This window comes from Dendrobates tinctorius, unplaced genomic scaffold (assembly GCF_039654945.1).
Source record: "Dendrobates tinctorius isolate UK_male_01 unplaced genomic scaffold, ASM3965494v1 ptg000020l, whole genome shotgun sequence".
NCBI lineage: Eukaryota > Metazoa > Chordata > Amphibia > Anura > Dendrobatidae > Dendrobates > Dendrobates tinctorius.
In genome coordinates this window covers 39,154,471-39,298,649 of record NW_027361688.1, presented here as the reverse complement: position 1 = coordinate 39,298,649, position 144,179 = coordinate 39,154,471, and the positions used below count along the sequence as shown (strand labels likewise).

General features: G+C 46.4%; 1 protein-coding gene across 1 annotated transcript; it reads left to right on the top strand.

Moving 5' to 3' along the window:
* Positions 1 to 73,216: 73,216 nt before the first annotated feature.
* CANX (calnexin) lies at positions 73,217 to 143,772 on the top strand. The gene is made up of 15 exons (XM_073568017.1): positions 73,217 to 73,374; positions 88,866 to 89,096; positions 89,470 to 89,543; positions 89,621 to 89,679; positions 90,969 to 91,110; positions 102,725 to 102,806; positions 103,162 to 103,354; positions 104,612 to 104,801; positions 106,149 to 106,262; positions 106,343 to 106,499; positions 106,672 to 106,887; positions 136,553 to 136,672; positions 136,859 to 137,000; positions 140,569 to 140,663; positions 142,800 to 143,772. Exons 2-15 carry the CDS (start codon positions 88,869 to 88,871, stop codon positions 142,851 to 142,853), a joined length of 1,866 nt encoding a protein of 621 aa, XP_073424118.1. The 5' UTR covers positions 73,217 to 73,374; positions 88,866 to 88,868; the 3' UTR covers positions 142,854 to 143,772.
* The last annotated feature ends 407 nt before the right edge of the window (positions 143,773 to 144,179 follow it).

The following is a 144,179-nucleotide window of genomic DNA, read 5'->3' as shown; positions in this document are numbered from 1 at the left end:
ACGCCTAACACTATAGGACCAATTCATTAATACTAGCATTGTTGACGCCAGTCTTAATGATGGGGCATAGTGAAGTCAGAGGTGCCTGATAAGAAGAGCAGGACACTTCCTTAATCAAGGACAACTTACAAGTGGTGTGCACCTTGCCAGAAATCATATTACAGTGAGGGAGAGGAGCCACATTTCTGGTGTAAGGTATGCCACATCTGGTAATGAATTAGACAATCTCATCCTAATCCATCACTGCCTATGTTAGTTTGGACTGGTGTAAAAACACCCACAATTGCAAAACTTTTGTGCATTTTCATGTTTCGCAAAAATTTTATGATTTTACAAAGTGTGAGGCTCATCTTGTGAAGTGGACCCACTAAATCCCAGGTCCGGAAGAGTACACAGATCACAGTTATTGGTGCAGCTGGCAGGATGGCACATGAAAAGCGTGGACATGGAATGCTCAGCAATTTTGGGAACAGGAAGATGGATGAAGTGGAAGTCAGCAGGGAATGAAGCAAGTTAAAGCAAGTATGTTTCCTAACGGGCTTTAAATTGAATCATTGAGATGACATCATTGAGCCTTGCCGGGCAAACTGCAAAACCCGATGAGGAGCACAGCAGAGAGGATCGGGCCGAGGTGAAGGAAGAAGAGCCCAGGATACCTGGGACAGGTGTATAACACAAGGTATTTTACGCTAGTAAACACTTTGTTGTATTTTCCCATATATTCTCATACGGTATGACTGCATTTGCCAATTTTTTTTCATTGAATAAGAGATGGATGTTAATCTCCCATCCACCTCAGTGCAATTGCTTTAAGTGCAAGGAATAAAGTTTCCCATAAGAAGATGCGGGTATGGTGGGACCATACAGATTCATCTAAATGGCCCATCAAGCAAATCACTGGTGTATGTTCGATATAAGCCTGAGAGACATCCTTTATGATTAACAAACAGTTCTCCCTAAAATGATTGGATCCAAAGGCATCCCCAAGCCATGTGTCAAAAGTTAGCATCAGGTAACAAACAAAATTTGTCATGAGACAGTCATAGTAACATAGTTATTAAGGTTGAAGGGAGACTTTAAGTCTATCTAGTTCAACCCATATCCTGTCCTAACCTGCCCTAACATGTTGATCCAGAGGAAGGCAAAAAAAAAACCATGTGGCAAACAGCATGCTTCACATTGGGGAAAAAAATTCCTTCCCGACTCCACATACGGCAATCAGACTAGCTCCCTGGATCAACGCAATATTAAGGAAACTAGTGTATATACCCTCTAATATTATACTTTTTAAGAAAGGCATCCAGTCCCTTCTTAAATTTTAGTAGGGAATCACTCATTACAACATCATATGGCAGAGAGTTCCAAAGTCTCACAGCTCTTACAGTAAAGAATCCGCATCTGTGAGTATGCTTAAACCTTCTTTCCTCCAGACGTAGAGTATGCCCACCTCCCTGTAGTCTTTTTGGGAATATATACAGTGCTCAGCATAAATGAGTACAGTCCCATTGAAAGATAAGATTTTAATCAATATCTCACTGAGCACAAGAACAATTTCCAGAATTTTTATAAGACCGAGTTTCATAGAACATTTTTTAAGGAAAAGGTTAAGCCAGCTCACCTGTCGTGGCGTGTTGTCAGCACGGACTGCAAGAGGACCACTTGGGAACAATGGAAAAAGGAAAAAAGTCCAGCTGATGCAAAAGGTTGTTTAATGAAAATTCAGACTAAGATCAGCATTCCGCAGACAATGAGCGGTAACGCAGAAACGCGTTTCGAACACTAAGTGTGTTCTTTGTCAGAGCTCTGATCTTAGTCAGAATTTTCATTAAACAACCTTTTGCATCAGCTGGACTTTTTTCCTTTGAACATTTTGTAACCCATAACATGAAAGGAAGGTTAATACTATAATTTTCATTAAAAAATCTTTAGTTTTACTCAAATTTGTTGATGCAAAAATTAATACATCCCACATCAAAAACTATTACATCTAGTATTTTGTATGACCTACATGATTTTTAAATGACAGCACCAACTATTCATGGAATGAAGCAGTTGGTGAAACATTGTGACATCTAGCGTTTTTCATTTTTCAAGAACGACCTCTTTTATGGCCTGGATGCTGAATGGAGAGTGATGTCCATCTTGTCTCCTCAGAATTCTACATAGGTGTTGAATTGGTCTCAGATTAGGAGACATACTTAGCCACTGAATTACTTTTACCCTGTTTTTCTTCAGAATTACAACTGTGGCCTTAGATGTGTGTTTTGGATCATTGTCATGTTGGAAAAGTGCCCGCTTACCAAGGGCACAGAGTGATGACAGCATCTTCTCTTTCAATGTAGAGCAGTACATCTGTGAATTCATGTTACCATCAATGAAATGTAGCTCCCTGACACCAGCAGCACTCATGCAGCCCCACATAAGGACAGATCCACCACTGTTATGATGAGTCACCGAAGGAGGAAAAAAACAAAATACCAGCTAAGTCCAGAAAAACCAGAGAGGTTGGCAGCTATCGGATTGCAGACCCCTGAACCTATCCACAACAACTAGCAGTAGCCGTGGGGGGTTCCTACGGTGCCCTAGACCCCTCGATCACAGCCGGAGAGCTACATAGCCTAAAGACAGAAAGGGGAAAAACTAAACTGCCCCAGAGCAGACCCCAAAGCAATAGGCAGCCCCCAACACATAATGACGGTGAAGCAAGATGAAAACACTAACACAGATAGAAAGATAGGTTGAGCAAATGATGGGGCCCAAGCTAACTACATAGGAGAGGATAGATAGCTGCTGTCTGCCATCCACAAAAACCCTATCAAAATGAGCCAACCGACTGATAGGAAAAACATGCCCTGAAGTCGCTAGGCTTCAAAAGACTATATCAGTACTCAGGTATATTCTGAACACAGAGCAAAAGATCAACAGATCAGAGACAAAAATGGAATTCAGCTCACCCCCGGCCGGGGATGGCAGAACTCCCAAAAAACAAGGCAAAACAAAAACAAAACTGAAGAGTACAAAGCAGAGCAGAAAAACTTAGCTTTGAGATGCAGGAATCAGACTGGTCTCCAAGAATCCAGCAGGAAAATCACCAGCCAGGAAGAAGGGCGTCGGCAGCCTTATATCCAGTCCTCAATTCCAGCCACCCAGTTATCATCTAGCTGCCCAGGTGTTTAGTAATCAGTCTCACTACCTTCCTTCACCAGAGGAGGGAGTTCATCAGACCTCAATGGTGAAGGGAAAAATTAACTCACAACAGTACCTCCCCCTTGAGGAGGGGTCACCGAACCCTCATCCATGCCACCAGGGCAATCCAGGTGAGCCCGATGAAAGGCATGCACCAATCTTTCGGTATGAATATCAGAGGCAGAGACCCAGGAATTATCCTCCTGACCATAACCCTTCCACTTAACCAAATACTGGAGTCTCCGTCTAGCCAGATGGGAATCCAGTATCTTCTCTACCTCATTCCATGTTACCTTCAACCAAAATAGGGTCAGGAGGTGCCACCACAGGAACTACTGGTTCAACAAACCTCTTCAACAAGGACTTATGAAACACATTATGAATTTTAAATGTGACAGGAAAAGCCAACCGAAAAGAGACCGGATTAATAATCTCCAAAATCTTGTAAAGTCCAATAAATCTAGGCTTAAACTTAGGAGAAGCCACCTTCATAGCGATATTTTTTGATGACAACCAAAACCATATCACACACCTTAAACTGGGGACCAACGGTCCTACGCCGGTTGGAAAACCGCTGGGCCTTTTCCTGGGAGAGACATCTTATTCACTACTTGGTCCCAGATCTGGTGCATTCTCTCCACCACAGTGTCAACACCTGGGCAGGCAGAAGGCTCCACCTGCCCTGAAGAAAATCGAGGGTGAAAACCAAAGTTACAAAAAAAAGGTGACATCAAAGTGGCAGAACTAGCTCTATTATTTAAAGCAAATTCGGCCAAGGGCAAAAATGAAACCCAATCATCATGATCGGCAGAAATAAAACATCTCAAATACGACTCCAAAGTCTGGTCCGTTCTCTCCGTCTGCCCATTCGTCTGAGGGTGAAACGCAGAGGAGAAGGACAACTGAATTCCCAGCTTGGAACAGAAAGTCCTCCAAAATCTAGACACAAACTGAACGCCTCTGTCAGATACAATGTTCTCAGGAATCCCGTGCAAGCGAACCACCTGTTGCAAAAACAAGGGCACCAACTCAGAGGAAGATGGCAACTTAGGGAGTGGTACAAGATGGACCATCTTAGAGAATCTATCACAAATCACCCAAATAACAGTCATTCTCTGAGAGACAGGCATATCAGAGATAAAATCCATTGAGATATGGGTCCATGGCCTCCTGGGCACCGGCAAAGGCATCAGCAAGCCACTAGAGCGAGAACAAGGTTTAGACCGGGAGCAAGTCCGACAGGACTGCACAAAATTCCTGACATCATGAGACAAGGCGGGCCACCAAAAAGACAGACTCACCAGATCTCTAGTACCAAAAATACCTGGCTGACCAGCCAATGCAGAGCAATGAACTTCAGACATCACTCTCTTCCTCCACTGGTCAGGAACATACAACTTTCCACTGGGACAACGCTCAGGTTTGTCCTCCTGAAACTCTTCCAGAGCACGTCTCAAATCGGGCGAGATGGCAGAAAGAACTACCCCCTCGCCTAAGATGGTAACAGGCTTAGTCACAACAGGAGAATCAGCAAGGAAACTCCTAGAGAGGGCGTCTGCCTTGACATTCTTAGTGCCTGGAACAAAAGAGACCACAAAATCTAAACGTGTGAAAAACAAGGCCCACCTAGCCTGTCTAGGATTCAAGCGCTTGGCCGACTCCAGGTGAATCAAATTCTTGTGGTCTGTAAGGACCACGACTTGGTGTTTGGCTCCCTCCAACCAATGTCTCCACTCCTCAAATGCCCATTTCATGGCCAACAGTTCCCGATTCCCCACATCATAGTTATGTTCGGATGGGGAGAACTTTCGGGAAAAGAAAGCACAAGGATTCATTTTAGATGTCACAGGATCTTTTTGGGACAACACCGCTCCTGCACCAATCTCAGAAGCATCCACCTCCACCTGAAACGGGAGTGACACATCAGGTTGCTGCAAAACCGGAGCAGAAGTGAATCTTCGCTTCATCTCCTGAAAGGAAGAAACAGCCTCCGGAGACCAATTCAGCACATCAGCCCCCTTCCTAGTCAAATCCGTCAATGGCTTGGCAATACCAGAAAAATTAGCTATAAATTTCCGATAAAAATTAGCAAAACCCAAAAACTTCTGGAGGGCCTTCAAAGAAGTGGGCTGAACCCAATCATAAATGGCCTGTACCTTGGCCGGGTCCATTTCAATAGTTGACGGAGACAAAATAAATCCCAAAAATGAAATCCTCTGTACCCCAAAAAGGCATTTTGATCCCTTGACATACAGGGAATTCTCCCTCAAAATCCGGAATAGAGTCCGAACATGTTCCACATGAGAGTCCCAATTCTTGGAGAAGATCAAAATATCATCCAGATAGATAATCAAAAATTTATCCACAAAGTCTCGAAATATATCATTCATGAAGCACTGGAAGACAGAAGGGGCATTAGTGAGCCCAAAAGGCATCACCAGGTACTCAAAATGTCCCTCCGGAGTATTAAACGCCGTCTTCCATTCATCCCCATGCTTAATGCGAATAAGATTATACGCCCCCCTGAGGTCAAGCTTGGTAAACCAGCAAGCACCTTTAACTCTGGAGAATAGATCAGAAATCAGGGGTAACGGATACTGATATTTAACAGTAATTTTGTTGAGGGCACGATAGTCAATACAAGGCCTTAATGAACCATCCTTTTTAGCCACGAAAAAAACCCCAGCACCTAAGGGTGAAGAGGATGGTCTAATATGACCCTTCTCCAATGCCTCCTTAATATAGGATCGCATAGCCTTGTGCTCGGGTACAGATAAATTGAAAAGCCGACCCTTGGGGAATTTACACCCCGGGTTCAGCTCAATTGCACAGTCATAACTCCTATGAGGAGGCAAAGACGCAGACTCATTCTCACTAAATACATCATAAAAGTCAGCCAAATAGTCAGGAACATCATGCGACTGGGGAGAGGTGGAGAAAACAGGAGCGTCACTAAGGGCACACCGACAACCCCAACTCACCACAGACACAGATTTCCAATCCAGAACTGGATTATGGATTTGCAACCAGGGAAACCCAAGAACAATGGTATCATGCAAATTATGCAACACCAAAAATCTGCAATTTTCTTGATGGTCTGGGGCGACCCGCATTACCACCTGGGTCCAAAACTGAGGTTTATTCTTCGCCAAAGGAGTAGCATCAATACCCCTCAAAGGGATAGGCGTCCGCAGAGGTGTCATAGGAAATCCACAATGTTTAGCAAAATCCAAGTCCATCAGGTTCAGAGCTGCTCCTGAATCCACAAAAGCCTTGGTGGAAAATGTGGACAGGGAGCAGATCAGAATAATTGCCAGAAGAAACTTAGGTTGAACACCACCCACAGAAAACGTGTGTGCACAACGTTTCACTCGTTTAGGGCAGACAGAAATAATATGCGAGGCATCTCCACAAAAAAAAAACACAGCTTATTACGCCTTCTGAACTCCTGATGTTGCACCCTAGACAAAACTCTATCACATTGCATAGGTTCAGACATTTGTTCAACAGGTGGCAACATCTCTCGTGTAGTTTTGCGTTCACGTAAACGCCGATCCACCTGAATGGCTAATGACATAGAATCGTCAAGACCAGAGGGAACAGGAAATCCCAACATAGTATCTTTTACAGTTTCTGACAAACCCTTCCGAAAGTGGGCTGCCAAGGCACCATCATTCCAGGTAGTAGGGACCGCCCACTTTAGGAATTTTTGACAGTACAACTCTGCCGAATCCCGACCCTGGCTTAATGCCAACAGGGTCTTTTCAGCCTGATCAATAGCATTAGGTTCATCATACAACAACCCCAAGGCTTGAAAGAATGCGTTCACATTATTCAGAATAGGATCATCAGGTTTCAAAGAAAACGCCCAATCCTGGGGATCGTCGCGCAGCAAAGAGATGACAATTTTAACCTGCTGCGCGGAGTTCCCCGACGAGTTAGGCTTCAAGACAAAAAATAATTTACAATTATTCTTGAAATTCAAGAATTTAGACCGATCCCCAAAAAACACATCAGGAGTGGGAATCTTTGGTTCAGCAGCATGTGAATGAGCAAGATAAGCGGAAATTCCCCGCACTTCAGCAGCGAGCTGCTCCACACGATCAGACAATTGCTTCATCTCCATTGAGAGAAAAATTCCCCCTACGGCCTCAGAGATATAGAGGAAAAAATATGCACACAAAAAAAAAAAAAATTCTGACACTTTTTTTTTTCCTTATTTTTTTTTTTTTCCCTTTTTTTTTTTTACAATTCTCTCCTGCTATTGAGTACCCTAGGATCTGCGGTATGGCTGGTGATTCTGTTATGATTAGTCACCGAAGGAGGAAAAAAACAAAATACCAGCTAAGTCCAGAAAAACCAGAGAGGTTGGCAGCTATCGGATTGCAGACCCCTGAACCTATCCACAACAACTAGCAGTAGCTGTGGGGGGTTCCTACGGTGCCCTAGACCCCTCGATCACAGCCGGAGAGCTACATAGCCTAAAGACAGAAAGGGGAAAAACTAAACTGCCCCAGAGCAGACCCCAAAGCAATAGGCAGCCCCCAACATATAATGACGGTGAAGCAAGATGAAAACACTAACACAGATAGAAAGATAGGTTGAGCAAATGATGGGGCCCAAGCTAACTACATAGGAGAGGATAGGAAAGCTGCTGTCTGCCATCCGCAAAAACCCTATCAAAATGAGCCAACCGACTGATAGGAAAAACAGGCCCTGAAGTCGCTAGGCTTCAAAAGACTATATCAGTACTCAGGTATATTCTGAACACAGAGCAAAAGATCAACAGATCAGCGACAAAAATGGAATTCAGCTCACCCCCGGCCGGGGATGGCAGAACTCCCAAAAAACAAGGCAAAACAAAAACAAAACTGAAGAGTACAAAGCAGAGCAGAAAAACAGCTTTGAGACGCAGGAATCAGACTGGTCTCCAAGAATCCAGCAGGAAAATCACCAGCCAGGAAGAAGGGCGTCGGCAGCCTTATATCCAGTCCTCAATTCCAGCCACCCAGTTATCATCTAGCTGCCCAGGTGTTTAGTAATCAGTCTCACTACCTTCCTTCACCAGAGGAGGGAGTTCATCAGACCTCAATGGTGAAGGGAAAAATGAACTCACAACACACCACCTTGTTTTACTGTTGGCACCATGCATTTTTCTAAATGCATGTTTAATTTGTTATGGGTAAAAAAATGTTCTATGAAACTCAGTCTTGTTAAAATTTTGGAAAATGTTCTTTTGTTCAATGAGATATTGATTGAAACTTTATTTTTCAAAGATGGTGTACTCATTTAAGTAGCGCACTTTAACAGTGGTGTAGAAAGTAAAGTTGTATCCACTTGTAATTCACTGCAGGAGAGATATGTAATGGAGAATCGAGGGCTTCTTTTGCAGTCCTCTGCATTCAAGTCTAGGATCTGCGTCCTACACTTCAGCTCTACAGTTGTACAGAAGCAATTTTTGCATTCAGTAGGTGAATGTGCAGATATATAGCCTTTAGGACCTTGAAAATTGAGTGCTCCATGAAACTGCATGTCTTGGGTAAAAGCGACTGCAAGAGCGAAAGAAGACAAGATCGAGAAGCTGAAAAAACAACTTGTGAAGGCTAATCTCCAACAGCAACAGATATGGCAACAGAGACAGCAGATGGAACTCCTACCCAAGGTGATCCATGGCAGGACAACCACCCCAACCCCAAGTCAAAGTGATGATTCACATGTGAGAAAGACAATAAGGAGAGCCTTGCAAAAGATGACCCCAGGTGATGACCTTGAGGAATTCATGACGGTCTTCAAAAGGCTAGCAGAACGGGAGAAATTGCCTCCGGAACAGTGGGCAGATGTCCTGGTGCCATATCTAACGGGGGAACAGCAGAAGGCGTATTATGACCTGGCCTTTCAGGATGCAAAAGTGTACACCAAGTTGAAAACGGAGATCGTGGCACGCGTAGGAGAGATTCTGATTGTCAGTCACCACTGACAGTAAAAAAAAAAAACTGCCCGGTCCCAAATGTTTGACCTCCTACACCTGGTTCAAAAGTGTTTGCAACCAGAATCTACTTCCCCACCACAGATGGTAGAGAGGATCATAAAGGACAGGTTCATACACTCCTTTCTGAGGATGGCGGTCATGTCCGCCATGTCTGTCATGTCCGCCATGTCTGTTTTGCCTCATGAACCCCTGGAGCGATGAGCATATCATGTCTGCTGTCCTGCATGTTCCATAGAGCAGTGTGCACACTCACCTCATGACTGTTGAGCTGCGGGATGCCTGCGTTTCTGCTCTGCCTTCTGTGATCGTCTCATCATGTCTAGAACCCCTGATCATGTGTCCTTCCTATGTTCCAGCAGAGGCTGGTTCTGCAATCATCTCTGCATGTCTGGAACTCTGATCATGTGACCTGCCTAGGTTTCAGCACTGGTTCTGCAATCATCCCTGCATGTCTGGAATCCTGATCATGTGACTGCTCCCTGTGATCCTGGAGGATCTGAACTGGAAGTTCTCCCCTGGTCCTGACCCAGAAGTGGAGGTGCTAATGCCCTATATCAGACCGCCCCTTCCTATGCTCAGGGCCTGAGTATTGTGTTGCTTCCCTGCATGGCTGCTTGGTCGCTCCCTCTATTCTGTGCCCTTGCACTTTGCTCTGTCGTGCGTCTCTGCACACGCTCCGTGCTCGTACTCCATCTTTTGTCCCGTGCCTTGTCTTGCGTTTGTCCGTTGTGCCATGTTCGTCCTTGTTCTGCTTGGACTTATAGTCCTTCTGTTTTTCTCTGCCTTGCCTGTTTCTGCTATGTCTTGTCTTCGCTATGCTCTGCCTTCTGCTTCCTCTCTGTTCTCTGTCTCTGCCTGTTATTCCTGCTCTCTGTGCTATGGTGCTCTGTAGTGCTCCCTGGCACATGTACCATTCCTCCTCTCTTACTTTTGGTGCTCTTTTCCATGTCTAGTCCCAAGGCTCTCCCTTGGCCCGGCTCTGGGCTTCGGCCTACGCTCCGCTGCTAGATTCTGTCCTATTGTGCTCTCTTGCACGTTTCCAGGCTAGTCCCAAGGCTCCGCCCTGGCCCGGCTCTGGGCTCAGGCCTACACTCCGCTACTAGCTCTGTTCTTGTTCCGTGTTTCTGCCTATGCTTCGTTCCCGGTTCCGTACTCTGCCTAAGCTCTGCCTGGTTTCTTGTCTTGTCTTCCCTTGCTGCTTCGTGTGCTCTTTGCATGCGCCTGGCCTTCCTAGCTTCCTGTTTGTGCCTCAGCCGTGCCCGCCCTAGCCGTGCCCGCCTGCTTGTGCCTCAGCCGTGCTCGTCGGTCAGTGACAGCTGTGTCGCCAGCCATGCCTCAGCCAGGTTCGCTGGAGTCTTGCCCGTCTGTCAGTGCCGCAGCCCGATCAGCTAGCCAGTGCCCCAGCCGTGCTCTTTGTGCTTCCTTGCACTTCACGCTGTTTCCGCACTGTGCTTTCCGTGCTCTCTAAAGCACGCGCAGGCCCTCGCCTGCCCATGGCATACCTCCCCGTGCTTCTATAAAAGTACGCGCAGGTTTTGCAATGTATCCTGTCGTGCCCTCTTGCACGCACAGGCCCTAACCATGTTCTCGTACTCTGTCCCTGACGTGTCCTTGCACGCGCAGGCCACCGTCCTTGTGCCTCTCCCTGGCGTGCCCTCTGCACACGCTGGCCTCTGTCCTTGTACCTGTCCCTGGCGTGCCCTCTGCACGCGCAGGCCTCCGTCCTTGTACCTGTCCCTGGCGTGCCTCTCTGCACGCGCAGGCCTCCGTCCTCGTACCTGTCCCTGGCATGCCCCTCGCCATGCGAAGGCCTCCGTCCTGTGAATCTGATCCTGGCGTGTCTCCAAGCACGCACCCTGCCTTGAACCAGGCGTGGCTCCAAGCACGCACCCTGCCTTGAACCATGGCGTGGCTCCAAGCACGCACCCTGCCTTGAGCCCTGGCTTGCCTGCCGGATTCCCGAAACCTGCCGACTGCTGCCAGAGGTCCGGAACCACATGACTGCGGCCTGATGTGTGGAGCTGATGTCTGCAGAATGATGCCTGGACCCTGTCTGTCGTTGACAGTAGTCCGATGCCATCGCACCCCGTCTTGGATCCTGGTGTGTCCTTGCACGCACCCTGCCTTGGACTCTGGCGTGTCTCTCGGTGCGCACCTTGTCTTGGACTCTGGCGTGTCCTAGCACGCATCCCTTCTAGGAACTGTTGTGTGATCCCTAACACTTACCCTGCCCTGGACCCTGGTATGTTTTCGTGCACGTGTTATGCCTGGAACATTTGGCGTGCCCTTGCACGCATCTTGCCGTGTTTCACTGTTTGTGCCCTGCACCTGATTCCCTGTTTATACCTTGCACCTGAATAAAGTGTGAAACCACGTTTGATGAAGAAACTCTGTGACTTCGCCTTATGTTTGGTATCCTGTCCGTCCTGTTGTCAGACACTCAATAGTGTCTCCTTGAGCCGGCCATCTGGTCCAGCTGCCATGGTGGCTCACCTGTTATGAATGAGTCACCTGTTGTGAGTTCATTTTCCCCTCCGTCACTGAGGCCTGGTGAACTCCCTATTCTAGTGAAGGAAGGTAGTGAGCCTGATTATCAGGCACCTGGGACTAATGAAGACGATTGGCTGAGTGGTGTCTCTGACTGGATTTAAGGCAGCCTACGCCCTTTCTGCCCTGCGGGTGATTTCTCTGTGGACTCTTGGACACCAGTCTGATTCCTGCTCTCCTGAAGCTAAGTTTTCTGTTTTGCCTTTTTGCATTTAAGATTTGTTTTTGTTTTTCTTGCTTTTTGGATTCTGCCACTCCCTGCTGGAGTGTGCAGTGTTCCGTGAGCTCTGTCTTCTGAAAGTACCTGAGTGCTGATTTAGTTTTTGAAGCTTAGTTGCTTCAGGGCCATTTTTATATCAGCTTGTTGGCTTTTGTCTCTGATAGGGTTTTGGCAGATTGCAGACCGCAGCCTTCCTATCCGTTCCTATCTAGGTAGTTTTTGGCCCCGTCTTTGCTCAGCCTGTCTTTCTGTCTGTGTAAGTGTTTTCATCTTGCTTCACCGTCATTATATGTGGGGGGCTGCCTATTGCTTTGGGGTCTGCTCTGGGGCAGTTAGATTTCCCCTTTCCTTCTTTAGGCCTATGTATCTCTCCGGCTGTCGAGGGGTCTAGGTCATCGTAGGAACCCCCCACGGCTACTGCTAGTTGTGTTGATAGGTTCAGGGGTCTGCAATCTGATAGTTGCCAACTTCTCTGGTTTTCAGGACTTAGCTAGCATTTCTGTTTTTGCCTCCTACGGTGACTCAATCATAACAGTCACCGTAGGAGGCAAAAGCAGAAATACAAGCTAAGTCCAGAAAACCAGAGAAGTTGGCAACTATCAGATTGCAGACCCCTGAACCTATCAACACAACTAGCAGTAGCCGTGGGGGGTTCCTACGATGCCCTAGACCCCTCGATCACAGCCGGAGAATTACACAGGCCTAAAGAAAGAAAGGGGAAATCTAAACTGTCCCAGAGCAGACCCCAAAGCAATAGGCAGCCCCCAACATATAATGACGGTGAAGCAAGATGAAAATACTAACACAGACAGAAAGATAGACTGAGCAAAGACGGGGCCCAAAACTACCTAGATAGGAAAGGACAGGAAGGCTGCTGTCTGCAATCTGCCAAAACCCTATCAAAGACATAAGCCAACAAGCTGATATGAAAATGGCCCTGAAGCAGCTAGGCTTCAAAAACTAAATCAGCACTCAGGTATTTTCAGAAGACAGAGCTAAATGAATTCAGCACACCCCAGCAGGAAATGGCAGAAATCCAGAAAAACAAAGCAAAACAAAGTCAAAGCACCAAAGCAAAAAAGCCGAACAGCAAACTTAGCTTTAGAGGAGCAGGAATTCAGACTGGTCTCCAAGGATCCCACAGAGAAATCACCCGCAGGGCAGAAGGGTGTCGGCAGCCTTATATCCAGTCAGTAACTCCACTCAGCCAGTCATCATCATCAGCCTCAGGTGTTTGATAATCAGGCTCACTACCTTTCTTTACCAGAAGAGGGAGTTCCTCGGGCCTCAGTAATGAAGGGGAAAATGAACTCACAACAGTACCTCCCCCTTGAGGAGGGGTCACCGAACCCACAACTACGCCACCAGGGCGATCAGGGTGAGCCCGATGAAAGGCACGCACCAATCTTTTGGCATGAATATCAGAGGCAGAGACCCAGGAATTATCCTCCTGACCATAACCCTTCCACTAAACCAAATACTGGAGTCTCCGTCTAGCCAGACGGGAATCCAGTACTTTCTCTACCTCATATTCCATGTTACCTTCGACCAATACAGGGTCTGGAGGTGCCACCCCCGGAACAACAGGTTCCACAAACCTCTTCATCAAAGATTTATGGAACACATTATGGATTTTAAATGTGACAGGAAGAGCCAAACGAAAAGAGACCGGATTAATAATCTCCACAATCTTGTAAGGTCCAATAAATCTAGGCTTAAACCTAGGAGAAGCCACCTTCATAGCAATATTTTTTGATGATAACCACACCATATCACCAACCTTAAACTGGGGACCAATGGTCCTATGTCGGTTGGAAAACCGCTGGGCATTTTCCTGGGAGAGAGATAACTTATCCACCACTTGGTCCCAGATCTGGTGCATTCTCTCCACCACAGTGTCAACACCTGGGCAGGCAGAGGGCTCCACCTGCCCTGAAGAAAATCGAGGATGAAACCCAAAGTTACAAAAAAAAGGTGACATCAAAGTGGCAGAACTAGCTCTATTATTTAAAGCAAATTCGGCCAAGGGCAAAAATGAAACCCAATCATCCTGATCAGCAGAAATAAAACATCTCAAATACGACTCCAAAGTCTGGTCCGTTCTCTCCGTCTGCCCATCGGTCTGAGGGTAAAACGCAGAGGAGAAGGACAACTGAATTCCCAGCTTGGTACAGAAAGTCCTCCAAAATCTAGACACAAACTGAACGCCTCTGTCAGATACAATGTTCTCAGGAATCCCGTGCAAGCGAACCACCTGTTGCAAAAACAAGGGCACCAACTCAGAGGAAGATGGCAACTTAGGGAGTGGTACAAGATGAACCATCTTAGAGAACCTATCACAAATCACCCAAATAACAGTCATCCTCTGAGAGACAGGCATATCAGAGATGAAATCCATTGAAATATGGGTCCATGGTCTCTTGGGGACAGGCAAAGGCATCAACAACCCACTAGAGCGAGAACACGAGTTAGACCGGGAGCACGTCCCACAGGACTGCACAAAATTCCTGACATCACGAGACAAGGAGGGCCACCAAAAAAAACGACTCACCAGATCTCTAGTACCAAAAATACCTGGATGACCAGCCAAAGCAGAGCAATGAACTTCAGACATCACTCTCTTCTTCCACTGGTCAGGAACATACAACTTTCCACTGGGACAACGCTCAGGTTTGTCCCCCTGGAACTCTTCCAGAGCACGTCTCAAATTGGGCGAGATGGCAGAAAGAACTACCCCTTCGCCTAAGATGGTAGCAGGCTTGGTCACCACAGGAGAATCAGCAAAGAAGCTCCTAGAGAGGGCATCTGCCTTGACATTCTTTGTTCCAGGAAGAAAAGAAACCACAAAATCAAAACGTGTAAAAAACAAGGCCCACCTAGCCTGTCTAGGGTTCAAGCGCTTAGCCGACTCTAGGTAAATCAAATTCTTGTGGTCAGTGAGGACCACGACTTGATGCTTAGCTCCCTCCAACCAATGTCTCCATTCCTCAAATGCCCATTTCATGGCCAACAGTTCCCTATTCCCCACATCATAGTTACGTTCAGATGGAGAGAACTTTCGGGAAAAGAAAGCACAGGGATTCATTTTAGATGTTACAGGATCCTTTTGGGACAAAATAGCTCCTGCACCAATCTCAGAAGCATCCACCTCTACCTGGAATGGAAGTGAGACTTCAGGTTGCCGCAAAACCGGGGCGGAGGTGAATCTTCGCTTCAGCTCCTGAACGGAAAAACAGCCTCCGGAGACCAATTTAACACATCAGCACCCTTTTTAGTCAAATCAGTCAATGGCTTGGCAATACTAGAAAATGTTGCTATAAATTTCCGATAAAAATTAGCAAAACCCAAAAACTTCTGGAGGGCCTTCAAAGAAGTGGGCTGAACCCAATCGTGAATGGCCTGTACCTTGGCCGGGTCCATTTCAATAGTTGACGGGGACAAAATAAATCCCAAAAAAGAAATCCTCTGTACTCCAAAAAGGCATTTAGATCCTTTGACATACAGGGAATTCTCCCTCAAGATCCGGAACACAGTCCGAATATGTTCCACATGAGAATCCCAATCCTTGGAGAAGATCAAAATATCATCCAGATAGATAATCAAAAATTTATCGACAAAATCTCGGAAAATATCGTTCATGAAGCACTGGAAGACAGAAGGGGCATTAGTGAGCCCAAAAGGCATCACCAGGTACTCAAAATGTCCCTCCTGAGTATTAAACGCCGTCTTCCATTCATCCCCATGCTTAATGCGAATAAGATTATACGCCCCCCTGAGGTCAAGCTTGGTAAACCAGCAAGCACCTTTAACTCTGGAGAATAGATCAGAAATCAGGGGTAACGGATACTGATATTTAACAGTAATTTTGTTGAGGGCACGATAATCAATACAAGGTCTTAATGATCCATCCTTTTTGGCTACAAAAAAAAACCGGCATCTAAGGGTGACGAGGATGGTCTAATATGACCCTTCTCCAACGCCTCCTTAATATAGGATCGCATAGCCTCGTGCTCGGGTACAGATAAATTGAAGAGCCGACCCTTGGGAAATTTACACCCCGGGCTCAGTTCAATTGCACAGTCATAACTCCTATGAGGAGGCAGAGACGCAGACTCATTTTCACTAAATACATCATAAAAGTCCGCCAAATAATCAGGAACATCATGCGACTGAGGAGAGGTGGAAAACACCGGAGCCTCACTAAAGGCACACCGACAACCCCAACTCACCACAGACACAGATTTCCAGTCCAAAACTGGATTATGAATCTGTAACCAGGGAAACCCCAGAACAATAGTATCATGCAGGTTATGCAACACCAAAAATCTGCAATTTTCTTGATGGTCTGGGGCGACCCGCATTACCACCTGGGTCCAAAACTGGGGTTTATTTTTAGCCAAAGGAGTAGCATCAATCCCCCTCAAAGGGATAGGCGTCTGCAGAGGTGTCATCGGAAATCCACAACGTTTAGCAAAATCCAAGTCCATTAGGTTTAGGGCTGCTCCCGAATCCACAAAAGCCTTGGCGGAAAATGTGGACAGGGAGCAGATCAGAGTAATAGCCAGAAGAAACTTAGGTTGAACACCCCCAACAGAAAACGTGTGTGCAAAGCGTTTCTCTTGTTTAGGACAGACAGAAATAATATGCGAGGCATCTCCACAGAAAAAACACAACTTATTACGCCTTTTGAACTCCTGACTCTGCTCTCTGGAAAAAACTCACATTGCATAGGTTCAGACATTTGTTCAACAGGTGGCAACATCTCTCGTGCAGCTTTGCGTTCGCGCAAACGCCGATCAACCTGAATGGCTAATGACATAGAATCGTCAAGACCAGAGGGAACAGGAAATCCCACCATAGTATCTTTTACGGCTTCTGACAACCCCTTCCGAAAGAGAGCAGCCAAGGCATTATCATTCCAGGTAGTAAGTACTGCCCACTTTCGGAATTTTTGACAGTACAATTCTGCAGAATCACGACCCTGGCTCAATGCCAGCAGGGTCTTTTCAGCCTGATCAATGGCATTAGGTTCGTCATACAACAACCCCAAAGCTTGAAAGAATGCGTTCACATTAGTCAGAATAGGATCATCTGGTTTCAAAGAAAACTCCCAATCCTGGGGATCGCCACGCAGCAAAGAGATGACAATTTTAACCTGCTGCGCGGAGCTCCCTGACGAGTTAGGCTTCAAGGCAAAAAATAATTTACAATTATTTTTGAAATTCAAAAATTTAGACCGATCCCCAAAAAATACATCAGGTGTAGGAATCTTTGGTTCAGCAGCATGTGAATGAGCAAGGTAGGCGGAAATTCCCCGCACTTCCGCAGCGAGCTGCTCCACACGATCAGACAATTGCTTTATCTCCATTGAGAGAAAAAAAAATTCCCCCTACGGCCTCAGAGATATAGAGGAAAAAATATACACACCTTTTTTTTTTTTTTTTTTTTTAACAATTCTTTCCTGCTATTGAGTACCCTAGGATCTGCGGTATGGCGGGTGATTCTGTTATGAATGAGTCACCGTAGGAGGCAAAAGCAGAAATACAAGCTAAGTCCAGAAAACCAGAGAAGTTGGCAACTATCAGATTGCAGACCCCTGAACCTAACAACACAACTAGCAGTAGCCGTGGGGGGTTCCTACGATGCCCTAGACCCCTCGATCACAGCCGGAGAATTACATAGGCCTAAAGAAAGAAAGGGGAAATCTAAACTGCCCCAGAGCAGACCCCAAAGCAATAGGCAGCCCCCAACATATAATGACGGTGAAGCAAGATGAAAATATTAACACAGACAGAAAGATAGACTGAGCATAGACGGGGCCCAAAACTACCTAGATAGGAAAGGACAGGAAGGCTGCTGTCTGCAATCTGCCAAAACCCTATCAAAGACATAAGCCAACAAGCTGATATGAAAAAGGCCCTGAAGCAGCTAGGCTTCAAAAACTAAATCAGCACTCAGGTATTTTCAGAAGACAGAGCTAAATGAATTCAGCACACCCCAGCAGCGAATGGCAGAAATCCAGAAAAACAAAGCAAAACAAAGTCAAAGCACCAAAGCAAAAAAGCCGAGCAGCAAACTTAGCTTTAGAGGAGCAGGAATTCAGACTGGTCTCCAAGGATCCCACAGAGAAATCACCCGCAGGGCAGAAGGGCGTCGGCAGCCTTATATCCAGTCAGTAACTCCACTCAGCCAGTCATCATCATCAGCCTCAGGTGTTTGATAATCAGGCTCACTACCTTTCTTTACCAGAAGAGGGAGTTCCTCGGGCCTCAGTAATGAAGGGGAAAATGAACTCACAACACTCACCCCCTTGATCTTGCCCCTGACACTCCCTGTACAGGGGGTGGGTTCTCACTAGGTCAGCTCGCCCTAGGTGGGTGGGTGCCACGGCCCAGAGGGTTCACTCTAAATAGGAAAACGACTCAGCGTAAGCTGACCCTCGTCACACTGGTTCAGTCTTGGGTTGCTCAAGGAGAGCATCAGAATGCCCATGACCTGAAAAGTACCAGACGGTCGAGAGTTCCTTGGGGAAGCTAGGGGTCTTAACATTTCCATACAGAGGCTTCCAAAACGGGACTGACACCCAAAATAATGGAACTAGAGCCACATCCGTGTGGTGTCAAAGAGCCCAGGGAGCATCTGCGTAGTTGCCAAAGACTCCATCAAATAACGTGATTTGTTAGAGGTGTCACGTCCTGGGTCACATAGCTACCCGTGTTCCCATGACCACCGAGCCAATAGACTTTAGCACTGGTCAGAGCTGCTCGTATTATGTATATCCTGCCTGCAGTGTTGATCTTCAACCCAGTGAGGGGCCGCTGGCATGTCACGTAATAGTGAACGGAGTCCTATTAACTGGTCTCTGCAGTTCCTCCCAAAAATTCTGTAACAAGTGATCAAAAAGTCACATGAATCCCAACATAGCACATAGCATTAATAAAAAATGCTGTCTCGCCCCGCAAAAAATAAGCTATCACACAGCTCCATCGGACAAAAAATAAACATGTTCCGGGTCTCGGAAAATGGCAACACAACTCCCAAAAATTTTTTTTGAAAACTTCTCATTTTTTTTCACCACTAAAATAATAAAATAACTGGACATGTTTGGTATCGCCGTAATCGTATTGATGAGGAGAATCATAATTCATAGTAATTTTTACTGCAAAATGTACACCATAAAAACAATTCCCCCCAAAAAAATGTCAGAATTATGTTTTTTTTTTCACAATTTAATCACACTTTAAATTCTTTTTCCCATTTTCAAGTACACTACGTGGTAAAATTAATGGTGTAATTCAAAAGTACAAGTCATCCCGCAAAACAATCAAGCCCTTATATGTCTATGTTAACATAAAAAAAAGAGTTATTGCTCTGGGAAGAATGGGAGGGAAAACGGAAACGCAAAAGAGAAATTAGCTGCGGGGTGAAGGGGTTAATCTTCTTTTCGGCATTTGACCTTCAGGATGTCAATCTTATACTAGAGGCCACATGATGACTACTCGATCTGGCAATAGAGGGAAATCCTGACAGTGTGCATAATGACAATCTGCAGCCACACAGAGTGAAACATGGAGTATTTCATGTGTCTTTTATGGACACAATAGGTGGAGTGTTATGTGTGTTAGTACACAGTGTTAGAAGCCCTCGGGATGGCGAATACTCGTTCTGTTGGTAACTTGTCTTGAGTTTACACAGCTGGAGTCTTGCAGAATTACTCACCCTTCAGCACGGACCTGCTAAGATGGTGGGAAGGCAACCAGAAAGAACAAGAAGGCTTTGTACCAAGATTAAAAAATTGTAACAATATAATAATATAATAAAACAATACCTCCAGATCCCATGCAACAGCAGCCTCAATGAAGAATTGCAAGGCTATGAATACAAGCACTGTGTATCCGGATGCAGATCTTCTTACAATGCTGCCAAAACTAGTAATGAAGGGTGTGAGATGGCCGCTGGAATCATTATTGATGGGAGAATATGTATCATGCAGGTGGTTGTCCTCAGTGATGTAAACCCGGGTCACATTGCCACCCGTGATCCCATGACTTCCGGGCCAATGCACTGCAGCATAGGACGGCGCTGCTTGTATTATGTATATCCTTCTTGCAGTGTTGACCCTCAACCGAGGGGCCACAAGAATGTCTCGCATCAGTGAACACAGTGTCATTAGCTGGTCTGCTGGACTTGGGACGTTTGGTAACTCTAGTGAGGGCCACACATCCTCATCCTTGCTTTATGGAGTCTTAATAAACTAGCCTAGACATTTTACTTAAACCGATTCCCGTGCCTACTTCAAACTCAACCGAGTGAATAGAAACTTTACAAGGGTTAAATGTATTGAAGAGAGAGTATACTCATTGCTCTGGTTTTCCCGAGCAGTTGCATGATTTGCAGCTGCTGGACAAGCTGAATACATGTGGACAGGCTTGGACTGGCCCACAGGAGGACAGGAGAATCCTCCGGTGGGCCACTGTATAGGATCAGCAGCACTTGGGACAAAATAGATGAATCACTAAGTACAGACAGAGGCAGCATCTTATTCATTTAACAGTCTACTCAGTTCATTGTTAGATAAATTTGAGATTGCGGATGTCACAATTTCATGTAGCTGAAAAGTGGGGCCCTGGAGTTGGTAACCAGTGGGCCCTTCACACCTCAGTCCGACACTGCATGTGGAGATTCCCTAACAAACAGGCATTCATCAAATGAATTCAGGCTGTCTAGCAGTCACAAATCATGCAACTGCGTGGACACAAACTAAATCTCTGAGCACGCCAAAATACTCGGAGGACACCCAAGCATGCTCGGGAAACCTGAGTAACGAGTATACTCGCTCATCACTAGTTACAGTAAATGGCATTCCGAAACAATGGACATTAAACTGTCTGGTCTCCTGACACTTTTTAACTGTCCCATGTAATTTTAGACCATTTAGGTTTTCCAGAACTGCACATACAGTCATGGCCGAAAGTGTTGACACCCTTGAAATTGTTCCAGAAAATGAAGTATTTCACCCAGAAAATTATTACAATTACACGTTTTGTTATAAGCATGTTTATTTCATTTATGTGTATTGGAACAACACAAAAAAATGAGAAAAAAAAAAGTAAATTGGACATAATTACACACAAAACCCTAAAAATAAGCCATAAAAAATTGTTGCCACCCTCAACTTAATATTTGGTTGCACACCCCTTGGAACAAATAAGTGCAACCATCAACAATCTTCACCCGCTGCTGACACAGAGTCATAGAAAAGCTAGGCTACAGATTATCAAAATGTAAGAAAAAAATCTGGAAAATCGTCTTGTGGACAGATGAGACAGATGAGTCTAATAGAGGTGTTTGTATTTGAGTAAAATGAACTACCGTTCAAAAGTTTAGGGTCACCCAGTCAATTTTGTGTTTTCCATGAAAACTTATACTTTTATTAAACAAATGAGATTCCAAATGAATTTAAAATCTAGTCCAGACATTGACAAGGTTTGAAAAAAAGATTTTTATTTGAAATAATAATTTTCTCCTTCAAACTTTGCTTTTGTCAAAGAATGCTCCCTTTGCAGCAATTCCAGCATTGCAGACCTTTGGCATTCTAGCAGTTAATTTGCTGAGGTAATCTGGAGAAATTTCACCCCATGCTTCCAGAAGCCCCTCCCACAAGTTGGTTTGGCTTGATGGGCACTTTTTGCGTACCATACGGTCAAGCTGCTCCCACAACAGCTCAATGGGGTTGAGATCTGGTGACAGCACTGGCCACTCCATTACAGATAGAATACCAGCTGCCTGCTTCTTCCCTAAATAGTTTTTGCATAATTTGGAGGTGTGCTTTGGGTCACTGTCCTGTTGTTGGGTGAAACTGGCTCCAATCAAGTGCTGTCCACAGGGCATGGTATGGCGTTGCAAAATGGAGTGATAGCCTTCCTTATTCAAAATCCCTTTTACCTTGTACAAATCTCCCACTTTACCAGCACCAAAGCAACCCCAGACCATCATATTACCTCCAACATGCTTGACAGATGGCGTCAGGCACTCTTCCAGCATCTTTTCAGTTGTTCTGCATCTCACAAATGTTCTTCTGTGTGATCCAAAGACCTCAAACTTGGATTTGTCTGTCCATAACACTTTTTCCAATCTCTGTTCTTTTGCCCATATTAATCTTTTCCTTTTATTAGCCAATCTCAGATATGGCTTTTTCTTTGTCACTCTGCCCTGAAGGCCAGCATCCCGGAGTCGCCTCTTCACTGTAGGCGTTGACAGTGGCGTTTTACATGTACTATTTAATTAAGCTGTCAGTTGAGGACCTGTGAGACGTCGATTTCTCAAACTAGACTCTAATGTCCCACCTCTCTTTCTACTCTGGTTAGAGCCTGTTTGTGCTCTCCTCTGAAGGGAGTAGTACACACTGTTGAAGGAAATCTTCAGTTTCTTGGCAATTTCTCGCATGGTATAGCCTTCATTTCTGTTTTCAAACCAATTTTATTGAGAGTTTTACAATAGTGAGGAAGGTCTCAAGGGGAGGGTGGGAGGAATGGGGAGGGAAGGGAAGAAAGGGGTGAAGGACCAGTTGGTCCGAACAGGTTTTTATTAATATAACAATATTTGTGAGATATAATTGACTAGGTTATTTTATAACCATAACCATGCTATAATAATATGTTTAATACAAGCCAGATTGTCTCTGGAGCAAAGAACAAACAACAAAATATCAGTGCAGCAATTGCTATAAAATTAGCTTGTAGGAAATAATGTAATCCATCTGTGCCATTTATGAGTGAAGAGGCTAATATTATCATTAATAGTGGCTAGTTTTAGTTCGAAAGATTTGTGTAAGGAGATTTTTTCCTTTATATCTTCAATTGTTGGAATATCCTGTCTTTTCCAATTAAAAGCTATGGAGCTTTTGGTAATAAGGAGGATGAGAATTATTAGAGGTGAAAGTGTTTGGAGTGATTCTTGTGAGGTAATAGAAAACAAGGCCAATTGGGGAGAGAGGGTGATGGGTTTTTGAAGAAGGGAGTTTATTAGGAGAGAAATATTTCTCCAGAGAGGTTTGATCACTGGGCAGTGCCAAAATATGTGAAAAAGATTCCCGTGATGTCCACATCCTCTCCAGCACAATGGGGAGATCTCAGGGTATATCTTGGCTAGTCTGGCTGGTGTGTAGTACCAACGTGAAATAATTTTCTGGTGGGTTTCCAAGAGAGACATGGATAACGTGGCGGACATGGAGGAGGAGCATGCCTGTTCCCAGTCCTCTATTCCTGGATTTATCCCAAGTTCCGTCTCCCACTTGATTATATTATTTGTTTTGGTAAATTCGTGGCACTTATTGAGCCACATATAAATATATGAAATCTTCCAGAAAAGGCAGTGGTTTATGTTATTAATGAGATTGGAGAAAGGCTCAGAGAGTTTTGCGTCTTTCTTTTTAAGTTTGGTTGCTATTTCTTTTAGTTGAATATAGTCAAGAAATGATGATGATGGGATATTGAACTTATTTTTCAAATCGCTAAAGGGATAGATGTGGTTGTGTCTGTAAATGTCTCTGAATTTTTTGATACCGTGGTCAGACCAGATTGAGGGTAGATCTGACTCAAAAAGAGACGCTATAACAACGAGAGATAGAGACCCTAATGGGGCAGTATTCTTGACGCTACTTTTTTGTTTAGCTAGGAGTCTCCAAGCTTCCAGGGTAGCTTGAAAGATTGGATGAGTAGTGGAGAGAACCTTTTTAAGAAGGATGGATTCCAGAACGAGAAAAGAAGGAGATCTGTTGTTGTTTAGAGCCTTTTCAATGTCGGCCCATGCCGGAGGATCCACGGTTGACCAACAGTGGAGACTGTTTTTGACAAGGAATGCGGAGTAGTAGGCCGAAATATTTGGAAGGCCAGCTCCTCCAAATCTCCTGTTGCCATATAAAACATTTTTCGCAATTCTGGCTTTTTTTCCGTTCCAAACGAAATTGTTGGTCATGAGTTGAAGATTGGTAAGGGCAGAGGTGGAAATGGGTAGAGGGAGAGATCTAAAGAAATAGATTATTTTGGGGAGGATATAGGCTTTAAAAATTATAATTTTACTCCACCAGGAAAGGTTTTTCTCCCCGTATGTGTTTAGGTCTTTAGAGATGGACTCTGTGAGGGATTTTAAATTTAGAGGTATGAGGGAAGGGACTTTATTTGTGAATTTGATTCCCAAATATGTGATGTAATCTGTAGTCCAGCTCCATGGGCAAGAGCAACTAATAGAGTTGGTTAGAGTGTTGTCCAGATTAAATGCTAGCATTTTGGATTTTGTTATGTTGATTTTGAAATGGGAGATGTCCGAAAACTTCTGCAGAAGTTCTTGGACTCTAACAATTGATTTAATTGGGTTTGATAAAGTGAGAATAATGTCGTCAGCGAAAAGGCAAATTTTATATTCTTTATCCCCTACTTTGATGCCTTGGATATCTGGGTTGTCTCTAATAGATTGAGCTAGGGGTTCAATTGCTAGGGCAAAGAGAAGAGGGGAAAGTGGGCATCCTTGTCTGGTGCCGTTGGATATTTGGAAAACTTTTGAAAGGTGGTTATTAACATATATTTTGGCCGTTGGGTCGGTGTATAATGCTCTAATGCTCGTAATTAGTTCATGGTGAAAGCCGAATTTATGTAGGGTGGCGAAGAGGTAATCCCAATTTAATCTGTCGAAAGCCTTTTCGGCGTCAAGAGAAGCTATGACGGATTTGGTTTTGTGTGTATTGATGAGTTTTATAAGATTGATCAATCTTCTGGTGCCGTCTGTAGATTGTCTATTGATTATGAACCCAATTTGATCTTTATTGATCAGTTTGGGGAGTATGGAATTCAGTCTGTTTGATAGTAGTTTTGCATAAAGTTTGATATCTGTGTTTATTAGCGAAATTGGCCTAAAATTTTTCATAAGAGTGGTATCTGAATTGGGTTTGGGAATAAGGATTAGGGTGGCCTCAAGCATTTCCTTAGGGAAGTAACCCACAGTAGAGGCTGTGTTAAAGATTTTCGTCAAGTGAGGAGTGAGGATTTCGGCAAAAGTTTTATAGTAATTATTCGTATATCCGTCGGGGCCAGGGGCCTTGAAGGATTTGAGGTGTTTTATGGCTTCTAGAGTTTCTTTTTCGGAAAAGGGGGATGACAGAAAAGATCTGTCATCATCTAGTTTCGGGAGGTTAATTTTGGCCAGAAAAGAAGTGATATCTAGAGGATTAGGATGGGGGAGGGGTGAGTTTTGATTGATATTGTAGAGATTTTCGTAAAATGTGGCAAAGGAGTTAGCAATATCTTGTGGGTAGGACAGAGGAATAGCTTTAGGGGAAAGAATGGTGTCGATTCTGTTTTTCCGTCTATGGTTTTTCAAGATGTTAGTCATGTAACGCGATGGACGATTTAGATTTTGATATAGTCTAAAGCGGTTGTTTTTAACTGCTGAGTCATGGAACGAGAATATCAGGGCTTTAAGCTCTTGTCGTAATTTGAGGAGTTCCGAACGTACAACTGAACCAGAATTTGTGTTGTCAGTTATCATTGATTCTTTAGTTTTGATTTGATTCTGGAGATCTGTTATTTTCTCTCTATTTGCCCTTTTGTGTCTCGAGGATATTCTAATTAGGATGCCTCTTAGAACAGCTTTGTGGGCATTCCACAGGGTAAAAGAGTTAGAGAGTTCAGTATTGTTCTCTTTGAAGTAATTTAGGAGGGCTGTAGTAATCTCTGCATTATAATGTGGGATATTAATTAAAGAAGAGTTACACTTCCATAAAAATTGTTGGTTGGTAGCAGGGCCGAGGGTGAATGTAGCTACTACTGGAGCGTGATCAGAGATCGTTTTAGGGCGGATAGAAATGGAAGTAAATTTGGGGAGTGAAAAGACATCGGTTAAAATTAGGTCAATACGAGAAGCAGTGTGATGGACATCTGAAAAGTGAGTGTACTCAATTGAAGTCGTGTTTATGGAACGAAATGTGTCGAAGAATTCATTGTGATATATCCAGTTGTTTAGTGTTTCTGCCTTGTGTCTATTGGGGGCTGAGGAATCCAGTTTTCCATTTGGGACCATGTTAAAATCTCCCGCGAATATTAAAGAACCCTTTTTTATTAGGTTGATTTTCTTTAGAAGTTTGTTTAAGAATCTGATTTGACCTGTGGTGGGGACATAGACGTTCACAATAGTGACAGTTGAGTTATTGATATTGCAAACTAGAATGTGGTAATGGCCTTTCTCATCTCTTAGTTCTTCTATGAATTTAAAGTTGATGGAATTTTTTATCATAGTAAGAACTCCTGCCTTTTTTTTAACTCCCGAAGATTCATATATGTGGGGAAAGTTTTTGTGGGAAAAGTTGGGGTGGGCCTCTCTTTTAAATTTCGTTTCCTGAAGACATACAACATCGGAGCCCAGCCTGTTGGCCTCGTAATGTATTACATGGCGCTTCCTAGGGCTGTTCAAACCCCTGACGTTGTACGTGGCCAGGTTTATTTTCATTGTCAGAGTGGTGTTTTGTGGTTGTGAAGGTACCTGTGATGCTGTTAAACTCGGTTGGGTTGTGGCTGACGAAGAAGTTTAGGCACGGATGGATAAAGTTGAGGTTGAATTGGCTGCAACTGAAACACAATATAATGGAAAAAACAAGACAAATTAGACAAGTTTGTAGCAAATTTGGTCAGAATTATCTTATATGGACCAACAGGAGCAGATTTCTGCGACGAACTCTGCTCAACTCAGGGGGGGACCACCAGGAGAAGGTTGCCTAGGCAAACTCTTCTCTAACTCGGTGGAAAGTCCGTGGGAGAAAATCCCGAAAACAACCTTTAAAAGGAATAAACCAACATCCCAGCCAAGTAGGGCACTTGACAGGAAAAAAGAATCTGCAGTCCATCTTTGCAATTTAAATGATGATGACAAAATTAGTGGCCCAAAAGGTAAATACTGTGTGGCCTACTAAATAAGAGGAAGAAAGAAAAAAGTCTTGTGGTGGTTAAGACCGCTCGGGTGATCAGGTCGGAGTCTTGAAGTCTTGGGATGAAGCTGGTCTGTTCCTGGGCTTGATGTTCATTGATTTCAAAAATCTGTGGCCTTCTTCTATGGAGGAAAGGACTGTGGTTTTGCCATTGTGGAGGACCAGGAGTTTAAGGGGGAAGCCCCATTTGTATTGAATATTATTGTCTCTCAAGGGAATGGTGTTATCTTGAAAAGCTTTTCTTCCTTCTATGGTGTGCTTTGAGAGGTCTGTGAAGATCTTGAGATGGGAATATGGGTCTGGGAAGCCTCCATTATCTCTGATGTTATTTTGGAATCATTCTTTGGTGTGGAAAAAATGGATTCGAAGGATTGTGTCTCTTGGGGTGTCTTTAGGTAGGTGAGCCGGTTTTGGTAGTCTGTGTATTCTGTCAATGATAGTATCATGGGTTGAGAGAGTCGGTTCGATTTTTTTGAAGACTTTTTGGACATAGTCTTCTAGTTTGGAAGAGGTAACGGATTCTGGAATCCCTCTTATTTTTATATTGTTTCTTCTGCTGCGATCTTCTAGGTCTGCCAGCTTGTGTTTCAATTGGGTGATCTCTGTTCTGATTTGGTGACTCTCGTTAGTTGACTCCTCGGATTTCTTTTCTACTGTGACAATCCTGGATTCGAGGGTTTCTAATTTTTTGTTAAAAGATTCAAATGTAGATTGGAAGATTTTCATTTGAGATTCGAGGGTGGCTTCCAGGGTAATTTTGAGATTATTATTTATTTTTTCAGCCAAGGAGGTCATATATAGCTCAACAGAGTCAAGGTTTGCTTTGTCAAGGGAGTCCAGTTTTGGTTTGGATTTTGCTGGGCTGGAATTCGGAGATGAGGCCCATGAATCATTATCGGAGTCTTCTTTATGGTCGATTAGAGGTGCGAATCTCTCGTTTCGGGCTCCTGGGTTCCTTCTTTTTGTGGAGACAGAAGTGTCCATATTGGGAGCGATTTTATGTGGGGTCCTGGATTTAGTGGGGCTGATCGTGTTGACTTTGTCCGAGGCTGGATGAGATTTGCCCCCCTTGTCTCCACCCCCTTTAGGGGATAAGGAGGCCGAGGGGGCCGGAATTTTGGTTTGTTTAACATTATTTGATTTATTCTGGCTCATTTTTTTTTTTTTTTTTCCTAAGCTACGTTTTTTGCGCAGCCGGGTAACGTAAGCTACGCAATTGGCGTAAGAAGTGTGCGCGCCTGCGCACTGAGGTATCTCTTAGTCAGCGGTGAACTCCGCTCTGATGTCGGGACACTGGAGGCTGCAGACAACCCGGGTGGCTCTCCACTGATGTCCAGCGAGGAGGGAAGGATCCCCCGGGATCTGAAGGAGTTGGGAGCGGTAATGTTTTAGCCTCCTTTTTATTACAATTACCCGAGGCAGACGGGGATGACAGGCGGGGTTGTGGCTAATGCGCCTGTGCGCCGGCTTGTATAATTAGCCTCCTAGCCGTGGCAGCAGATTCTCCTTATTTCCTCCTCACTCCCGATGGTCAGTGGGGGGTCCCGGTTAGTAGGAGGAAATGTTTTAAAGTGCGGGTAGGGGCCACGGGGTTTTTCGAAGTCAGCGGAGGTTGTGGAGGAATTAATAACAGTACTCCGGTTGCCGCTATTGTCCCTGTCGCCTCGGAGTTATCAGCCCGGGTGTGGGGCTGTTGCACATGCGCAGTAGGAAGGAAACTCGTTTGGCTGAGGCGGCAATGTAATAAAAGAAACGGCCGCGGCGGTTCTTACCGGGGATAGTAGTAGGAGTAAATTTGAGTACCGGCACCTTCTCGGGAAGCACCGGGGGCCCCTCTTTCTCTGTTCTTTGCTGCGATGTAACTTGAAGGAGCCGCGGTGCGGGCCGGAGAGGTGGGCCGACAGGAACAGGGAGACAGGGGCTATAATAGTTTTTCCTGGGCCAGATGAGCCCTTCTGTGAAAGGCACCCGTCAGGGAATTCTGTGGGGATAGATTAGTCCACGGATAATCTTGGAGGGGACAGTCTTGGTAGAGATAGGACCGGTAGGCCTAGTAGGCCTCAGTAGGCCTCAGAAATGAGGTCAGGCCTTGCAGTTCTAATTTCTCCTGAATTACAATCAATGGGGGTTTCAAAGTAGGTCTGTGATAGCCGTTGAGTATTCTTTCAATGTAGAATTGGTCAGGATGGGTCTTTCCTGGTTGATGGATGTTGATTTAGAAAGGCTGTATCAGGAGCTCTCGGGCTGCACCTCTTACTCCATTGCAGTCCAGGCCACGCCCTATAGCCTTCATTTCTAAGAACAAGAATAGACTGTCAAGTTTCACATGAAAGTTCTTTTTTTCTGGCCATTTTGAGAGTTTAATGGAACCAACAAATGTAATGCTCCAGATTCTCAGCTAGCTCAAAGTAAGGTCAGGTTTATAGCTTCTCTAATCAGCCAAACTGCTTTCAGCTGTGCTAACATACTTGCACAACGGTTTTCAAGGGTATTCTAACCATCCATTAGCCTTCTTACACAGTTAGCAAACACAAAGTACCATAAGAACACTAGAGTGATGGTTGTTGGAAATGGGCCTATATACACCTATGAAGATATTGCATTACAAATCAGACGCTTGTAGCTAGTATAGTCATTTACCACATTAACAATGTATAGAGTGTATTTCTGAATCATTTAATGTTAGCTTCATTGGAAAAAACTATGCTTTTCTTTCAAAAATAAGGAAATTTCTAAGTGACCCTAAACTTTTGAACGGTAGTGTACAGTCATATGTTAACGTTTGGGCACCCCTATTAATGTTAACCTTTTTTCTTTATAACAATTTTGGTTTTTGCAACAGCTATTTCAGTTTCATATATCTAATAACTGATGCACTCAGTTATATTTCTGGATTCAAATGAGGTTTATTGTACTAACAGAAAATGTGCAATCTGCATTTAAACAAAATTTGACCGGTGCAAAAGTATGGGCACCTCAACATAAAAGTGACATTAATATTTCGTAGCTCCTCCTTTTGCAAAAATAACAGCCTCTAATCGCTTCCTGTAGCTATTAATGAGTTCCTGGATCCTGGATGAAGGTATTCGTGACCTTTCCTGTTTACAAAACAATTCCAATTCAGTTAAGTTTGATGGTCGCCGAGCATGGACAGCCCGCTTCAAATCATCCCACAGATGTTCAATGATATTCAGGTCTGGGGACTGGGATGGCCATTCCAGAACATTGTAATTGTTCCTCTGCATGAATGCCTGAGTAGATTTGGAGCGGTGTTTTGGATCATTGTCTTGCTGAAATATCCATCCCCTGCGTAACTTCAACTTCGTCACTGATTCTTGCACATTATTGTCAAGAATCTGCTGATACTGTGCTGAATCCATGCGACCCTCAACTTTAACAAGATTCCCGGTGCCGGCATTGGCCACACAGCCCCAAAGCATGATGGAACCTCCACCAAATTTTACTGTGGGTAGCAAGTGTTTTTCTTGGAATGCTGTGTTTTTTAGCCTCCATGCATAACGCCTTTTTGTATGACCAAACAACTCAATCTTTGCTTCATCAGTCCACAGGACCTTCTTCCAAAATGTAACTGGCTTGTCCAAATGTGCTTTTGCATACCTCAGGCGACTCTGTTTGTGGCGTGCTTGCAGAAACGGCTTCTTTCGCATCACTCTCCCATACAGCTTCTCCTTGTGCAAAGTGCGCTGTATTGTTGACCGATGCACAGTGACACCATCTGCAGCAAGATGATGCTGCAGGTCTTTGGAGGTGGTCTGTGGATTGTCCTTGACTGTTCTCACAATTCTTCTTCTCTGCCTTTCTGATATTTTTCTTGGCCGGCCACTTCTGGGCTTAACAAGAACTGTACCTGTGTTCTTCCATTTTCTTACTATGTTCCTCACAGTGGAAACTGACAGGTTAAATCTCTGAGACAACTTTTTGTATCCTTCCCCTGAAAAGCTATCTATAATAATAAATGCCCTAAGCAGCTTCCGGTTGTAACAACTTCCGTCCAGTTGTAACCGGTGACGTCACCGCACACCTCTTTCCATGTTAACCCTCAACACACACACTCCTCTCACCTTTCACCACCTCCACTCACGTCCACTCTTTCACTCCACATACGACCCCTTCTCTCACTCCGTCTCTCATACTCACGCCGTCATCGCCGCTGCTCCACGATCCCCGACATCTTCTTCCGCCGGCGCCATCCTGGATCCAGACGTTGTCCACGCCGGCGACATGTTCTTGCGGCGACGCCATCTTGAGTATCGTGAAATCCCGCGATACTAAAGATGGCGTCGCCAGCAGAACATGTCGCCGGCGTGGAGGACGTCGGGATCCAAAATGGCGTCGGCGAAATCTCGCGAGATTTCGCCGACGCCATTTTGGATCCCGACGTCCTCCACGCCGGCGACATGTTCTGCTGGCGACGCCATCTTTAGTATCGCGGGATTTCACGATACTCAAGATGGCGTCGCCGCAAGAACATGTCGCCGGCGTGGACAACGTCTGGATCCAGGATGGCGCCGGCGGAAGAAGATGTCGGGGATCGTGGAGCAGCGGCGATGACGGCGTGAGTATGAGAGACGGAGTGAGAGAAGGGGTCGTATGTGGAGTGAAAGAGTGAGTGGAGATGGTGAAAGGTGAGTGGAGTGTGTGTGTTGAGGGTTAACATGGCAAGAGGTGTGATGCTATCGCATCCTCCCGATGCGATAGCATCGGGCCATAATCTAGTGTTGAATAATCTTTGTTTTCAGATCATTTGAGAGTTGCTTTGAGGAGCCCATGATGCCACTCTTCTTAGGAGAATCAAATAGGAGAACTACTTGCAAGTGGCCACTTTAAATACCTTTTCTCATGATTTGATACACCTGGCTATGAAGTTCAAAGCTCAATGAGGTTACAAAACCAATTTAGTGCTTCAGGAAGTCAGTAAAAAGTAGTTAGGCTGGAGTCACACTAACCTGCGCAAAATACGGTCCGTAGTTTACATGCGTAATACGGATGAATGACCCCTAAATAGTGCTCCGTAGGCCATCCGTAAGCAAGGTGAGGGCGCGTATTTTGCGCATGTCTGCATCCGTATGTAATCCGTGTGGCATCTGTATGCAATCCGTATGGCGAGATTTTCTCGCAGCCTTGCAAAATGGACATTTAACGGTTTTGAGGCCTGCAAACAATTTAAATCATTAGCCTGCACCCTATTTATACACTCAGAAACAGGTGGCTGCCTCTATTCTGTCCATTTGTCACCTTGCTTTCACGAGGAGTGTTGGTGTTCTTTGTGCAGCATGGCAGAGGGTCTGAGATTCAATACAACTGAGCAGGTTCTCTTTACCTGGCTTTTGTCACGGCGCTTTGGGCAACCATACCCAGTGATAGTGGATCCGCGGAGGAGGAGACGCATGTGGGTACATCCACTTTTGAGGCAACGACTCACAAGAGGTCATTTTCACCGCCTTTATTCTTCTCTGCGGGAGCATCCGGAGAAATTTTACCAGTACTGTCGCATGAGCATTTCCACATTTGATCGACTCTTGAAGACAGTGCGCCCTGGGATAACCTTTCAGGACACAAGGATGCGCAAAGCGATATCTGCAGAGGAGCGACTTCTACTCACAATACGGTATGTACTACACAACCACATTCTCTATGTTCATAATGTGTGTGCAAAATTATGTTTTTTGGCCTTCTTGGACAAAGTTTAATGCCCTCATCTTACTCCAAATATGTTTCAACTTACACACCAGAATGTTAGATCTAATATGTCCTGCATATCACTTAGTCATTGTGCCACCAAATATGTGTGTGTTATTCTCTCTCAATTCCTACCAAGTTTGGTCGGCATGTAACTGATTTTTTTTACTTTAGGCATTCTAAACTTAACAATTTCTGTTGTTCTACAGCTTCCTGTCCACTGGCCTGTCTTATGCCGCCCTCCACCATGAGTTTCTTATTGGAAAGTCAACCATTTTAGGCATTGTGAGGTCTACATGTACAGAAATCTGGACAAGACTCCATCAAGTGGTCATGCCCGAGCCCAGGATGGAAGACTGGTTAAGGATATCAAGGGACTTTGAGGAGGACTGCCAGTTTCCAAACTGTATTGGGGCCCTGGATGGCAAGCATATCAGGGTGCGTAAGCCGCCGAACTCTGGCTCCCAATTCTTCAATTATAAACAATACTTTTCTGTTGTATTGTTGGCTCTGGTAGACCCTCAATACAAGTTTATAATTGTTGACATTGGGGCCTATGGAAGGACGGAAGACTCTAGAGTCTTCAATACTTCCATAATGGCTCGGCGGCTACGCACCAACCAGTTGGATCTACCACCACCACGCCAGCTACCAGGCTCCCCCGAAGAATCTGTCCCTTATGTCCTTGTGGCAGATGAGGCCTTTCAGTTATCGCGCAATGTCATGAGGCCATATCCCCGGCGCAACCTTGACCACAGGCGCAGAATTTTTAACTTGCGCCTATCACGTGTTAGGCGACTGGTGGAGTGTTCCTTTGGGATTCTTTGTGCCAAATGGCGGGTACTCCAGTCTGCCATTCAGTTGAGTGAGCAAAATGTGAATGAAGTTGTGAAAGCCTGTGTTGTTCTACATAACTTCACCAGGATACATGATTGCTCCTCCTCTGATGGTGTTGTGCGTAGGCCGGACAATGTGCGCAGGGTGAGACCACCTATGAACCCTCAACGTAGACCGCTCTCTGGCCTAAAAGTGCGTGATATATTCACGAATTACTTTATCTCACCTGAGGGGGCAACTTCTTGGCAAGAGCATGCTGTGTCTATGTTATAATTTGTTTCTTTAATTGTGTCTAAATATATATTACTCAAGCCCTTATGATTCTATGAGTGTTTCATTGCATTGGTTTGTGTCTGTTAGTATGTTGTGAGGGATTGTGAAAAATCACACAGAGACGTTAACTAGAGTAGACAAATTTTTAGTTTGGCCTTTTTTTTTTTTTGGTTTGCTTAAAGGCAAACATAATATTGCCATAAGAACATTTTGGCAATGGGCAAAATGACCCTTTGTGCCTTCTTTAACTTTTTTTAAAATTAACATTACATAACAAAACACAAAAAAAGATTAGGCAATAACAACATTGCTGCATGACAAGATTAAACTAGATTTGCCAACAAAAGGTGAGCTCCATCACCAAAATAAAGGCTACAAGATAACACTCACATTTCCTCATAATGTTTTCCAATCATAGAAAGATTCCACCATGACAGGCAAGGCTACCTCACAGCTTTCACACAGATATTACCTGTCTGTAGAACAGAGAATATTTAACAATGCTATACTGGAAAGGATGAAAAAACAAAACCCACTTGTTAAGACATAGAGAGAGCGTGATATTCCGAATGCTGGTCGCCTTGAATTTTTTTTCTAGAGATTGCTTGCAAAAAAGGTGACTACTTCACTAAGGCCAGCACGCCTTTCCTAGGCATTAGCAAGTGAGTAGTGTATTTTCATCCTTTCATTTTACAGTATAGCGCGTTGAAATATTCTCTTTTGTACACACATGTAATATCTGTCTGAAAGGCGTGAGGTAGCGTTGCCTGTCATGATAGATTGTTTCATATGTTTGGAAAACATTGTTTAAAAATGTGAATGTTAAATTATGTTCAAAATGTTGGTGATGGAGAACACCTGTTTTTTCCTTTCTATTTGGAGCACCAGTTAAAACGCACTGGATATCTCCCGCCATCAGAATCATAAATCCTCATAGGTTGGGGAAGGGGAACGTGGAAGAACAGCCTGTTGGTGCTGCTGGACACTGTGGCCAACATCGCCCTGTGTGGGGCCATACTGTTGCCCATGATGCTGGAATTGTCCTGCCTCCTGGGACTGTTGGGGATACTGGCCAAAGTAATGATGATGGTGAGGGGCTTCTTGTTGGCTGTGGTAGGCACGTGGCTCATACCCACCAAGATAGCCAGATCGTCCCCAACCAGGTTGGGACCAGCCTCCAACACTGGGTGGGTACAAGTGACCATATTGGTGGGGTTGGCTTGAGGCTGACATTTGGGGCTGCAGAATAGAAGGTTGGGTAGGGGGAGGAAGGGGTTGAGGTGTTGGCCCACGTTTTAGGGGCTGTTCGGACCCTGCTTGAGCAAGCATCTGTGTGGATGGTCTCATGCGCATTAGATTTCGTGGTGAGAGCTGCCACCTGTCCAGAAATTCAAAAACCTCATATGGGGTATTAGGGGGGTGCTTGCATCAAGCAGGATCTGAATACATCCCCTAATACGGAGCCGGACCTCACGGGTAAGGGCACGGAGATAAAGGGTGAGGCTACGTGCATAGGCCTCCTCCCCATCATCTGTAGTTACTCTAGACAAATAATTGAGCACCCCTGTGTCCACATTGGTCCTGCTCTTTTGAATAGTGACCTGGCGCCTTCTTCTTGTTCGCCGTGATGTAAGAGCAGCCTGTGGGGAGGACCTGATCTGGGCAGTTGGGCTGCTGCTCAAGTTGTCCGGCTCTTCCAGGATGGGTGATGTGGCAGCAGCAGACCGTCCTGGTGTGTTGTGTGTAGGCCAGCCATTGTGTTGTCCTGTGATGCCTCATCTTCAGCCATCCTTCTTGTAGGGGGAGAAGATGGGCCAGCCACCTCATCCCCTACAGGATCTATAATGGGCTCTGCCTCTGAGGCCGTTCCTCGATCCGTAAGGTTGGATTGAGTTCTGTTATGAAATAGAACAGAGGCAAAAATACATCAATATTTTTGTCCCTTTAAAGTATTTGTGTAATGTGGTGTGAGGTATCTACTTACGGTCTCAGATCCAGAATTGGGGTGAGGAAGGACAGCCGGTCATAGTATATGTACTTCCTTTTTACATATCCAGCATCCCCACTCCTGGACCGCTGCTGGCGTTCCCGGCGGAACTGGTCCCGGATGCTTCGCCAGCGTTTCATCACATCTTCCACTGCAATGTGACAGGAAATATTGTCAAATTCACATATTTGAGAGGTCACATTTTCTAACAGTAGTCTAGGCATGGGGCCTTCTGGGGTGTGCGTTCTACCCATGGTGGCATATGTAATTGGGCAGATACACAGGGTCTCATTAGCTACACTTAAAATAATTTGTTTGGCTAGGAGGATGAGGAGCTTGTGGCCTAACCCCAAATTATGGTTGTGTGAAGCCACGTGTCACATCCAAATGTAACGGCCTCATGAGGCTAAAAGTACATGCACAGGAAGGGGGGTGCTGATTCTAGATTCCTTTTTTTTTGCGCGCTAAGGTTAATGATGTTTAGCGTTGCACTTACGAATTTTATGCTGCTCATCACGTGGTCGGTCACCAAAGTCATGGTACATCTGGCGACAGATGCGCCTCCATGACACCTCCTTTCTTGTCCGGTTAGCATAATTTGCATCGCGTGGGTCCCATATTTCGGGACGCTCCTGCACCAGGACAATAAGCATCTCCACATTTATGTACGTGGACGCCATGCTGCTGCTGTACTCCGTGGAGGCGTACTTCCTGGATGTCTGGAGCGCTTTTTGAGCTAATTTGCATGTCTAGGTTTCCTGATGATGGATTGGCCCATTTCCTGTCACCAGCCAAAAGACCTGCGTATTGCTCGCAGGTCACACGTGTGGTCCGTGTGTAATCCGTATTTTTTGCGCACCCATAGACTTGCATTGGCGTACTACGGGAGTAGTATGCTGACAATCGCAGCATGCTGCGATTGGCACGGAGCGTAGGATACGGATGAGAAATATACGCCTGGTGCGAGTGACCCCATAGAGAATCATTTGTCCGTGTCTAATGCGTGCTTTTAGTGCCTCTCACTCGCCCGTATTCCTCGCCAGTGTGACTCTGGCCTTAGGAGTGTTCAAATCAAGAAAATAAGGGTGCCCATACTTTTGCACAGGTCAAATTTTGTTTAAATGCAGATTGCACATTTTCTGTTAGTACAATAAACCTCATTTGAATCCAGAAATATAACTGAGTCCATCAGTTATTAGATATATGAAACTGAAATAGCTGTTGCAAAAACCAAAATTGTTATAAAGAAAAAAGGTTAACATTAATAGGGGTGCCCAAACTTTAACATATGACTGTATATTCAGCATCTCGCTGTGGGATAATGTATGGGGAGGCGTTTAGTCACTGAGGCTAATCCAGGCTCAGTAACTGGAGTAAAATCCCACGCTCCAGAGTCCAGGGCAGTTCAGGCTGTGAGGGACGTCACTGATAGTCGCTGAAGCTGCGCCGGCATCTCCTCATTCACCAGTGGTTTTCAGCTGGGGGGTCGCATCTTGGCACAGTCCGGGTTGAAAACTGTATATCCCCCAGATATGGATTACGGCGTGGGACACAACGATGCACAGGTATGGTATATTGTTGCTTTTTTATTTTATTTTTATTACAAGAGATTGAGGGCGTCGCAGGAATTAGGTGTATAATAAAAATGGAGAACTGTGTTTAGTGTTATTTAAAATAAAATACTTTTTTCTGGCTGTGTCTTTATTTAACATGTAACAACTATAGGATTAGTAATTGATAGGTGTCGTCTTATTATTATTATTATTTATTTATATAGCACCATTGATTCCATGGTGCTGTATATGAGAAGGGGTTACATACAAATTACAGATATCACTTACAGTAAACAAACTAACAATGACAGACTGATACAGAGGGGAGAGGACCCTGCCCTTTCAGGCCTATATGCTACAGGATGGTGGGGAAGGAGACAGTAGGTTGGTGGGTTGCAGCAGTTCCGGTGTTGGTTGAGGTGAGAGGAGGTAGCGGGGTTATTGCAGGCTGTAGGCTTTCTTGAAGAGGTGGGTTTTCAGGTTCCGTCTGAAGGATCCAAATGTGGTTGATAGTCGGACTTGTTGGGGCAAAGTATTCCAGAGGACAGGGGCAATTCGGGAGAAGTCTTGGAGGCGGTTGGATGAGGAGAGAATAAGTGTGGAGGAGAGAAGGAGGTCTTGGGAGATTACGTGAGGGAAGGTATCGGGAGATTAGTTCAGAGACATATGGGGGAGACAGGTTATAGATGGCCTTGTAGGTCAGTATTAGTAATATGAACTGGATACGCTGAGGGAATGGGAGCCAGTGAAGAGATTTACAGAGGGGAGAAGCGGAGGAGTAGCGAGGAGAGAGATGAATTAGTCGGGCAGCAGAGTTAAGGATGGACTGGAGAGGTGCAAGGGTGTTAGCAGGGAGACCACAGAAAAGGATGTTGCAGTAGTCGAGGCAGGAGATGATGAGGGCATGCACAAGCATTTTGTCATGATCCATGCTGGATTGTGACAGAGAAAAGCACTTGTAACCTTTTTTTTTCTTTAAGCTGGTTGCTTAAAGTGAGATTTGCCCCCGGTGGCCATTAGGGTCATTGCACTGTGGTGGTTTCAGTTCTAGTTTTGCCCCGGGTGGCCGTTAGGGTCATTGCACTCTGGTTACTTTAGTGCACGTGATTATGAATCAGGTGTGATTGCTGGCTTACCTATAAAAGAGTGTCAGGTGGTTGCAATCACGGTTGGTGATATTGGTCATTTCAACCATCCTTGGTGAAGGAGAGAGAGAGTTCCTGGCAGCTCAGTCAGAGTCCTGGTGTGGAAGGAGTCAGAGAGGAGTTCCTTGCAGCTCTGACAAAGCTTGGTGAAGGAGCAGCTATTCAAGAGGAAATCTGCATTCTGGCGGTGGACTCTGTTGCTAGGAGCAATAGCAACAGAGCAAAGCTAAGTGGTGTTACCCCTGTTTTGTAACTTTCCTTTTGTGTGTTTCAGTGTAGTGGTGGGATTAGTTTCTGCACCGTCCATTTCATTAGAAAGGGCTAGGTGCAGGGCGAGCTAGGGTTCTTAGGTTCCAGTTCGGCGACAGGTGCTGAGCCTGTATAGGGACTATTAGGAGTGTAGAGACTGGCTCAGGGGAGTGCAGGAGGTCTCCACATCCCCGTTCCTTATCGCAGGGCCCTCCATTGTATCAGTTTCCCTGGTGTTTCCCTTTATTTAAATTCGCCCTGCTGGAGGCGGTGTATCCAGTTATACGTGTAGTACTGAAATTCACCTGCTGGAGGCGGTGTATCCGGCTGAACGTTATATTATTTAAATTCACCCTACTGGAGGTGGTGTATCTAGGGTCACGTGTGCCATAGAAATTTGCCCTGCTGGAGGCGGTGTGTCCAGTCACACAGTGACCGTCACATTATCACCAACCCTGACATTTTTTTTTTTGCTGAGCCATGGACCCAATGCAGACCTTTGCCCAAATGCTGCAGATCTTTACTGATGAGATTAGGGGGCTGTGCGGTGAGTTCGGTTCAGGCACAGGCTCAGTGAGAACCAAAGATATCCCTCCCTGACAGGTTTTTTTCTGGAGGGAGAGATCAATTCATGGTATTTCAGCAAGCCTGTAAACTATACTTCAGGCTGCGCCCTTGTTCATCAGGGAGTGAAGAGTAACGGGTGGGAATCATTATGTCCCTTCTTAAGGGTGATCCCCAATCCTGGGCCTTCTCCCTACCGGACGATTCACCATCGTTAGAGTCTGTGAACGAGTTTTTTGCGGCTTTGGCTCTAGTGTATGGGGATCCTGATGGCGTCTCTCTGGCGGAATCCCGACTCCGTAGGTGTAAACAGGGAGCCCGGGTTGCTGAGGAGTACTGCTCAGAGTTTAGGAGGTGGGCCACTAACACTCAGTGGAATGACCCCGCACTTAAGAGTCAATTTGTGCAGGGTCTGTCTCCAAAGTTGCAGGATACTCTGGTGCAGTACGCCACCCCCAGGTCGCTGGAGGCCGCCATGTCCCTTGCCATCCGGGTGGATAGATGCTGTAGGGAGAGACATACACAAAATGTGCCCCCTGTAGTCCTCCCTAGGGAGGAGGACCCACCAGTGCGGATGGAGGAACCCAGGCAGCCCGGTGTTGTTGGTACAAAAAAGGGGTTGTCTGCGGTTCGCCGTGGTGGGGGGTATGCTTTGCCTGTGGGAAGCCGGGCCATTTCATGGGACCCTGCCCAGTGCGTGCCAAGTCTCCAGGCGAACCTATGCAAGTAGGTGGTGCTAGTGTGTGTTCAGGCCTGCCTACGGTTCAGGGAGTGGTGTCGACATGTTGTTACTGTGGGCAGACTGGTCATGTCCTTAAGGCTTGCCCAATGCGCGCCAAATTATCTGTGTCATCTCAGAAGCCGCCTTCCCTGGTCGTTTGGAGGGAGACGACCAGGGAGTGTATATTTCCTCCATTTTGCCCTCCCAAGGTACTATGTCAGCAGAGGTGTTGGCTGGCGGGGTACCGGAGGTGATACCGATGCTTGTGGACAGCGGAGCAGGAGTCAGTCTGGTGGATGCTCACTTTGTCCAGACTCATGGCCTGAGGTGTAGGACGCTGGCCCAACCTATAAGCATCCAGGCCATTAACTCTGTTCCACTGAGTCAGGGGAGCCTGACCCAAGTCGTAGAAAATATCTGTCATGGTTTGAACAGGGTTCTTGCCCTGCACTCACAGGGTTAAGTGTTTGTGGCCTCTTTCTGGATCTGGGAGGGGTGTTTATACTCACTCTTTACCAGGGTTCTCTGTCAGCTATACTGTTCTGGTGTGTCTGACCCCTGGTGTGCGTGTATTCTGCGTGGCTTGTTTGCTTCCCATGTATGACCCGGCCCTTTCCCTCACTCTGTACTCCGTCTCTCATTTTGGTACTATTGTCCTTTCCGGTTCTGACCTCCTGGCTTGGCTATCGTTACTCCGTTACAGTTTGTCCCTATTGTACCGTCTATTGCCCATTCTGGTTTTCTGATCTATTGCTACGTCCTGACTATCCATTCTGTCTAACCCTTTGGTACTGTATTGCTATCTCGTGCTTTGACCTGGCTTGATCTGGTTTCTGTCTCTGTCTATGCCCCTTGGTAACACTGTCCAGTAGTTACCTTTCTAGGAGTTTCCCTGCAGCTCCCGACTCTGTGGCGCTGAGGCCACGCCTCCAGCAGTCACGTGCTTCAGGTCCTGTGAGCTGGAGCATGCATCGTCACCACTGAGATCCCACTCCACAGGTATCTTTGTGCACAGTCTTTGTACTCAGGACACCGCACTGGCTCAGTGAGCAAGTGCAGTGCAGTGTTCCTGACAATATCCATCTGCATATAGGAGATCATGAGGAGTCCTTGTCATGCTACGTCTTGGAAGGAATGCCAGTTCCTATCGTTTTAGGCCTCCCTTGGCTGAAAAAACACAACCCGGTCGTAGATTGGCGGGCGAAGGAAGTAGTCAGCTGTGGGCAGTCGTGTGAGGGCTGCTGCCTAGGGACTACTATCTCTGCCTTCTCTCTTCAACTGACCCCTTCCTCTCCAGTGAGAGCAGCAGGTGTGCTGCAGGAGAATAGGGGCAAGTCTCAACCCTCACCATTAGCCAACCCAGGGAGGTGTAGAGACCTCGTGGCAGAAGGGGTTGGAGGGTGGTGTACCCCTTGGTGAACTGCAGGGGTGTGAGTGTGGTGACACAGGGGGACGCCTCTGTTGTCAATCCCAGAAAGAGTTCACCGAATTGTGACAAACGAATGTGTGGCAATAAATGTTCAGGTCCAGACCTGTGTGTGAACGAGCATGTATGGGTGGCCACCAAATAACATCCAGTGGAAGTGTGTTGCGGAGTCTTACCAACTCGAGTTAACCCCAAACATGCACATACTCAACTCGTTCCACAGGTCGGCGCTTCAGAGATGTGTGGTGCCTCCAAAACATACGTTGCCAATACCAGCGGTGCTCGTTTGTCATCAACCTGACGTGCAGGTAGTTGCAGGGGTGAACTCTGCATCTGGGCATCCCCTCTGTAGGTGGTTCCCTGATGAGGAGCGGTCTTGAGGGTCCAGAGGCCCCTCATTAAGGGAGGGTTCTGTCATGATCCATGCTGGATTGTGACAGAGAAAAGCACTTGCAACCTTTTTTTCTTTAAGCTGGTTGCTTAAAGTGAGTTTTGCCCCCAGTGGCCATTAGGGTCATTGCACTGTGGTGGTTTCAGTTCTAGTTTTGCCCCCGGTGGCCGTTAGGGTCATTGCACTCTGGTTACTTTAGTTTAGTGCACGTGATTATGAATCAGGTGTGATTGCTGGCTTACCTATAAAAGAGTGTCAGGTGGTTGCAATCACGGTTGGTGATATTGGTCATTTCAACCATCCTTGGTGAAGGAGAGAGAGAGTTCCTGGCAGCTCAGTCAGAGTCCTGGTGTGGAAGGAGTCAGAGAGGAGTTCCTTGCAGCTCTGACAAAGCTTGGTGAAGGAGCAGCTATTCAAGAGGAAAGCTGCATTCTGGTGGTGGACTCTGTTGCTGGGAGCAATAGCAACAGAGTAAAGCTAAGTGATGTTACCCCTGTTTTGTAACTTTCCTTTTGTGTGTTTCAGTGTAGTGGTGGGATTAGTTTCTGCACCGTCCATTTCATTAGAAAGGGCTAGGTGCAGGGCGAGCTAGGGTTCTTAGGTTCCAGTTCGGCGACAGGTGCGGAGCCTGTATAGGGACTGTTAGGAGTGTAGAGACTGGTTCAGGGGAGTGCAGGAGGTCTCCACGTCCCCGTTCCTTATCGCAGGGCCCTCCATTGTATCAGTTTCCCTGGTGTTTCCCTTTATTATTTAAATTCGCCCTGCTGGAAGTGGTGTATCCAGTTATACGTGTAATACTGAAATTTGCCTGCTGGAGGCGGTGTATCCGGCTGCACGTTATATTATTTAAATTCGCGGTGTATCCAGGGTCAAGTGTGCTATAGAAATTTGCCCTGCTGGAGGTTGTGTGTCCAGTCACACGGTGACCATCACACATTTTAGTAGATTGAGGGTTGAGGGAAGGACGGATGCTGGAAATATTTTTGAGCTGGAGGCGACAGGAGGTAGAAAGAGCTTGGATGTGCAGTTTAAAGGACAGGGCAAAGGTTACTCCGAGGCAGCGGACTTCCGGTACTGGAGAAAGCATGATGTCATTAATTGTTATAGCTAGGTCAGGTAAGGAAGATCTGTGAGATGGAGGAAAGTTGATGAGTTCAGATTTGTCCACATTGAGCTTGAGGAAGCAAGAGGAGAAGAAGGAGGATATGGCTGATAGACACTCTGGGATTCTGGACAGCAGAGAGGTGACGTCTGGGCAAGAGAGGTTGATCCGAGTGTCATCAGCATAAAGGTGGTACTGGAATCCGTGGGACTTTATGAGTTGTCCCAGACCAAGTGTATAGATTGAAAAGAGTAGGGGTCCTAAAACAGAGCCTTGGGGGACTCCAACAGAGAGAGGGACACATCTCCATTACTAAGCCATGTGCTTGATGTCACCAGACAATACAAAGGACATCAACCCCACAACTATTACCTCACTTGCCATCACTACAGGGCAAGTGGGATGAGCGAGGCTAAGTGCCAGAACTGGCGCATCTTAGAGATGAGCTTTTTCTTGGGCGGCTGTGAACTGATGTTTTTTAGACGAGGGGGGTTTGGGGCAAATATCCATGGCCCCTTCTTAGGCTATTAATATCAGCCCCCAGTCGTCGGCTTTCCCTCTGCTGGTTACGAAAAATGTGCGGGAGCCCAGGCCATTTTTTTTCCCAAAAATAATCTTTTATTAATTAAATACATGTCCAGTAATTTGCACACACTGTACTAATTGTATTTGTCACATCTATATGTCTACCTATTCTGTATGTATTTACTGTATGTAAACCATCTTTTCTATCCTGTTGGCCCCTGCTGTGATTTTACTCTACCGCGGCTGCTTTATTACCGGCTTTTCTTCTATCTATCTATGTAATATAAATATATACAGTGGGGAAAAAAAGTATTTAGTCAGTCAGCAATAGTGCAAGTTCCACCACATAAAAAGATGAGAGGCGTCTGTAATTTACATCATAGGTAGACCTCAACTATGGGAGACAAACTGAGAAAAAAAAATCCAGAAAATCACATTGTCTGTTTTTTTTTCATTTTATTTGCATATTATGGTGGAAAATAAGTATTTGGTCAGAAACAAGCAATCAAGATTTCTGGCTCTCACAGACCTGTAACTTCTTCTTTAAGAGTCTCCTCTTTCCTCCACTCATTACCTGTAGTAATGGCACCTGTTTAAACTTGTTATCAGTATAAAAAGACACCTGTGCACACCCTCAAACAGTCTGACTCCAAACTCCACTATGGTGAAGACCAAAGAGCTGTCAAAGGACACCAGAAACAAAATTGTAGCCCTGCACCAGGCTGGGAAGACTGAATCTGCAATAGCCAACCAGCTTGGAGTGAAGAAATCAACTGTGGGAGCAATAATTAGAAAATGGAAGACATACAAGACCACTGATAATCTCCCTCGATCTGGTGCTCCAAGCAAAATCCCACCCCGTGGGGTCAGAATGATCACAAGAACGGCGAGCAAAAATCCCAGAACCACGTGGGGGGACCTAGCGAATGAACTGCAGAGAGCTGGGACCAATGTAACAAGGCCTACCATAAGTAACACACTACGCCACCATGGACTCAGATCCTGCAGTGCCAGACGTGTCCCACTGCTTAAGCCTGTACATGTCCGGGCCCATCTGAAGTTTGCTAGAGAGCATTTGGATGATCCAGAGGAGTTTTGGGAGAATGTCCTATGGTCTGATGAAACCAAACTGGAACTGTTTGGTAGAAACACAACTTGTCGTGTTTGGAGGAAAAAGAATACTGAGTTGCATCCATCAAACACCATACCTACTGTAAAGCATGGTGGTGGAAACATCATGCTTTGGGGCTGTTTCTCTGCAAAGGGGCCAGGACGACTGATCCGGGTACATGAAAGAATGAATGGGGCCATGTATCGTGAGATTTTGAGTGCAAACCTCCTTCCATCAGCAAGGGCATTGAAGATGAAACGTGGCTGGGTCTTTCAACATGACAATGATCCAAAGCACACCGCCAGGGCAACGAAGGAGTGGCTTCGTAAGAAGCATTTCAAGGTCCTGGAGTGGCCTAGCCAGTCTCCAGATCTCAACCCTATAGAAAACCTTTGGAGGGAGTTGAAAGTCCGTGTTGCCAAGTGAAAAGCCAAAAACATCACTGCTCTAGAGGAGATCTGCATGGAGGAATGGGCCAACATACCAACAACAGTGTGTGGCAACCTTGTGAAGACTTACAGAAAACGTTTGACCTCTGTCATTGCCAACAAAGGATATATCACAAAGTATTGAGATGAAATTTTGTTTCTGACCAAATACTTATTTTCCACCATAATATGCAAATAAAATGAAAAAAAAACAGACAATGTGATTTTCTGGATTTTTTTTTCTCAGTTTGTCTCCCATAGTTGAGGTCTACCTATGATGTAAATTACAGATGCCTCTCATCTTTTTAAGTGGTGGAACTTGCACTATTGCTGACTGACTAAATACTTTTTTTCCCCACTGTATGTGTGTGTGTCAATGACATATATACACTCACTGGCCACTTTATTAGGTACACCATGCTAGTAACGGGTTGGACCCCCTTTTGCCTTCAGAACTGCCTCAATTCTTCGTGGCAGAGATTCAACAAGGTGCTGGAAGCATTCCTCAGAGATTTTGGACCATATTGACATGATGGCATCACACAGTTGGCGCAGATTTGTCGGCTGCACATCCCTGATGCGAATCTCCCGTTCCACCACATCCCAAAGATGCTCTATTGGATTGAGATCTGGTGACTGAGGAGGCCATTTGAGTACAGTGAACTCATTGTCATGTTCAAGAAACCAATCTGAGATGATTCGAGCTTTATGACATGGCGCATTATCCTGCTGAAAGTAGCCATCAGATGCCTGTTCTTAGCTGAGAGGAGTGGTACCCAGTGTGGTCTTCTGCTGCTGTAGCCCATCTGCCTCAAAGTTCGACGCACTGTGCGTTCAGAGATGCTCTTCTGCCTACCTTGGTTGTAACGGGTGGCAATTTGAGTCACTGTTGCCTTTCTATCAGCTCAAACCAGTATGCCCATTCTCCTCTGACCTCTGGCATCAACATGGCATTTCCGGCCACAGAACTGCCGCTCACTGGATTTTTTTTCTTTTTCGGACCATTCTCTGTAAACCCTAGAGATGGTTGTGCGTGAAAATCCCAGTAGATCAGCAGTTTCTGAAATACTCAGACCAGCCCTTCTGGCACCAACAATCTTGCCACGTTCAAAGGCACTCAAATCACCTTTCTTCCCCATACTGATGCTTGGTTTGAACTGCAGGAGATTGTCTTGACCATGTCTACATGCCTAAATGCACTGAGTTGCCGCCATGTGATTGGCTGATTAGAAATTAAGTCTTAACACACAGTTGGACAGGTGTACCTAATAAAGTGGCCAGTGAGTGTATATGTATTCTATGTGTATTTATCTATTCTATTATAACCTGTCAGTGTGATTTTGCTATAGCCGCATATGAATTGCCAGCTTTTCAAAGGACACCGGTGCGTAAAAATCAGACAGCACTCGCATGGTGCAAGTGCTGTGCGATTTTTTTCTCACATCCATTGGCGAGTCTCGTCTGAAATATGCAGCAAATTGCAGCATGCTGTGATTTTTTTTTCTCAGTCCGATTTCAGCTGGGAAAAAAAATTGCAGATGTGACGTAACTCATTGAATAACATCGATCAGAGTGCAATGTTCTTCTCCGATTGCACTCGTCCATTTTTCTCGCAAATGAGTATGAACCCTAAGGGTGCACAGGTGGAACACAGAATTGTATTCCATTGGGTAGTAAAGAAAAAATAATTACATTTTTACATAAAAAATTAACTTTTAGAACCAGATTTTACATTCTCACAAGGGGAAATGGGTAAAAGTAGCACGATATATGGCTGTACAGTTCTGTTTAGCAACATGGCAAGACTCGGAATGAATGGAGCACTATTTGCCTCCTGGAGGGCAGATTTTCCTAGAATAGTTTTTAGACTCCATATACACATCCCCAAATTGCTAGAACAGCAGAAAACTCCCTTTGAGGTGACCCCATTTTGGAAATTATACCCCTTTGGGAATTTACCTACAGGTGTAGTGATTATTTGATTCCATGGGCATTTTCCAGAAACAAGCAGCAGTGGAAAAAAAAAGAAAAAAGATGGAGCTAGGAAATTACAGGCCAGTGAGTCATACTTCTATACCAGGACAGATCTTTGAACAAATTATTAAACAACATGTAAATAAGTAGTTGGATAAGAGTACAGTAATTAAGCAGAGCCAGCAAGGGTTTGTTGCAAACAAGTCATATCAGACTAATCTAATTTCTTTCTATGATTGAATCACTGACTGGGTGGATAAGGGAAATGCGGTAGACATATCTCGTCTTCATCAAAGCATTTGAGAAAGTATCTCATGCTTTTCTTATTGAAAAAATAGCCAAGCATGGGATTGACAAGGTTGCAGTTAGGTGGATTCATAACTATATATCCAAAACGAAAAAAGAAGTAATGCCATAAAATCAATAGCCTTTATTATAACACAATCATATAAATATAAAAACACTAAAAAGGAGATACATGTCCAATACCACCCAATAAGGAGAATGCATGTGTTGCCTCATGGCAAGCAAACACCACAGCAGAGCATACAGTATATAAATATAAACATAGTATAATAGTACAATAGCTGCAAAAATGTATAGATGCTCCACTAAGTGTTTGTCTGAAAAACACTCTATGCAGGGGCGTACATAGAAATCATGGGGCCCCATAGCAAAAGTCTGAATGGACCCCCCCAAAAAAAAAAAATCAACAGGTGCTCTTAACTCCAGGCATGCATGTTATAGGTCAAACAATTAATTTTATAGCTAGTCTTTGATTTTTTTCTCATTTGAGTAAAAGAAAAATAAAAACACTTACATCCAATTTGATATATTCCTTGTAAAAGTCAAAATGGAAGATTAAGCAAGACAACCTTATTAAGCGGTCTACAATAAGACCAGCGATTATGGAATCTGTCGGCACAAATTGACTGCTCGTACCAAATATGTCCTCAGTACACCCTTGGCAGAGCTAGATAGAAAGCAGACAGGTGCCCTAGACTGGCTAGACTGGCCTCACCAAGGGTGCACTGAGCACCTGTACTTTCAGTCATTTTGTGTTCAGACTCCCTTTAAGTTTTTTTCCCCCCCAGAATCAGAGTGATTGACAATAGGTCACTATGATGAGTGATACATAAAGGAATTTTAAATGGCAAGAACTACACATTGTGTCTTCCCATCACCTCCCAGGGGTGTTCTAAACAGACAAAAGGCATGATCATCATATCTAGGATGCAAGTATACGTTTTGTCAGCGAGAAGGGGTTAAAGCATTCTTGCCCACACATTAATCTTCTATATGCCTTAGTTTCTTGCAAACATCTGTAATCCTGCCCCAGAGTCGTAGCGCAGCACAGTGCTATCTCCTCTCCGGCAGCATCGCTCGTCCTCCATGCAATTAGTGTTTAATCGCCGTTGCGTTCTGCTGATTACAGCTCTTCGCTCATTACTCAGGAAAATCAGCTCATTTTCACTTTTTTTTTTCCCTTCCTGATGTTTATTTTTTCACATTTGGTCCCATTTCTTGTACAGCTGGACGTACTGTAGCATTTAATGCTTAATTGCCTTCTTTATCTATGTTAGCATGTAATCTGGATCAGGATGCATCAGGATTGCTACGCATCACAACGCACCGTATCAAAACACTAGTGTGAACGCAGCCCCACTCGTGCAGCCCTAACCAGGTGCCCCCATGTTATATACATGCTCCCAATTCATTTTATTATCATTACCACACTGTAACATAGGGCACAAGCTCTTCTAGTGAGGCGGGAAAGATCACTGTATGACAGAGCAGCATACAGACATAGTCTACATTATGTCAGCCTACTGGACCCATACAGTTTCATCACTTTCCCATACAGCACATCCCTTGCTTCCGAGCATGCTCAGTGCCGCAACACGGATCCCTGCACACGGAAGCACATGGATCCGTGTTCTCCTGGATCCGTGCTCCATAGAGCTCCATGTTAATTCCAGACGTGTAGCCGCGGATCCGTGCGTCTCCCTGTGCCTGCGTGTTTTTCAGATGACACAAAACTGCAACAAGTTGCGTTTTTGTGCATCTGAAAAAATGTGCAGACACATGGATCTGTGGGAAAATGGTGACAACTGGATGCACACACAAGTCCCATCCGTCACCACTGAAAGTCAGTGGTGACGAAAACGGATCCGTGTGCAGCCAAAATATGCAAGTGTGACACCAGCTGAACTCTATATAATGATTGGGGCTGGACTTGATCTCTCCACAGGTTTTACCTAATATCACTTTATATTACTTCCCCTACCCTTAGGGATCTTACTCACTTGCGAGAGAGTCGCGTGATTCTCGTGAGAGTCTCTCACATGGAAACCTGGCACTGCCGCCGGCACTCGGAACGGAGGGGGCGACTGCATAGAAATACATGTAGCCGCATGCTTCAGTCCCAGTGCTGGCGGCAGTGCCAGGTTTCCATGCGAGAGACTCTCACGAGAATCACGCGACTCTCTCGCTAGTATGAGCCCTTAGCAGCAACAACTGCCGTCGTCTATCCTCCTCCCTGTAGTGTTGTCCTGAATCCTCCTAGCCCTGCGTTCAACGGGATTCGTTACATAGCGGCACTAACGCACCCTTTGGCTGCAATGATACTAACGCATCCAAAATCGGCATGATGCGCTACTTCATGACGCACCCTGGAACACGGTCTGCAGCATTTGGGGGTGCACCATGAAGTAACGCATCATGCGTTTGGATGCGTTAGTATCATTGCGGCCAATGGGTGCGTTAGTGCCGCTATGTAATGATCCCGTTGAACGCAGGGCACTAACGCAATTTGAACCTGGCCTAATACTATGAGAAGATGATATAAACAATGTGCGGAGTCTCTCCTCCTACAGATACCATATACTGTATGTATATGCCAGGGATGAGGGGACAGTGAAGTGTATCTTTATTTGGGACTAAAGGTAATGCACAGGTCATTGCAGATGATGATGATGACAAACAATGTGCTGAGTCCCTCCTCCTACTACACATAATCACATACCATACAGTGGGGAAGAAAAGTATTTAGTCAGTCAGCAATAGTGCAAGTTCCACCACTTAAAAAGATGAGAGGCGTCTGTAATTTACATCATAGGTAGACCTCAACTATGGGAGACAAACTGAGAAAAAAAAATCCAGAAAATCACATTGTCTGTTTTTTTTTCATTTTATTTGCATATTATGGTGGAAAATTAGTATTTGGTCAGAAACGAAATTTCATCTCAATACTTTGTGATATATCCTTTGTTGGCAATGACAGAGGTCAAACGTTTTCTGTAAGTCTTCACAAGGTTGCCACACACTGTTGTTGGTATGTTGGCCCATTCCTCCATGCAGATCTCCTCTAGAGCAGTGATGTTTTTGGCTTTTCGCTTGGCAACACGGACTTTCAACTCCCTCCAAAGGTTTTCTATAGGGTTGAGATCTGGAGACTGGCTAGGCCACTCCAGGACCTTGAAATGCTTCTTACGAAGCCACTCCTTCGTTGCCCTGGCGGTGTGCTTTGGATCATTGTCATGTTGAAAGACCCAGCCACGTTTCATCTTCAATGCCCTTGCTGATGGAAGGAGGTTTGCACTCAAAATCTCACGATACATGGCCCCATTCATTCTTTCATGTACCCGGATCAGTCGTCCTGGCCCCTTTGCAGAGAAACAGCCCCAAAGCATGATGTTTCCACCACCATGCTTTACAGTAGGTATGGTGTTTGATGGATGCAACTCAGTATTCTTTTTCCTCCAAACACGACAAGTTGTGTTTCTACCAAACAGTTCCAGTTTGGTTTCATCAGACCATAGGACATTCTCCCAAAACTCCTCTGGATCATCCAAATGCTCTCTAGCAAACTTCAGACGGTCCCGGACATGTACAGGCTTAAGCAATGGGACACGTCTGGCACTGCAGGATCTGCGTCCATGGTGGCGTAGTGTGTTACTTATGGTAGGCCTTGCTACATTGGTCCCAGCTCTCTGCAGTTCATTCACTAGGTCCCCCCGCGTGGTTCTGGGATTTTTGCTCACCGTTCTTGTGATCATTCTGACCCCACGGGGTGGGATTTTGCGTGGAGCACCAGATCGAGGGAGATTATCAGTGGTCTTGTATGTCTTCCATTTTCTAATTATTGCTCCCACAGTTGATTTCTTCACTCCAAGCTGGTTGGCTATTGCAGATTCAGTTTTCCCAGCCTGGTGCAGGGCTACAATTTTGTTTCTGGTGTCCTTTGACAGCTCTTTGGTCTTCACCATAGTGGAGTTTGGAGTCAGACTGTTTGAGGGTGTGCACAGGTGTCTTTTTATACTGATAACAAGTTTAAACAGGTGCCATTACTACAGGTAATGAGTGGAGGAAAGAGGAGACTCTTAAAGAAGAAGTTACAGGTCTGTGAGAGCCAGAAATCTTGATTGCTTGTTTCTGACCAAATACTTATTTTCCACCATAATATGCAAATAAAATGAAAAAAAAGCAGACAATGTGATTTTCTGGATTTTTTTTTCTCAGTTTGTCTCCCATAGTTGAGGTCTACCTATGATGTAAATTACAGACGCCTCTCATCTTTTTAAGTGGTGGAACTTGCACTATTGCTGACTGACTAAATACTTTTTTTCCCCACTGTATATGCCATGGAGGAACTGGCAGTGTATATTTGGGACTGAAGGGTTAACTCACATGCATTTATTTACAGCCCACAACTCCACATCTCCTCCTCTCCTGACCGCTCCTTCCCCCAGATGAGTCACAGTCAGGCTTCACTAAGGGTACGTGCACACGCTGCGGATTGTGGTGCGGATTTGGCCGCGCGGATTTTGTAAAATCCGCAGGTAAATCTGCAGGTCAAAAGACCTGCGGTTTTACCAGCGGATTAGCCTGCGGTTTTGCCCTGCGGTTTTTCATCTCCACAATGGAGGAGATGGGAAACCGCAGCGGAATCTTCAGAAAGAATTGACATGTCAATTCTTTCTGCGGTTTAGAAACCGCACGGAATAATCTGCACCGTCTGCACTGCGGTTTTTAATATCCATAGGATATTATGGTACTGTACACCGCAGCAAAAACTGCTGTGGATCCGCAGCGGCCAAATCCGCTGCGGAACCGCAGCAGAATCCGCAGCGTGTGCACACACCCTAAGCTGAAGCTGCCAGGCGCCAGAAAAAAAAACAACAACAAAAAAAACTCGGCTGTTCTCCCTGCAGAGCCGGCTCATTTCGTTCACAGCAGGCAGCCGGCTCTTTGAATAGGATCGTTCAGGAATGACACATCACTACTGAAGAAGCAATGTTATGTCACAATTCACAGGGAGGAAGCCAAAGTCCTTCACACACCTCATCCACCTCCTGACAGACGGCTGGGTCTCCTCCCTCCTCACAAGGAGAAACATCTTAACTCCTTCTTGTGAGCTCATGTTCTGCAGGGGGAACACACAGCGCTCTGCTACATCCTGACCAAGCACAGCCCACCACTGACAGACAGCCTACAGTGCAGACAGGACCCTTCATTATAACACATCACCTTGTACATGTAGCCCATCAGCACCAGAGACCCTTCTGCTTCCTGCAATGCATGTGTGCTGCTACCTCTCTGGCTGCTAGGAGGCGTGGCGTTCTTATGCAAATCCAGCCAGAGACTTCAGCCAACTGCTGACCAGGAAACAAGGAAAGCTTCAAGGTGCCCGGCCAGGGGGTATACAGCCGCCGGCGCTTACATTTAATTAAAGGAGATGTGTCAGCACAGCATAGCTGCCAAATCGCAGCGGCCGTTGTGGGCCCCCTCACCCATCCAGGCACCCTCACCTCTCCGGGCCCCATAGCAGCTGCGTGGTCTGCTACTATTGACGGTACGCCCCTGACTCTATGTATGACAAAATATCCACACCAATGTGCACTAATATAGTCCCAGTGAGAAAATATCTCACAAATAGGTAGACCCACAACAATGGTCAAGGTAAAAGTCTTAGTTACTCACCGGTTAACGGTGTTTTTCGGAGTCCATGACAGCACCACCTGAGAGAGGGGATCCGCCCTTCAGGAACAGGAAACCTACAGATACAAAAGGGCGGCACCTCTCCCACGCATCAGTTGGATTACAGAGCACAAGAGGACCACAATGGTTAATAGCAAAATTTATATACAGTACTTTTACACAACTATTCCTTACCAGTGTACATACAAGAGGAAGAAGTGCACACCCAAATTTAAACTAAAGGGAGGGAATATACGGGTGCTGTCATGGACTCCGAAAAACACCGTTAACCGGTGAGTAAGTAAGACTTTATCGGTCGACCATGACAGCACCACCTGAGAGAATTACAGAGAGTAAAACTATTTAGGGAGGGACCACAGCCTGCAGTACCCTTATACCAAAAGAGAGGTCTGTGGAAGCACCCAAGTCTAGCCTATAATGACTATAAAAGGTGCTCGGAGAGGACCAAGTAGCCGCCTTACATATCTGGTCAATGGACACTTCTGATCTTTCGGCCCACGAGGTCGCCATGGCTCTGGTGGAATGCGCCCTCAGCTTCCGGGGTGGTGACCTGCCTTTTGAGGTGTATGCTATTGAGATCACTTCTCTAACCCACCTGGCTAGTGTACTTTTTGACGCTCTACAACCTTTCCTAGGGCCTTGATGGGAGACAAACAGGGCATTATCTTTTTTCCAGGGATCAGTAACTGCCAGATATTCTATGAGGCATTTCCTAACATCCAAGGTGTGAAGTTTCTCTTCCTTCTCATTAGCTGGATTAGGGAGGAAAGATGGAAGGACTATCTCCTGTGTCCTATGAAAGCTAGAAACTACCTTAGGTAAATACGCTGGATCAGGTCTGAGTATTACCCTATCGTCCTTGAACTGTATATAAGGAGGACGTCTAGATAATGCCTGGATGTCGCTTACCCTACGAGCTGAGGTTAGAGCTACCAGGAAGGCTACTTTGAGGGACAGGTTCTTTATGGAAGCTGATGAGATAGGTTCGAATGGGGCTTCTGTCATAGCCGTGAGGACTAGGTTCAAGTCCCACGGCATGAATCTATCTTTCGCTATTGGCCTGGATCTACCTGCTGCCTTAATGAATCTACTGATCCAGTAATTACCCGCGATGTTGCAGCTAAAGAGGGCCCCCAAGGCTGATACTTGTACTTTAAGGGTGCTAGTGGAAAGCCCCATATCCAGACCTTTCTGAAGAAACTCTAAGATTTGGTTTACAGGTGCTGAAGCGCCAGCGACCACTCCAGAGTTCTGCAGGATTTTTTTCCAAATTCTGACATAGATTTTGGTAGTGACGACTTTTCTACTTTTAAGTAGGGTGTTAATCAGGTCTGGGGAGAAGCCTTTTTCTCTCAGCAGTGTCCGTTCAAACTCCACGCCGTCAGATGTAGGCCAGCCACCTGAGGATGGAACACTGGGCCCTGGGATAGGAGATCCGGGATGTCCGGAAGGACCCAAGGGTCGGACACCGACATGGTCCTGAGGCAAGAAAACCAAGCCCTCCTGGGCCAAAATGGAGCGATAACTATCACCCTTGCTCTGTCTCTCCTGATTTTCTTCATCACCAGGGGTAGTAATGATAGGGGAGGGAAGGCGTATGCTAGCCCGAAGTCCCACTTTATCAGAAAAGCATCTACCGCCAGGGGGTTCGCTCTGGGATTTAGGGAGCAAAATTGTTTTAATTTTCTGTTTTCTCTGGTAGCGAAGAGGTCTACCTCTGGTTGTCCCCATTTTTGTATAATCAGGTCGAAGATGGAGGTGCTTAGGGACCATTCTCCTTGTTTTAGTGGATTGCGGCTTAGGAAATCTGCAGTGATATTTTCCTTCCCTTTTATATGTAGAGCTGTTAAAGATTGAAAATGCTGCTCTGCTAGCCGGAACAGCCGTTCCGCCACATTCATCAGGGGTTTGGAACGAGTCCCGCCTTGGTGGTTGATATAAGCCACGGTGACCTGATTGTCGGAGAACACTCGCACATGATGGCCCTGTAGATACACAAGTAGCTCCTTAGCTGCCTGCTCTACCGCTGTCAACTCTTTCAGATTAGATGACATTTCTATCTGATGATGCTCCCATAGGCCTTGAACCAGAATCTCACCCATATGGGCCCCCCAACCGGAAGGGCTAGCATCCGTGGTGATTATGCGGGATATGTCATACTCCCAGGGGACCCCTTTGGATAAATTATCCTTGACTAGCCACCACTCTAGGGACTCCCTTGTGTTTCGGGACAAGGTTAGCTGGCCCTCTAAGTAACCCTCAAGGATTCTCTGATGCCTTAAGACCTCGCCCTGCAGTTTTCTTGTATGAAACTGTGCCCACTGGACTGCCGGGATACAGGACGAGAGGGAACCCAGAAGGGACATGGCTTTCCTGAGGGACATGGTAGGGTTATTGGAAGCATTCAGGACCTGATAGTGTAGGTGAACAAGCTTCTCCGGGGGCAGACGGCATTCCTATTTCTCAGAGTCTAGGATCAGGCCCAAGAATTGTTGGACTCTCACCGGCTGTAACCGAGACTTTTTAATGTTAAGCAGCCATCCTAACCCCTCTAGGGCAGACATTGCCCTTTGTAGCTGTTCCAGACAATGTTTTGCTGTTTTCCCTACGATCAGGAAGTCATCTAAGTAGGGGATCACAAGAATGTCTGATTCACGTAGATGGGCCATAACTTCCGCTGCTACTTTGGTAAACACATGGGGAGCGACTGCCACCCCAAAGGGGAGGGCCGCATATTGGAAATGTTGGACTGACCCATCCAGCTGAACCGCCACTCTGAGAAACCGTTGATGAGCTGCATGAATGGGAATATGGTAGTAAGCGTCTTTTAAATCTAACACCACCATAAAACAGTTTTGAAACAGTAATTTTATTGTTGATTTAATTGTCTCCATCTTAAACGGGCGTATGACCAGGAATTCGTTGAGGGATTTAAGATTTATTATAGTCCTGAAGGACCTGTCTGGTTTGCGGACCAGGAACAGGGGGGAGTAAAACCCTTTCCCCGTTTCTCCCTCTGGGACCACCGTTAGGACCCTCTTACGGCAGAGATCATGCACCTCGGCCTCCAGGGCAGCTTGTTCTGGTGTGGAAGACCTGAGCGGGGTGACTTTAAATCGATCTTGGGGGACCCGGGCGAATTCTAGGCGTAGACCCGCAGCTATCACCCCCAGTATTCATTTACTATTGGAAATCAAGGACCAGGCTGGGTAGAAGACAGCTAGTCTCCCCCCTACCGGAGCAACTAGTCATTGGGGCGGTTTTTTAGTGTCACGTGCTGGACCTTCTTGACGCCCCCCTCCTCCGAACATGAAACCTGTACCTCTCCTTCTTTTGTCCTCCCATCTGCCCTGATCTCTGGACGGCCTTCTACGGAAATAGCCTTTCCTGGTAAAGGGACGTCTGTAAGAAGGATTCGGTAGACTGGGGAACTTCTTTTTATCATCCCCGGCTTTCTCTAAGAGTTCATCCAAGACTGGGCCAAACAGATATTCACCCTCACATGGAATGGAGCAGAGTCGTGATCTGGCCTGGATATCTCCCGGCCAGCATTTTAACCAAAGGGCCCTTCGAGCTGCGTTAGATAATCTCGCAGTTCTGGCTGCCATCCTCGCAGAGTCTGCTGAAGCATCAGCCAAAAAAGCTGCCGCACTTTGGATGATTGGCAGCGTTTTCCGGATAGAAGCTCTTGAGACTCCGTCGTTTAGTTGGGAATCCAATTGGTCTAGCCAGACCATCATGGATCTGGCCGTACATGTGGCAGCTATCGCTGGTCTTAGAGCACCTGCTGACATCTCCCAAGTTCCCTTCAAAAAGGAGTCTGCTTTCTTATCTAGTGGGTCTTTTAAGGAGGCCATGTCGTCGAAGGGAATGGAGGATTTTTTGGAGGCTTTGGCTACTGCCGCGTCCAGCTTAGGGGCCTTATCCCATCTGTTTACCACTGGGTCGTCAAACGGGTACCTCCGCTTGAAGGCCGGAGGTAAGGAGCCTCTTTTTTCAGGTCTCTTCCATTCCCTATCTATTAGGCTCTGGACCTTATCATTTAATGGAAAGGCCTTCCGCTTCCTGGGATCTAGACCCCCGAACATCACGTCCTGAGCTGAAAGTTCCGGTTTAGTGTCTGCTACCCCCATGGTGGACCTTATTGCTTTAACTAGCTTATCCATCTGGTCTAAGGGGAAGCAGAAACGACTCGAGTCTTCCGCCGAAGAAGACGAAGTGGAGGCCGGGGAATCTGAAGAGTCATCGATCCTTAGGGCGGTCGAGGACTCTGAACCTGAGAAACTACATTCTCTTCCCCTAGAGGAATCCTTTTTAGATAGGGCCTTTATCTCTGCCCTGATTATGTCCCTCAGGCTTGTGGTGAAGTCCGGCGTTTTTTCCGCTACCTGTATGGACGGGGGAGAGTGTAAGGGCCTGTCAATCTACCCCAGGGCCAACGTCCCCTTCCACCCCTACCGTTTGTCTCACGCATGGCTGATACAACTTTTTAGGGTGGCCATCTGGTAAGGGGCAACTACAGAGGGCACATTCCCTGTGCTTCTGTTTTCCCGTAGCTTTCCTCCCCTGCGAAAAAAACATAAGGGAACACTGCATCAGGGTACATTCACGGAGATCTCTTACCCATGCAGATGAGGCAGGTACCGGATCACGGAGGGAGGCAGGAGGGTCCTTTAGCCTGGAGGAACTTCTGTGGCTTTGTTCGCCCGTCCGTTTCTTCTTCTGCTGGCCACTCGCATGTGGCTTCACTGTGGCCTGTTTCTGTGGGTGCTCCTGCACCTCGTCCAACTGCTCTATGGGGGCTTCTGTCATATCCATCACTGGGCCTTCAGAAGCATCCCAGCAGCGTCACCTCCTGCCTTTTAAGGCCTCCTTGTCCGGGTCAGCAGGGCTCTGGCGCGCACCTCCCACCCGGGACCCCCCCGCCACCCTCCCCCCGCAAGCTCCGGTCATCCCCCCCGCCCCGGCCACCGCGCGCCGCCCAATACCGCCATGCACACGCGGCGCGCGCCGGAAGCCGGCCGGCACCCGACTTCCGGTTTCGGCGTCCCCGGCCCCGCCCCCTCCGCCGCGTCACTTCTGCCGCCCATCTGAGGCCTGCGGAGAAGCGCAGAAGGAGCCGGCACGGCGCCCCCGGCTCAGGCAAGGCCACAGCCCCCATGCGCGCCGACCTGCGCCCGCCGATCGGGTGCCACTGCCGGCCCGGCCGGAAGAGAGAGAGCGGACCACGGGAAGAGTGCACCAGGAGGGGCCCGGGACATACATACCTCCTGGTGCGGCAATATGGAGGCGGCTGTCCACCGGACCCCTGGCTCCACCTGCTCTCACCACCGTCATGGTGACCTACCCGGCCCCACCGTGGCGCTTCCAGGGACCCGAGCTTGACCGAGGTAGGAGACCCCCTCGCTACCTGGGTCGGTCAGCCGGCCTGGGAATCCCTCGGCGACTCCATGATGGACGATCTGAAGGAAGTCCCGTCCTCTAGGAACAGGAAACCAACTGATGCGTGGGAGAGGTGCCGCCCTTTTGTATCTGTAGGTTTCCTGTTCTTGAAGGGCGGATCCCCTCTCTCAGGTGGTGCTGTCATGGACGACCGATAAATGTAGCTAATCACTCAGAGTTACTAGTGTTCCATGCATATAAAGATGAAAAATAGCTCTCAATATACAGGTATCACAAAGATTTCAAAAGAGAGAGAGACCTATACTATTATCTAAAAGGTACATATATTGCAAAGTGCAGCAGTACAGATATAAAGGTCTAACAATCAGTGCCAGGAGTCAGAGCATTTGCAGGGCGGTCTGGTGAATAGTGTATAAACCATCAAGCCCCAGCCAGGTCTACCTACTAACAATAAAGTGACTACTCACCCCCCTGAGACGAAGCTAGAGCAAAACGCGCATCGGGGATCTGCGCCCAATAAGGTTGTATGTTTTCTTGTATGCACTATGCACTTTATTGTTAGTAGGTAAACCTGGCTGGGGCTTGATGGTTTATACACTATTCACCAGACCGCCCTGCATATGCTCTGACTCCTGGCACTGAGTGTTAGGCCTGTTTCACACATCAGTTTTTAGCATCAGTTGAAATCCGCCAAAATGGCGGAAAGCGGATCCGTTGCTGTACTGATGACAATGGACGGCACCGGACCGTTTTTTTAACGGATCCGCTGAAGGAAGAATGTTAAAGGAACCGTAGCCCGGGAAAGGAGAGAGAGAATATTTTTGCGGCCGCCAGAAATGATTTCAGGGTTAAATTTCCAGCTGACTTCTTTCCCCCGGGCATGCGCACTATAAAATGCGGATCCTGCAGTGCAAAAAAACGTTGCATGCTCCGTCCGGGCATGTCGGCGGATGCCAATAATTTGCAGGATCTGCAAAAAAACGGATCCAACGGATGGCCATCCGTCAAGATCTGCCGGTAATGCAACTCAATGGGGAAAGAAAACGATCCGCCAAGCAAAATGGCGGATCCGCTTTTTTTGCAAAACGGCGTATTTTGACTGATGGTCACAGACGGATGTGTGAAACAGGCCTTAGACCTTTATATCTGTACTGCTGCACTTTGCAATATATGTACCTTTTAGATAATAGTATAGGTCTCTCTCTCTTTTGAAATCTTTATGATACCTGAATATTGAGAGCTATTTTTCATTTACATCTTTGTATGCATGGAACACTAGTAACTCAGTGATTAGCTACATTTTACCTTGACCATTGTTGTGGGTCACTACCTATTTGTGAGGTATCTTCTCACTGGGACTATATTAGTGCATATTGGTGTGGATATTTTGTCATACATAGATTGTTTTTCAGACAAACACTTAGTGGAGCATCTATACATTTTTGCAGCTATTGTACTATTATACTATGTTTATATTTATATACTGTATGCTCTGCTGTGGTGTTTGCTTGACAAGAGGCAACACATGCATTCTCCTTATTGGGTGGTATTGGACATGTATCTCCTTTTTAGTGTATTTATGTTTATATGATTGTGTTATAATAAAGGCTATTGATTTTATGGCATTACTTCTTTTTTCGTTTTGGATATTTTGTTGTACAGATGTGCTATTAATGTAGATCCCATTCCTTTGGATTTTGGATTCATAACTAGTTCAGTGATCATACTCAAAGAGATCGGTAATAAATGGTTGCACATCCAATTGGAAGAGTGCTTCAAGTGGGGTACCACAAGGCTCTGTCCTGGCCCCTGTGTTATTCAACTTTTTTATATGTGAGCTAGATAAGGGAACTGAAGGTAAACTAATCAAATTTGCAAACAATACAAAGCTAAGAGGGTTACCTAAAGGTACTGTCGCACTTAGCGATGTATCAGCGATCTCGACCAGTGATATGACGCGGTCAGGATCGCTGGTGCATCGCTAAGTGGTCGCTAGTGAGCTGCCACACAGGCAGATCTCACCAGCGACATCGCTGGGGACGGGGGTCGCTACTTACCTGTCACACTAGGCGATCCTGCGTCCTCCCGCCCGGCTCCACTCTCGTCGCTCGTCTCTCCACAGGAAGCGCCGCAGGAAGCTGACGACGAGAAGCGGTCCTGAACGTTCTCGCACGATCAGCGATAACCAGCGGGGGAGCCGGTCGTAGGTATCAGACATAGCGATATCGCTAGCAATATCGCTATAACGTCACAAGTTATAGCGATATTGCTAGTGATATCGCTTAGTGTGACAGTACCTTTACATTAGAGAAGACAGAGAATGGATTCAGAAGGATCTAGATAAGCTTGTACAATGGGCAGCGATTAACAGAATGGTAATTAACAGGGAGAAATGCCAGATTCTACATCTGGGCATGAAAAATACATCTACAGAACGGGAATAATAGAACTAAGCGACAGCACGTGTTACAAAGACTTACTTGGGTATACTAAAGGATCATAGACTGCACATGAGTCAACAGTGTGATGCAGCAGCATAAAGGGCTAAGACAGTTCTAAGATGTATTAGGAGAAGCATAGAATCCAGTTCACGTGAAGTAATTATCCCCCTCTACTCCTCCTTGGTCAGACCTCATCTGGAATACTGTGTCCAGTTCTGGGCACCACATTTTAAAAAGACATTGAAAAACTGGAGCAAGTTCAGAGAAGAGCTACCAGGAAGGTGAGCAGACTGCAAACTATTTCCTACGAGGAACCGTTAAAGGATCTGGGAATGTTTAGCTTGCAAAAAAGAAGGCTAAGAGGAGACTTAATAGATACCTACAAATATCTGAAGGGATGTTACAGTCTAGAAGGATCATTCTTATTCTCATTTGCACATGGAAACACGAGAAGCAATGGAATGAAACTGAATGGGAGAAGATACAGATTAGATATTGGAGACAACTTTTTAACAGTGAGGGTGATCAATGAGAGGAACAAGCAGGGCTGCCACCAGGAATTTCGGGACCCCATACTGGCAAAATTTTTGGGCCTCCTTGAGACTCCATCCAGGCTCCACCCCAGCTCCGCCTCCAACCCTAGAACCTTCCAGTCCTACCACCCACTCATAGAAAAACTCCACATCTATACCACGTCCTCACCAATCACACATTATTCCCATCTGACACCAGATCACATACAAGTGCTTCTCACAAAATTAGAATATCATCAAAAAGTTAACCTCTTCACGACCGTCCACTGTAGATAAACGTTGGCGCTTGCTGGGCTTTGTGCAGCGCCGACGTTTATGTCGGCGGTTTTGTGCCCCCCGGGACCCCCACATACCTTACAACGCGGGGATCCCGGTGCACAATGCATGCTGGGACCCCCAACGTCATCGAGACCTGATTGGTTCAGGTCCTGATGACGTCAGCGCACAGCAGCCAATGGGAGCGATCGCTGGGAAAGCTGCTTGTTTCCCGGCGATCTCACTCATTGTAACACGGCTTCTCCTCTGATCTAACACTGACAGATGATCAGAGGTGAAGCAGCGTTACTGTGTGGCTAGATCGCTGCCTGGCACAGCTGTGCCAGGCAGCGATCTTGTCACACAGTAACGCTGCTTCACCTCTGATCATCTGTCAGTGTTAGATCAGAGGAGAAGTCACGTTACTGTGTGCCAGGCAGCGATCTTGTCACATAGTAACGCTGCTTCTCCTCTGATCATCTGTCAGTGTGAGATCAGAGGAGAAGTGGCGTTACAATGAGTCAGATCGCAGCGCAGCGATCTTGTCACAAAAATAAAAAAAGTAAAGAAAAAAAAGAAAAAATCAGGTACACAGGTTAGGGCAAGGGCTAGGGTTAGGGCTAGGGTTAGGGCTAGGGTTAGGGCTGGGATTAAGGTTATGGGTGTGTTGGTGTTAGGTTTGTGGTTAGGGTTATGGTTAGGGCTGAGATTAGGGTTAGGGGTGTGTTGGGATTAGGGTTGGAATTAGAATTGGGAGTTTCCACTGTTTAGGTACATCAGGGGCTCTGTAAATGCAATATGACGCCCGCAGACCATTCCATCAAAGTCTGCATTTCAGAACGTCACTACTTCCCTTCCGAGCCCCACCGTGTGCCCAAACAGTAGTTTTCTCCCACATATGGGGTACCAGCGTACTCAGGACAAATTGGACAACAACTCTTAGGGTCCAATTTCTCCTATTACCCTTGTGAAAATAAAAATTGGGGGCTAAAAGATCATTTTTGTGGGAAAAAAATGATTTTTTTATTTTCACGCCTCTACATTATAAACTTTACTGAAACACTTGGGGGTTCAAAGTGCTCACCACACATCTAGATAAGTTCCTTGGGGGGTCTAGTTTCCAAAATGGGGTCACTTGTGGGGGATTTCCACTGTTTAGGTACATCAGGGGCTCTGCAAACGCACATGACACCCGCAGACCATTCCATCAAAGTCTGCATTCCAATCGTCACTACTTCCCTTCCGAGCCCCACCGTGTGCCCAAACAGTAGTTTTCTTCCACATATGGGGTATCAGCGTACTCAGGACAAATTGGACAACAACTTTTGGGGTCCAATTTCTCCTGTTACCCTTGTGAAAATAAAAATTGGGGGCTAAAAGGTCATTTTGTGGAAAAAAAAATGATTTTTTATTTTCATGGATCTACGTTATAAACTTCTGTGAAGCACTTGGGGGTTCAAAGTGTTCACAACACATCTAGATAAGTTCTTTAAGGGGTCTAGTTTCCAAAATGGGGTCACTTGTTGGGGGTTTCCACTGTTTAGGTACATCAGGGGCTCTCCAAATGCGACATGGCATCCGATCTCAATTCCTGCCAATTCTGCATTGAAAAAGTCAAACGGCGCTCCCTCCGTTCTGAGCTCTGCCGTGTGCTCAAACAGTGGTTTAGCCCCACATACAGGGTATCTGCGTATTCGGGAGAAATTGCACAAAAAATTTTGTGGTTCATTTTCTCTTTTTACACTTGTGAAAATAAAAAAAAATGGTTTTGAAGTAAAATGTTTGTGAAAAAAAGTTAAATGTTTATTTTTTCCTTCCATATTCCATTCATTCATGTGAAGCACCTGAAGGGTTAATAAACTTCTTGAATGTGGTTTTGAGTACAGTGAGAGGTGCAGTTTTTAGAATGGTGTCACTTTTGGGTATTTTCTGTCATATTGACCCCCCAAACTCACTTCAAATGTGAGGTGGGCCCTAAAAAAAATGGTGTTGCAAATTTTGTTGTAAAAATGAGAAATCGCTGGTCAACTTTTAACCCTTATAACTTCCTAAAAAAAAAAAATTATGTTTCCAAAATTGTGCAGATGTAAAGTAGACATGTGGGAAATGTTATTTATTAACTATTTTGTGCGATATCACTCTCTGATTTAAGGGCATAAAAATTAAAAGTTTGAAAATTGCAAAATTTTCGCCAAATTTTGATTTTTTTAACAAATAAGCGCAGCTCATATCTAAAAAATTTTACCACCATCATGAAGTACAATATGTCATGAGAAAACAAAGACAGAATCAGTAGGATCCGTTGAAGCGTTCTAGAGTTCTGACCTCATAAAGTGACACTGGTCAGAATTGAAAAAATTGGCCCGGTCACGAAGGCAAAAACAGGCTCGGGTGTAAAGGGGTTAATTTATTTCAGTTCTTCAATACAAAAAGTGAAACTCATATATTATAGAGTCATTATACACAGAGTGATCTATTTCAAGTGTTTATTTCTGATAATGTTGATGATTATGGCTTACAGCAAATGAAAACCCAAAAGTCATTATCTCAGTAAATTAGAATACTTTCTAACACCAGCTTGAAAAATTATTTTAAGATCCGAAATGTTGGGCTACTGAAATGTATATTCAGTAAATGCACTCAATACTTGGTCGGGCTCCTTTTGCATCAATTACTGCATCAATGCGGTGTGGCATGGAGGCGATCAGCCTGTGGCACTGCTGAGGTGTTATGGAAGCCCAGGTTGCTTTGATAGCAGCCTTCAGCTCATCTGCATTGTTGGGTCTGGTGTCTCTCATTACCTCTTGACAATACTCCATAGATTCTCTATGGGGTTAAGGTCAGGTGAGCTTGCTGGCCAATCAAGCCCAGCGATACTGTTGTTTGTAAACCAGGTATTGGTACTTTTGGCAGTGTGGACAGGAGCCAAGTCCTGCTGGAGAATTAAATTTCCATCTCCAGAAAGCTTGTCAGCAGAGGGAAGCATGAAGTGCTCTAAAATTTCCTGGTAGACGGCTGTGCTGACATTAGTCTTCATAAAGCACAGTGGACCTACACCAGCAGATGACATGGCTCACCAAACCATCACTGATTGTGGAAACTTCACACTAGACCTCCAGCAGCTTGGATTGTGACCTCTCCACTCTTCCTCCAGACTCTGGGACCTTGATTTACAAATGAAATGCAAATTTTACTTTCATCTGAAAATAACACCTTGGACCACTGAGAAACAATCCAGTTCTTTGGCCCAGGTAAGACGCTTCTATTAATAATAATAAATAATAATAATAATAATAATAACAATAATAAATGATGACAAAAAACAACTGTGTGAACATGCCATAAGGATAAGTTCTTACATGTCACAAAGTAATACCCCCTTTAAATTTGATTGCGACCCTTGGACCAAAAAAGGTCATGTACCCCTGCGTTACAGTTTATGGAGTTGTTCACATCTGTTTTTTTTTTTGCAAACAAGTGTCTGCTCAAAAAAATTATTAAAATATTTGAGACGTCTATTTTCATCCAAGTAACAAATCAAAGTCACCCAATTAAGTCAATGGGTAAAGAAAAAAAAAAACATCATACAGATGTCATAATTGTGCTAGTCTGAGTGTGGTCTGATTTTCTTTTGTTTTACTTTTTAGTGGATGGAAGAAGCTTAAATTAAACGTTTTTGGTTTTTTTATTACTTTTTTGCATATGAGAAAAACAGCTGTCACATTAATGGTAAAACCGGACACACGGACGAAAAACGGTTCATTTTCTTCAAAAAAAAGCAAAACTAAGACTGTGATCAGAGGCGCACTAGCAGGGCCGGTTTTAGGAAAAGTGAGGCCCTAGGCAAAGTTAAAAATGGGGCCCCAAAGGCTAACATATTGCACATCACACAGAAGAGTTCAGGCCGCTAAATGAGTGTGATCGACAATATTGAAGTTGTTCGACGCTTGTTTCCAGGCCTCTTTATACCAACTGAGAAAAAAAGATGGGAACAGAACAATCACTATTAGATCAATCTGTCCCCATACAGTATCGTGTTATCAGCAGCACATCTACAGTTTACACCGGCGATGTGCTGCTGAGAACAATGATTTCTGTTCCAGCATAAACAATCCAATCACTCGATGAATAGGCAGCATTTTGCTTCTTTAGTATAATACACCTCATAGTCCTCTATAAATTATAATGTGAACCACAGTCCTCCATATTGTAAAATGCACACCCCATAGTCCTCCATATAATATAAAGTGCCCCATAGTCCTCCATATAGTATAATACACTTCCCATAGTCCTCCATATATTAAAATACACTGCTAAGCCCTCCATATAGTATAATACACTCCTCATAGTCCTCCATATATTATAATGTGAACCACAGTTCTCCATATTGTAAAATGCACACCCCATAGTCCTCCATATAAAATAAAGTGCCACATAGTCCTCCATATAGTATAATACACTCCTCATAGTCCTCCATATATTAAAATACACTGCTCAGTCCTCCATATAGTATAATACACTCTTCAGTCCTCCACATAGTACAATACACTCCTCAGTACTCCACATAGTATAATACACTCCTCATAGTCCTCCACATATTAAAATACACTGCTCAGTCCTCCATATAGTATAATACACTCTTCAGTCCTCTACATAGTATAATAAACTGCTCATAGCCCTGTATTGTTCAACATCTTTGTCAACGATTTAGATGAAGGAATTGAGGGTAAACTGATTAAATTTGCTGATGACACAAAGCTAGGAGGGATAGCTAATACTAGAGAGAGAGGAATCAAAAAGATATAAATAAATTGGAACAGTGGGCAGCAACTAACAGAATGGTTTTTAACAGGGAAAAATTCAAAGTACTACATCTGGGCAATAAAAATGAAAAAAGCAAATACAGAATGGGAGGAATAGGGCTAAGCAACAGCTCATGTGAAAAAGACTTGGGTATACTAATAGATCACAGACTGAATATGAGTCAACAGTGTGATGCAGCAGCAAAAAAGGCAAATGCAATTCTAGGATGTATTAACAGAAGCATACAGTCTAGATCACGTGAAGTCATTATTTCCCTCTAATCCTCTTTGGTCAGACCTCATCTGGAATACTGTATCCAGTTTTGTACGCCACATTTTAAAAAAAGACATCAACAAACTGGAGCACGTTCAGAAAAGAGCGACCAGAATGGTGACCAGTCTGCAAACCCTGTCTTATGAGGAAAGGTTGCAGGATTTGGGAATGTTTAGCTTGCAGAAGAGAAGACTGAGAGGAGACTTAATAGCTGTCTACAAATATCTCAAGGGCTGTCACATTGTAGAAGGATCATCTTTATTCTCATTTGCACAAGGAAAGACTAGAAGCAATGGGATGAAACTGAATGGGAGGAGACACAGATTAGATATTAGAAAAAACTTTTTGACAGAGTGATCAATGAGTGGAACAGGCTGCCACGAGAAGTGGTGAGTTCTCCTTCAATAAAAGTCTTCAAACAGAGGCTGGACAGACATCTGTCTGGAATGATTTAGCGAATCCTGCTTTGAGCAGGGGGTTGGACTAGATGGCCCAGGAGGTCCCTTCCAACTCTACGATTCTATGATTCTATATTAAAATACACTGCTCAGTCCTCCATATAGTATAATACACTCCTCATAGTGCTCCATATATCTACACTCCTTAGTCCTCCATATAGTATAATACACTCCACATAGTCCTCCACATATTAAAATACACTGCTCAGTCCTCCATATAGTATAATACACTCATCATAGTGCTCCATATAGTATAATGCACCGCTATAGTCATCCATGTAGTACAATTAACTTCCCATAGCATAATGAACCCCATAGTTCTTCATATAGTATAATGTATTCCCATAGTCCTCGATACAGTATAATGCAGCCCACATATAGTATAATGCAGCAACCCCAGAGTATAATGCAGCCACCCCATAGAGTATAATGCAGCCACACCACAGAATATAATGTAGCCCCCTCAGAGCATAATGCATCCCCGCCATACAATACAATGTAACCCCATAGAATATAATGCAGCCCCTCCATAGAATATAGTCCTCCATATAGTATAATACACTCCTCAGTCTTCCATATAGTACAATACACTCCTCAGTCCTCCATATAGTATAATACACTGCTCAGTCCTTCACATAGTATAATACACTCCTCATAGTGCTCCATATAGTGTAATGCACCGCCATAGTCATCCATGTAGTACAATTCACTTCCCATAGTATAAACCACCCCATAGTTCTTCACATAGTATAATGTATTTCCCATAGTCCTCGATACAGTATAATACAGCCACCCCATAGAGCATAATGCAGCCACCCCACAGAGTATAATGCAGCCACGCCACAGAATATAATGCAGCCACGCCACAGAATATAATGTAGCCCCCTCAGAGTATAATGCAGCCCCACCATACAATACAATGTAACCCCCATAGAATATAATGCAGCCCCCCTCATAGTATAATGCAGCCCATCCATAGAATATATGGTAGCCCCTTACAGAATATAATGTAGCCCCTCCATAGAATACAATGTAGCCCTCGTCATATAGTATAATGCAGCCCCCATAGAATATAATGTAGCCCCCATAGAATACAATGTAGCCCCCTCATATAGAATAATGTAGCCCCCTCAGAGTATGATACAATCACCCCATAGAATATAATAAATATAATATAGCCCCCATAGAATATAATGTAGCCCCTCATAGAATATAATATAGCCCACCTCCCCGTAGAATAAAATGTAGCCCCCCCACAGAATATAATACAGCCCACCTCCCCTAAGAATATAATGTAGCCCCATCAAAGAGTATGATGCAATCCTCCCTCATAGAATATAATATGACCCACCTCCCCATAGAATATAATGTAGCCCCCATAAAATATAATACAGCCCACCTCCCTATAAAATATAATGTAGCTACATCAAAGAGTATGATGCAATCCTCCCTCATAGAATATAATACAGACCTCCCAATAGAATAGTGTAGCCCCCATAGAATATAATACACCCCCCCACAGAAAATGGCCCCACAGTCCAGTACTCACTCATAGATTAAAAAAAAACAAAAAACACACAATCCTCACCTCTCCTCGTGCCCCGCGCTGCTCCAGGCTCAGCTTCGGTCTCAGATGCTGCACTGCCCGGGCCCGGCACACAGCGGGTGCGCGATGAAGTGACGTCATCGCACACCCACAGTATCAGAGGCAGAGGGGAATGATGGGAGAGGGAGTGTCTTTGGACGCTCTCTCCTCCATCATTACTTTGAACTCTACTGGCATCAAAATGACGCCGGTATAGTTCAATTGGTGGCGGCAGAGGGAGCCGCTGCTGGCGGCAGGCGGGCCCCATAGCGGCTGTGTGATGTGTCGCTATTAGCGGCACACCACTGACTGGGGCCCCTAGGCAGCTGCCTGGTCTGCCGGCCCTGCATAGTAGTCACAGTCACAAGGGGTGCGATCAGACCTGTGCGGGGGGGGGGAGGCTACAAATGCCAACACCTATGTCAGCTGACTGGGCATCTGGGGACACATTCAGCTGACATGTATTGCGGTACTTGATCCCTGCGCTGCAATACACGGTGCCGGCCTATCGGAACCCGGCAACTAACCGGCATGCCAGTCACAGGTGACGTATAGCAGTGACATAATGCGCTGCTCATAGCAGACATGCCGAAGTAAGGTTCCGGCTACTACGTTGGCTATAGAAGAGGATGCCGCATGTTGTGGGTGAGGGGGAAAGGTAAAAAGAATTTTAAAAAAGTGTTAAGAGAACAGAGGCAGAAATTGGAACAATACAGGAAGGGGTCCTGGATGGGAACGTTATTATTAGAAGGGGTCCAGGATGGGGACATTAAACCAGGAAGAGGCACAGGATGGGGACATTAGACGAGGAAGAGGTCATATCAGGAAGAGGACCAGGATTAGGACATTCTACCAAGAAGGGGCCCAGGGTGGGGACATTATACCAGGAAGAGGCCCAGGATGTGGACATTATACCAGGAAGGGGCCCAGGCTGGGGGACATTACTAAGGGAAGGGGTCCAAGATGGGGGACATTACAAATGGAAGGTGTCCAGGATGGGGGACATTATACCAGGAAGAGGCTCAAGATGGGGACATTATACCAGGAAGGAGTCCAGGGTGGGGACATTATACTAGGAAGGAGCCCAGGGTGGGGACATTATACCAGGAAGGGGTCCAGGGTGGGGACATTATACTAGGAAGGGGCCATTATACCAGGAAGGGGCCCAGGGTGGGGCCATTATACCAGGAAGGGGCCCAGGGTGGGGCCATTATACCAGGAAGGGGCCCAGAGTGGGGACATTATACCAGGGACACATGATGGGGACATTATACCAGGATGGGGTCCAGGGTGGGGACATTATACCAGAAAGGGGCCCAGGGTGGGGACATTATACCAGAAAGGGGCCCAAGATGGGGGACATTACTAATGGAAGGTGTCCAGGATGGGGGACATTATACCAGGAAGAGGCTCAAGATGGGGACATTAAACCAGGAAGAGGCTCAAGATGGGGACATTATACCAGGAAGGGGCACGGGATGGGGACATTATACCATGGAGGGGTCCAGTGTGGTGACATAACAGGAAGGGGCACAGGTTGGGGACATTATACCAGGAAGGGGCCCAGGGTGGGGACATTATACCAGGAAGGGTCACAAGATGGGGACATTATACCAGGAAGGTGTCCAGGGTGCAGACATTATACCAGGTAGGGGCCCAGGGTGGGGACGTTATACCAGGAAGGGGTGCAGGGTGGGGACATTATACTAGGAAGGGGACATTATACCAGGAAGGGGCCCAGTGTGGGGACATTATACCAGGAAGGGTCACAGGATGGGGACATTATACCAGGAAGGGGTCCAGGGTGGGGACGTTATACCAGGAAGAGGTCCAGGGCGGGAGCATTATATAGGAAAGGGACAATATACCAGGAAGGGGCCCAGGGTGGGGACATTATACCAGGAAGGGGTCTAGGGTGGGGACATTATACTAGGAAGGGGACATTATACCAGGAAGGGGCTCAGGGTGGGGACATTATACTAGGAAGGGGCTCAGGGTGGGTGGCACTAGTACAAGATGTGGTCATTTTTTTATGGGAGGACACATATCTTAATAAGATTTAGAATGCTACAAGGGCCCATACATCTGACACCTAGACAGGGGGCCAGATCCAAGTTTTCCACCAGCGCTCATCAGAGTCTGGTTACACCCAGTGGCGTAGCGTGGCGGGGCGGTCCGCCCCAGGCAGCATGTGTGTGGGGGCGGCACGGCAGCAGCAATTCCACTCTGTGGGAGAACGGAGGCACAGTGCAGTGCAGCGGCGGGCAGGGAGCGATCACAGCAGCTCCGCTGCCTGCAAGAGGGAATAGCAGGAGCGGAGCTGCAAGGGTCCGTCCTGCTTCCTGCCCGGAGGCCGCGCTTCCTGTTTGACACAGAGGAGCGCCGCTGAATGACATCATCATTCAGCAGCCGCTGCTGTGTGAGCGAGGAAGCGCGGGCAATGCTGCGGAGAGGTGAGAGGTGGTGTCTGTGTGTATGTTTGTCTGTGTGTGTATGTATATGTATGTCTGTCTGTGTGTATGTCTGTCTGTAGGTTAGCCTGGCCCCGGAGGAGATGGGGACATGAGAAGACCGTGATGGGGAGAGAAGGCCATGATGCCTGGGGTAATGGGAGAAGGCCATGATGGGGGTAATGGGAGAAGGCCTTGAGGGGGTAATGGGAGGCCATGAGGGGGTAATGGGAGAAGGCCATGATGGGGGTGATGCAGAGAAGGCAATGATGGGAGGATGGAGCAGGCAATGATGGGAGTGATGGAGAGAAGGCAGTGATGGGGTGATGGAGAAGGCAATGATGGGAGTGATGGGGAGAAGGCAGTGATGGGGTGATGGAGAAGGCAATGATGGGAGTGATGGGGAGAAGGCAATGATGGGGTGGTCGGGGAAAAATAAATGATGGGGTGGTGGGGGAGAATGCGATGGTGGTGGTGGAAAGGGCAATAAATGGGGGTGGTGGAGGAAATGATGGAGTTGGTGGAATGGGCAATGATGGAGTGGGGGAGAGGACAATAATGGGATGCGAGAGGAGGACAATAAGGGGTGTGGGGGATTGGGATTGGAGGAAGGGGGGACTTATAACGGCCTTAGGAACAGGGGGAGGTGGAGAAAGACATTATCGCTTATTATGTCTAACACAGTCCCTTAGAATATAGTGTACTCACTAATTCTGTATAACACCATCCTTAGTTACAGTTTCCTCTTTTATTATGTATAACACCGTCCCTTATTACATACCATCCTTTCTAGTTATATATGGTGCCGTCCCTTATTATATACCTTCCTCTGCTGTTATGTACAGTGCTGTCTCTTACATAGTGTATTTTGGTTAATTTTGTTATTTACAGCGCTCTCTTTTATTACATATTCACCTCTCTTTTTAGATGACTGCTGATCGAGGAGCCGGTGGCCAAACTACCAGTCCATCAGCTCCTCCGTTAGAAGGGAAGCTTTCCCATGCTCCATCAGCCATCATTGCATTATACAGCTAACAAGACAGGACGGTATGTAATAAAAAGCAGGGCTCTATATAATCCAATATGTAAGGGACGGTACTGTACATGACTAGAGAGGGCACTCTGTAAGGGACAGCAATATACATAATAAAGGAGACTATGCAATATATACCTGTATGTGTGTGTGGCTGTATAATATCAAAATATACATATATCTTTGATGCCATAAAAGGAGGGGGGCCCGGACACATTTCTTGCACAGGGGCCCCAAGCTGTCAGTGTCCGCCAAAATAATTTGTACTTTGTTTTTTTTCTGTCACATTATTAAAAATTATTATTAAAAAAGCCATTAGGTCTTCATCCAGCATCACCAAGCTAATACATCCTGTATATATAGAGAGAACTGCAAGAAGATGAAAGTCTAGAAACGTAGAATAACAGCAGAGTTAGTAGTAGACTAAATATTAGATCTTTGAGTGTAGTGTGGGCTCTTCGGATGCTTCCGGATTATCGACGGCCCCGGGCGCCACAAGCAGTTGCTAGGCCACTGGTTACTCCGCGGCCTGCGATCATCTTCACTGGTCGGGATCTAGTGCAGAATAAATATAGCACTGGCTGCAGTTTTGTAACAATGGAGCAGAAACTGAAAAGAAAAGTCAGAAAACTTCAGGGGGCGAGATCAGCAGCGATTCAGAGATAAGAGGTGCATCCAGTGCCATGGCAGCGTCCTCTGCGGTGTGGGCAGCGGGGAATGTCAGGAGCGCACTGTCACCCCACCCAGCATCACCCTGACAGGAGCCACCCGCTCAGTGCTCCCCCGCCGCCCGGTCAGGTGACCCCCGCTCCTGTGATGCTTCAATGAATGGATTATTTTTAGGACTCTCTATTTCTCTTCCTCTTTCCTCAATGCCCAGCCGCCGACCCCTACCCGCAGCCAATCAGCGTGCTCCATCTACAACCCCGTCCTACCAATCCGAGCGGTCCACGAAGAGAAGGTCCTGGAAGGTCTCCGCCCCTCGGATGATTGGCGGCTGCAATAACCAATAACGCTTTGACATCTCATTAGTCTCGCCTACAACGCGTTGAGTGACCAATAGTACACCGAGCAGCAGGCGTGGCCAGTGTGGGTGTTCGCAGAGACTGGGTCCTAGTTGTTAGTGCGTGACTCCTCCCCTTCTGCTTCACTCCCGGCAGGACACGTGACGGTGCGGTCGGTGGTGCAGCGCGGCGGCAGCTGGCAGGTGACGGTGGCGAGGGAGGACTGTACCGGCGGTGAGTGCTGCGGAGGGAGATGGGGACAGTGCGGCTACTGCACCCGGGGAGTGGGATGTGGCGGGGCCTGGGCCGCCTGTACATTGGCTGTCAGGGCCGTGACACTAGGCCTCACATACGCGATGCTGCCCATTCATCCTCACAGCCCTGACAGGCCGTAAACTAAGCCCGCCGGCACGACACTGCTCACCTGTATGCATATATGTGCGTGTTATGGATTATGCCCCTTGGAGCCTGACTGCTGGGCTGCTAAATAATCTGGTTGTGCAATGTTGGACCCCGTAACCAATGGTATCAGACCACCCGTGTGTGTATGTATGTGTGTATATATATATTATACAGTCTGTCTCTTTAAAAGCCTCTTCTCTCCATTATCCGCACCCACGTTATAATAATAATAATCTTTATATAATAATAATCTTTATTTATATAGCGCCAACATATTCCGCAGCGCTTTACAGTTGAACAGTTTCAAACACAACAGTCATAAGTAACAACGTTAACAATACAATAATTAAAGCGAAATAAGACGACCCTGCTCGTGGGAGCTTACAATCTACAATGAGGTGGGGGAGATACAAAGCACAGGTTTGTATTTACAATGATGTATTTACAATGACGGTCCAGCCATCTTCAGGGGGTGGGGGTTAGATGGAGATAGTGAATGGGCTACACACACACAAACATAACATGACTTTGATTACTGAATGTGATAGGCCGCTCTGAACAAATGCGTTTTGAGCGAGCGCCTAAAACTATGCAAATTGTGGATGATCCTAATATCTTGGGGTAGAGCATTCCAGAGGATTGGCGCAGCACGGGAGAAGTCTTGGAGTCGGGAGTGGGAGGTACGGATTAGGGCAGAGGTTAGTCGAAAGTCATTTGCAGAGCGCAGCGGTCGGTTAGGCCGATAGACAGAAATGAGGGAGGAGATGTAAGGGGGTGCCGCACTGTGGAGAGCTTTGTGGGTGAGAACAAGTACTTTGAATTGTACCCTGTAATGAATTGGCAGCCAGTGTAACGACTGGCGAAGAGCGGACCCGTCTGAGTAACGATTAGCCAGATGGACAACCCTGGCTGCTGCATTAAGGATAGACTGGAGAGGGGAGAGTCGAGTGAGAGGGAGGCCAATTAATAGAGCATTACAGTAGTCCAGGCGGGAGTGGATCAGGGCGACAGTGAGAGTTTTTGTTGTTTCCATGGTGAGAAAAGGGCGGATTCTAGAGATGTTCTTTAGGTGTAAGCGGCATGAGCGGGCAAGAGATTGTATATGGGAGGTGAAGGAGAGATCGGAATCGAACATAACACCCAGACAGCTTGCCTGCTGTCGGGGTGTTATTATGGTGCCACCCACAGAGAGGGAAATGTCAGATTTGGGGAGGTTAGTAGATGGTGGGAGCAGAAGAAGTTCAGTTTTGGAGAGGTTGAGTTTCAGATAGAGAGCAGACATGATGTTGGAGACTGCAGACAGACAGTCAGTGGCGTTCTGTAGTACAGCGGAGGTAAGGTCAGGGGATGATGTGTACAGTTGTGTGTCATCAGCATAAAGATGGTACTGAAAGCCAAATCTGCTGATGGTCTGTGATGGTCTATAATGAATTTTCTGTAATTTTCACCTTAATTTCCCCCAATTGATCCCCTCATTTGTCACAGGTATTTGCACCCCTCCCCCATTTTTAGTGACCCCCCCCTTCCAAAATAATCGTTTTTAGCGGACACCTTTACATCGAGGGGCTCCACAATCACTTACAGAACCCCCACGGTCAGTTAAAAACAAAAGTGTCCTTTATGCCTCCTCCCCAGGTCCGCTCACTGTTCCCAGTGTCTGATGTCCAACAGCGCTGCTGTAACCTCCCTCGACGGCTCCGCCTGCGCTGACAGAACGTTCTGCGCTGTCCCTGATTGGCTGCAGTGCTGTCAATGTGATGTCAGCGCTAGACCTGGCTTACGTTTGTTCACTTACCAGAAACCCCCTTAATGTTCGCTGATACGAAGGTTGGTTTTGACACTTTAGACTAAGTGCTCCTGTGGAGCGGGCGCTCGGCTTCCGTCGGCAGGGCCAGGAGTGACTGGTATGAATGAAGGGGCTAAAGGAACAGTATAGAAATGCTAAAAATCTCTTTGCTTTCTGTATCTGCAGGTGTAAATGATGCTGATCTAGGTGACTTGAAAGGCTATGTACACACGTAGTTTTGAGAGCTGCAGATTTCTCCCCACGGATTTGTAAAAATCTGCAGGTAAATCTGCAGGTCAAAAGTCCTGCGGTTTAGCCTGCGGTTTAGCCCTGCGGTTTCACACCTCTATAATGGAGAAGGTGTGAAACCGCAGCGGAATCCGCACAAAGAATTGACATGCTGCGGATTGTAACCCGCAGCAAATCTACAGCATGTGCACACTGCGTTTTTGGTTTTACCATTGCAAAAAATGGTACTGTACAACACAGCAGAAACTGCTACGGACCCGCAGGGCCAGAAACGCTGCGGATCCGCAGCAGAATCCGCACCGTGTGCACATAGCCTTACAGGCGATCTGTAGGTGGGCGTCACGTGTATATACGTACGTGTGCCCATGTCCATCATGCGGATTCAGGAGATATCATGGGCCTCTCAGACATCCCTTGGGGTATCTGGTAGATAATGGCATCCTGCTATCTGCACACACGGCGGTGTCCCTGATGGTGGTGGTGTCCCTGATGGTGGTGGTGTCCCTGATGGTGGTGGTGTCCCTGATGGTGGTGGCGTCCCTTTGACCCCCTCCTCCTGCTGACTCATTTCTGTTGTCAAGATTGAAAAGTACCAGCGCGAAACACGCGTCTCTGATACTGGGCAGGCAAGTCCCTAATGGCTACAGAAAGGGGGAAATGACCTGTGTAGATCAGGCAGTTTTCCTTATACTTCCAGTCACTGTTTCCTGGCATAATGATGGGACGCAGGTAGCTATGGCGGCCCGGAAGTCCATGGGGTGAAGGCTGTAATTTTGCAGTAACTGGATGGGGAAATCTGCGCAGTGTGATCAAACATGTATGATTTGCTTACTTGCAGTTATGCGGCTCACCACAAATTTTTCTCCCAAGGGGGTGGGGGGGGGTGTCTTGCCGCAGCTCAACCCCCTTTGTCAGTGCTGGGCAAAAATGGTGTGTCACAAAATGTGAAAAGCAGCTTTGCTTTTTACCAAAATTTTACAACTTTTCAAAGATTTTTATGCCCAGATTCTGGCTACAAAAGCTTTGATGGATCGGGGCCATACTGTCTGCAGGCTTTGTTGCTTAGAGCCCATGTTATACTCTGAAAGCTTTAAAGGGAACTTGTCAGGTCCCCCTGTCTGAAGAATGAAAGGGGTTGTACACTTTTCAGACTACCCCTTCTGAATCCCTATGTTTTCCTCCCAGTAAGGCCTCTTTGACACTTCCGTTTTTGACCATCAGTCAAAATCCGCCAGGCTTTGAAAAGAACGGATCCGCAATTTATTTTTTTTTTTGGGGATCCGTTTTTTTCCCCATTGAGCTGCTTTTCTTGACGGATGGCCATCCGTTGGATCCGTTTTTGTGAGGATCCACCAAATTTTTTTCGTCCGCCGGCATGCTTGGCATTTTCCATTGCGCATGCCCGGAGAAAGGAAGTCAGGGAGAAAATTATCCCTGAAATCCTTTCTGGCGGACGAAAAAAACCCTCTCCCTCTCTCTTTTTTTTTTTTTTTTTTTTCCCCCGGCCAGCGGTTCCTTTAAAATTCTTCATTCTGCAGATCGGTCACAAAACGGATCCTGTGGCATCCGAACACATCAGTTAGGAACGGATCCGCTTTTCCGCCTTTTAGGCGGATTTTAACTAACACAAAAAACTGAAGTGTGAAAGAGGCCTAAGATAACGTCTATACTGACCGCCGATGTTGGTACTGGCTCTCCCTGGGCTTTTATGGCATTGTCATGGGATTTTTGCTGTCATCCATCGTTGGCTTCACTCTTATTTGGAAAAACCAAGGCTTCCAGAGGACGTGAGAGCTGCTTCAGTTTTTGAGCCCAAAAACGGATCCTCACAAAACGATGTGTCTGAATGTCATATTTTGAGACCCATTGACTTTGCTGGGATGCCCAAAGTCATTGCATTTTACTGCAAAAAACGGATCTGCAAAAACACTGTGTGAATCGTGGCCGTATCCAGCGAGGGGCAGGGGGGCAGCTGCCCCCCCCCCCCCTAGAAGCAGGGGCATGTACCTATCAAAACTCGCTTGTATGCTGTAGTGCTCCCGTCCTGTATCGGCAGGGCTGTGGAGTCGGTAAGCCAAACTTGTGACTCCGACTTCTCAATTTCCCTACCACCGACTCCACGACTCCGACTCCAACATATATTATATTTAAGTGAAAAATTTATTGTAGTACAATGTGAACATCAGACATTTAACCCCTTTCTGACATCAGACGTACTATCCCGTCCATGGGACCCGGGCCCCTATGCCCATGGACGGGATAGTACGTCTAGCGCGATCAGCGGCGCCCACGTGGTGAGCGCCGCTGATCGCGGCAGGGTGTCAGCTGATTATCACAGCTGACACCCGACACTGTCAGGGGCGGTCACGGACCGCCCTGACACGTTAACCCCTTGCACACCGCTATCAAACACGATTGCGGTGTACCGGGGGTTAAAGGGAAGCATCGGCAGGGAGGGGGCTCCCTCTGTGCTTCCCTGATCCCCACACAGCAGCGCAATGTGCAGGGCTGCTGCGGGGGGCTCTTTCCCTGCAGGTCCCCGGATCCAAGATGGCGACGGGGGCCTGCAGGGAGCTGACTTCCTCAGTGCCTGCAAAGCGCAGGCATGAGGAAACCAAGTGCAGTGCCTGTGACAGATTGCTGATCTGTCACAGTGATCTGTGATGTGACAGATCAGCGATCGGTGACAGATCAGCGATCGGTCACAGGATAGTGACATGGAGCAGGAAAAGTGTTGCCGCAAGGAAAAAGATTTCACTCCATCTCCTATAGCAAGCAGACTGACCATATTTCAGCAAAATGTTTCACTTGCTCTCAAAGAAATAGAAAAATTCAACCGTTCATCAAAACTGACTGTGCACGACGCAATTCCTTTATACCCGGAAATTGTTAGAGATGTTGCCCATGTGGTTACGGCTTTGCCTCCAACCCAAGTTAGTGCAGAGAGGTTGTTCTCTGGCCTTAACATTATTAGGTCAGATTTGAGGTCATCTATGAAGGAGGATCTGATGGAGGCAATTCTATTTCTTAGAACAAATTCATAGACTGCACAAATGTTATTTAGTATGTTTTTGTTGAAAACTGTTTTTTGCCACTTACATAGTTTATTACATAGTGTTATATATATATATATATATATATATATATATACACTATATATATATATATATATGTGTGTAATCGATATTACATATTTACAATTTATTGCAGTTTTTTGTGTTCTAAAGTTGTATTCCAATAAATAGAACTTAGATAGAACATAATATATATCTAAATATCTTGATTATTGGATCATAGAAATGATCAAATGTCTGGTGTTCACATTGTACTACAATACATTTTTCACTTAAATATAAGCAATATATGTGGGAGTCGGTGTAAGGGAAATTGAGGAGTCGGAGTCACAGGTTTGGTTTACCGACTCCACAGCCCTGCTAGTAATGCAGCATGTACGCACTGCAGTCACGTGTGCAGCATGCACAAGGACACATCATAGAACTGCTGTACAGCGCCCGGAGGCAAGATTGTGCGTGCTCTGTCAAAAGCCATAGGTGCCATAAGGGGGCGCTGTTATTCATGGTGGACACTGGACTTACTGCATACACTATGGGTTGGAGTCTTTTTGGCTTCATGGGCTCCGTGCAGTGGTCTGTAAGCTGGGGCAGAAGTTCATCTCATCACCACCTGGGCATATGTCTTCTGCGCTATGATCCTCTTTCACATACGTTGTTTTCCAGAGTTTTTTTCTGTAATCCTATTAGTGGGAGCTTGAAGACTACCCATGATTTATTTGCTTGTTGCGTCTGGTTTTTATTTATTTTTTTGTATTACATGCCATTCTTTGAAACATCATCCATTCTTGGGAAAGTATTTATAACAAATCTTTGATTTCACAGGTCAATGAGGTCATGTGAGAGCTCTTGGGGCTTAAGGTACTGATGCACCAGCGATATGACGCGGTCAGGATCGCTGGTACATCGCTAAGTGGTCGCTAGTGAGCTGCCACACAGGCAGATCTCACCAGTGACATCGCAGGGGTCGGGGGTCGCTACTTACCTGTCAGACGAGGCGATCCTGACATCCTCCCGCCCGCATCCACGCGTCACTCATCGTCACAGCAGGAAGCTGCCAACGAGAAACAGCCCAGGCCGTTCTCGCGCGATCAGCGATAACCAGCGGGGGAGCCGGTCAGAGGTAAGTATCAGACACAGCGATATCGCTGTGATGTCACAAAAACCAGTGACGTTATAGCGATATTGCTAGCGATATCGCTTAGTGTGACAGGCCCTTTAGAATGCCATCTGTCCTGCTCTTCCCAGCAACCTCGACTTAACGATGCAGGTCGCTGGGCAGGTCATAGCCAGATGATGGTGAAGGATCGCAGATACGGAGCTTTGTAGTTTCCTTCTTGCACAGATCTGTGAGTTGTGTCCATGTTGCAAAACCCTCCAGTACTGATATATCCTGACACAAGGGTTCATTTATATGGAGAATGCTGGGCGGACAGCCACGGTTGGAGCAAGAAAGTGACAGCAAGAAGTTTTCTTGTTCGGTTTTAGTTGTAGGAGCAGTGCATGCTGGAAAGGAAGTTCCAGCTCCTATAGTGCTGGCAGAATACTGATTGAAGAGGAACTGCTCTCTCAAAAAGAGTAAATTGTAAGCTACTCAGCTTAACGATAGGGGATTGTGCCTGGACTTATTAGACTGGTATGTGTGCCAAAAGTTTTAGCAACTAGTGGTGGATAAAGACAGCAAGTCCATACTTTTCTATAGATTTTGTCTGAAAGGATAAGTGAGCTTTTTTAACCCTTTCCATGTTCTGCTGTACATATAGGTCAGGAACAGGTTGCACGTGTAAGGAGCGGACTCAGGCGCTATGCCCGCTTTGTACAGAGCAGATATCTTTGTACAGAGCAGTGCAATCTTTGATGCAATTATATGCTGGGGTAGTAGTGTGCGCACAGCTGACGCGAATAAGCTGAATAAACTTATCAAGAAGGCTAGTGCGGCGGTGGGTCTACAACTCAGGACTTTCGAGGAGGTATTAGAGGATAGAATTACTAAGAAATGCAAGGCTATAATGAGCAACAATACACACCCGCTCTATGAACTGTTTGCGAAGCAAAAGAGCACATTCAGCAAGCGTCTACTCCAACTAATGTGTAAAAAGGAAAGATATAGAAAATCGTTTGTTCCGACAGCTGTGGGGATGTTTAACAAATGTATAAGTGTAAAGCATCCCAAGACTAAATGAAGTTCAAAGTGTATGGGGGGGAATTGGTGAGTTACAAGTACCAGTCTATCCGCATCTGCTGTCCATATAGACTTATTTTGTAAAGTGTGTATTGTTCTTGTAATGTTCTTGATCTTTGTTCTGCTGCTGTAATACTGTAATTTCCTCCGGGATCAATAAAGTTTATCTAATCTAATCTAATCTAATCTGCGTTTCCATGACCATCAGACACCACCGCTGCTGTTTCTTAAAAGCGCCACTTCTAATCTAAGGTCGCTGACCGCCGTCCTACACAGCAGCCTGTCAGTCATTACGAGGGCAGGAGCAGTGCTCCCCCACATTTAGGACATTGACCCATGGGGTTGATTAGAGCCATTCACACCCCTTTGCTTACCTTTATGGCCATTCACACCCCCCTCCATTACCTTTATGGATACATGTGCCCATTATTAAACTCTGTGCATTTACTAAACGCATCTGTATTGGTCGATCAGACTCGGCCATTCAAGCCTGTGAAAAACACAAGACGTGTTTTAAGAACTAGTGAATAACCAAAAAAAAAAAAAACACAGATGCCAAACATGACAAAAGTGGATTGTCAAAAGGGATTGATACAGGAAATGTGTTTTAGAAATTGTAGGAATTTTCATTATACGGCGGAGACCTTTTATTTGCTTAAAAAAAAAATAAAGTAATATCTCTTGGACAAGGGGACCATAGATGACCACTATATGCAAAGCGCCTCCCTGTCTGCCAGTTATCACAAGACAATGGCTGCTTTGCACACAATGGTTATTTGCATAGGTAATATGATGACTAGTAGTACTCTGGACTTACAAAAAAAAAGTGGTGACCCACATAGGTGACAATAGTGGCCGAAGGCTGGAAACAGGATTGAAATAACGCAATACCGCATCAAATAAATCTGATGTATGGCCACATGGAAAATTAAAGTGAATCGAAACAAACCAACCCCTCAACAATGGACAAGGAGGACCAAATGCATTGATCCAGTAACCACCATGCTTATAATTAGCCCAAATACATATAGAATAACTTCGGTGTACGTAATATCATAAAAAAAATATATTAATTGAATCAGGGGGCTAATTACCCATTTAAAAGCAGCTCCTGTCCAGACAGCGGCTACGTACCCCAACGCGCGTTTCGTGAGCGTTCCTGTCGCTTCCTCATATAAACGTTTATAATTAAAATTTATTTTTAGATTGAATTTTGTAAGAATAAAATTATTTTTAATATATAATAACTCCGGTTCTCCTCTTTTTGAATTGTGCAATGGAGTCAGTATAGTAGTTATATTTTAAACTGGTAATTTACGTTTCACTAGTAGTACTCTGGGCCTGATTCACGATTGCATTTGCGCCTTTTTATTGTCTAGTTTTTCCTAGTTTAAGGTTTTTTTTTTTCTTTTGTTCCAAATTCTTTATTCTAGTTGCACCTATCTTGAAATAATTTGGCTTCATCTTCGCCAATGGTTCACAATCAGGAATAGCAGTGTTTTTGTAGGAGCATAGCCTAAAAGCAGCAATGAATAAAAAGTGACTTTAATTTACAAAAAAATAAAGGCAAATGGGCAATTGGGTCCTATGTGATTGCATCCTCAGTGACGTCGAAGAGCAGTAAGTGCCCTGTACACACAGCTCAGATCGCACCGCGCATTAATGTCCTGTTAGATGACTGTACTGTGTAATGAGCAGGGTCTGCCCCCTGTGTCAGGACGGATGTGACTCATGCAGGCTTGTGTCTCTACCTTCGGCCCGTGACTTATTCCTCTCCTCATAGACCCAAGCTTGGTGCTCGGGTCCATAATTTTTTTCCTTTTACGTGAAGCCTGTTACTGATAAATTTTGTGTGTTGATTTTTAATTTTTTTTTTTTCTCCATCAACGATGCAACTTTCTCCATGGTTTCAATAACAGATTAGATGTTTTGTGCGGCCATTGGCTACTCAAAGTAAAAGCCACTAACTGCATGATTTATATTTGTCCACGGTTGTAATAAAGTATGTGAGATATTTACCGTAAATGCGCTGTCTCATCAGACCATCCCCCCCCCTTTAGTATGGGAGCTGCTGAGACCCCTACAGCACGTGGTGTTGTCAGGTGAATGTTGCTTAGAATCAGACCCGTGCCATCTCATAAAGTGACGATCACTAGGATCTGCCATTCGTAGATCATCAACAGGGGCAAACTGTGGAATCGCTACTAATCCTGGGAATATAGTCTGCAGAGAGCGCGTGTACTGCTGTCCTTATCGCCAACGGGACGTGTCCCTACAGTCCATTACTGTTAATACTGTTTGTACAATGTGGATGCGTATATATGCGGACCCCAGCTATCAATTCATTCATACATTTATTGGACGAATAACAGGAAAGGCACAATCTAAAGTTATAAGAAACAATGCCCCAGAATTGCTTGGTAAAACATGGAAGCGGGAATGGCTTCTTGATGACCAAGTATTTGCAATTCCAGGTATAAAATGATTATGATAGTTTTTTCCAAGAGAAAAAGGTCGCACTCTACGGGACCCGTGGAAGCGCTCGAGTAGCGTGAAACGGCCTTAGTCAGCCATTTGACAAACTCTCTTTCACATCTCCGACGTGACATGTAATTCAGTGTCAATAAATATCCATCATTGTCCCGTAGAGTGCGACCTTTTTCTCTTGGAAACTACTATCGTCTTGGTACGAGGTCAAGCACCCGGGAGTCCTGGATGTGAGCTCTCCGCCCGCTGCCAACCACGGACATTAGTACGGTAACAGCGGTGCCGCCCGCTTTCTTGCATTGACTTCATAAAATGATTATGAATTTATGGTTCCGATATGTGAAGCGCGCGATTTCCAGTACAAACTTCATGTCTTGCGTCTGTCACAGATTGGATCTAAGTGCTCATACAGTGGCTAATAGCAGAATGAGGCCTCTGTGTTCTCCAGACAATTCTATATTAACTTAGGAAGCCATTAAAGGTCTCTTGTTATCAGGGTAAATCTGCCGAAGGCTCATCGGCATCACTGCTCATCGCTGATGCTCCTGGGGCACTTTGTGCCATGGTGATGTTTGGAGAAAAGACGGCTGTTTGCTTATTCTCCCTTGAATCTCCATGGACAAACACACTCTCATGGACCGGACGTGCATGTTCATTTCCACAAGGGAATTAGACCAACAGCGGGTGGGCATATCTGATCTGGCCAGACCCCAGATAGAGCTGTCTGGTATTGATAATGTATCATAAGGATCAATCCTCAGTAGTGGAAAACCCCTTAAGGCTGTGTGCACGCGTTGCGGATTTACATGCGTTTCCGCAGCGTGTTTGGACACGCGGAATTGCATCAAATCCGCAGTGTAGTGCACCACCAATGTAAGTTAATGTGAAATTAAGAATTGTTGTGCATTTGCTGCGGGGGAAAAAAGCGCAAATTTGCAGCGGTTTTTTTTTTTCCCACAGCATGTCAGTTCTTTTTGCGGATCTGCAGCGTTTCTGCACCCATTGACTTCTATTGAGTCAGGCACATCCTCAGCAAAACCGCGGTTGTAAAAAAGATCTGTGGATTTGCTGCAGATGTGGGTGCGAGAAATGCAGATGGGGAGCAGGAAGAGTGTGTGGGCGGAGACTATGTGCGGGGGGGTTTGTGTGTGTCTGAGTTTGTGTGTGTGCGTGTCTGTGTAGGCAGCCATTGTCTGATGGGACAATCCGGTTATGAATGCTGGCACATTTGACAATGATGGGACAGTAGTCCCATCAGACAATGGCTGTGTTCAGTAGTAAAAAAAAAAACCAAAAAACAGTACATACATAACATACAGTACATAATCACCTAGTCCCCGAAGCCCTCAATCTCCTGTACAAAAAGTAAATTAATAAATCAACCTATACATACCTTTCTGACGTAGTCCAGTTAATAACAAGTGTCCCACGACTATTTCCCGTGTAGAACAGTGACATCGGGTAATGTCAGTGTTCTACAGGGCCTCCGTGATGCACTGACAGGCAGAGGTAATCCTCTGCATTGTATCCCTCCGTCGCTGAGAGAGGTCACCTGAGTTCATTCTCTCACCGGCAGCGCTGTGTAAGAAAATTCTCACGCAGCATTGCTGTAAAGTGAGAGCCTGAACTCAGGTAACCTCTTCAGTGATGCACTGCAGGCGCCATTGTCTCCTGTCAGTGCATCGTGGGAGGCCTTGTAGAGCAGTCACATCACCCGATGTCACTGTTCTACAGGTGAGATCGTCATGGGACATTCCATTATTAATTGGATTACGTCGGAACAGGGAGTATTTGTGTTTATTTGTATATATTTTTTGCAGAAGGTCGAGGGTGTTGTATGGAATAGGCGTACAATAAAATGGGAAAACTATTTAGTGTTTTATTTCATTAAAATGCTTTTTTCTTGCCGTCTTTTTTTTTTTTTTTTTTTACTCATTACCAACTATAGGATTAGTAATTGAAAGGCGTCTTATTGACACCTCTCCATTACTAACCAGGCTTGATGTGACCTTGCAATACAAAGGTGACATCAACCCCATATTACCCCATATGCCACCTCTACACAGCAGTGGGAAGAGAGAGGCTAAGTGCCGGAATTGGCGCTTCTTAAAGATGTGCCATTTCTGGGGCGGCTGTGAGCTGGTCTTTGTAGCCGGGGGGGTGGCAATATCCATGGCCCCTTCCTAGGCTATGAATATCAGCCCACAGATGTCTGCATAGCCTTTGTGACTATAAATTATAGGGGGATCCCACGTCATTTTTTTGGTGGTTACTACTATTTTAATAGCCAGTAAAGGCTAAATATACAGCTGCGGGCTGATATTCATAGCCTGGGAAGATCCATGGGTATTAACCCCTATCCAGGCTATAAACATCATCTCCCAGTCGCTGGCTTTCCCTCTCTGGCGCAGAAAAATGCGTGGGAGACCACACCATTTTTTTTTTTTCAAATTTTTTTTTTTAAAGTAAACATTGCGTTTAAGGCCAGGGTCACACTTGCAAGAAACTCACACGAGTCTTGCACCTCAATACCGGCACTCGCGACTGGAGTGTGTGGCTGCATGTATTTCTATGCAGCCACACACTCTGATCTGAGTGCTGGCGGCAGTGCCAAGTATTGAGGTGCGAGACTCGTGCGAGTTTCTCGCAAGTGTGACCCTGGCCTAACGCAGATTTTGTGTATGTCTGTGTCTTTATTAACTCTTCATGTACCATTTTATTATGTTTATTACTAAACATTAGGCTAGATGGATCGTTCAATAGATGATCTATTTGTGTGTGTATCCTTCAATGGAGTATGTAAAATAAGAGGCTGGACAAAGAAATGACATCAAAATTCTTTTTTTTTTTTTTTTTTTTTTGTTAAATAGATCTTTATTTAGGTTACAAATCCGCATGAAAAAAACGCTTGTAAATCCGCATCAAATCCGCCTGGATTTTTACCTGCCTTTTCTGCCAAGAGATGCAGAATCTGCGCAGAAAATTCCACAGGCAAATCTGTAACGTGTGCACATACCCTTAAAGGAAGCAGCCAGCGGAGGCTGTGTTGGTCAGGATGCGGTGATGAATGTGTTGCCTGCAAAACAGGTTCTTCGGGATTGCCCTGCAAAGAGCGAAAAGCTGCGATTACTGATGGGCGACAATTAGGCGAAATAACCACAGTACATTTTAACGTTTTGATGCTGTGAATTTACAGCCACTTGTCTGCACCAAACACAACGTGTTGCATTTTGGTGTGATCGCCGCCCTGTCAAAAGGACTCATGCGGCGGCAAAAGCATCCTGCGCACGGCCTGCGTACCCAATGCTAAAGATAAGGTATGCAGGCCGGATGCAGCGGCATGCGCCCATAGGCGGAGCTGACCAGAGAAGGTGCGGTAGGGGGCGGAGATTCACGGCGAGCGTCCACTGCGCTTCCAAACGCAAATGTGAAACTAGCCTAACACAGTACGGCTTGCTGCCACTAGTTCCTCGTTCGATATACAAGCCCCGTCCGACAACAGGCTTTATATTGGGTCAGAAACCGACCTCAGGGTAGCATATAATATAACCAACTGAGCGTGCGGACGTGGGGATTCGTGAATCGAGATAAGAGCAGTCCAATATTAATTTTATATTTAATCGCTGAAAGGCGCACTAGAAATACACAGGTATATATTTACAAGACAATATACAGGTATACAGACAAGAGTGTAGTACAAGGGTAGGGTACAGATAGATTACAATTACAGTGTTATGTAGCATGTGACCGCAGGGAGTCGCTGATGGATCACAGGTCCAAGTCTTAAGTGATTCCTTGAGCGCGTCAGGTAACGGACCTACTGCCAGTAGAAAAACTGAGGCCAAAATGAGGAGCTGCCTATTATCCCCTAGGCTGCTCCCTCCCACACGCTCCGCAAGTCCCAGGGCTGGGAAGCCTCCCTCATATTGAGAGTATGGTTTTCCAGGCCAGAACTATGGATGTTCATAACTTTCTGCCCGAAGCTCTAAATGGAACGGCAGTCGTGCCACTGTATTCTGCTGGATTTTGTCTGTGCGGGGAGTCCAAATACGGCTACTGTATTTAATTCCTGGTAGCTATGCTATTATAACACAATAATGCAGAGTTCTATAGGTGGCTGCAGGAGACGGTCGTGTGGGGAGAAGGAATGCAGATTCAGATTGTGCTTAGCTAGGCTCAGAGATACTGAATTCTTTTGTTATAGGTCATTTTCTAGACTCCATATCTCAGAGCCTGGTGCTGGTTTAGCAAGGGATCTGTAGTGCTATATGTCAGCCTGAATCAAACAAAGGAAGCCAGTTCGCTCATAGCTACACAAGAGTTCACACCCCTGTGATAATTGCTGGGGACACAGGGTCTATATCTTTAATCCCCCCCCTGGAGAGAGCTTCAAAGGCCTTGTTGCTTGAGCTAATTAAAGAAAAGCATTGATCCTGGGGAATTCCACGGGTGGGGGCTGAATTTGGGAGCAAATATTCTGGGCCAAGATCTGACGGGGCATTTTTTTATTTATTATTATTATTTATTTCTATAGCACCATTGATTCCATGGTGCTGTACATGAGATATCCAAATGATATATGGTAATTTTCCCATATCTCACAGCAATTTTAGCTTTGAAAACCTTATTGATCATCCCATGCAGATTACATGCCGTTTTTATTGCATTCGCACTGTGGAAACGCAATAAAAAAACCTGGTGTTTTTATGTGATTCAGGTCTATGGGGAATATTTGCAAATAAAACACGTTTACCGCAAGAGAAATGGACGTGCTGCGGATGTCAAAATCGCATTCAGCTCAATTTCTGCGTTTAACATAAAGAAAAAAAAAAGCAGTGTGCATTAGAATTATAGAAATTCCATATTCAGAATTACAGCACATAAGCACGGTGAGAGGTGAGCCAAAGTCTGTTTCCCGATAGTTTTCTAACTTTACATGAAATAGAACTGTGCAACACCTTTCCTTCTCATAAAAAAGACTGAATTTAATGTAAAGTATTGAAAATCTGCAAATAGTCATATGGCTCGTTCTCAAGCCCATCACCCACCCTTACGCTATGTCAGTATCGTTGCTGTTGCACATGGCCATCAGCAATCGAAGCACTCTGTGGCCTGATCTTTTTCATTAGTGCTGGTTCTGTGCTATCTAGTGCTTAGGCAATGTCTATGAGAAATTGGAAAATAGTGGTCGGCCCTGGGCGTCCGCAGTCTCTGATAAGCAGGCTGGATGATAAGATGTCACGGTGCTCACTAGTGCTTCGGGAAGGTGTAACGCTACAACACATCCTGTCGCTCCCTAGCTGCGGAGCGCCAAAACCTTCCATCTCTGTAGTGGGATGTCTGTCTTCACTGGGTATAGATTGGACAGATTTTACCCATGAGACGAGTGAATCAGTCCAAAAAGAGAGAGGAGCAGATTTCTCTGATTACATATATTACAAAGTTTCTCATGTTCTTGTGTACTATTGATTTATACAATTAAAATGACTGTTATTCTTTATGTACTGTGTGTTTCTCCTGATTGACATGGGATCTTTTTTTTGTTAAGATCATGGATCTGAAGTTGCTTTTTTGCCTGACATTCCTGCTTCTTGGTGTCGTGCTGATAAAGGCCCATGATGGACATCACCATGGTCATCACCATGGTCACCACCATCACCACCACCACGACCATGACCACGACCACGATGATGGACTTGATATAGAAGATGACATTGATGATCTCATTGAGGATGAAGATCCAACACCAGAAAGCAGCGCCTCACCCCCTGCTCCTAAGGTTTGTGTATTCCCCGAGCCTGAAATTTACTGTTTGAATACAAAAGTCCATTATGAAACAAGTGCAGGCTTAGGGCAATGCGATCAGCTGATGAATGACTCTACAGACCTGCAATCCTATAATGGCTTATCTGATATTAGAAAAAATAACTTTCTTAAAAATAAAAAGTTTTTCTTAAGTTTAAAGATCTGCATTTACTCAGGAGATGGCACCTCACTCTCATCTGAGGCTGTGCCTGGTACTGCATCTCAGCTCTTCGTAAATGGTGTTGATCTCAATATCCGGACAGACCTAGCACTGGGGCTGAAATATTCTAATGATTGTCTTCTCTTTTGGCTTCCAAATTCTTCTTTCATCTTTTTATTATTTTTAGGTTACTTACAAAGCGCCCGTCCCAACTGGTGATGTCTATGTCGCAGAGTCATTTGACAAGGGAACATTGGAGGGGTAAGAAATGCAATTTTCTTTGTTTCCTGTTATAAACTGTTGAGAAGTAATCCTTAAAAGCCCCTCTTGCTTCATAGGTGGGTTCTGTCCAAGGCGAAGAAGGATGACACAGATGATGAGATTGCCAAATATGATGGTAGGAACTTCTCACATGTCCTAAACTGTCACTTTCAGATAGCCCAAGCTCAGCACTTTTATTAAAATTAATGGTGGCCATTTCTTAATTTAGTAAATTGGTGGGTCTATGCGTACTTAGACCATTGAACGCCCTCTATATTGTCTGTATATGTAGTTCTCTTTTAATTTAAGAGCAAAAGAACCATAATTTGCCATTGCGTTATCAGCCTGTCCTACAGCTGGTCACGTGCCTCATATCATTGATGTGACCGCTGCAGCTAATCGCTGGCTTCAGTTGTCGCATGTCATACATGCTAGCTACATTACTGAGACCATGTAGAGCTATGTATGTGAGGCCATTGCTGCAGGAGCATCAGACCATTGGTGGTTGGACACTGGGGGAGTTGAAGGATGTTATGCTTTGCACTGCCTTATTAGCACATTTCTTGAAAATCCTAGAAATTTTAAAGAGAAGCCAATCATTTATTTTCATTGTGGGCCACTTTGAAATGTCTGGAGCACGATAGTAAGAATCAGCTCAAAACCCACAATGGGTATTTCTGTCTCGGTCAGTAAGGCTTAAAATGATTGTCCAGAACATTGATGGCCCATTTTTGGGTCACCAATGTCTGACTGGTTGGAGTGTGACACCGTTTTTTGATACTGCAGCTCAGTTCTGATTAAAGTGACTGGGAGATGAGCTGTATTACCCAAGAACGGCCAGTACACGGAGTCTGGCACTGTGCTATTTTGTGTACATTGTGCATATATGACCACCTTGAGAGTTGCAAACAGCTGATCTGTGGCTGTGATTGGACTATCTGAAGGATAATAATGTCAGATCGAGGGTCCGACGATTGGCACTACTGCCAGTCAAATGTTTGAACGGCATCACTGGGCTGTCCCTCATTCTTTATACTGCTCCATGTTTTAACTGTGGCTGTAGTTGATTTTACAGTGCATTCCTTTCTACGAAAACAAAGCTACCGTTATCTCCTGTACCCCTTCACACAGGGCATCAATAGGGAACCCCGCCAATATTGATTTTAAAAAACCCCTTCCTGATTGATGGCACCTAATGTGCGATCACGTGGCAGACAGACGTCCTGACGGGACACAGTATCTGGGCGAGATGTGCAGGATCGTCCTACAAAGGACTGTTGTCAGAGGTTACTTCTAAGCTGCTCCTGTCCCCATTCTGTACCATGAACCTTTAGTGATGGAGCATGAGTATATTGTGTAATTCTTGTGCATTGCATGACTGTTCAAGAAGCCGCGGAGTCACTGCTGACTTTTTCTGATATTTAGGCAAGTGGGAAGTGTCTGAGATGAAAGAGACGAAGCTCCCCGGGGACAAAGGACTAGTGCTGGCATCACGCGCCAAGCATCATGCAATTGCCATCAAGCTTAAAAAGCCATTCGTCTTCGATAAGAAGCCTCTGATTGTTCAGTAAGTGCAGCGGTTTTCTGTCCCCTGAGAGGGGCGATTATGCTAAAGACTGGGGTCAAGTTCAGTCCGCTTTAGGTTTACTGATGACGGTTGTGTGTTAGAGAAAGCCAAGTTAACCTCTTTATGGCCTGCCTATTTTAGCTTTACAAGGATGAGGAAAAACTAAGGCAAGTTTCAAAGAGGGTGCACTATCAAAACGTTATTTAAAAAGTGTGTATGTGTGTATGTGTATATATATATATATATATATATATATATATATATATATATATATATATATATATATATGTATATGTGTATATATATATATATATATATATATATAATATATGATCTCCTCATGTGAGAAATTGGTGTCCTTATTTAACAAGGACTAGGCCACAATATTCAAGCATTGTGTGTAAAATGAAGTACACCCCAATTGGTAGCTTGTAGAACCACCTTTAACAAAAATAACTCGAAAGAAGTTTTGTTTTTCATTCTGGAGGAATTTTGGGCAGTGCTTCTTCACAACGCTGCTTTTAAAGGAGTTGTCCGTCCTTGGGGGCACAAGGCTGCAGACTTGTGAATCCTCGCACCGGGTGCACTGTGAGGATTATCCGGGAGCAGGCAGTCATGTGACCGCAGATACAGTAGGTGTGTGACTGCAAGCAATTTCACATGTCACCAGAAAATCCTAAGAGTGTTTAATGCAAAGATTCTCAAGTCTGCAGTCACACAAAGTGACTGCAGCCTTCTACCCTAAGGCTGGATAACCATTAAAGGGGTATTCCTATTTCTAAGATTCTATCCAAATATGTAGTAGGTGTAGTAGTAATATTAGCAAATACCTCCAATTAGAAATGTAGTATAGTTTTTCTGATTTGCTATGTCTGTACTCATGTGCATCAACAGCCGCGGAGACACCATCACATGTTTCTCAACGCAATGACTAGCCAGGTCTTTCACCGGGAAGGAACAACCACGGGAAGGGCAGTCTCGAATGAAGGAAACCACCTATGCCAAAACATGGTATCCATCCACAGACAGCTGTTTCAGGGTATTGCCCCTCATCAGTGTGGAGTAGGAAACTGGCTAGTAGGAGCAATGCCTAGTAAAAGACTGTGAAAATGAGGATGAGTGACCTCATGGAGATCAACATCCAATGCTGCGGAGACACCATCACATGTTTCTCAACGCAGTGATGCTAGAGCAATGCCCCCATCCCTTATGGGAAATATGCAAAAACATGTAAATCAACAGCTGCGGAGACACCATCACGTTTCTCAACGCAAGCAATGACTAGCCAGGTCTTTCACCGGGAAGGAACAACCACGGGAAGGGCAGTCTCCAATTAAGGAAACCACCTATGCCAAAACATGGTATCCATCCACAGACAGCTGTTTCGGGGTATTGCCCCTCATCAGTGTGGAGTAGGAAACTGGCTAGTAGGAGCAATGCCTAGTAAAAGACTGTGAAAATGAGGATGAGTGACCTCATGGAGATCAACATCCAACACTGCGGAGACACCATCACATGTTTCTCAACGCAGTGATGCTAGAGCAATGCCCCCCCGTCCCTTATGGGAAATATGCAAAAACATGTTCACAGTCTTTTACTGGGCATTGCTCCTACCAGCCAGTTTCCTACTCCACACTGATGAGGGGCAATACCCCAAAACAGCTGTATGTGGATGGATACCATGTTTTGGCATAGGTGGTTTCCTTCATTGGAGACAGCCCTTCCCGTGGTTGTTCCTTCCCGGTGAAAGACCTGGCTAGTCATTGCTTGCGTTGAGAAACGTGATGGTGTCTCCGGCTGTTGATTTACATATTTTTGCATATTTCCCATAAGGAATGGGGGCATTGCTCTAGCATCACTGCGTTGAGAAACGTGATGGTGTCTCCGCAGTGTTGGATGTTGATCTCCATGAGGTCACTCATCCTCATTTTTACTCATGTGCAGGCATTGCAGGACCTTAGGTATCCATGGTTGCGTTCACTGATAGTGACAGTAATCTAGTTGCTAGTGGTCGTCACCATGGATACCTAAGGTCCTGCAATGCTCTGCACATGAGGCAAGAGACATGGCAAATAAAAAAAAAAACTATACTACATTTCTAATTGGAGGTATTTTATATTATTATTATTGCATCTACTACATATTGGGATAGGATCTCGTTGATGGGGAATACTCCTTTCAGTTTATTGGGGATAAAGTACAGTTATCTTGACGGAGACTTTTTGCCTCAGAGATCCTAACTGCCGATTTAACCCAGTATCTGGAGGTAAATAAAGTCTTATGACCAAACACCTCCATCATGGTCTTTTCTGTCCAAAAGACATTATTCCTGGAGTCTTAAGTCTTGTGGTTTGTTCACATGCAACTTTGCAAGCAAACCTTAGCCATTCTGCCATGGTCTAAGTTTTTTTTCTTTTTTTTAGAAAAAAAAATTCTGGCAACCTATCTAAACAAGCCATACTTGTTTTGTTTCAGTTTCTAATAGTACTGTCAACAACATAAATGTTTCCCATGCTAACTGGAACCTTTAGCGTCTGAGCTGTAGCTCTTGGGGTTTTTTGCAATTTCTCCGAACATTGCACAGTAAATTTACAGGGACATGAACTCCAGAGAAGGTCCTCAAATATCTGGAATGTAGAAGAGTCTATTCACCTAATTTTAATACCGAAGGATCGGATGTTTTGTTCCTTTGTTTTTTTTTTTTTCTTGTTTTTTTATGATTATGTCCTGATATTTAAAACTGTGGAATTACAGCAGGGTGTACTTAGTTCTTCTCTTGACTTGTATTTATCACCTGAATGCGAGGAGACTGCTTACAGATTACAGTGATGGTTACCAAAATAATCAGTAAAGATTTCAATCATAAATCCCATTACTGGTTATTGGTATGATTAATAAGTAACTAAAGTTTCAATTACTCTGTCGCCTCATTGGGGGACACAGAACCATGGGTGTTATGCTGCTGTCCGCTAGGAGGCGACACTATGCATAATCTGAAAAAAGATTAACTATGGCTCCTCCTCTGCAGTATACCCCTGGACAGAGTCAGCCTTCTTCAGTTTTTGCTTAGTGTCGCAAGGAGGCACAACTTTTTTTCTTCCGTTTTTTCCTTTTTCGTCCGGAATACAGATGAAGAAAAGTGGGTCTCCAGCGAGATTCCCGGCATGGCTCCTTCCTTGGCCCCCTTTTTAGGGGTGCCCAGTTGAAGTGGAGACGGCTACTCCCCATGTCGCTCCTTCCCCAGTTCCTCGGGTACTGGGCCGAAGTTGAGACCCCCCTCCTTCCCCAACCCCTTTGGGGTCTGGGTTGAGGTTGAGGCGAGGATGAAGACCCCCTGACGGTGACACACACCCTACCTAATCCCCCGCAGGGGGCATTAGGTTGAGACGCCTCAGGTAGGGTCGGAGAACAGGCAGCATTCTGCAGCATCCAGGGACCCCAGACCAGCTGTGGGATCCTGCTGGGGCCGGGGGAGGGTGCAGGCAGACATGGCACAGCAGAGACAGGGCTTTCTGCGCCCCTGTCTCTGCAGCAGCAGCGGCTCCATGGCACTCTAGGGACCCCCCAAACAGGAACTGCTGCCCCCACCGCTAGCCAGTCGCCCATTCCGGGGGGCTCTGGTACAAATCCGACCCCCTCCCGGACTACCGCGCCACTCTGGAGCCCTCAAATATCAGTTTTTGCAGCCTGAGAAAAAATTTGCCAATCGCAAATATTTGGAAGCGAAGTACCCTTTCTCATAGACTCCAAACAGTGGACAGATACACCCAAAGTGGACCCCCCGGTATCTAGACTAGCAGCGCAGACCTTACTCTCTCTGCCAGACAGCTCAACCCTCAGGGACGCAGCAGACCGGCAAGTAGAACGCATGGCTCGTTCCATTTTAGAAGCAGCAGGGGCCTCCCTGCGTTCGCTTCAGTTTGGGCGGCCAAGGCCATCCTGGCTTGGGCCAAAAAACTACAGGAGGGTCTTCAAGCTTCAAATGCCGGGCTCTCGGACCAAGCGGTCCAGATAGCAGTGGTAGCAGACTACATGCTTCATGCAGCCCTAGACTCAGCAAGAGGTCTAGAGGGGATAGCGGCAAACGCCATTACGATTCGGCGTATCCTCTGGCTGCGAGAATGGAAAGCGGATGCGGCCTCGAAGTCCCTCACGCATCTTCCGTACCTTACTGGAAGGCTTTTCGGCGAAAAGTTGGACACAATGATAGCCAATGCCACTGGGGGGTAAGAGTACCTCTCTTCCTCAACTAAAACCGAAACGCACATTTAAACGAAGAAACCAGACACGATTCCGATCCTTTCGGAATTCTTCGGGCTGGTCCTTCTCGCGCCCAGCGCAAAACCGTAACCGCTCTCCACGCAGGGACAACCCACGGACGGCGCAGAGACCGGACAGGACTTGGCAGTCGAAAGCAGGCCAAGCGAAACCCAAGGGAGGAAAACCTCAGAACTTCGCTTCATCATGACTCACGAACTCCGGAAGACACCCCACCAGTAGGCGGGCGACTTTTACTCTTTCAGCAAGTCTGGCTGCCTATTACAGAAGACAGGTGGGTCAGGGAAATAGTGTCTTCTGGATACAAGATAGAGTTCACTTCCACTCCACCGAACCGGTTCTTCCTCTCTATCCCTCCAACACCATCAGACAAGGCTCGTGCCTTCCACCAAGCGGTCTCCTCTCTCCTTCAGGCAGGAGTCGTGGTGCCGGTTCCTGCGAATGAAAGATTCTGAGGGTTCTACTCCAATCTGTTCGTAGTTCCCAAGAAAGGAGGCAGCTTTCAGCCCATACTAGACCTAAAACAGCCCAACAAATATGTACGAGTCCATCATTTCCGCATGGAGTCCCTCCAGTCCATCATTGCATCCATGGAGCAGGGAGAATACCTTGCCTCCATAGACATACAAGACGCATATCTGCACATACCAATTGCTCCCGCCCATCAAAGGTTTCTCAGGTTCGCGGTCAACAAAAACCACTACCAGTTTGTCGCCCTTCCGTTCGGACTCGCCACGGCTCCAAGAACGTTTTACCAAGGTCATGGCAGCCACCATGGACGTTCTGCACTCGAGGCATTCTAGTCGTCCTGTACCTGGACGACCTTCTCATCAAGTCTTCCACCTTCAAGGACTGCGAGGTCAGTGTCTCAATCACAATAGACACACTGAGTCGTCTGGGATGGTAAGTCAACCTACAGAAATCGTCGACTACTCTGAATCAGACTCTAACCTTCCTGGGAATGTTATTCGACACCTCCAGGGGCCTGGTGCTCCTTCCCAAGGACAAGACACTGGCCATCCGTCTGGGAGTTCGTACACTACTCCGCAGTCCTCCCCGATCTCTCCGGTTTGCCATGAGAGTCCTCGGCAGGATGGCAGCAGCAATAGAGGCAGTGCCATTTGCCCAGTTTCACCTCAGGCCTCTTCAACTAGCCATACTCAGATCTTGGGACAGGAATCCCTTCTCCCTCGACAGGGAGTTCCGGTTGACGATGTCAACCAGGAGGTCCCTGCATTGGTGACTCAAGCCATCCTCGCTTGCACGAGGAAAACCCTTTCTCTCAGGTCAATGGAAGGTCCTGACCACCGATGCAAGCCTGACAGGCTGGGGGGCGGTGCACCTACATCACAGGGCACAAGGCAAGTGGTCAACAAGGGAAGCGACCTTGCCCATTAATATCCTGGAAATCCAGGCCATCTTCCTGGCACTGAGAGCCTTTCATCACTTGCTTGCAGCCTCGCACATACGGATACAGTCGGACAATGCCACGGCTGTGGCATATGTGAATCACCAAGGTGGGACCCGCAGCGCCCAGGCGATGAGAGAAGTGTCACATATCCTCCACTGGGCGGAAGACACGAGGTCGGAACTCTCTGCGGTCCACATTCCGGGTGTAGAAAACTGGGAAGCCGACTTCCTCAGCAGGCAAGGAATGGACTCGGGGGAGTGGTCTCTCCATCCTGAGATTTTTTTTACCAGAGCTGTCAACGCTGGGGAACCCCGGATGTGGACCTAATGGTATCCCATCTCAATGCCAAGGTCTCCAATTTCATGGCCAGGACACATGACCCGCGGTCACTCGAAGTGGATGCCCTGGTCCAGGACTGGTCCCAGTTCCAACTCCTGTACATTTTTCCACCCCTCCCCCTGATCTCCATGGTCGTGAGGAAGAACAAACAAGAGGGAGTTCCAACCATCCTCATCGCGCCAGATTGGCCCAGACGTACATGGTACGCCGACATCGTTCAACTTACAGCAGACGCCCCCTGGCGTCTACCCGACCGTCACGACCTTCTGTCTCATGGTCCGTTCTACCATCAGAATTCAGGGGCTCTCAATTTGACGGCATGGCCCTTGAAACCTGGATTCTAACCCAGGCAGGGTTTTCACAGGAAGTCATTGCGACCATGATCAGGGCAAGGAAGCCAGCCTCCACCAAGATTTATTATCGTACCTGGAGAGCTTTCTTTTCCTGGTGCGAATCTCACGGACAAGTCCCACTCCCTTATTCCCTCCCGAAGGTACTAGGTTTTCTTCAATCGGGCCTAGACGCCAAGCTATCCCTAGGCTCGCTTAAGAGTGAGGTGTCAGCGCTTTCAGTCCTTTTTCAAAGGCGCATTGCTACCAAACCGCAAGTAAGGACTTTCCTCCAGGGAGTTTCCCGATTGGTTCCCCCCTACAAACATCTACTGGAAACGTAGGACCTCAATCTGATCCTGACAGCATTGCAGGCACCACCCTTCAAACCCCTTAAAGAAGTTCCACTCTGCATTCTGTCACAGAAAGTGGCTTTTCTAGTGGCAATCACCTCGTTACGCAGAGTGTCGGAATTGTCAGCCTTTCCTAGCCTTTCACCAGGACAAGGTGGTTCTCTGAACAGTACCATCCTTCCTTCCGAAGGTTGTGTCCACCTTCCACCTAAATGAGGAAATCTCGCTGCCATCCCTTTGTCCGGTTCATAGAGTGGAGAAGGCTCTGCATACGCTTGACCTCGTCCAGGACTGCACCCTTCCGGAAGTCTGATTCCCTCTTCATTCTTCCGGAAGGCGGTCGCAAGGGATTGCCGGCTTCCAATGCTACCCTTGCCAGGTGGATCAAGTCCACCATACATGAGGCCTACCGACTTAACAAGCCCCCCCTTCCGGCCGGTATCACGGCACACTCTACATGGACAGTAGGGGCCTCCTGGGCCATTCGGCACCAGGCTTCGGCACAACAAGTGTGTAAGGCGGCCACTTGGACTAGCCTACACACGTTTACGAAACACTACAGTGTTCATACCCAGTCCTCAGTGGATGCGAGCCTGGGTAGACGGGTTCTGCAGGCGGCAGTGCCCCAAGTTTAGGGAGCTGCTAGCACAATATTCGTCCATTGCTTCCCACCCAGGGTCTGCTTTGGGACGTCCCATGGTTCTGTGTCCCCCAATGAGGCGACAGAGTAAAGGAGATTTTTGTGTACTCACCGTAAAATCTCTTTCTCTTAGCCTCTAATTGGGGGACACAGCTCCCACCCTGTTGCCCTTACGGGCCGTTGTTACGGTTGAGTTCTCATATTGTTCTTTGAGCTCGTACATAGTAGCCTTCTTACAGGCATGGTTATGTTATTGTTACGTTCCTCCTAATGCTTTTGCACAAAACTGGAGAAGGCTGACGCTGTCCAGGGGTGTATACTGCAGAGGAGGAGCCATAGTTAATCTTTTTTCAGATTATGCATAGTGTCGCCTCCTAGTGGACAGCAGCATTACACCCATGGTTCTGTGTCACCCAATTAGAGGCTAAGAGAAAGAGATTTTACGGTGAGTACACAAAAATCTTATTTTATTTTTTTTTTTTAACAATTTTATCCAGCATAGTAAGTGATAATTTTTTTGCACATCACTTGATTTATATATTTGTCTTCATTCTTGTAAATAAATAGTAAGTGGCTTCTAAATCCCTGAGTATCCTCAGTCTATTTGCCGGCAGTCAGAGTTACATTGATACCAGAGCTCGGATCTCGTCATATGTACTGTATTTTCCAGCGTATAAGACGACCCCCAATTTTTCCAGTTAAAATATAAAATCTCAAGTCGGGGGGTCTTATATGTCGGGTGTTGTCTTATAGGGCGGGTGCGGAGCAATCTGCGGTCACCGCATATGGTGGGGGGGAGTGGTCCCGATGACTAGGTGAGGGGGCGTCTGACCGGGAAGGTGTAAGTTAAGTATCCCTATTACCGCATTGCGGCAGCAGTGCTCTGTGCAGCTCTCTGTGCTGGATGGATGGCGGCTCTTTGTGCAGCATGGAAGGCTCCGCCAGCATTTCGTCAAAGCCCTGAGGCCCCTGCAGCTCCATTGATACGGTGGCCTCTGGAAAAATGGCCACTGGGGGCGGCGCATGCTCAGATTTAGGTCTCGTCTCCCGAGGTAATAGGGATACTTCACTTAAACCTTCCTTGTGAGATGTCCCCTCACCTCGTCATCTGGACCGCTTACCAAGCCCCCACCATATGCGGTGACCGCAGATTGCTCCGCACCCGCCCTATAAGATGACACTTGGCGTATAGGACGACCCCAGATTTGTAAGATGATTTTCAGGGATTAAAAAGTCATCTTATACGCCGCAAAATACGGTACTTAGAGTAGGGGTTGGCAGCTTATCCTTGTGATTGCTCTGAGCAAACAGGTGAGTTCATGTGTATCCGTAACTTAGCTGGACCGCGCTCGGTCTCCTGCACGATTATCAGCACAAACCCTAATGTCTCCAGGGCTACTGAGCTGAACCTGTGCTCCTGCCACATGGCTGTGCTGGCTGCTCAGACCTACAGTACAGTCTCATTCCAATGCAAGTATTTTTTTATAATGTGCCTTAATGAATAGACCCTGACCACCCTCTGAGTACTGTAACGGATGCATTGGAATTGCTTCCACAAGCATCCTGTCCTCGTGATGCCCCACAAAATTGTATATTCTGTTAAGAAAAAAAAATGCAAATGAAACCGTTTAGAGAAGGGGTGGGTAATTTTCCCATGGGGCCACATTAGACCATGACTGTTGTGGAGGGCCAAACTAATAGGCTGAAATGATTTATAATTATATTATTGATAATTATATTAACTGTATCACTTAATATTGAGCAGAATTAAGTATGCTGACATCCCCTTATATATCGTTTGAGCACCAATACACCACCTTCCATACATGAAATTCAAAAAAAGGAGAAAAAAACATATTTACCCATGCAAAAAACATTTTGCATGTGTCATTTTGTAAAAAACAAACAAATATGCATAAATGTCTAAAAAGTGCCAGTAGTGCATGATCATAAGTCTAAAAGACTAAAAAATGAGCAACACCAAAAAAGAGCAGGTAGAAATTTAGATATCAATGCAAAAATGAAAGTAAAGGTAAAGCAACTATAAATTGTATAGTATTCCCAGACAAATGGCTTTCATAAGTTACAATACCACACAGTAGCGTTTCATGATAGTAAGATAATGTGACACAAGCTACCAAATGTGAACAATCATCTTAAATAATCATAATTATGACCTACCACCGCTCCAGTGATGGTGCCACTATCCCCAATGCGCGTTTCGGCGACTTGCCTTCGTCAGGATCTTCCATATATCGTATGAGTACCCCCCCACAGCCCCTTATATTCTGTAAGCCCCCTACACAGCCTCCCTATATATAGCGTAAGCCCCCTACACAGCCTCCCTATATACAGCATGAGCCCCCCCACAGCCTCCCCATATACAGCATGAGCCCCATACTGCATGAGCCCCCCACAGCCTCCCCATATACAGCATGATCCCCACTCAACATTCCCGTATACGGCGTGAGCCCCGCGCTGCCTCTCCGGTATACGGCGTGAGCCCCGCCCTGCCTCCGGTATACGGCGTGAGCCCTGACCTGCCTCTCCGGTATACGGCGTGAGCCCCGCCCTGCCTCTCCGGTATACGGCGTGATCCCCGCGTTGCCTCTCCGGTATACGGCGTGATCCCCGCGCAGCCTCTCCGGTATACGGCGTGATCCCCGCGCAGCCTCTCCCGTATACGGCGTGAGCCCCGCGCAGCCTGTCTATGTCCAGCCAAACATCCCATACACATGAATACAAGAACCCCACATACTCGCCTCCATCCCGCTCCCCCGGCGCTTTGCTTCTGTTCTTGTCTGTGTCTCTGGTGCACTGACTCTCTACATTACACAGCTGATGCAATGAAATTGTCATTGTCAGCTGTTTCACGCGCCGATTGGTGGAGGAAAAGTACCAATGCAGTCAGCGCAAATGGAGACGTTGGGCGTGAGAGGGCGCCTCAGCTGTTTCGGCCACACTTTGCCCAGGTCTGGTTTAGAGTGATTAAACCTTCATGTTCAGTTGCTGCAGCACATCTTAGATCTGCCTCGCACATCCAACATTCATGGTCCGAGTATGGACTGCGATGTCTAGATAGGACGCAGCTCTGCCGAACTGTATGCCTAGGTGTCTCCAGCCAGAAGTTATAGGCTCATATTTCTGTCAGTAGTTCAAAATATGTCCACTGACATTTCCAGTCCATGTCTGCCCCCCTTTCAATATCCATGTTTATAGGTTGTAATAGGACCCCAGCCTATCTTTTCTTAATCAGTTTATGACATATTTTGGATTTTTTTTTTCATACATGCAGTATAAAGAAGTGAACAAAAATTCTGGTTTGTATATTCAAATAGTTTTCAAATCTTTTTTTTTTTTCTGTGAAAATTGGCTTAATTTCTGTTATTTAAATACTTTTTTCCAATAATGGGTGATGATATGTAGTCAAAAATACTTATTTTTTTACTTGAGTTTTTTTTTTTTTTTAATTACAACTAAAGATTTAATTTGTTTCCCATTTCTGTAACCATTATTTTAATATATCGGACATATAGGGAATGAGGCTAGTTGTGTTCTCCAATAAGTCATAAAAGACCTTTGGGGTATTTTAGCATTTACTGTAATTTTTTTTTAATACAATTTCCCCTGTAACTGGGACTGGTATATTGGCTCCAGTTATAGTTGAAAGGCAGCCTCCTGCCTGCAAAGCAGAACTGACTGGGTCTCCGTAGACCCTTCAGCTCCTGACTCCCTCCCTACACGGAGCAGTCACATCCACTGGGTCTGGATGATGAAGACGGGTAGTGCTTAAAATCACTATGTACACTATTGTGCGTTGTCTGCAGTGATCAGGAAGGCATAGATGGTAATAGACCGTTTCTGCCTTCTCTATATGGAGTCCAGCTGTGCTTGACAGCTGCCACTGTGCAATCTCTTGCAGTTGCTCTACTATGCAGTGATTTAGAACGCAGAGCAGCGAGATGTTTAAAGTCTATGGGCAGTATGCAAGCGGTTAAACGACTGGAAGCCCTTGGAAGGTACTGGTTGTTCTGGAGATCTGGCTGGTGCTGAGAGTCTTACTACACACACTCACCTATGGGTGAATAATCAGCACTGATGATGAGCAAGGACTGTGGCGCAGCCTCTGTACACATGGGTATCTGGTATGGCTGTTACACCCCATCATGTCCACAGGCTTTTTAAATGATCAGACACAGATTGGATGCCCAAACCAAATGGTTTATTTGGTCGCCCAGTACAATCTGCATTTTTGCTTTTTCAGGTATGAAGTGAATTTTCAGAGCGGAATAGAGTGTGGCGGAGCCTATGTAAAACTGCTGTCCAAGACCTCCGATCACAGCCTGGTAAGTGCCTCTTAAAGGAGTTTCTAGAGTAGGGGGAGGGGGGGGAGGTATTAAAGTCAGATCAGTATCCCACTGAAGTGACAGGGATATCGCTGTGATGCCCATCAGCTCTGCTCCTACGTTGATGGCAGGCTGCAACGTATACACATGGAAGAGGCCCTGGCATGCGATGAGAGCAATGTCTCCTTCACAAAGCTTTCCAGATGAGCTTCCCCAAACCAATATTAATAACCGTTCATCAATAGACTGAAGTTACAAAGTCCCTTTGAAAAAATGCATGAGACCTGATAACTTGGACATGTTGTTTTTGTTTCTTTGTGGATGCATCAAAACTGACAGATCTCTATTCTATCAGGATCAGTTCCAGGATAAGACTCCTTACACCATCATGTTTGGTCCCGACAAGTGCGGCGAGGATTACAAGCTGCACTTTATCTTCCGTCACAAAAACCCCAAGACTGGAGAGTATGAAGAGAAGCACGTGAAGAAGCCAGACGCTGACCTGAAGTCCTTCTTCACAGATAAGAAGACTCATCTTTACACCTTAGGTAAGCGATTCTGACTTTTTTTTTTATTATAGTGTGGATTACCACATTTTTTGGTCACGGTATTAGCATAAGAGACCCATATGTCACATATATGTATATATAGTACATAGACCTTAAATGTCCCATAGACAAGAGTTCATGTGCATGGCAACCTTTCCATCTATTCCATGTTAGAAAGTGCTCATTAGATCCCCACTAGGCCAATATATGGGAACCCAGAGGAAGGCTACACCGGCCGCAACTAGTACATATGATCCCTGCTCTGGACTATGTCCCATTCCTCTTCTCATATAGAAAATACCAGTGTGCAGCCTCAGACGAGCATGTCACCAGGTGGTTTGGTTTCACAGTAAGGCGGCATGGGGCATAGAATGTGCACCACTGTCACAGTTGTAAAAATTGCCCCCCTCCCCCCCATAAAAGTAACAGCTTCCCTACCGCCCATAGATTAGTCTGATCCTACTCTGCAGTGATGTTCCTAAGCACTACTGCATTGTAGCACAGCTACACGTGACTGGAAGTTCCCATAGAGAAGACAGAGATGGTTTATTACTGTCTCTGCCTTCCCTGGCACTGTGTATGCTGTAATAGATAACGCTGACTGCACGGCATCCTGCTTACACAGTGGCCATGTGATTGCTGGGTAATTGGAGAGAGAAAGCTCTGCTGTGCAGCCAGGAGGCTAATATACCAGTTACCAGGGAAAATTAAAATATTGAAATATTCCCCTTCCAAGGTCTTTTTATGACCTTATGAGGGGCACAATGTTGTAATAAAAACCGTTAATTTCACGGTTAATCCAAATCTTTCACTAGCCCTGCCCCATAGAAAAGTAAAAAATTACATAAAAATGAAGCCCCATGTAGCAAGAAAAAATGCTGCACAAAATTACTTGGAAAAATCAAATGAGAAAATTTTTTACAGCTCTTTAAACCAACACTTACGAGAAAAAATGTGCCTGGTCGGTGAACTGGTTGTTATATTAAGTTGCATCATTCCGCATTTTCCTCCTGATGTAAATCTCCGATGTATCCTGCAAACACTGTGTGAATAGATCCTAATACACGTGGCCACATAACTTTTCACTTTCATTGGGAATCCAGCTAGCATCCCCCGAGAGAAGACAGAAGACTCCTGTCTGCATTTATGCCATGTCCTGTGTGTAAAGGGAAAAAATATCCCTTAAATAGGTTAGCACTACACGCCTTTTCTGATGCAAAGACTTAACTTTGTGTCTCTTTATTCTTTTCTATCCAGTTTTGAATCCAGACAACTCTTTTGAAATCCTGGTGGACCAAAATGTTGTAAACAGCGGCAATCTACTCAATGATGTGAATCCGCCTGTCAACCCACCCAGTGAAATTGAGGATCCCGATGACCGGAAACCTGAAGATTGGGATGAGAGGCCAAAAATACCTGATCCTGGTGCAGTGAAGCCTGATGACTGGTAAATCACCACAATACGCCCATGATGGCACTGGGCCCTTTTTTAGTGCCTACTTAAAGGGGTTGTCTGGCATTGGGGTACAAGTCTTCAGTCACCCTGTGACTGCAGACTTGTGTATGCTTACAGCACGTGCACTGCATGTTGTGAAGAATCTCCTGTGTTGGGAGCAAACGGTCATGTGACCTCCACCCCACGTATGTGATCTGCATACTTCCGCCCACATTCCGACTAAACTTGTATTGTCCAAAGCTGCGCATGTCTAGTTGGCATGTATGCAAATCACAGCACTGAGGCTGTTTAAGGAAAACTAACAATTCACAATGCTTTATAATATAAAGTGTATATATCACTGCAGAGAGACTTAGTAATTTTTTCCCACACTCCACCTTTTAGTAGAGAGAGTTTACAGCACCAAAAATGAACATTTTCCTCTTTAACCAGGGGAGCATTAAAGGGAACCTTTCACCTCAGAAAACAATATTTATAGCTTTATTATATTACAAAAGCAACAATACTGACCTATTAGAGTATATGCAGAGTAAGGCTGGTTTCACATTAGCGTTGAAACAACGCTGCGCACTGCGTCGGTAAGCCCCGATCCGGCTCCCTGCCCGCCCCATCCGGGATCACCGCCTACTATCGCATTTGCACGCATGCGATCGGCGCACCCTATCTTTAGCATAGGGTGCGCAGATCATGCGCTGCCAGTGTGAAAGTAGCGTGCTGCGCACTTTTGACGGTGCGCCGTGCGCGCCGAAATGCAACATGCTGCATTTTGGCGCGCACGGCGCACCGTCAAAAGTGCGCAGCAAGCTACTTTCACACTGGCAGCGCATGATCTGCGCACCCTATGCTAAAGATAGGGTGCGCCGATCGCATGCGTGCAAATGCGATAGTAGGCGGTGATCCCGGATGGGGCGGGCAGGGAGCCGGGGCAGGGCTTACCGACGCAGTGCGCAGCGTTGTTTCAACGCTAATGTGAAACCAGCCTCACTGTGTCACTCAGGAAGACCTATAATGAACCTGATCTAAAAGATATATCTATAAAATTGCCTAATCTGATGCTTTGTCCAAGTGGCACAGTAGATGGTCAGATGAACATAAAGTAACATAAATAAGCATTGAAGAAGGCTAAAAGCTATTCAGAAATAATGAAATACAATGAAGAGGCCTACTAATGGTGATGGATGAAGCACAGGCATCCACCTCGAGGCGCGTTCATTTTAATTTATTGTCTTGGAGTTTACATAGTTTATAAGAAGTGGGATAGAAAAATCCCCTCAGTAAGATTAATCTCTACCAGCCCATCAGCGCTGATGAAAAAATGACTTGTATGTTTTGATCTAGGGATGAAGATGCTCCGGCAAAGGTCCCCGATGAAAATGCAGTGAAACCAGAAGGCTGGCTGGATGATGAGCCCGAGTACATTGCTGACCCCGATGCGGAGAAGCCAGAGGACTGGTATGTACAGCGTGTCTCTAGCAGCATACATTTTGGAAAGTTTTACTTTTATCTTAAAATATTGTATTTTATTGCAATAGGGATGAGGATATGGATGGGGAATGGGAAGCACCACAGGTATCAAACCCCAAATGTGCATCTGCCCCTGGTTGTGGAGCTTGGCAGAGGCCAACAATTGACAACCCGAACTACAAAGGAAAATGGAAGTCACCTATGATTGATAACCCCAGTTACCAGGTATATACGTTCTTGTAAATCTTGAAAATATCATGCAGGGTTTACCTTGATTGCAGCCGGTTCTAAGACCCTGGCCACAAAATAGCATCTGCTGTGATTGCCTTGTAAAGTTCAGCTGCAGAAAGCTTTGGAGACTTGAGCCACAGACCAACCTTGTTACTTCTTATTGCAGGGCATCTGGAAACCACGCAAAATCTCCAATCCTGATTTCTTTGAGGACCTTGAACCATTCAGGATGACTCCGTTCTTTGCTATGGGTCTAGAATTGTGGTCCATGACTTCTGATATTTTCTTTGACAATTTTATTATCTGCTCAGATCGTGTTGTGGCTGATGAATGGGGAAATGCTGGATGGGGTCTAAAGAAAGCTGCCGATGGTGCTGCAGAGGTAAGAAATGTCTTGTCTGAAAGTGGCTCCATTAACACATTTCTGACCTTTGACGTACTATCCCGTCCATGTGCCTTGAGACTTAATGCCCATGGACGGGACAGTACGTCATGTGTGGTCAACCGCGCTCACTGGCGGAGTGCGCTGATCACGGCCGGGTGTCTGCTTATTCTCACAGCTGATACCCGGCACTAAGTGCCAGGAGCGGTCACAGACTGTTCCCGTTACTTTAAACCCCGAAACACTGTGATCAAACATGATTGCAGCATTCCGGAGTGGTCAGCCCCTCTGCCTTTAGATCGGAAACCTCGCGACATGACCCGAGGTCCAGATTGCTGCCATGGATGCCCGATGTCATCATGACGACATTCGGGTCTCCAGAGCTGAGACTTTCTGTCATGCGCAGTGCCTGTCAGGAAGCCTCTCAGGTTATTGGATAGAAGCTGCAGCGCTGACAGCTACTATAGCACAAAATGAGTTTCCCATAGTGGGACAAAGTGTAAAAGTAAGAATTAAATTAAAAAAAAAAATTTAAAATTGTAAAAATATTTTAAAAAATCAATATTTCCCTTTCGTCTCATTGGGGGACACAGGAACCGTGGGTGTGTGCTGCTGTCACTAGGAGGTTGACAGTATGCATGAAAAAAATGTTAACTCTGCCTCCGCAGTATACACCCCTCCGACCGGCTGTAGGACAATCCGTTTTGCTTAGGGTCAGCAGGTGGTGGACAGGGGTCTCTCGTAGACCCATGCCTACCTCAATGTGCGTTGTTCCTTTTCAGGTAACCATGGAGGGATACAGGGTAGATTTGCTACATCTGTATTCCCACACCGGGGTCATGAGTACGGCGTGTACTACCACCCCGTATCCTCATGAATCCCGCGGGCAGGACCCTATCCCCTAACACAGGATTCGTGTTCAGGTGGCCGCTCCTGGTCCTGACCTTCGTCTCCCATCACTCACCCACCAGAGCCTGAAGATTGAGAGAGACGCCCTGCAGAAAAGGTTTGGGACAGCAATCTTTTCATGCAGAAAAACCGACTCATGTTACAGGGTGAACTGGAGGTAACAGGCTGCAGCATTGTATGATCTGCTCACCAGCTGCTCTGGCTGAGGTGACCGCTGTATACAGCACAGGGCTCTATTCTTATCTTAAGAGCCAACAATTTTAAGCAGTGTGGTTCCAGCCTCCTCCCGTGGCAGCGTGATGGCCTGGGCTCCAGCAGGAGCCCAGCATGGCCGACGCTAGATTCCGGCTCACGGCAGGCTCCGCCCCGCCGGCTTCCTCTTCCTGTACCAGCGCCATCTTGGTGCTCCAGGAGGCTAGAGCAGGGCCCGCAGAGGATTGCCACTTCAGACTCCAGAGGACACAGGAGCACCAAAGGAGCCTCCTTTTGGGCCTTCTAGAGGCTGTAAAAGGTTTAGACAGGACCACCAACCCAGGTCCCCTTCTCACTCCATCTCACTGCCAGAATTCCTCTGGCCGTCTGCCTCCTCCCGGTCCTCATCCCCGGAATCAGGTGAGGCATTATCAGAGACACACTTGGAGGAGGGTTCTGAGTACGGGCCAGAACAGTCCCAGGTCAAGGATATGGTTCAGGGCCTCATTGCTGCAGTCAGAGACATTTAGCATTGGGGACGCCACATCAAAACCTAATGATCAGGCATCCTAAGTCCCCCTCTAGGGTCTTCACCTCCCACAAGGATTTTGAGGAAGTGTTGGCCAGGGAAAGGGAAAACCCAACCAGGCGGTTTCAGAGAGGAAGTAGTTTTGGGATTCTATATCCCTTCCCTCCAGATCTCACCGCCAACTGGACCGCTTCCCCTTCGGTGGATCCACCAGTGTCCAGACTCTCTACCAATACAGTCCTCCCACTCGCCAGTGGGGCAGGCCTAAAGGATCCCAATGATAGGAGGATAGAATCCCTGGCAAAATCCGCCTTTGAGGCAGCAGCCGCTACATTGTGTCCAGCCTTAGCCTCAGCCTGGGTAGCTAAGTCTGTTACAGAATGGGCCAAACAGCTTAGACAGGGCATATTGGCCGGGGCACTACCAGAGGAACTGGCGGAGTTCGCAGATCAAATCTCCCATGCTGGGAGGTATATGGTATCAGCAGCCCTGGATGCCGTGTCTTGCGCAGCTCAAGCATCCAGTAACATGGTAGCCATCCGGCGGACGGTCTGGCTAAAGACTTGGCAGACTGATTTGTCCTCAAAGAAATCACTGACCAATCTGCCCTTTTCAGGGCACCCGGCTCTTTGGGTCAATGTTAGATCAAATTATTAAGGATGCAACGGGGGAGTACAAGCTCCCTTATCCCTCAGGCCAAACCTCGTCAATATGTTTTCAAATGTAGGGCTCAGCCCTTTTACCGTACCCCAGCGACAGGCACTTATGCTCAGGGCCCGCAGAGGTCGCAAGTACCGAGAGACAGGAGGAAGGTATCATTTCGGGCCACCCCGTCATGGCATTCCCGCAGTTCCAACAGCAGAGCTACCAGGTCAGGGCCGGACAGAGCCACTTCAGCCTGACGCCAGCAGGGAGTCCAACTCCCTTCCCAGTACCTCTCCCAGACTAGGAGGCCGCCTTCTCCTCTTCAGAGATGTCTGGCAGAGTTCAGTAGAGGATATCTGGGTAAAGGAGGTAGTATCAACAGGATGCAAGATAGACTTCAACGCGCTTCCGCGAGATCGCTTCTTTCTATCGCTGCCACCAAAAGACGCTGCTATGGCTCTAGGTTTTTTTGCGGCAATCGACTCCTCAACGCAGAAGTAATCATCCCTGTTCCCGAGCGGGAACGTTTTACCGGCTTTTACTCAAACCTGTTTGCGATACCAAAAAAGGATGGCTCAGTCCGTCCCATACTAGACCTCAATAGGCTGAACAGATGGGTCCGCTTACGCCATTTCAGGATGGAATCGATTTCGGTCGGTAATTAAGTCTATGGAGGATCAGGAATTCCTATGTTCCATAGATATCCGGGACGCCTACCTACACGTCCCCATTTTTCAGGGACATCAGAGGTTTCTGCGTTTTGCTGTCCAAAAGCAGCATTTACAGTTTGTGGCCCTGCCATTTGGGCTGGCAACAGCCCCCAGAATTTTTACAAAGATTATGGCAGCGATGGTAGCTATATTGGTACTATATCTCGACGATATTCTCGTCAAGGCGTCCTCCTTCGCTCAGACCCAGGAAAATCTAGCGGTAGTTTTAAACACGCCGTCTCGGTTTGGTTGGATCATAAACGGGGAGAAATCCCACCTAACGCCAACACAACGCCTAGAATTCTTAGGAATGGTAATAGACACCCGCCGCTCAAGGGTCTTTCTCCCAGAAAGAAAGTGGGTTACCCTCGAGCAGGGAATTCGCTGTCCATTGAAATTCCGGCTTCTATCCTTTCGCGCTGCCATGAGAGTCCTGGGAAGGATGGTGGCAGCTTCAGAGGCAATACCCTTTGCCCTGTTCCGTTCCAGGATACTGCAGAGGAACATCCTCCTTTAGTGGGACAGGTCCATCTCTTCGCTGGATCGCCCCTTCCTCCCTTCCATTCAGACCAGGTAGTCCCTCAAGTGGTGGCTGACCTCCCCCTTGTTCATCTGGGATGGCCTTTTCCCCCTGTCCACTGGCAGGTAGTAACTACAGATGCCAGTCTCCTGGGCTGGGGTGCGGTATTCCGCCACCTGACGGTCCAGGGACCATGGTCAAGGCAAGAATCAACACTATCAATCAACATTCTAGAACTGAGGGTGGTCTTTCTAGCACTTCTGCATTGGGAAAGATACCTCAACAACCTGCCAGTCCGGATTCAAACGGACAATGCCACGGCGGTGGCATACATCAAAATCACCAAGGGGGAACCAGAAGTCCCCGGGCACTGGCCGAGGTATCCAGAATCTTCAACTGGGCAGAAACCACAATTCCGGCAATTTCGGCAGTTTACATTCCCGGCACAGACAACATGGCCGCCGACTTCCTCAGTCGGGAGGGTCTCGCGACAGGAGAATGGTCCTTACACCAGGACGTGTTCCGTCAGATATGCCAGCTATGGGGGACTCCAGATGTGGACCTCCTGGCATCGCGACAGAACAGAAGGGTCCTACAGTTTGTCTCAAGATACCGCGATCCTGTAGCAATAGGGGTCGACGCGCTGGTCATTCTCTGGACACAGTTCAGACTCCCTTACCTGTTTCCACCCCTTCCTCTCCTGCCCAGACTGCTAAAGTAGATCAAGGCAGAAGGGGTGCCGGTCATATTGATCGCCCCGTACTGGCCCAGGAGGGCCTGGTTCGCAGAAATTATCAATCTTCTCACAGGCACCCCTTGGAGACTCCCCGACAGACCAGATCTCCTGGCTCAGGGGCCGTTTTACCACCCGAATTCTCGGTTGCTCAATTTAACGGCATGGCCGTTGAAACCACAATACGGAGAGCAGCGGGTTTTTTCGGACCAAGTCATTAATACAATGATCCAGGCTAGGAAGCCATCCTCTTCCATTGTCTATTATCGTGCCTGGAAGGTCTATTTTGGCTGGTATGAGTCTAATCACATCACACCTATGCCCTGTTCCCTGCCATCTGTCCTAGCTTTTCTCCAAGTAGGGTTAGATGGCGGTCTGGCCCTGAGTTCCTTGAAGGGCCAGGTATCCACTCTCTTCTTTTTCAAAAGAATTTGGCCTCCCGATTACAGGTTAAGACCTTTCTGCAAGGAGTAGCACATGTGGCCCCTCCTTACAGATCCCCTGTGGCTCCATGGGATCTTAATTTGGTCTTGGAAGCCTTGACAGGTTCACCCTTTGAACCCCTCCAGGAAGCTCCCATGTCTTGGTTGTCCTGAAAGGTGGTATTTCTCGTAGCCATCACCTCTATTAGGCGGGTTTCAGAATTAGCGGCATTGTCCCGTCACCTTCCATTCCTTATTATGCACCAGGACAAGGTTGTTTTGCGGCCTCCTAACTTCCCAAGGTGGTATCGGCCTTCCACCTGAACGAGGATATAATCCTTCTGTCATTTTGTCCCACTCCAACCCATCCTCTGGAGCGTTCTTTGATTAAGCTAGACCTGGTCAGGGCGATAGATCCTTATCTGGCCTTCAGGAAGGCGGACTCGTTCTTTGTTATCCCCAATGGGGTGAGAAGAGGCCTGCCAGTCTCTAAGGCAACAATTGCCCGCTGGATCAGAATGGCAATTCTGGAAGCCTACTGAGTGAAGGACAAGGTGTCCCCTGCTGGGGTCAAGGCCCATTCAACCCGGGCGGTGGGCGCCTCCTGGGTGGTACACAACAGGGCATCAGCCATGCAGTTGTGCAAGGCTGCCACATGGTCGTCCGTGCATACCTTTTCGAGGTTCTATAAGGTCCATACCTATGCTTCAGCGGACGCCAGCCTAGGCAGAAGAATCTTGCAGGCGGCAGTGGTAAGTTCTCCGACCTGAAGGAAGTTTGTCTTTTCCTACCCCAGGGACTGCTTTTGGACGTCCCACGGTTCCTGTGTCCCCCAATGAGATGAAAGAGAAAACAGGATTTTGGTTGCTTACCGTAAAATCTGTTTCTCAGAGTCTTCATTGGGGGACACAGCGCCCTCCCATGATTTTATTTCATGTAATGAATATATGATGACTTACATGATGATGTCTCCTCCTCCTGCTTTTTCACTGATTGTCCTACAGCCGGTCGGAGGGGTGTATACTGCGGAGGCAGAGTTAAAAAAAAAAAAAAAAAATGTTCATGCATAGTGTCAACCTCCTAGTGACAGCAGCACACACCCCACGGTTCCTGTGTCCCCCAATGAAGACTCTGAGAAACAGATTTTACGGTAAGCAACCAAAATCCTGTTTTTTATTCCATAAAAAATATTTAAATTAAAAAAATCTAAATCATGAAAGTACATATTTAGTATCGTTGCATCCATGCAACGACTTACATTCACAATCTTTTTCTCTCTAATTCCCTTAACCACCTGGCTATTACAGAAACCTGGATCCAGCATTCAGACACCACCGCTGCTGCCGCTCTCTCGTTTGGTGGGCTAAAATTTTCACATACCCCCAGACCTGAGAACAGACAGGGTGGAGGTGTTGGTTTGCTCCTTTCATCACAATGTGCTTTCCAGGTCATCCCCCCCGGTTCCCTCACTTACATTTCCTTCCTTTGAAGTCCACGCCGTCAGACTCTTTAAGCCCTTCTCCTTACGAGTGGCGGTCGTTTATCGCCCTCCAGGCTCCTCCCGCCAGTTTCTAGACCACTTCACCACCTGGCTTACTCACTTTCTATCCTGTGACATCCCCACCCTCATCATGGGAGACTTTAACATCCCCATCAATGATCCGCTCTCCCAGTCTGCCTCTCATCTTCTTTCTCTAACTTCTTCATTCGGCCTCTCACAGTTTACTAATTCTCCTACACATGAGGACGGGAATACTCTGGACCTGGTTTTCTCCCGTCCCGGCTCGCTGCACGACTTTACTAATTCACCCCTCCCGCTCTCGGACCACAACCTTCTTTCCTTCTCTGTCAAGAATTGTCTCCTCACCCGGAACACCCCCACTTACCACACTTATCGGAATACACGTACCATTAATACCCAACAGCTTAGGGACAATCTCCACACATCTTTAGCCCCCATCTCCACCCTCTCCTGTCCAGACATAGCATTGTCACACTTCAATAATACACTGAAGAATGCCCTAGATGAAGCAGCACCTTCTATACGCAGAAAGACCCGACACAGACAACGGCAGCCCTGGCACACAACGCAAACACGCTTTCTTCAGCGCTGCTCGAGGTGTGCAGAGCGGCAGTGGAGAAAATCTCTCTTAGCAGAAGACTTCATCCACTATAAGTTCATGCTCAAAACCTATAACTCTGCCCTTCATCTGGCCAAACAATCCTACTTCACCACCCTCATCACCTCACTATCCAACAACCCAAGACGACTTTTTGAAACCTTAAACTCCCTCCTGAAACCTAAAGTACAGGCCCCCATCACCAACCTCAGCGGTGAGGATCTGGCCACTTATTTCCTAGAAAAAATCAACCACATCCATCAGGATATCTCAGCCCTATCTCCTCAGTGCCTGGATCCCCTTCCCTGCCGCACCTCAAGCTCACTAGACATCTTTGAGCCTGTTTCAGAAGCAGAAGTTTCCAAGCTCCTCGCTTCTGCTCGGCCTACAACCTGCAACAGTGACCCTATTCCTTCACAGCTCCTGCAGTCTCTCTCACCAGTGGTCACCACTCACCTGACTAAAATATTTAACCTCTCTCTTTCTTCAGGTATATTTCCCTCCTCATTTAAACATGCCATCATAACCCCTTTACTTAAAAAGCCATCCCTGGACCAGAACTGCACTGCTAACTACAGACCTGTCTCTAACCTTCCCTTCATCTCTAAACTCCTGGAACGCCTGGTCCACTCCCGTCTAATCCGCTATCTCTCGGATAACTCTCTTCTCGACCCCTTACAATCTGGTTTCCGCTCTTTACACTCTACTGAAACTGCCCTCACTAAAGTCTCTAATGATTTTATAACAGCTAAATCGAAAGGTCATTGCTCCCTGCTGATTCTCCTGGATCTCTCTGCCGCATTTGACACTGTGGATCACCAGCTCCTCCTCACTATGCTCCGCTCTATAGGCCTCAAGGACACGGCCCTCTCCTGGTTCTCCTCCTACCTCTCTGACCGCTCCTTCACTGTATCTTTTTCCGGCTCCTCTTCCTCTTCTCGTCCCCTTACTATCGGGGTCCCGCAGGGCTCAGTCCTAGGCCCCCTCCTCTTCTCTTTATACACTGCCCCTATTGGACAAACAATCAGCAGATTTGGGTTCCAGTATCATCTCTATGCTGATGACACCCAATTATACTCTTCTTCCCCTGACATCACCCCTACCCTAATTCAAAATACCAAGGATTGTCTGTCTGCTGTCTCTAGCATCATGTCCTCCCTCTATCTGAAACTAAATCTCTCTAAAACTGAACTTCTTGTGTTTCTCCCCTCTACTAACCTCACTCTACCTAACATCAAAATAACCCTGGAGGGTTCAACCATAACTCCCAAGCAGCATGCCCGCTGTCTTGGGGTCATATTCGACACTGAACTTTCCTTTACTCCGTACATCCGATAACTCAGTCGCTCTTGTCACCTGCATCTTAAAAACATCTCCAGAATCCGACCTTTTCTCACCTTTGAAACTGCTAAGACTCTTACTGTCGCTCTTATTCATTCTCGCCTGGACTACTGCAACTCTCTTCTGATCGGTCTCCCTCTTACCAAACTTTCTCCTCTCCAATCCATCTTGAATGCGGCAGCCAGGGTCATATTTCTGTCCAGCCGCTTCACCGATGCCTCCATCTTGTGCCAGTCATTACACTGGCTACCTATTCGCTACAGGGTCCAGTATAAACTCATCTCTCTCACCCACAAAGCTCTCCACTGTTCTGCACCGCCTTATATCTCCTCTCTCATCTCTGTCTATCGCCCTACACGTGCCCTCCGTTCTACAAATGACCTAAGACTAACATCCCCCGTAATCCGAACCTCGCACCTCCGCCTCCAAGACTTCTCTCGTGCTGCTCCATCTCTCTGGAATGCACTTCCCCAGGCGATCAGACTGATACCTAGCCCTGACCTATTCAAGCGCGCTTTGAAAACCCATCTCTTCAAACAAGCCTACCACATCAACTACCCAGCAAGCTAACTTTGCCCTGTTCCCTCCTTCCAAATATTATTCTGAATCTGCACCCTACTATTCATCTGTCTCCACACCCTTCATGCACATGATAACTGCACTTGATACTTGTCTATTGCACTTAAACACACGGGCTGATGACCGGATCATGCAGCTTTATATGAAAATCCCTATTATAATTGCCAGACCTGAATTAACAAGCATTTTTCACCTACTGTGTCCCCCCATTTCCTTGTAGATTGTAAGCTTGCGAGCAGGGACCTCACTCCTAATGTCACTGTTTGAATTGTCTTAACTTGTATTGAATTTATTGTCTGTACATGTCCCCGCTTAATTGTAAAGTGCTGCGGAATATGTTGGCGCTATATAAATAAAAATTATTATTATTATTATCCATGACGACCCGACCTATAAAGCTGTCCCGCTAGTTAACCCCTTTAGTAAACACCATTTAAAAAAGGCAAAAAAAAATGCTTTCTCGTTCGCCTTATTGGGGGACACAGAGACCATGGGTGTATGCTGCTGCCACTAGGAGGCTGACACTATGCACAAAAAAAGTTAGCTCTTCCTCCGCAGTGTACACCCCACCGACCGGCAGGAAGTTCCTCAGTTTAGCTTAGTGTCAGTAGGAGGTGGACACGGGTCTTTCATTAGACCCATATCTACCTCGATGTGCGTCGTTCCTTTTCAGGTTCCAGGAGGGATACAGTGTGAAGAGTCACAACTGTACTCCCACAAAGAGGCTATGAGTACGGCGTGTACTGCCACCCCGTATCCTCTTAGTTCTCCGGGCGGACCACAGGCTGAGCACAGGTGTCGTGCCAGCGAAAACAGATGGTCCTTGCCCCCCGCCTCCCTCCCACTCGCCCACTAGAGCCTGTCGGTTGGACGAGGCGCGAATATGTAGAAGATGAGCAGACAGCATGGGATACAGAAGGTACCTTTATTGGAGCACCGGAACATAAAGCCACAAGATGACCCGGGAGCGGCGCCAAAGTAGCGCCGCAGATTCTCGCACTGCTCGCGCCGTCCGACGGTCGTCGCTTCCCTTTTTGGCCCCGGCGGCGGTGCGGGCCTTCTTCACCCCACCGCCGGTATTCTTGTGAGGGTTGCGTGTGGGAGCAGGGCTATGGCGGCGTCTCCTTTAGGGGCGGACGCGTCGCAATTCTTCCGCGCCGACCTGTGCTGACAGGCGGCCGCCGTTTCAAATTTAGTCCCCGGCTTCAGTTTGGGCCTTCGCGCCCGTCGCGGCCACGCCCCCCGTTCATTATCATAGGCCGGCTGTGCTCCCGCCCGTTCCTAAGCCCTCCCACCGCCTCTCTAGTCTTGTGGCTGGGAAGGGGGAGGAGGCGGTTCTTCCCTCTGGTGCAGGCGGCTAGCTCCGCCTTTCTTCTTACACAGAGACCGTGCTTTTTGATTCCTCACATCAGGCTGCCGCCATCTTTGCAGCCTGACAGCCGGAGACTACAGCAGATGCCATCTTTCGGGGACACCGGACCGTGAGTAGTTCTGCAACTGCAGACTGACACCCTACCCTGCCTTGCTGTCCCCCAACCCTCCAGCACTTCCGCAGGTTTTTTTCGCATGCTCCTCTTGCAATCGCAAATTCCCCTCTGCCGGGACTGCAGCAATCCCGTTCAGCAGGATGCCGTCCAGGAGCCATCTACTGCGCCACGTGAAATCGAACCCCCCATTCCTGGCTGGGCCTCGTCCCTTTCACAATCTGTGGCAGACCTCACCAGGGTGTCTCAGTCCCTAGTTGGCCGTTCTTGATAAGTTGCCCCTGGACACTTCTGCAGGGTCCAGCAGGTCGCAAGACGTTCCATCTGAGCCAGCTAGCAGATGCCGCAAAAGGCCCAGGCAAGATCCACGGCTGGAATCCTCTCCTGGTCTCTCATCGGCACCTAGTCCTTCCCAGCAGTCGCCCTCCCGTGCCTCCTCACCCGAGTCAGGTGAAGCGTTCTCGGATATGTCCTCTGAAGGGATTTTAGAGCTGGATTCTGACCAGGACGCGGACATGAAGGTTACGGTACAGAACCTCATTGCTGCGATTAACCACACCTTCGAAATGTCTGACTCCCCTGCGAAATCCTCAGATCAGGAGGTTTCGTTCAGACGGGCACAAACACCATCCAGGGTATTCGCCTTCCACTCTGAGTTTGGCAAGATCCTTGCCATGGAAAGAGAAAATCCGTCCAGGCGATTTCAAAGAGGGAAGCGTCTCGGCGTGCTGTATCCGTTGGCTAAAGAGCTCTCTGACAACTGGTCTGCTTCCCTGTCGGTGGACGCACCCGTGTCCAGACTTTCTAATAACACGGTTCTCCCGCTTTCAGGTGTAGCGTCACTAAAGGATTCTAATGATAGAATTATAGAATCCTTGGCAAAGTCAGCATTCGCGGCGGCTGCAGCGGCGCTATGTCCAGTATTTGCCTCATCTTGGGTGGCAAAGGCCATAGCCACTTGGGCAGAGGATCTCCGTAAGGGCATCCTAGATAAGGCCCAACCAGAGCAATTGACCGATCTGGCCAACCAGATTTCCCATGCAGGGGATTATCTGCTTTCTGCTTCCTTGGATGCCGCGTCTCGCACTGTTCAGGCGTCAAGCAACGTTGTGGCAATCCGACGTACAATTTTGCTCAAGGCTTGGCAGGCAGACTTGTCTTCTAAAAAGTCTCTTACCAATCTGCCTTTTCATGGAGCACGTCTCTTTGGGTCCCAGCTGGACCAGATTATTAAGGACGCCACTGGAGGCACGAGTTCTCTCCTCCTCTCCAAACCTCGCAGACCCCCGCCAAGGCGTCAGTTTCGGCCCTTTCGGGCTTACCGCCGCTTCAATACGGCAGAGAACTTCTCTAACCAACAAAGACCACAGGTACGCCAGGATAGAAAGACGGTGTCCTTCAGACCCACTCCCTCCTGGCGATCTCACTCCTCCCAGGGCAGACCCTCCAGGTCCAGATCTGGACGGTCCACGTCAGCATGACTGTCAACGAACTCCCGAGGGTCCCTCCCAATTGGGAGGTCGACTCCGTTTCTTTAGGGATACCTGGCTGGCCTCAGTAGAGGACGCTTGGGTCAGGGAGCTTGTATCTTCAGGGTACAAGATAGAGTTCATTTCTCGTCCACGGGATCGCTTCTTCGAGTCCCGTCCTCCAAAAGATCCAGCCTTAGTTCCGGGGTTCTTGCATCCATCGCCTCTCTCCTCAGTTCCGGGGTGATTGTGCCCGTTCCCGAATCAGAACGTTTCACAGGGTTTTCTTCAAACCTGTTAGTGGTGCCGAACAAAGGCGGGACAGTTTGCCCCATCTTGGACCTCAAATTACTCAACAGGAGAGCCCGACTGCGTCATTTCCGAATGGAGTTTCTTCGGTTAATCGCTTCCATGGAGACGCAGGAGTTCATGTGTTCAATAGACATTCAAGATGCCTATCTACATGTTCCCATATTCTCCGGGCATCAGAAATTCCTGCGATTCGCCAGGAACATTATCAATTTTGTGCACTGCCGTTCGGTCTTGCCACCGCACCCAGAGCATTTACAGAGATCATGGCGGCGTTGATGGCCTGGTGGAGAATCAGAGGTCTCGTTCTTTTTCCGTACCTCGACAACATTCTGATCAAAGCTCCATCCTTTCGTCAAGCTCGCCAAAGTCTTACCTGACCAATTTCGGGTGGCTCAACAACGAAAAGAAGTCCTGTCTTGTCCCGACACAACGACTTGTGTTTCTGGGTCTATTGTTCGACACTCGTCGATCGAGGGTTTTTCTCCCTCAAGAGAAAATTGGCTCCCTGCAACGGGATGTACGATCGCGGCAGCTCATGAGACTTCCATCTCTCCGGACGACCATCAAAGTCCTGGGAAAGATGGTGGCGGCAACAGAGGCGGTCCCCTTTGCCCAATTTCACTCCAGACCTCTCCAACTCGCCATCCTATCCCGGTGGAACAGGTCTGTCCTTTCCCTGGATCGCCCATTTCGTCTTTCAAACCATGTCAAGCAGTCCCTCAATTGGTGGCTGACGTCTCCTCTCATCTCCCTAGGACGGTCATTCCTCCCCTTTCATTGGCAGATTGTGACAACGGATGCCACCCTCCTCGGCTGGGGGGGCAGTGTTCCGCAATCACACTGTTCAGGGTCGTTGGTCAACTCAGGAGTCAGCCCTGCCATTCAACGTCCTCGAGATACAAGCGATTTATCTGTCTCTCGTTCACTGGGAGAGACTTCTCAGGGGACTGCCTATCCGGATTCAGACAGACAATGCCATGGTGGTGGCATATGTCACACGCCAGGGAGGGACGCGGAGTGTCTCAGCCCTGGCAGAAATTTCCAAGATTCTTCATTGGGCGGAGGCTTCAGTCCCGGCAATATCCGCGGTACACATTCCCGGCGTGGACAATTGGGCCGCCGATTTCTCAGCCGCGAGGATCTCGCGGCGGGAGAGTGGTCCCTACATCCGGAAGTATTTCTTCAACTTGCCGTCGTGGGGAACCCCGGACATAGATCTGCTAGCTTCTCGCCTCAACAGAAAAGTTCCACAGTTTGTATCCAGGGCTCGAGATCCTCTCGCGGTGGGCGCCGACGCTCTGGCCATTCCTTGGTCACAGTTTGAGCTCCCCTACTGGTTTCCTCCCCTGCCTCTTCTTCCCAGGCGGCTGAAGAAAATCAAGGCGGAAGGAATTTCAGTCCTCCTCTTCGTCCCGAATTGGCCCAGTAGGGATTGGTTCGCGGACATCGCCAACCTTCTCGCGGACGCCCTCTGGAAGCTTCCAGACTGAGCAGATCTGCTGTCTCAAGGTCCGATTTGCCACCCCAATTCTCGGCCGCTCAATTTAACGGCGTGGCTGTTGAGGCCGCGGTTTTGCAACGATCAGGATTTTCCGATCGAGTTATTCATACCATTATCCGAGCCAGGAAGCCATCGTCTTCCAAGATTTATTGCCGTTCTTGGAAGAACTATTTCACTTGGTGCGAGATCAATGACATTCCGCCCATGTGTTTTTTCGCTCCCTTCTGTCCTGGCGTTCCTTCAAGCGGGGCTGGATGCGGGTCTTGCCCTCAGCTCTTTAAAGGGTCAAGTGTCTGCGCTGTCCATTTTATTTCGGAAGACGTTGGCTCCCGTCCTCAGGTTAAAACCTTCCGTCAAGGTGTGGCTCACATGGTTCCTCCGTACCGAGCGCCCGTAGATCCATGGGATCTTAATCTGGTTCTCGAGGTTCTGCAAGGTCCTTCCTTTAAACCTCTCTGGGATGTTTCCCTTTCTCTCCTTTCGTGGAAAGTAGCCTTTCTGGCAGCCATCACCTCCATCCGGCGCGCGTCGGAATTGGCGGCCCTCTCTTGCCGCTCTCTTGGTACTCTACCAGGACAAGGTAGTTCTGCGGCCTCCGCCCTCTTTCCTTCCTAAGATTGTGTCCACTTTCCACCTGAATGAGGACATTGTTCTCCCGTCCTTTTGTCCGGGTCCAGCTCACCCTCGGGAGCGGTCCTTGAACAAGCTGGACTTGGTCAGGGCGATGAATGTCTACCTAACTAGGATGACTTCTTGCGGAAGACAGATTCTTTCTTCATCATTCCAGATGGGGCGCGGAAAGGTCACCCGGCCTCCAAAGCTACTATTGCTCGCTGGATCAGATCGGCAATTTTTGGAGGCCTACCGGGTCAAACAACGAATGGTCCCTCCGGGAATTAGAGCGCACTCTACCTGGGCAGTGGGTGCCTCCTAGGTGGTACGTCACAGAGCTTCCGCGCTGCAGCTTTACGAAGCTGCAACCTGGTCATAGGTTCACACGTTTGTAAAATTCTACAAGGTCCATACCTACGCTTCGGCAGATGCCAGCCTAGGTAGAAGGATCCTGCAGGCTGCGGTAGTGAGTCCGCTGGCCTGATGGACGTTTGTTTTTCCCACCCCAGGGACTGCTTTGGGACGTCCCATGGTCTCTGTGTCCCCCAATAAGGCGAACGAGAAAACAGGATTTTTGGGTTGCTTACCGTAAAATCTGTTTCTCGGAGCCTTCATTGGGGGACACAGCACCCTCCCATGTTCTACAACTCTTGTTATTATGTTGGTTGGTTTGAGTTGTCTGTTCTGTTTTCAATCTATTCTGTTACTTCTCCTACTGCTTTCTCACTAACTGAGGAACTTCCTGCCGGTCGGTGGGGTGTACACTGCGGAGGAGGAGCTAACCTTTTTTTGTGCATAGTGTCAGCCTCCTAGTGGCAGCAGCATACACCCCATGGTCTCTGTGTCCCCCAATGAAGGCTCCGAGAAACAGATTTTACGGTAAGCAACCCAAAAATCCTGTTTTATCATCATACATCCAAACAAAAAGTGGAATAACACGCGATCAAAAATTATATAAATAAACTTGGTACCGCTGAAAACGTCATCATGTCCCACAAAAAACAAGCCGCCACACAGCGTCATCACCTGAAAAATAAAAGTTATAGCTCTCAGAATAAAGCGATAAAAAAATAATTTTTTTTATATAAAAGTTTTTATTGTATACAAGCGCCAAAACATAAAAAAATGATATAAATGAGGTATCACTGTAATCGTATTGACCCGAAGAATAAAACCGCTTTATCAGTTTTACCACATGCGGAACGGTATAAACGCCACCCCTCTCCAAAAGAAATTCTTGAATTGCTGTTTTTTGTTCATTCTGCCTCCCAAAAATCAGAATAAAAAGCGATCAAAAAATGTCATGTGCCCGAAAATGGTACCAATAAAAACGTCAACTCGTCCCGCAAAAAATAAGACCCCCACATGACTGTGGGCCAAAATTTCGAAAAATTATAGCTCTCAAAATGTGGTGATGCAAAAACTATTTTTGCAATAAAAAGCATCTTTTAGCGTGTGACAGCTGCCAAACACAAAAACCCGCCATAAATAGTAAATCAGACCCCCTTAGGGAAAAATAAAATAAAAATGGATTTATTTCAATTTTCCCGTTGGGGTTACAGTTAGGGTTACGGTTGGAGTTATAATTGGGGGGTTTCCACTTCAGGCACATCAGGGGCTCTCCAAATGCGACATGGCGTCTGATCTCAATTCCAGCCAATTTTGCATTGAAAAGTTAAACGGCGCTCCTTCCCTTTGGAGCTCTGCCATGCGCCCAAACAGTGGATTACCCCCACATATAGGGTATCCGCATACTCAGGACAAATTGCACAACTTTTGGGGTCTCATTCCTCCTGTTACCCTTGCTAAAATAAAAAATTGGGGGCGAAAATATCTTTTTTGTGAAAAAATTTTTATTTTTACAGCTCTACATTATAAACTTCTGACATGCACCTCTATTCACCCCTATTAGTGTATAGGAAAATGAAGTGAAGTACCATACAGATTAAAAAAAATGATTTTATTGAAACATCATTAAAAATAGATACAACAAGAAAGGTGCAAGGACAAAAAAGAGAGAGGGAGTTACCATCTCACGTGATACCAATAGCAGCAGAAATGTATACTCAATTATATTCAGATGCTGTATACTCGTGTATAAGCCGACCCCCCCCCCTAATTTTGCCACAAAAAAACTGGGAAAACTTATTGACTCGCGTATAAGCCTAGGGTTAAATGGTGGTCAAAGAAGGTGTTCCATAGATAAACCCCCCCATATGCTGCTGCACAATGGTTAATGCTGCCCCATAAATACCCCCCATATGCTGCTCCACAAGGGTTAATGCTGCACCATAAGATGCTCCATATATACCCCTTATTTGCTGCTGCAATAAAAAAAAGACACTCACCTCTACGTCACTGGGGGCCAGGTGCCGGTGTCCTGAACCCCTGGCAGTGGCGATATTCACCTGTCCCCGTTCCAAGCCGTGCATCGCTGTGTCTCCCGGATCTCTGCATTGACACCAGAGGGCGCGCACTGACTACGTCATCGCGCCCTCTTCCGTCACAGCAGGAGGACCCGGAGACACAGGTGCACGGCTTGGAACGGGGACAGGTGAAAATTACTCTGCCCCCCTCATACTCACCCCTCTTAGCCGCAAGGTCTTCTCTGCAGCAGCAGCCCCTGCTTCTCCCTCTGCTACCTGCATTCAGCTTGTCACGTGGTACCGCTAATTAAACTCATAAATATGCTCATATTCATGAGTTTAATGAGTGGTACCACGTGACCGCTGAATGCAGGAAGCAGACAGCAGAGGGAGATGCAGGGGCTGCAGAGATGTGCTAGGAGAGGTGAGTATGGTCTCCAACCCGCCCGCCCCCCGTTATATGACTCGTGTATAAGCCGAGGGGGGGGAGGGGACTTTCAGCCCAAAAAAGGGCTGGAAATCTTGGCTTATACACGAGTATATACGGTAATTTATATCTAGTGATACACACCATTAAACACCAGTAAAATCACAATAATGGCTGCACACCTGAATTACGCCTCAACATCCAATATGGCCCAGCCAGAATCAATAAGCACCAATGAATTCTCATAGATCCAGAAAAACCACAGTGTTTATACTAAGGCTATGTGCACACACTGCGGATTTTTCCGTGCGGATCCGCTTGTAAAACTGCAGGCAAAGTAAACTGCGGATTGGCCAGCGGTTTTCCTCTGCGGTTTGACAACTGGACAATGGAATAGGTGTCAAACCGCAGCGGAATCCGCAGAAAGAATTGACATGTCAATTCTTTCTGCGGATTTTAAAACCGCAGCTTTTCCGCAGTGAAAAAAATTCAGCATGTGCACTGCGGATTGTAAATCCCATAGACTTATTTTTGGTACTGTACTCTGCGGAACTGCTGCATATCTGCAGGGCCAAATCCACAGCGGATCCGCAGCGTGTGCACATACCCTAATAGCGCTTTTACCTGATGGTGGTCATAAGGTAAAGTGCGGGTTAAAGGGAATCTGTCACCCATTTTTAGTGGTATCGTGTAAAGATATCACCCAATTGTGCGTTCCATAAGGATTCTATTAGGACTTTTGATTTCCCCCCAACCCCGCTCCTTTTATGCATAAATGCCTTTTTAATCTTGGTGGAGATGTATGGAAATTGCCGCGGTCCGGTCCAATAGGCGGGGCTTATTCGCCTTCTCCCACCCCCCTCCTCGGCTTGCTGAACGTAATCTTCATCTGTGAATATCACAGATAACGTTGGTTTCCGTGCTTGCGCTTTGAAAAGGCCTCCGGCGCTTGCGCAGTATGCTTTGCCTAACTGTGGGCAAAGCATATAATCGGTACTGCGCATGCGCCGGTATTTTTCAGCGCGGTCTATGCCCCGGAAGTGTGTTCTGCATGTGAAGACTTCCAGGGCATAGACCGCGCTGAAAAAAACTGGCACATGCGCAGTACCGATTATATGCTTTTCCCACAGTTGGGCAAAGCATACCGCGCAAGCGCGGAAAACTACGGCATCTGTGATATTCACAGATGAAGATTACGTTCAGCAAGCCAAAGAGGGGGGGAGAAGGCGAATAAGCCACGCCCATCGTACCAGACCGCAGCGATTTCCATACATCTCCACCAAGATAAAAAGATATTTATGCATTAAAGGTGCGGGGTTGGGGGGAATCAAAAGTCCTAATAGAATCCTTATGGGATGCACAACTGGGTGATATCTTTACATGATATCACTAGAAATGGGTGACAGATTCCCTTTAAAGGATCCATATACAACTATTAAAGCAATGTAATTACCTGCATGGACCACTGCTGTATCACGTGAAGGGTGAAGCACTTCTGTGAAGCACTTGGGGGTTCAAAGTGCTCACCACACATCTAGATAAGTTACTTAGGGAGTCTACTTTCCAAAATGGGGTCACTTGTGTGGGGTTTCCACTGTTTAGGCACATTAGGGGCTCTTCAAACGCGACATGGCGTCTGATCTCAATTTCAGCCAGTTTTGCACTGAAAAGTCAAACTGCGTTCCTTCCCTTCCAAGCTCTGCCATGCGCACAAACAGTGGTTATCTGCATATATGGGGTATCAGCGTACTCAGGACAAATTGGACAACAACTTTTGAGGTCCAATTTCTCCTGTTACCCTTGGTAAAATAAAAAATTGGGGGCGTAAACAAATTGGATCTGAAGTAATTTTTTGTGTGAAAAAAAGTTAAATGTTCATTTATTTTTTTTTTTAAACATGTCAAAAATTGCTGTGAAGCACCTGAAAGGTTAATAAACTTCTTGAATGTGGTTTTGAGCACCTTAAGGGGTGCAGTTTTTAGAATGGTGTCAGAGAAATCGCTGGTCAACTTTTAACCCTTATAACTTCCTAACAAAGGAAAATTTTGGTTCCAAAATTGTGGTGATGTAAAGTAAACATGTGGGAAATGTTACTGCTTTTTTTGGGACATCTCTGATTTAAAGCCATGAAAATTAGACATTTTCAAAATTTTCGCCAAATTTCGTGTTTTTCACAAATACAAGTCATACCAAAGAAATTTTACCACTATCATAAAGTACAATATGTCACGAGAAAATGTCAGAATCACCGGGATCCATGGAAGTGTTTCAGAGTTATTACCTCATAAAGGGACAGTGGTCGGAATTGTAAAAATTGGACTGGGCATTAACGTGCAAACCACCCTTGGGGGTAAAGGGGTTAAAGAGAATAAGGCTATGATGCCGTGCCGCGCACAACCTGTGGAAAGGTCTTTGCATGACAGCATTTGGTTTTCTAAACCTGAGTCCTTTTAACCCCTTAACCCCCAAGGGTGGTTTGCACGTTCATGACCGGGCCAATTTTTACAATTCTGACCACTGTCCCTTTATGAGGTGTAATAACTCTGAAACGCTTCCATGGATCCCGGTGATTCTGACATTGTTTTCTCGTGACATATTGTACTTCATGTTAGTGGTAAAATTTAATTCATATAACTTGGGTTTATTTGTGAAAAAAAACGGAAATTTGGCAAAAATTTTGAAAATTTCGCAATTTTCCAACTTTGAATTTTTATGCCCTTAAATCACAGAGATACGGCACACAAAAAACTTAATAAATAACATTTCCCACATGTTTACTTTACATCAGCACAATTTTGGAACCCAAATTTTTTTTTGTTAGGAAGTTTTATAAGGGTTAAAAGTTGACCAGCGATTTCTCATTTTTGCAACACCATTTTATTTTTACGGACCACATCACATTTGAAGCCACTTTGAGGGGTCTATATGATAGAACATACCCAAAAGTGACACCATTCTAAAAACTGCACCCCTTAAGATGCTCAAAACCACATTCAAGAAGTTTATTAACCCTTCAGGTGCTTCACAGGAATTTTTTGAATATTTAAAAAAAAAAAATATGAAATTTAACTTTTTTGACAAAAAAAAACTTCAGGTTCAATTTTTTTTATTTTGCCAAGGGTAACAGGAGAAATTGGACTGCAAAAGTTATTGTGCAGTTTGTCCTGAGTACACGGATACCTAATATGTGGGGGGAACCACTGTTTCGGCGCATGGCAGAGCTCAGAAGGGAAGGAGCACCGTTTGACTTTTTCAATGCAAAATTGGCTAGAATTCAGATCGGACGCCATGTCACGTTTGGAGAGCCCCTGATGTACCTAAACAGTGGAACCCCCCCCCCCCCCCACAAGTGACCCTATTTTGGAAACTAGACCCCCCCAAGGAACTTATCTAGATATGTGGTGAGAATTTTGAACCAACAAGGGCTTCGCAGAAGTTTATAACGCCTGGGTGTGAAAATAAAAAAATCGTATTTTTTCCACAATCATGATCTTTTAGTCACCAATTTTTTTTATTTTCCCAAGGGTACCAGGAGAAATTGGACCCCAAAAGTTGTGTTGTCCAATTTGTCCTGAGTACGCTGATACCCCATATGTGGGAGAAAACTACTGTATGGGCACACGTCGGGGCTCGGAAGGGAAGTAGTGACGTTATGGAATGTTATGCGGGTGTCATGTGTGTTTGGAGAGCCCCTGATCTACCTAAACTATTGAAACTCCCCACAAGTGACCCCATTTTGGAAACTAGACCCCCTAAGGAACTTATCTAGATGTGTGGTGAGCACTTTGAACCCCCAAGTGCTTCACAGAAGTTTATAACGCCCCGGCGTGAAAATAAAAAAATAATTTTTTTCAACAAACATGATATTTTTGCCCCCAATTTTTTATTTTCCTAAGGGTAACAGGAGAAATTGGACCCCGAAAATTGTTTTGCAATGTGTCCTGAGTAAGCTGATACCCTATATGTGGGGGTAAAACAGTGTTTGGGCGCATGGCAGAGCTTGGAAGGGAAGAAACACCATTTGACTTTTTCAACGCAGAATTGGCTGGAATTGAGATCAGACGCCATGTTGCGTTTGGAGAGCACATGATGTGCCCAAACAGTGGAAACCCCCCCAATTCTAACCCCAACACACCCCTAACCTCAGCCCTAACCCTAATGGGAAAATGGAAATACATTTTTTTTTTATTTTATTATTTTTCCCTAACTAAGGGGGTGATAACGGGGGGTTTGATTTACTATTTATGGTGGTTTTTATGTTTGGCAGCTATCGCACGCTAAAAGACGCTTTTTATTGTAAAAATAGTTTTTGCATCACCACATATTGAGAGCTATAATTTATCCATATTTTGACCCACTGAGTCATGTGAGGTCTTATTTTTTGCGGGACGAGTTGACACTTTTATTGGTATCGTGTTCGGGCACGTGACATCTTTTGATCGCTTTTTATTCCGATTTTTGGGACGCAGAATGAACAAAAACCAGCGTTTCATGAATTTCTTTTGGGGGGGTGTGTTTACATCGTTCCGCCTGCGGTAAAATTGATAAAAAGCCTTTTTATTCCTCGGGTCAGTACGGTTACAGCGATACCTCGTTTAGGTCTTTTTTTTATGTTGTGGCGCTTTTATGCAATGAAAACAATTTTATATAAAAAATAATTATTTTTGCATCGCTTTATTCTGCGAGCTATAACTTTTTTATTTCTCGTTCGCCTTATTGGGGGACACAGAGACCATGGGGTGTATGCTGCTGCCACTAAGAGGCTGACACTATGCACAAAAAAAGGTTAGCTCCTCCTCCGCAGTGTGCACCCCACCGACCGGCATGGAATTCCTCAGTTTAGCTTAGTGTCAGTAGGAGGTGGACACGGGTCTTTGATTAGACCCATATCTACCTCGATGTGCGTCGTTCCTTTTCAGGTTTTTCCGGAGGGATACAGAGTGAATAGTCACATCTGTACTCCCACAAGGAGTCTGTGAGTACGGCGTGTACTGCCACCCCGTATCCTCGCAGTTCTCCGTAGCAGGACCAGCAGCCTTCCGGGCGGACGCCAACACGAAGACGTGTCAGCGATTCAAGGGGTCCTTGCCGTCAGTCTCCCACCCACTCGCCTACCAGAGCCTGTCGGTTGGACGAGACGCAGACGTCCTTCAGGAATTTGGTACCTTTCTTCGGGCCCGGGACGGGTGAGTATTGGGACCCTTTGGTCTCCTCAGTGGACACGGTGGCAGCGTTCCCCTTGGAGCAGGGATGCGGTGGCGCTGCGGACACCTGCGGTTATCCTGCGCATCCAGGCAGCCTCCGCTCTCTCTCTCTTACAGCCCGTTCCCTTCCCCCCTGACAGGTTTCTTTTGCGGCTGCGGCACCTCCGCGCCGACCCCGTGCTGACAGGCGGCCGCCGCTATTAATTTAGGCCCCGGCTTCAATTCGGGCCTACTTCAGCGTCGCGGCCACGCCCCCCGCCCCTTTCTACTAAGCAGGCTTCTCTCCCGCCCGTTCTAGGTCCTCCCACCGCCTCCTTCTTGCACCCCAGCCTGTTCTTGGCCAGCGGGCGGTGCCTCTTTCAGCCTGGCAGTTAGCTCCGCCCTTCTTCCCCTGGAAGCGCGCGTTTTTCCCATTCCTCTCAGGCGGTCGCCATCTTCCCAGCCTGTCAGCCGGACACCGTTCTGTCAGCCGGATATCGCTCTGACCTGCAGCTGCAAACAAGCCGGATACCATTGTCTCTGGGGACACCGGACCATGAGTAGCTCTGCATCTGCAGACTGACACCCTCCTCTGCATTCTGTCCTCCAACCTTCCGGCACTACCTCAGTTATCACTATGTCTAACTCTAAATCTGATCGTACACGCTCTACGGCTCTCCCCTGCACTCTAGTCAAGTACTTTACGTGCTCTTCTTGCAATCGCAAACTTCCCTCAGGTCAGTCCACTACCCTCAGCCTGGACTGTAGCAATCCAATTTAGCCTGATGCCGCCCAGGAGCCATCTATGGCCCCAGGTGAGAGTGAACCCCCCATGCCTGGCTGGGCTTCATCTTTCACAATCAATGGCAGACATCACCAGGGTGTCTCAGTCCCTAGTAGCCGTTCTGGATAAGTTGCCCCTGGACACTTCTGCAGGGTCCAGCAGGTCTCAAGAGATTCCTTCTGAGTCAGCCAGCGTTGGTCGCAAAAGACCCAGGCAGGATCTCCAGCCGGAAGCATCTCCTCGTCCCATCTCACCGCATAGTCCTTCTCAGCAGCCTCCTTCCCGGGCCTCCTCTCCCAAGTCTGGTGAAGCGTTCTCGGACAGGTCTTCTGAGGGGATTTTAGAGCTGGATTCGGACCAGGATGCGAACATGAAGGTTACGGTGCAGAACCTCATTGCAGAGATTCACCAGACCTTCGAGATTGCTGACCCCCCTGTGAAATCCTCAGATCAGGAGGTTTCGTTCAGATGGGCGGAAACACCCTCCAGGGTATCTCCTTTCCATTCCGAGTTTGGAAAGATTTTTACCAGGGAAAGAGAAGATCCGACCAGACGCTTTCAAAGAGGAAAGCGTCTCGGCGTACTGTACCCGTTTGCTAAAGAGCTCACGGACAACTGGTCTGCTTCTCCCTCAGTGGACCCGCCCGTGTCCAGACTTTCTAATAACACGGTTCTCCCGCTTTCAGGCGTGGCGTCTCTAAAGGATTCTAATGATCGGATTATAGAATCCCTAGCTAAGTCTGCCTTCGAAGTGGCTTCAGCGGCGGGATGTCCAAGCTTTGCTTCATCTTGGGCAGCAAAAGCCATAGCTACTTGGGCAGAGGATCTTCGTCAGGGCATCCTATAGAAAGTACAATCAGAGCGATTGGCCAATGTCGCCAATCAGATTTCCCATGCGGGGGATTATCTGCTTTCTGCTTCTTTGGATGCCACATCCTGCGCAGTTCAGGCGTCAAGCAACGTTGTGGCAATCCGACGTACAATTTGGCTCAAGGCCTGGCAGGCGGACTTGTCTTCTAAAAAAGTCTCTTACTAATCTGCCTTTTCAGGGAGTACGCCTCTTTGGATCCCAATTGGACCAGATTATTAAGGACGCCACCGGAGGCACGAGTTCCCTCCTCCCTCAGTCCAAGCCTCGCAGACCTCCACTAAGGCGTCAGTTTCGACCCTTTCGGGCTTTCCGCCGTTTCAATACGGCGGAGAACCCATCCAACCAACAAAGACCGCAGGCGCGCCAAGATAGAAAGTTTCCTTCAGACCCATTCCTTCCTGGCGATCCCACTCTTCTCAGGGCAGACCATCCAGATCCAGATCTGGACGGTCTACATCTGCATGACTATCGTCGGACTCCCGAGGGTCCCTTCCAATTGGGAGGTCGACTTCTCTTCTTCAGGAACGTCTGGCTGGCCTCAGTAGAGGACGCTTGGGTCAGGGAGGTTGTATTGTCAGGATACAAGATAGTTTGTCTCTCTTCCACGGGATCGTTTCTTCGAATCCCGTCCTCCAAAAGATCCAGCCTTGATCCCGGGGTTCTTTACGGCCATCACCTCTCTCCTCAGTTCCGGGGTGATTGTGCCCGTTCCCGACTCGGAGCGGTTCACAGGATTTTAATCGAACCTTTTTGTGGTGCCGAAAAAAGGCGGGGCGGTCCAACCCATCTTGGATCTAAAGCTTCTCAACAAGAGAGTACGCCTTCGCCACTTCCGCATGGAGTCGGTTCGTTTGGTAATCGCTTCCATGGAGGAGCAGGAATTCATGTGTTCAATAGACATCAAAGATGCCTATCTACATGTGCCCATATTCTCCCTACATCAGAAGTTCTGCGTTTTGCGATTCGCCAGGAACATTACCAGTTCGTCACGCTCCCTTTCGGTCTCGCCACCGCTCCCAGAGTCTTCACGAAGATCATGGCTGCGCTGATGACCTTGTTGAGGATCAGAGGTCTCGATCTTTTTCCGTACCTCGACGATATTCTGATCAAAGCTTCATCTTTTAAACAGGCTCGTCTAAGTTTGACGATCGTCCTAGACACCCTTTCCAATTTCGGGTGGCTAGTCAACAGGAAAAAGTCCTGTCTGATTCCTTCTCAACGTCTTGTGTTTCTGGGCCTACTGTTCGACACTCGTCGGTCAAGGGTCTTTCTCCCACGAGAGAAGATTCTTTCCCTGCAGCAGGATGTACGATCGCTGCAGACCACACGATTTCCGTCCCTCCGAACAGCTATGAGGGTCCTGGGAAAGATGGTGGCGGCGATAGAGGCAGTTCCCTTTGCCCAATTTCACACCAGACCTCTCCAGCACACCATTCTGTCGAGGTGGAACAGGTCGGCTCTGTCCCTGGATCGCCCTGTATGTTTTTCATGCCGGGTCAAGCGGTCACTCAACTGGTGGTTGACGTCACCTCTTATCCACTTGGGTCGGTCTTTTCTTCCCATTCACTGGCAGATTGTAACAACGGATGCCAGCCTCCTCGGCTGGAGTGCAGTGTTCCGCAATCACACTGTTTAGGGTCGTTGGTCGACTCAGGAATCAGCTCTGCCGATCAACGTCCTAGAGATACGAGCGATCTATCTGGCTCTTGTCCACTGGGAGAGGCTGCTCAGAGGCTTGCCTGTCCGGATTCAGACAGACAATGCCACAGCGGTGGCATATGTCAACTGCCAAGGAGGGACACGGAGTATCTCGGCTCTGGCAGAAGTGTCCAAGATTCTTCATTGGGCAGAGATTTCTGTCCCTACAATTTCCGCGGTACACATTCCCAGCGTAGACAACTGGGTCGCCGATTTTCTCAGCCGCGAGGGTCTCGCGTCGGGGGAGTGGTCCCTACATCCGGAGGTGTTTCATCTGCTCTACCGTCGATGGGGAACCCCGGATGTCGACCTGATGGCGTCTCGCCTCAACAGGAAAGTCCCACAGTTTGTTTCCAGGTCTCGAGACCCTCTGGCAGTGGGCGCAGACGCTCTGGCCATTCCTTGGTCGCAGTTCGAACTCCCCTACCTGTTCCCTCCTCTGCCGCTTCTTCCCAAGCTGTTGAAGATCAAAGCAGAAGGAATTCCAGTCATTCTCATCGCCCCGAATTGGCCCAGAAGGTCTTGGTTCGCGGACATTGTCAACCTCGCGGACGCCCCCTGGAAGCTTCCAGACAGGGCAGATCTACTGTCTCAAGGCCCGATTTGAAACCCCAATTCTCGGCCGCTCAATTTAACGGCGTGGCTGTTGAGACCGAGATTTTGAAACGGGCAGGATTCTCCGATCGAGTAATTCATACCATGATCCGAGCAAGAAAGCCATCATCTTCCAAAATTTAATATCGTACTTGGAAGGCCTATTTCACCTGGTGTGAGGCCAATGACATCGCGCCCATGTGCTTTTCGCTCCCTTCTGTTCTGGCGTTTCTTCAGGCAGGGCTGGATGCGGGACTTGCCCTCAGTTCTTTGAAGGGTCAGGTTTCGGCGCTGTCTATTTTATTTCAGAAGATGTTGGCCTCCCGCCCTCAGGTCAAAACCTTTCTTCAGGGCGTGGCTCACACGGCTCCTCCGTACCGAGCGCCCGTGGTTCCATGGGATCTTAATCTGGTTCTTGAGGTTCTGCAAGGTCCTCCTTTTGAACCTCTCATGTTTCTCTTTCTCTCCTTTCTTGGAAGGTAGCTTTTCTGGTGGCCATCACTTCCATCCGGCGTGTGTCGGAATTGGCGGCTCTTTCTTGACGCTCGCCTTTTTTGGTACTTCACCAGGATAAGGTAGTTCTGCGGCCTCCGCCCTCTTTTCTTCCGAAGGTGGTGTCCTCCTTTCACCTCAATGAGGATATTGTTCTGCCTTCCTTCTGTCCGTGTCCATCTCATCCTCGGGAGCGGTCCTTGAACAAGCTGGACCTGGTCAGGGCGCTGAGAGTCTATCTGTCTAAGACTGCTTCCCTGCGAAAGACAGACTCTCTTTTCGTCATTCCAGATGGTGCGTGGAAAGGTCACCCGGCCTCCAAGGCTACTATTGCTCGCTGGGTCAGATCGGCAATTTTGGAGGCATACCGGGTTAAGCATCGAGTGGCTCCTCCGGGGATGAGAGCGCACTCAACCCGGGCAGTGGGTGCTTCCTGGGCGGTACGCCACAGAGCTTCCGCGCTGCAGCTTTGCAAAGCTGCAACCTGGTCATCAGTTCACACGTTTGTGAAATTCTACAAAGTCCACACCTACGCTTCGGCGGACGCCAGCCTAGGTAGAAGGATTTTGCAGGCTGCGGTGGTGAGTTCGCAAAATGAGGATTTTGTAGGCTGCGGTGGTTTGTTTCCCACCCCAGGGACTGCTTTGGGACGTCCCATGGTCTCTGTGTCCCCCAATAAGGCGAACGAGAAAACAGGATTTTTGGGTTGCTTACCGTAAAATCTGTTTCTCGGAGCCTTCATTGGGAGACACACAGCACCCTCCCATGTTCTTCAGCTCCTGTTCTTCCTTTGGTTGATTGGTTACAGTTGAGTTGTTTGTCCTGTTTTCAATCTATTCTGTTGCTTCTCCTACTGCTTTCTCACTAACTGAGGAATTCCCTGCCGGTCGGTGGGGTGTACACTGCGGAGGAGGAGCTAACCTTTTTTTGTGCATAGTGTCAGCCTCCTAGTGGCAGCATCATACACCCCATGGGCTCTGTGTCCCCCAATGAAGGCTCCGAGAAACAGATTTTACGGTAAGCAACCCAAAAATCCTGTTTTTTTTTCACTGACGCTGTATGGCGGCTCGTTTTTTGCGGGACAAGATGATGTTTTCAGCTGTACCATGGATATTTATATGCGTCTTTTTGATCGTGTGTTGTTGCACTTTTTGTTCGGCAGTATGATAATAAATCAGTATTTTTTTGCTTTTATTTTTATTTTTTAAGGGGTTCGCTAAAGGGGATAACTAATGGGACAGTTTTATAGGGCGGGTTGTTACAGACGCGGCGATGCCAAATATGTGTACTTTTATTGTTTTGTTTTTTTATTTTCAAAAAATGAATTTATTAGGGAATTTTTTTTTTTTTTTTAATTTAGCGATTTTTTTTTTTTTAATTATTTTTACACTTTTTTTTAACTATTACATTGTCCCAGGTGGGACATCACTGTCCTGTGACAGATCGCTGATCTGTCACATCACAGATCACTGTGACAGATCAGCGATCTGTCACAGACACTGCACAAGGCCTCCTCCTTGCCTTCGCTTTGCAGGCATGAGGAAGCCAGCTCCCTGCAGGCCCCCGAAGGTCCCCGTCGCCATCTTTGATTCGGGGACCTGCAGGGATGGAGCCCCCCGCAGCAGTGCTGCACATTGCGCTGCTGGTGGGGGCTCAGGGAAGCACGGAGTGAGCCCCCTCCCTGCCGATGCTTCCCTTTAATCCCCGGTACACCGCGATCGTGTTTGATTGCGGTGTGCAAGGGGTTAACGTGTCGGGGGCGGTCCGTGACCGCCCCTGACACATTGTGCCGGGTGTCAGCTGTGATAATCAGTTGACACCCGGCCGCAATCAGCGGTGCTCACCACGTGGGCGCTGCTGATAGCTGTGACGTACTATCCCGTCAAATAAAAATTTTTAAAAAAGTCAGATTTCCTATTTATTTCTCTCTCTTCTGATGTGATCTAGCACATCAGAGGAGACAGAAATGGGTTCCCCTGAGCCACCCTGGTACCTGCAATGTCTCCTGGTCCCTCCAGCTGTGTCTTCCGGGAAAAAAATGGCATGCGCAATGCGCCCGCCGAGATTTGCCGGCCCGAACCCAGCAGCAATAGATTTCTCCTATTGGTTCATTTTGATCACTGTGATAGAACCTATCACAGTGATCAAAATTAAAAAGTGGTAAATCAAACCCCCCTTTATCACCCACTTAGGTAAAAATAATAATTTTTTTTTTTTGTTTATCTATTTCCATTTTTCCATTAGGGTTATGGTTGGGCTTTATAGTTGGGGTTATAGCTAGGGGGTTGGAGTTAGGGTTATGGTTGGGGTTATAGCTAGGGTTAAGGGATGGGCTAGGGTTAAGGTTATGGTTGGAGTTAGGGCTGTGTTAGGGTTGGAGTTAGAATTGGGGAGTTTCTATTGTTTAGGCACATCAGGCAGGGGGTCTCCAAACGCAACATGGCGCCCACCATTGATTCCTGCCAATTTTGGGTTCAAAAAGTCAGATGGTGCTCCCTTGCTTCTGAGCCCTGCTATGCACCCAAACAGTGGCTTTCCCCCATATACAGTGTGTCTGCGTACTCAGGAGAAATTGCACAACAAATTTTTTGGTCCATTTTCTCCTGATGCCCTTGTGAAAATAAAAAAGTTTAGTTCCAAAGTAAATTTTTTGTGAAAAAAGTAAAATGTTCATTTTTTCCTTCCACATTGCTTTAGTTCTTGTGAAGCACCTGAAGGGTTAATAAACTTCTTGAATGTGGTTTTGCGCACCTTAAGGGGTGCAGTTTTTAGAATGGTGCCACTTTTTAGTATTTTCTGTGATATTGACCCCCCAAACTCACTTCAAATGAAAGTTGGTCCCTAAAAAAATGAATTTTGTATATTTTTGAAAAATTTTTGCCAAATTTCCATTTGGTACATAAACACGAAATCGAAGAAATTTTACCACTAACACGGCGTACAATATGTCACGAATAAACCTTCTCAATCAGTGGGATACATTGAAGCGTTCCAGAGTTATAACCTCAAAGTGACAGTGGTCAGAATTGTAAAAATTGGCCTGGACAATAAGTACCTAATTGGCTCTCACTAAGGGGTTAATGGCAAATTTGAATTGAATGGTAAATATATGATAAACGTTACTATATGAATTCTTTCACCATGATTTGAGTTATATATATTTTATTTTCAGCCCAGCGTGGTTGAAAAAATGATGTCTGCAGCTGAGGAACGACCATGGCTCTGGATAGTTTACATTCTGACCGTGGCCCTGCCAGTCTTCCTGGTGATCCTGTTCTGCTGCTCGGGCAAGGTATGTGTTAAATGGCTATACAATAAATTCACTTGTATCTACACACTCACAAGTACACATATATCAGAAGATCTCTTGATCAACCAGCTACTGGATAGGTGATAATGCCTAGATTATCAACAGTCCAACTACTGGGAGCCATACCAGATACTTACATGGTTCGTTTTTTGTTTTTTTTTTACACAGAAGCAGACATCGGATGCAAGCCACAAAAAGACTGATGCTCCACAGCCAGATGTAAAGGAAGAAGAGGAGGAGGAAGAGGAGGAAAAAGAAGCCAGCAAGGAGGGTGAAGATGAAGCTGCAGAGGAGCAAGCGGAGGAGCAGGGTAAGTTACATGGTCCTTTTTGTTTTTGTGGTTTCTTCTTGATTTGAGCTTTATATTGTCACTGTCCTGTTTTATAGACTTATCTCCTTGAATATAAATCTGTATCAGAAAGCGGACGTTTGCTGCATGTTGCCAAGTGACTTAGTGTCTAATGCAAGTCTGATCTAACCATTGCCCAACAGATCTCATACACTTCTAATGGGATCTGTCAAGGTTTCTTTTCGATGGCAAAAATAGGAATTCGATTCTTCCCGCAAAAGCAAAAAATTGCTCTCTTTGCCTATTTTCAGATTCCCTTTCTTAATAGCTTGCCTTTTGCCTAATCCCAACCCTGCACTGGATTCCGCTTAAGGCTGCGTTCACACGTTCAGGTTTTTTCGTGGTTTCGCGGCAGTTCTTACTGCGCAATTTTGCCGTGAAAACGCAAAAAAACCAGCATCCCATGCATTCCTATGGAATTCCGCAATGCTGTGCTAATGCTGCGGATTTTCCCGCGGCGGAATCGCATCGTGGAAAAATCCACAGCATGCTCATTAATTTGCGGAGTCGCGACAATTCCACCCACATAGGAATGCATTGTTCTGCTTACTTTCCGCATGTGGCTGTTCCCGCCATGCGAAAAGTAAGCAGAACATTTGGGGATGGTACCCACGGTCCGGAGAGGAGACTGTCCTCCAGGCTCTGGGCACCATATCCCTGTAAAAAATAGAATTAAAATAAAAAAAAATCGGGTTATATTCACCTTCCGACGTCCCGCGCAGCGTCCCCAGGCTTCAGTGATACACGCGGCAGCTCCCGTTCCCAGTAATGCATTGCGATGACCTTTCCTGATGTCGCGTCTCGCGAGACCGCGACGTCATCAAAGGTCATTGCCGCAATGCATCACTGGGAACGGGACCTGCCGTAGCATCGCGGAGGCCTGGGGACGCTGCGCGGGACTTTGGAAGGTGAATATAACCCGATTTTTTTTTTATTTTTTTTATTTTTAACATTAGATCTTTTTACTACCGACGCTGCATAGGCGGCCTCAATAGTAAAAAGTTGGTCACACTTGTCAAACACTGTGTTTGACGAGTGTGACCAGCCTGTCAATCAGTTCTACAAGCGATGCTACAGATCGCTTTGAAAACACTAGCATTCTGCATGCTAATTACGCTTGCAAATCGCTAGTTTTTCCGCGGGAAAATCGCGGGAATTTAAAATGCGGTTTTTCCGCGGAATGGAATTCCGGAATTCTCGCGGTAACTTCCGTGGGAATTGCACTACGTGTGAACTTAGCCTTAAGGCCCCGTCACACTAAGCGATATCGCTAGCAATATCGCTGTAACGTCACTGGTTTTGTGACGCAGCAGCGATATTGCTAGTGATATTGCTATGTGTGATACTTACCTCCGACCGGCTCCCCCGCTGATTATCGCTGATCGCGTGAAAACGGCCTGGGCCGTTTCTCGTCGTCAGCTTCCTGCTGGGCTTCCTGTGGCGCCAACGAGCGACACGTAGACGCGGGCGGGAGGAGGTCAGGATCGCCTCGTCTGACAGGTAAGTAGCAACCCCCGACCGCTGCTATGTCGCTGGTGAGATCTGCCTGTGTGGCAGCTCAATAGCGACCACTTAGCGATGCACCAGCGATCCTGACCGCGTCATATCGCTGGTCGGGATCGCTGGTGCATCGCTAAGTGTGACAGTACCTTTAGACTTTTGTGCTCACCAGATGTCAGGGGCCAAAAGAAATGTCCTCCACGTGCGCAACAGCAGCTATCGATCTCTATACAAACCGATAGCTGCTACTGCGCTATCAGAATTTCTTTTTTTTCCCTTGCTCAAGTAAACCTGCAAAAGGGATTAAGTGCACAGTAACCATGCGATTATGCTGCAGCGCAGTTGCCCCGGCTGGCACCTGCCTGCAGAGGCGTGTTGTGTTTTTTTTTTTTTTTTTCTTCAGTATGTGAGGGTATTCATTATGTAAACTGGGGGCAGGTCAGTGAGGGATCAGTGACCTGTCAGCACGCGGCATTATAAGTAGCTAATCAGAGCACCACATACATGAACCCCGCCTTAGGACACGAGCTTATCGTTACGCAAAAAGGAAAATAAAGATTAAGAAGCAACCACAAGACGGATTTCATCAACTAAGGTATCATTTTATTCAGTACTAGCTGAAGAGCCCGGCGCTGCCCGAGCATAGTAACTAACTGTGGTTAGTTATAGCAAATTATAATTATCCTCCATCCCATAGTCCCGTGCCCATATACCCATCATACATATCCACGATCCCATAGGCCCGTGCCCATATACCCATCATACATATCCTCCATCCCATAGTCGAGTGCCCATATACCCATCACATCCTCCATCCTATACTCCCATGCCCATATACCCATCATGCATCCTCCATCCCATAGTCCCATGCCCATATACCCATCGTACATATTCGCCATCCCATAGTCGAGTGCCCATACACCCATCACACATCCTTCATCTCAGTCCCATGCCCATATACCCATCATACATCATACATATATACATCACCCATCATACATATATGCCATCCCATAGTCCCGTGCCCATATACCCATCATACATATCCTCCATCCCATAGTCCAGTGCCCATATACCCATCACACATCGTCCATCCCATAGTCAACCATTATGACGACATAATGAGCGGCGGAGCTTGCAACCTATGATGACATCAGCGTCGCCATGGCAACCATTATGACATAATGAGGGGCGGGGCTTGATACACACTTTTTCCCCATTATGTAGATAGGGGCAAAATTGTTTGGTGAATTGGAACGCGCGGGGTTAAAATTTCGCCTCACAACATAGCCTAGGACGCTCTCGGGGTCCAGACGTGTGACTGTGCCAAATTTTGTGGCTGTAGCTGCGACGGTGCGGATGCCAATCCCGGACATACACACATACATGCATACACACACTTGAGCTTTATATATTAGATAACGACACAGACCAGACACTGGTTACTGTACACAAAACAAACAGCCTTTTCTGGCGCAAAATGAAAAAATATAAAGCTAATACTCTACAGTAGTGTGGGTTCGCCCGCTCGGTTTAGTATTAAACACTTCATTCCCTAGCAAAGACAAACACTTGGAGGTCTGCACACCTCCACATACTGACCCTGAATGTGACATCTGGTCTTCTTTTTATCTGCCATAACACACCCCGGGGTGAGGATATGTGAGCAGCTGGTCCCACCCATCTCTCTGCTCGTAAACACGGCTCTGACATGTCCTATTAACTCTCAGCACTATAAGTGCTGGAGCCTCATTTTCCGGGCTTACATCACTGAGGCTACCAACCTTGATGATGCATACGTCTCCTCGAGAACCTGTCCGGCAGCCATCTTACACCCTTTAAACATATAACAGACCTTTACTGCTGTGTTCGGCTGTATCTGTAGGGTTGATAGTTTATGGTACAGATTTAACAAATGAAGTGTTCATATGGCTTGAAATGCTACAGCTTTGTGTCCTATGTGGTTCATGTTCTAGTGTTAGTATTTGGTCCATGCTTTTTACATATGCTTTTTTTTTTTTTTCTTTAGCACCTGAAGAAGGGGAGGGAGATGCTGGACATGGAAGTAATGAAGAAGAGGAGGAGGTGGAAGATGATGACCAAGAGAATGAAGACAAACCTCAAGTAAGCCATGGCAATCTACCCCTTTATATGAATGTTTAATACAACTCATGCCTTATATTAGTGCATTTACCTTTTATTGTGGACGTTTAACACAGCTGACAACGTAACATGACATGCTCAGGTTTGGCATGGTGCAACTACTGAGTAGAACGAAACATGGTTACTCCTAGGCAGACAAGTGTCCTGATGGTAAATCCAGCTGTAGGGGTCCTGGTGCTGTAACACTGTACACATGCGATTATGCTGCGGCTCAGCTGGCACCTGCCTGCAGAAGTGTTTTTGTTTTTTTTGCACTGTGTACATACAGTATATTCATTATGTAAACTAGGGGGCAGGTCAGTGAGGGATCAGTAACCTGTCAGCAGTCTACATTATGAATACTTAATCAGAGCACCAGATGACGCCCCTCACAAGCCACCCCGAAGCACGAGCATATCATTAACGCAAAACTGAAAATAAAGGTTAAACCACGAGACGGCTTTCAGCACCCTGGTATCATTGTAACATAGTAACATAGTTATTAAGGTTGAAGGGAGACTTTAAGTCCATCTAGTTCAACCCATATCCTATCCTAACTTGCCCTAACATGTTGATCCAGAGGAAGGCAAAAAAAACCCATGTGGCAACAGTAAGCTTCACATTGGGGAAAAAAATTCCTTCCCGACTCCACATACGGCAGTCAGACTAGCTCCCTGGATCAACGCAATATTAAGGAGACTAGTGTATATACCCTGTAATATTATACTTTTCAAGAAAGGCATCCAGTCCCTTCTTAAATTTTAGTAGTGAATCACTCATTACAACATCATATGGCAGAGAGTTCCATAGTCTCACTGCTCTTACAGTAAAGAATCCGCGTCTGTGAGTATGCTTAAACCTTCTTTCCTCCAGACGTAGAGGATGCCCCCGTCACAGGTCTAAGAGTAAAAAGATCATTAGAAAGGTCTTTGTATTGTCCCCACATATATTTATACATTGTAATAAGATCACCCCTAAGCCTTCGATTCTCCAAACTAAATAACCCCAAGTGTAATAACCTGTCTTGGTATTGCAGACCCCCTAGTTCCCTAATAACCTTGGTCGCTCTTCTCTGCACCCGCTCCAGTTCAGCTATGTCTTTCTTATACACCGGAGACCAGAACTGTACACAGTATTCTAAGTGTGGTCGCACTAGTGACTTATATAGAGGTAAAATTATGTTCTCCTCATGAGCATCTATGCCTCTTTTAATGCATCCCATTATTTTATTTGCCTTTGCAGCAGCTGCTTGACTCTGGCCACTAAATGTGAGTTTGTCGTCCACCCATACACCCAGGTCTTTTTCAGTGACTGTTTTGCCCAGTGTTTTACAATTAAGCACATAATTATACAACTTGTTCGTTCTACCCAAGTGCATGACCTTACATTTATCCCCATTAAAGCTCATTTGGCATTTATCAGCCCAAGCTTCTAGTTTACATAAATCCTCCTGTAATATAAAATTGTCCTCCTCTGTATTAATTATCCTGCAGAGTTTAGTGTCATCTGCAAATATTGAAATTCTACTCTCTATGCCCCCTACAAGGTCATTAATAAATATGTTAAAAAGAAGCGGGCCAAAAACTGACCCCTGTGGTACCCCACTGCTAACCGTGACCCAGTCCGAGTGTGCTCCATTAATAATCACCCTTTGTTTCCTATCCCTGAGCCAGCTCTTAACCCACCTACACATATTTTCCCCTATCCCCATTGTTCTCATTTTATGTATCAACCTTTTGTGTGGCACCGTATCAAAAGCTTTTGAAAAGTCCATGTACACCACGTCCACTGCATTCCCTTGGTCCAGTCCGGAACTTACCTCGTCATAAAAGCTTATCAGATTAGTCTGACAGGAACGGTCTCTTGTAAACCCATGTTGATATTGGTATTGTAATCAGTATAACGGCGCCTGATGAGACCTGAGTAGTCTCGAAAGCTTGGAATGTGTTACCATCTTTTCATTTGGCCATTAAAAGGTATCAACCACTGAGGACTCTGAATTCTAAATATTCTTATATTGGGGCAGTCATTAGGCAGTAATGGATGTACTGTTTTTCTTCCCATGGTGCAGATAATTATGATAAATCTCTAATCTTTTGTGTTTCCTTTTTTCTGCAGGAGGATGATATAATGAGAAGATCTCCAAGAAATCGAAAACCCCGAAGGGAATAAACTAGATAAAAAAAAAATTTAAAAATTTAAAAAAAAAAAGCAAATCCACCAACGAACTTGAATTATTTGGCAAATTTAATATAAAATGCTTGCAGTTTCTAAACCGTTGCAATGAAATATTGACCACCCTGGTTCTCCGCATACTAAAGCCACACGAATGGTCACCGAGAACGCAGCGTGTCTATAAACTGTGGCAAAAAGCAGTCCATGATTTCTGTGTTTAACCTTAGTTGACCTCTCTGTGGGGATATGCAGTGTATGATAAACTAACTGTACTGTTTCTTTGATTTTTAAAGATCTTTTTAAAAGAACAATATAGTATTGCCAAACTCTTCCAAACGTCAGTGTAATAAAATGTATTAATCTTAGAGAAAAAGATCACGGAGAACACTAGGAAATTGTTAGCCATTAAAAGCAGAGGTTCTTTACTTTTTAAGAGCTTGTTTGGTCCTCTATTCCCGTATGGTATAACTCTCCTTCAGTTGTTATCATTTCTTTTTTCTTGCTCTTCTTATCTTTTATTAAGAGTGCTCCCTACACAAGCAGTACATGCTGATTGGGTCCTAGACAGCATGTTTCTACCCTGATTCCATGCATGTTGCCTTTGGGTTCTGTTAAGCCGCTTGCACTGTCTGCTAAAAGTTGGCCTTACGGACCAAAGCTAGAAAAAAAAAAAATACCCACAAACCCATGAAGTTTAAGCAGGTTCAATATCTTGTCCCTCTTTTGTGTGTGTGTGTGTGTGCGCGCGCATATGTAAATATAAATATATACATACAGTATATCTTTTGCTTTGTGTGCTTTCTTAGTTCTACAGTTGTCCAGCGTTTAGTATCTTCATCACTTTCTGAATTTGTATTGTTCTGTTAAAGTATAGGTCCACTTAAGAAAGCCCAAAAATAAAATTTGTTGTTAATTAGCGTTGTCAATCTTCTGTTCCATACTGGAGTAAAAATATTCCACTGGTTGCTCAACGGTAGTCTGGACCACCCCTGAACAGCCCTATAAGGTAATGCAGGGGCGGTCCAGACTACAGTCTGATAACTGTGCTACAATGTTCTGGTTTTTTTTTTTTTTTTTTTTTTTATCCCCCCCCCCCCCCCCCCCCTGCATATATAGCAAATCTATAAATGGTATTTTCCACATTTCTCTCTAAGCCTTTATCATGTTTACATATTCTTTTTAAGTGAGCCTATACTTTTGAGTCTTTATTTTACACTTGACTTCGTTTTGTTTTTTTTTTAATGAGAAATGGGCCCAGATAATAAAGAAACACAGACTTGATTCAGTGTTAGACCGGTATACTGTTGGTCTGTTACCTGCCAT

Coding starts and splice junctions, on each gene's coding strand:
- CANX (XM_073568017.1), top strand. CDS start 88,869: ATGGATCTGAAGTTGCTTTTTTGCCTGACATTCCTGCTTCTTGGTGTC. Junction 102,807..103,161: donor AGACCTCCGATCACAGCCTG/GTAAGTGCCTCT, acceptor CTATTCTATCAG/GATCAGTTCCAGGATAAGAC. Junction 136,673..136,858: donor TGTTCTGCTGCTCGGGCAAG/GTATGTGTTAAA, acceptor TTTTTTACACAG/AAGCAGACATCGGATGCAAG.